Source organism: Ornithorhynchus anatinus, chromosome 13 (genome assembly GCF_004115215.2).
Source record: "Ornithorhynchus anatinus isolate Pmale09 chromosome 13, mOrnAna1.pri.v4, whole genome shotgun sequence".
NCBI lineage: Eukaryota > Metazoa > Chordata > Mammalia > Monotremata > Ornithorhynchidae > Ornithorhynchus > Ornithorhynchus anatinus.
Window position 1 is genome coordinate 41,369,067 of NC_041740.1, and position 142,532 is coordinate 41,511,598.

The following is a 142,532-nucleotide window of genomic DNA, read 5'->3' on the forward strand; positions in this document are numbered from 1 at the left end:
AGATGAGATCGAGGTACAGCGAGTAGGTGGGTGTTTGAGGAGCGAAGAGTGCGGGCTGGGTTGTGGTAGATCAACGAGGTAACATCAGACAGGGCAGAGCTGATTGAGAGCTGGAGAGCCGATGGAAAGGAGTTTCTATCTGTCGCAGAGGTGGATGGGCAACCCCTGGAGCTTCCCCGAGGAGGGAGGAGAGGTGGGCCGAACGGTGCTTTAGAAAAATGACCCGGGCAGCAGGAATGAAGTATGGATTGGAACTGGGAGAGACCGGAGGCAGGGAGGCCAGCGAGGAGGCTGACGGACTAATCGAGACAGGATAGGATAACCGTTTGGATCGACGTGGTAACAGTTTGGAGAGGCGAGGGGGGATTTTAGCAATGATTTGGCGGTCGATCCTACGGGATTTGGTGACAGATTGAATATGCGGTTTGCATGAGAGAGAGGAGCGGAGTAGCTGTCACACGTCTCCTAAGGTAGCAGTGACCTCAACCAGTCAACCGATGGTACTGAGCGCCTCCTCTATGCAGAACACGCTACTAAGTACAGCGGAGACTGCGATCGAATTAGTAGACCTGATCCTGCCCTCCGGGTGGGCACAGTGCGGTTGGGACATCGGGGGCCTCTTCCACCCCCAAATTACCCCAAACCTAACGACACCGTGTTCCAGGGAAGACCCAAGGTGGCCCTAAACCCAGACCGCTTCAACGTTCTCCACGTGGATGGGTTGTCGAGTTTTCCGGGGACTTTAGTTAGAGGAGCAGCCCGGCCTAGTGGAAAGAGACCGAGCCTGGGAGTCCCGGGTTCTAATCCCAGGTCCGCCACTTGTCCGCTGGGTGCCCTTGGGCCAGTCACTTCACTTCTCTGTGCCTCAGTTACCTCATCTGTAAATGGGGATTAAGTACTCTGACTTCGACTGTGAACTCCATGTGGGACAGGGACTGCGTCCAACCTGATTAGCTTGTACCCACTGCTTAGTGCAATGCCTGGGATAGAGCAAGTGCCTAACAGATACCATACAATAATTTGCGATGGACTATTTTCAAGAATAAAATATAGTATTTATCAATGAGTAAAAATTTACCTAAATTAAATATAAAGCAAATGATTGGCCATGATTTTCAAAATCAGAGACTTAACCAATTGGTTTCGACAACTGTAAGCTTAGACGGTAAGCTCACTGTGGGCAGGGTGCTCGTCTATCAACTTTGTTACACTGTACTGGCTGAGCGGAAAGGGCACAGCCTTGGGAGTCAGAGGTTGTGGGGTCTAATCCCAGCTCCGCCATTTATCTGCTGGGTGACCTTGGGTAATCCACTTAACTTCTCTGTGCTTCAGTTCCCTCATCTGGAAAATGGGGATTAAGACTGTGAGCCCCACGTGGGACAGCCTGATTACCTTGTATCTACCCCTTAGGTGCCTGGCACATAGTGAGCGCTGAATAAATACCGTAATTATCATTATCTCCCAAACAGTGCAGTGCTCTGCACACAGTGAACGCTCAGACACGATCGACTGATCTATCGGTTGATCTCGTCTCAGATCTTCCGGTACGGAGTCCCCATGCTTCGGAGACCCAAAGCTTCTTTCATTCACTAATTCATTCAGTCGTATCTACTGAGGCTCACTGGGTGCAGAGCACTGTACTAAACGCTTGGGAGAGTATAATACAACAATAAACAGACACATTCCCTGCCCACAGCAAGCGTACAGTCTAGAGGGGGAAGGGGCAGGGCCCTGTACTGAGCACCTGTAGAGTCCAAGACAGTAGGCAGACACGACTGCTGCCCTCAAGGGGCTCACAACTGGAGAAGCCCCTTGTCAAGCAGCGTGGCCTGGTGGATAGAGCACGGGCCTGGGAGTCGGGAGGTTATGGGTTCTGATTCCGGCTTCACCACGTGTCTGCTGGGTGACCTTGGGCAAGTCGCTTCACTTCTCTGGGCCTCAGTTGCCTCATCTGTAAAATGGGGATTAAGACTGTGAGCCCCACCTGGGACAGGGACTGCGTCCAACCTGATTGGTTTGTATCCACCCCGGCGCTTAGTGCGATGCCTGGCACATAGTAAATGCTTAACAAATACAATAATAATAATTATTGGGATAATAACAATTATTAATAATCCCAACCTACCTGCTGTGTGACTTTGGGCAAATCTCTCTGCTCTCTCTCCGTCTCAGTAGTTATCTCATCTGTAAAATGGGGATTAAATCCTAATCCCTCCAGTTTGGACTGCGAGTCCCAGGTGGGACAGGGATGCTGTCTGGCCTGATTCACTAGTATCTACCCCAGTGCTTAGAACGGTTCTTGGCACCTACTAAGTGTTTAACAAGTACTATTTTTAATTATTATTTTTGCTCCCATTATTATTAGCTGAGGTTGTTTCCCAGTTTCTCCCCCTAAACTCGTGGGAAATAAATCCTTTGGATTTGAGATCTTGTGAGTCGTCTCCCTTTTTGCATTAAAAACTAGATTTGCCCCCCACATCCGAACAGTAAGAGACCACACTGTTTTCAAAACAGAAATGCTCGGATTGACTGAAAAACACAAGCAGGTGGTTTTTAAATACTCTGGAGTTTTTTGAACGGCTCTCAGCTTCTCATTCGTACCACAACTGTTGGTTTGGTTTGCTTTTTTTTTTTTTTTGTGCAGTTGTAAGTGGATATTCAAGCTAAATTGATGCTTTATGTATATCCTGCTCAATTTGTAACACGCTAGTCTCTGTAAGGAGATCATTTGGGGAAAAAAAAACCAACATTAGGAAAACGAAGCAACAACACCACCACCGACAACAATTTACTTAAATTCACAAACCTTGAAATTGACGCTTTCTCCTATCCAGTGCAGTCGGTAGATAAGGCAAAGGAGCCCATATTTGTATATCAGGAGTGGTGTGAAGGGAGGGAAAAACCCCCCAAACTCTTATTTTATTCAGTGGCACACCCCTTCAACATCTTGCGGGGTCCAGAGCTGCCTTCAGCAGGGTAAGAGGGACATCGACCGATCAATGAACCGTATTTATTCATTCAATAGTATTTATTGAGCACTTACTACGTGCAGAGCACTGTACTAAGCGCTTGGAATGTACAATTCGGCAACAGATAGAGACAGTCCCTGCCCATCGACGGGCTTACAGTCTAATCGGGGGAGGCGGACGGACAAAAACAAGACAACTTAATCACGATAAATAGAATCAAGACAATAAATAGAATCAAGAATCCAGGACTCAATTTATTGAGTCCTTACTGTATGCAGGGCACTGTACTAAGGCCTTGGGGGGAGTTCAATGTAACAGAGTTGGTAGACACGCTACCCTGCCCACAAGGAGCTTACAGTCTAGAGGGGAAGGCAGAAATGAATAGAAATACATTACGGATATGTACATAAGCGCTATGGGGCTGAAGGAGGGGGTCGACAGAGGATGCAAATCCAAGTGGCGGAGTGACACAGAGGGAGTGGGAAAAAAGGAGGGCTGAGTCGGGGACCTGGCATCTACAAGCCAGATTCACAGTCCTTCTTTCTTCCCTTCTGACCACACGGCCTAGAAATCACCACTCCCCGATGCTCGTCTTCTTCAGGATCTTGATGATGAAATTCTTATTAAATAATAAGAGCCACCCCCGACTCCCTTCTGTCAACAGTAAGCGTGGTTGAGATCCCCTATCGATGGGACAAGGGGGAGGTGAGCTACCCACCAGAGGGAAATGAATTCTGCTATTGGCAGGAGTGCAAACTTGGTATTAATTGAAACCCTAACGTTTCTGTGTTGGTTCCCCGGCCCTGATTCGGCGGACGGAGAAGCAGCGCGGCTTAGGAGTCAGATGGGTTTGAACCCTGGCTCGGCCACGTGTCTGCTCTGTGACCTTGGGCGAGTCCTTTCACTTCTCTGGGCCTCAGTTTTCTCCACTGCAAAATGAAGGCTCAATTCCCCTTCTCCCTCCCGCTCAGACTGGCTTACTTGGCTTGTCTTCTCTCTCCTCCTCTCTGCTGTAAGCTCCTTGTGGGTGGGAATATGGCTACCCATTCTGTTTTACTGCCCTCTCTTGGGACCCTCGTCCAGTGTTCTACACTTAGTAAGCCTTTAATAATCACTATTGATTGAATATCATGATCACTACTAGTGTTATGATTAGACAGCCTGGGCAATTGGGCCACAGTGGGGCTCAGGGCAGTGGCCAGAAATGACCTCCCTGGCCCAACTCAAGGAAGGACGGTCCTCTCCCCGGCCCCCTAACGTCTGCTCCCTCGGACTCTCCGTCTTGCCGGCTCCTGCTCTCTCCCCTTCCAACTCCTTCCTCCCTGTCTCTTCTTTTTTTGTTCTCTATTCCTCTTTTTCCCTCTCCCTGAACTTTTCCTCTCCCAGTTAACACCCTTTCTTTTTCTGTGTCTTCCCCCGCTTCTTCTTCTCTCGCCGTCTCTCCCCCTCGCCTAGTCCCGTCCCCACCTTTCTCTCCCCCTCCAACCCCGCTTCTTCTCCCTCCCTCATCTCCCCGGAGTTGCCACTCTATTTTTATTGCATTAAGGGGCTCCCTCATTCATGCCTGAGTTGATCTTGTATTTATGATGGCCTCTTCTGTCAAAATGTTATTTTTGCAGCTCGCTGTCAGACACGTCACTCCCAGATTCCCCACGCACCTCTCTCTCCTTAGCCTCTGTCACCGGTTCTCCGGGGGGTCCGATCCCAAGGAGGGGTGGGGGTGGGGCCCGAGGCTGAGGCGTCTGTGACGGGAACCTTTCTTCCCTGCTTTCCTGGGAAGGTAAACACAGCTCATCTTTCCACATCTCTCCACCCGAACCCAAACCAGCCCCAACCTGCTTCTTTTGACTCTCCAGAGAAAGGATTTGTCCTCAGTAATAATAATGGTAATTGCCATCAGTAAGTCATCTTTATCAAGCACTTACTATATGCACGGCATTGTACTAAGCGCTTGGGAGAGTACAATATAACAATAAGCAGGCACATTCCCTCCCCACAGTCTAAAGGGGGTCAGACATTATTTGTTATGCGCTTCTTAGGGGAAAATCCCCACTGACACCTGACTGAGACACGTGGTTCTTTCCAATGTCTAACCTAGGTCTCTCCGGCCGCAACTCAGGCCTTCGTAATAATCGTGGTGGAATCTGTGAAGCACCGAACACTGTGCTAAATACTGAGGTCGATACCAGATCATCAGGTCTAACGCAGTCCCTGTCCTTTTTGGGGCTCGCAGTCTAAGGGGGAGGGAGAACAAGTATTAAATCCCCATTTTACAGAGGAGGAAACAGGCACAGAGAAGCTAAGGGACTTGACCAAGGTCATTCAACAGGTGAGGGAGAGAGCCAGGTCCGCCGACACCCAAGTCTGGGCTTTTTCCATTAAGTCATATCACACTGCTTCTTGTTGGCTTCAAGTCAGTCAATCAGTGGTATTTACTGAATGTCTACGATGAGCAGAACACTCGGGTGATTGCCTACTGTACGCAGAGCATGGTGCTGTGTAGAACTATCATGGGCTTACAGCTTCCGTCTCTTAAATTCAGTGCTCTACCCTGGCCAGTGTGCTTAATTGGTTCCGGGACAACGGAGTGTTAAAGGAGGGGATGTGGAACAGAACCCGGTGCTTATTGAGTGCTCACTGTGTGCAGACCACTGTACTAAGCGCTTGGGAGAGTACGATGCAACAGAGTTGGTAGACACGTTCCCTACCCACAATAAGCTTACGGTCTGGAAGTGACTTACCTAAGGTCGCACAGCAGGGATATGGTGGAGCCAGGATTAGAACCCAGGTCCGTTGACTCCCAGATCTGGGCTCTTTTCATTAGGCCACGTTGGGTCTCAAGATTCCTCAATCAATCGTATTTATTGAATGCTTCCTGTGAACACAGAGCACTCAACTCAGCACTTGGGAGAATGTTAATAATAATAATAATAATGTTGGTATTTGAGTGCTTACTATGTGCAGAGCACTGTTCTGAGCGCTGGGGTAGACACAGGGGAATCAGGTTGTCCCACGTGAGGCTCACAGTTAATCCCCATTTTACAGATGAGGTAACTGAGGCCCAGAGAAGTTAAGTGACTTGCCCACAGTCTCTATTCTCTGCCCACAATGAGCTTACCGTCTAGGGGAGGAGACCAACATTAATAGACATAAGTAAATTATGGATAGTCTCCCGTAGCAGATCCCGTCCAGTGTAATAAAGCATTCCCAAGATCCGCCCGACCCCAAATGGACACAAACAATATGAATGCTTTCAAAACGGTGAGGGAAAACACAATTGTGTCATTCGGTCAACAAGCCATGCAAATGTATACCAATTATAAAGTGTTTTAATGAGTTTTTTTATGTGTACATTCACAAATACGTTTGCAGAATGTTATCTTTCATTCTTATTCAGCAAAAAGACACCTCAGTGCTAACAGGCTAGAGATCTGCTGTTAGCTGAGGAGCGGTGGTAATGTATCTATTCGATTCTTCCGGCCCTTGAAAGGACCTCGCTAAGCACAAGGAATGAGGCAAGGTAAACAGATCAGACAAAACCCCTGTCCCACGCGGGACTCACAGTTCACCCGGAGCAAACAGACACAGAAAAGAAGCAGAGTAGCTTAGTGGATTAGAACCCGGGTCTGGAAGTCAGAAGGACCCGGGTTTCTAAGTCTGCTCCACCCCTTGTCTGCTGCGTGACCTCGGCCAAGTCACTTGACTTCTCTGGGCCTCAGTTATTTCATCCGTAAAAGAGGGATTAAGATTGTGAGCCCCAAGTAGGACAGGGACTGTGTCCAACCTGATTATCTTGTATCTATCCCAGCACTTGGTACGGCGCCCGGCACCTAATACTATTTTAAAAAAAAACAAGCCAAAAACGTGGCCGGCATGTTAGACACGACCTCAGTCGACGTTCCCCTAGACTACCGCGTGAATGAGCCAACTGCCCAGACGGGCACGCCCCACCGGGACGGACACTGGGAATACAGCACCGGCGAACCCACCGTGGCTCGGATCTAGCTCCCTCCGCCCTCTTTCTGGGAGTGAGATGGCAGCCACTAGGCCCGGGTCCTCCCACTCTGTGTATCTGTGACAGTTTGGTGGGGTGGGGGACGCGCGGGAAGGAGAAAGGACACTCCTGAGAGCTCCAGAGCTCGGACAAGGCGGGATGGGCCGGCTGAGGCTCCGCTCTCCGCCACGGGCTCGGGAAATGGCTCCCGTCCAAGCTGGGCCTCGTCAGCTCTTTGCTTCTACGGGAAAGGGGGCTGAGCATCAATCAATCCATCGATTAATGGTATTTACTTAGCACTTACTACGTGTGCTGGACTGAGCGCTTAGGAGAGAACGCTACGACAGAGTTGGTAGACAGATTCCCTGTCCTCAACAGGACTCCTCGACTCTTCTCTCTGGTCATTCCAGACTTGACTGGATGCTAGGTTGAAGCTGAATTCTCATTATCTTCTGGAGGGAGGAAAACCTCATCAAACACAGCAGCTTGAGGCACTGCTAAGATGATCACGGGGAATATTTTACCTCCAGGGCCAATTCCATCCCATATTATTTATTGAGCACCTGTGTTCAGGGTGCTGTACTGGCCGCCTTATAGAGGGAGCTGATCCGGCTATCCGATTACCTTGTATCTACCCCAGTACTTAGTACAATGCTTGGCACATAGTGAGCGCTTAACGAATACCACAATTATTATTATTATCTTCATTATTACCCCTCTAAGAACAGCAGGCCTTTTAATGGTATTTGTTAAGCGCTTACCACGTGCCAGGCACCGTACTAAGCACCGGGGTAAATACGAGCTCATCGTGTTGGACACAGTCCAGGTCCCACGTGGGGTTCACAATCTCGATCCCCATTTCGCAGATGAGGTAACTGAGGCTCGGAGCAGCGAAGCGTCTCCACGGCTTCCTTCGGTCTCGTCTCTGCCGGGAATTGAATTCGAGAATGCCCACTGAGGGGCCGGACCCACGAGGACCCCGGCCCACAGACTGGCTCGGAAATTCCAAGGGGCAATCCCGGAACCTCTGGCCCGTGGGGCATGTTGCCCCCGGCAACAGATGCACCCGGCCGCCCGGGCCGCCCCTCCCAGCGCATCCCAGTCGGCTCTGGTGGGCCCAGGCTGCCTTCGGTTCTGATTGGTCTCCCAGATGTATTGCATTGGTAAACGATGATTTCTGCTGTTTTGACAATCAGAGAATTTATGAATGAGCCCAGCTGACTTTGCCAGCAGCGACGCACGGGATCGTAAAGGAAACATTAGCACTGATGAGAGCGTTGGAAATCTGTTTAAGGAAGGATTGGGTTCCACTGCCGCTCTTTGAATCAGGAGCACGAAAAGTGGGCAAAGAGCACTTACCGGGCCGGGAGGAATATCGGAGCGCTCTCATCGGGAGGGCCGGTCGGCCGGAGCACAAGTCTAAGCCGGGAGGAGCCTGGTGGGAGTGGCGGGGGGTGTTCTACGGGTGTCCGGCCCGTTCATCTGTTCTGGGGGACCACCAGCTGGGTAACCAGGCTTCCGGCCCTAGGGCTGGGGGCTTGGTGCGCTCTCCCAAGTGCTTAATATAGTGCTCTGCCCAAAATAGGTGCCCAGTAAATACGACTGGGTGACTTGCTGACTGCCTGGGACTCCCTCTCCCTGCGCATCTTGCAGATCACTGCTCTCCCTATGGTCGGAGCCCCGCTGAAACCCGCTTCCTCCAGGAGGCCCTCCCGGATTACCCTGTCATCTTCCCACCCTATTTCCCCCCGCAAGCTCCCCCTTCAGCACGTCCCCCTCCCACCCTGGAGCACTCATATGCGTCTCTTTCCACTCTATTGCTTCTTCCGGTTTGTAATTTATTTTCGTTGCCGCTTCTCCCGCTAGACTGCAAGCTCTTTGAAAGCAGGGATCGTGCCGGTAACTCCACTGGACTCTCCCGAGTACCCAGTACAGCCATTAGCACATTGTAGTCAGTCGATCGTATTCACTGAGCGCTTACTGTGTGCGGAGCACTATGCTAAGCACTTAGGAGAGTACAAAGGAGCAGATTCCTTCCCCGCACATGACGAGTTTACGGTCTAGAGGGGGAGACAGATATTAAATATATGAATTACAGATATGGATATAAGTGAATTGTATTTTCCAAGCGCTTAGTACAGTGCTCTGCACACAGTAAGCGCTCAGTAAATACGATTGAGTGAATGCTGTGGGGCTGGGAAGGGAGACGAATATCGGGAGCAAATGAGGGCGACCCACGAGGGAGTCGAAGAAAAGGACGCGTAGTATAGAGCTCCGCATACAGCGGGCACCTGGCACGGTGCTCTGCCCATAGTAGGTGCTCAGTATGGTGCTCCGCACATATCAGGGGCTCAGTGCGGCGGTCGGCACACAGTAAGCGCTCAGTAAATACCCTCAAGGGCTGATAAATGCGTCGAGGAAGGCACAAGTGGACTGGTGGAAGTGGATGAAGTAAAGCCGAGAGGGTTCTAGCAAGCACCAGAACGTGGTCGTGGGGGAAGGGGGGCCGTCAGCGGGGCGAGCCTGGAGGGTCTGTCCGGCAAATCCGCGCTGGCAGGCGGGGAAGTGTGGTCACCCCCCTCCCCCACACCCTTCCCCCCGCACCCCGGGCCCCCGAGCGGCGCCTGAACAGCCGGTCTGAACAGCAGGGCCTTGAAGAAAGGGAAAGCAGGCTCCCGGGCAATATCCTTTATCATCGGGAAAGAGAGGAGACAATCATCTCTCTAAATGAATCATTTTCCGCGTCCCTTTCCAGCGCCGAGCCGTGCCGTCTGTGCGCCGGGACATAAATGGGCTCCTCGCTTGTGCGAAAGGTAAAGTGAAATGAGTTAACTCCCTCAAATGGGGGTAATAACACTTACCTCTCTCACCGGGGGGTTGTGAAGCTTAATTAATTGTTCGCGGAGCGCGCCGACAGACCGCGCTCGCTCCTTCGCTCGTTCCGCGAGGGAAGCGCGCAGGGTCGAGGGCTGGTGGGGGCTGGATTTCCTTCCGCGCGGAGGGCCCGGTCCTGGATCTGGGATGCGGGGGGCCGCGGGGACCCCGAGCGCGGCCCTTTTCGGGCCCCCGGACCCACCTGGGTCCGGGGCCACTTCACCGTCCTGTAAAGTTGCGGGGAAAACGGTCCGAGGGGGCAGCCGGGGCCGCTGGGGGTGGTGTCTGTGGCGGTGGCCGAACTCTGCCGGGGCTAATGGAACCGACTGGGCATAGAGAGCAGTGTAGCCCAGTGATAGACACGGGCCCGAGAATCAGAAGACCCCGAGGTCGGCTGGGTGAACTCGGGCAAGTCACTTTGCTTCTCTGGACCTCGGCTTCCTCATCTGTAAAATGGGGATTAAGAGTGTGAGCCTCATGTAGGACAGAGGCTGGGTCCAACCTGATTAACTTGTAATAATAATAATAACAATGTTCGTATCTGTTAAGTGCTTACTATGTGCACAGCACTGTTCTAAGCGCTGGGGGAGATACAGGGTAATCAGGTCGTCCCACGTGAGGCTCACGGTCTTAATCCCCGTTTTCCAGATGAGGTCACTGAGGCCCAGAGAAGTTAAGTGACTCGCCCACAGTCACACAGCCGACAAGTGGCAGAGCTGGGATTCAAACCCATGACCTCTGGCTCCCAAGCCCGGGCTCTTTCCACTGAGCCACGCTGCTTCTCTGTAACTACCTACCCACTTGTATCTACCTCAGCCCTTAGTACAGTGCCTGGTATCTAGTAAGTACTTAACAAATACCATTAAAAAAAAAAAATCAGGAATCTTACACCAGGCAGGTTGGATCATAATAATAATAATAATTTTGGTATCTGTTAAGCGCTTACTCTGTGCAGAGCACTGTTCTAAGCGCTGGATCAACACCCTCTCTGTCCCTAACTCTCTCCCAGTGACCCAGCACGGATGACCCAACACCCCTGAATCCCCCAGTGAACCAGCATGGACCATCCCTGACTCTTCTTTCTCCAGCCTTAACTGTCCCTCCGTGACCCAGCCCGGACCATCCAACACCCTTGAATCTCCCGTCTCCATCCCTGACTCTCCTCCAGTGACTCACTGCAGTGCTCTGTGCACACACAGCACCCAGCCCAGCGCTCTGTAGACATCCGGCCCTCAGTACAGTGCTCTGCACAAAGTAGACGTATGTGCTCAGCACACAGGAGGTCCCGGGATGAAATGGACCCCTCCCCCCCCCCCCCCCGCCCACGCACGGGGCTGGCCCTCACCTTGAGGGGGATGCTCCATACTGGCTTTCTCCCCGGACCCCAAACCCACCCCCAATAATCAAGTGGCAGTTCTCGGCACCAACTGTATTTAGTGTTTGCATTTTATAGAAAAGAGGAGGAATTCCAAAATGTTTTGTAGTACATTTCTGTATTTCTCTGGAAGGAAGAGTCCCAGGAAATTCAGCTGTGGCCGCCGGGCCCTGGGCCAGCAAGGCGTGGGGGTTGGCAGGACGCGGGGGTCGGGGCAGGCCGGGCTTCTGAGGAGCTGGCCCGATTTCCCACACGTACACCCCCTCAAACACTCCTGTGTCGGAGAGAGAGGAGGGTGATCGGGAGGACGAGAGGAGGAGCAGCAGAGGGAGTCAGGGAAGGAGGGGGAGTCAGGAGCCCGGCTCCACAGTACATCCCGATGATTCCGGCGGAGGCGGCAGAGGGGCGGGAGCCAGAGGTGGGGAAGGGGCGCCGGTCGCCACCTCTGCGGGGCTGGGGGCCGGACGCAGCGTCACGATGTCGGAGGGGAAGCGGTTCCGGAGCAGGGTCCCGTGGGGCTGGCCGGCGGGGAGGCGTCCCGGGGCCGGGCCTCGGAGTGCAGCGTGGTGATGTCGGAGGGGAAGTGGTCCTGGAGCAGGATTCCGCGGCTCCGCGTGCAATCCAGCTCCCGGACGAAGCCGTACCAGTAGATCACCAGCCCCGGTCCGAACCTGCGGGACAGCGGCCGCGGTGAAGCGGAGCCTGCCCGCCCCCCTATCCGCCCAGCGGCTCCCCTTCCTCTACCCCGCGGCCACCAAATGTCCTCCCCATTTCTGCCCCGCGTCCTCCCTACATCCACCCCGTATCTACCCCGTCTTCCCCGCACCCACTCTCTGTCCACTCGGTGTTCCCTCTTGGTCCACCCCATGTCCACATCACCCCCCCCCCCCACTTCTCCTCTGTGGTCACCTTGCACACCGGGCTGAACCTTAAAAAAAACCATAAGAAAAAGCCCTGCTCCTCCTTGCCTGCCCCCTCCCTCCTGGACCACACTCTCCCATGTGTGCAAACACACAGACACACTCGGGCCAGCACTACGTCCGCAGGCGGGTCGGCCCTTGGTCAGCGGGCACAGAGGTGTCCGCTTTCAGCCCTGGCTGTCACGGGGCACCGTCACGGGGTTGTGCGACCGTGGGGTTAGCGTGTGAACGGATGACCCGAGAGGGCCGGGTGAGTGGCCACGCTGGGATCATGGTGGCTATGACCACTGACCAAGCGGGGGTGGGCTCCGTTTCCATGGTGACAGCCCCTCCCCCTGGATCCACGACCATGTGGAGGGAGGGGGTAAGGAGGGAGAGAGACGAGAATTTCTCAGGGAACGTCGCTCCTCTGCCTCCAGTTTGTTGAGGGGGCCGGGGGGTCTGCGTGGAGGGATCCATTACAGCGCTCCGCACACAGCAGGAGTCCAGCAAAGTGCCCTGCATACAGTAGGAGCTCTGTACTGTGCTTTCCACATAGTAGAGGCCCAGTTCAGCACTCTACACGGGTAGGAGTCCAATACAGTGCTCTGCACGTAAGAGTAGGTGCCCGGTACAGCACTCTACACAGAAGTAGGAGCCCAGGACAGCGCTCGGCACACAGAAGGAGCCCGGTCCATACCTCTACCCTTAGTAGGCAACCGATACACTGTGGGACAGGGACGGTGTCTGAACTCTTACCTGTATCCACCCCAGTGCTTAGTACAGTTCCTAGAACATAATAAGCACTTAACAAATACCCCAATTATTATTAATAAATAACTACCTAAGTACAGTGCTCTCCACTCAGTAGGCATTCAGTAACCATGCTCTCCACCCAGTAACCATCCAGTCCAGTGCTCCCCATGCAGGAGATGCTCAGTAAGTGTCATTGATTCTGACAATGTTAGGACCACTGCAGAAACCCAGCTCAGGTCGGTCAAAATGAACAAGCGGTTTGGAATATCGGCTGACCAGCCGGATACACGGGGCGATGCCAGAACTTCGGTCTGGAGCCTTCCCGGCTACTGACTCTTGTCCTCTCATGCGCTTAGTACAGCGCTCTGCACGTGGCAAGTGCTCAATAAATACCAGCGGCTGATAAAACCACCCCAACGAAGACCGGGTCTGTCTGGAAACCCAGCACGGCGACTGTGGCATCCCAACTTTTCTGTTTGACTGGCATTTGTGAAGCGCTCGCTCTGTGCCAGGCACCGTACTCCACGCAGGGGTAGATACGAGCTCAACCAGTTGGACGCGGTCCACGTCCCACACGGGGCTCATGGTCTCAATCCCTGTTTCACAGATGAGGTAACCGAGAAGCGAAGGGCCCGAGGTCACACGGCAGACAAGTGACGGAGCCGGAATAAGAACTCGGGTCCTTCTGATTTCCAGGCCCGGGCTCTACCCGCTAGGCCACGCTGCTTCTCAGCAGCGACAACTGCAGCAAGAGTGATAAACTCCTTCTCGAGGAGGGCCAAAGCCCCAACCTATTTCTTCTGGGGCTGGGGGTGCGGCGGGGGACGCAGGAGCCGGGTATGGGGGAGGGCGGCGGAGGGTCCGGGAGCCAGGTCTGGGCAGCAGTGTTTCCTTCCCCGCATATGGTTTATGTGAAGGATGCATTTCCAAACACATGGCCCTGTGACCAAGAGGAGATGCGAAACATCTTGTAATTGTTTTAAAATCAACTTTGCTTTGTTTATTTGGTTTTAATCTGTTTGTTGTAGGTTGGCTGTGCGCTTGTTAATCACTGTTGCATGTCTCCCAAGGCAGAGTTGTAAATAACTTATCGGGCCAAAAGCCTCAGAGAAAAGTGTGTGAGTGTGTGTGTGTGTGTGTCTGTGTGTGAGAGAGCGAGCGAGCGTGCACTGATGTTTATACGTAAAGTATGTGTGTATTTATGCCTGTGTGCAAATGTATATCGAATACCGACAATGGATTAGCAATCAGAGAAGCCAGCCCTCGGAGATTCTGGCAACTTGAGCCCATTTAGCCCGCGTAGCCGGGTTCTGCTGGCTGTGACATTCCAAAATAAAATCACCATAATAACCTGCTTAGCTTCCTTAATCTTCCGGCTTGGTGGGTGTTAGCAAGGGGAAAAATCTGCAGAAGGAGAATTCAATTTACAAGTCTACTTAGCTAAAGAAAGAAAGAATGAAATTAGGCATCTTGCAATTTCAATAACACCAACTGCACTTAGTTTTTTTTTTTTTTTAAGTTCCATCTCGGTTAAAGAGAAGTTAAAAAAAAAAGGTAAGAGAATATTTTAAATTTGCTTTCAGGCACGATTATTCAAAAAACACTGGAAAGTGCAAGGGTGCTTCGAGTACTTGGGATATGCTGATCACCGAAAATTCATCTTAATCTATAATTAGAGATACTGAATCCAATAGTTCAGTGGGACTTACTGAGCACTGAGTACAAAATACTCCCCTGGGTACAAAATACTCCCCGGGTGCCCACTACGTGCAGAGCACTCTACTGGACACCTACTGTGTGCAGAGCACTGTGCTGGGTGCCTCTTGCCGTGCATAGGGCCAAAGTGGGCATTTGGGAGCACATGGCAAAAAGTGGAGTCAATCGATCGATCAAACCACGGAAGTCACGGTTCCTGCCCTGGAAGAGGTTCCGATCCGATGGGATCTGGATCCCCAAGACGGGCGGTGGTGGAGCCGAAGTCTCCCCCGCTGAGGTTCTCACCGGCAGGAAGGACACGACCGCGGATGACGGCCCAACGGCCATCGAGGCCTCAAACCACCCCCACCCTGGGCCTTCCCCATCCACCCCTGACTTGAGCTCTCCGGCCCGGTCGGCGCCGGTCCAGGCTCCCCTTCCCCGTGCTTCCCGACCCGGTCTGTCCCTGCCCCGGGCTCCCTTGCCAGGAACGTTCAGAGAGGTATCGTGTTCGGACCCCCCCCCCAGTACTGACCCCAAGGAAACCGCTCTCAGGGCGACGCGGGCTTCAGGGCCCCGGCCCCGGCTCTGAAATGAAACGAGAACGAGCCCGCTGGCCGGGAGCACCCCGGTGGCCTCCGGGAGGGGCATCGTGGCCGGCTCGGGGCACGCGCTCCCGAGCCGTCCCGGGACGCCGGCCCCCTCCCTCCTCGCTTTTCGGACCGGACAAATTGAATTTCGGTGTATTCCTTGAGAATTGGCTGAGAAAACAAAAAGTTCAGTGAGTCATTTCCCGGCTGAGCGATCTGGGGGAAATGAGGCCGTCGGAGGGTAGCTCCATGTGCCGGGCATTAAGACGGGTCCCGGCCCGGCCGAGCTAATGAGCGAGGGGTTTAAATTACAAGCTAAATACAATGAAATGTAATAAAAACAGAAAATGACATTTAGGTCATCAATAATATTCCTGAGGTAATTGGGCATTGATTTTTCTTCTCCGGCTATGATAAAGAGAGCTTTACAAGTTGTCAGGCCGACGGTTTAACCCTCTGCGCCCTGAGGGGGGGAGGAAGGTGGGAGGAGAGCACAAATTTAATAATGGGGTGGATTTTGCTCAGACTTTTTGTTTGTTTGCTTTCATTTCATTTCCCTTAAGGGAGGGAGGGAGGGAGGGAGGGGGAAGAGACCTCTTGAAAACAGGAGGAGCACAGGGACTCTGAATGGAGGCAGTCCCCGGATATGAAGACACGGGCCTCGTCAGGCGCAGGCACGGGGTACTGTGCTAGCCCCTGAGGGCCGGCCAGGAGAGTGGGACGGGCCAACCCCTGCCCTCTGGGGGCTTATGCGTGGAGGTGGGTGAACTTGGAGGCGTTTATTCTCGTCCTCCCTCGGCGTGTTGACATAGACGGCTTATTAATCGGGATGTGTGATCGTTTATTCTGATTAACGCTAGTTGTAACTGGTTTTCTGTTGGAAGCTCGTGGCGGGCACGGAACGTGGTTATTCCACACTTACCGAGAGCTCAGGACAGCACACCGTACCCCGGAGGTGCTCACTAAATCCTCTCCCAGGGACCAAGGCCCCAGATTAGCCAAGGGAACGTGAGAAAAGGTGGATGTCAAAAGAGAAGCGGGTCGATCGACGGATGGCAAAGTGATGGGTTGGTGGCTATGGTCGCAGTGGGGAGAGGGGGACCGGGAAGGGAAAGGGGCGGGGGCAATCTGGGAAAGTCTCCTGGAGGAGATGGTGGCGGGGTGGGGAGGGTGCTCCGGGTGGGATGGAGGGAGAGCGAGGGATCCCTCCCACTTTTGGGGGGGGGGGGGGGGTTTGCCATCCCAGAAACCTGCCCTAACTGGAAAACTGATCCAGGAAGCCAGCCCCAATCCCTTTACTTCATCAGACTGACACGGGAAAGGAAAACTTGAGAGCGACAACGGAGGCCCATCCTCAGCTGCCGGGCCCAGTCTTTGGCCCCACTGCCGGCTCGCGACTGTCGTGTCATGGATCCGTGTCTACCGCCACCCCGCGAACTGGGGAATTCTGGAGGTCTTCAGGCTTCCCCTCCCACTCCCGGCCTCCCATGTCACATTGTTAATCACTCTAAGGAACACATCTTACATTTAATGTACTTCCACGTAGCCAGCCGGTACGGTGCTTGAACAAAATGGACGCCCAGTACAGCACCCTACACATAGTAAGAGCCCAGCAAAGTGCCCCGTACGGAGGAAGTGCCCAGTTCAGTCCCCTGCACGCAGCGGCCTCCCAGTATAAAACGTCCCGTCCAGCGCTCCGCGTGTTCCGTTCCCTTCCCCGCCATCCCCCTCTCCTGCGAGCGGCCCGTGGAATGCGGCCCGGCCCAGAGAGGTCGAAGGCGGTGGACTAGCCTGGTTTCGGCCACCTAACTTCCTGCAGCAGAGCAGCCTTTCCCAGACGTTGCCCAGGATGATGGGGAGACGCAGAAAAGACACCCATTTCCCCGTTTTTCCCTGGGTGAACGACACGCGTCGGCCTTCGACCTTCCGCAACGAAAACCGGATAAATCCCAACACTTGGAAGCGCTCGGGACCACCACCCCAGGCCACCTGGGTGGTTTCCACCCAGAGATGGAGAGCCACGGGCCGTAGCCAGGATCAGAAACCATCTGCCATGGCGGAGGGTGGGGGGGCAGGGGACTCAGTCTTCAGGCCCGGCACACTTAACCCCTCAGGCCTCCTCCCCGCCTTCGGTGGTTGCCCCTCCACCTGCACATCGGACACTCAGCTTTAAGGCCTTCCGTCACCTCACCCCCTTCTACCTCACCTCGCCGATCTCTTCTTACGACGCAGCCCGGACACTTCGCTCCTCCATTTCCAACCTACTCACTGTACCTCTATCTCATCTATCTCCACCCCTTGCCGGCGTCCTGCCCGGCATAGAACTCTCTCCCCCTTCATCTTCGACAGACCACCGCTCTCCCTAGTTTCAAAGCCTTATTTAAATCACACCTCTTCCAAGAGGCCTTCCCCGACTAAGCCCTCATTTCCCCTTCTCCCTCTTTCTGTATCGCCTACGCACGTGGATCGGAACTCTTTAAGTGCTTAACACCTCACCCCACAACACCTAGGCGCACATCTGTATATTTCTTTTCCTTTATGTCTATCTTCCCCTCTAGAGTGCAAACTCCTCGTGGGTAGAGATCGCGCCTACCAACTCTGTTGCATTGTATTCTCCCAAGCGCTTAGCACAGGGCTCTGTGCACGGTAGGTACCGAATGACCGACCGAAGGAGGGAGGGAACGGAAAGAGGAGGAGGAAGAGAAGGTCACCGAAGCCCGGAAACAAGTTGCCCCGACTGGGCCGCCTTCCCCGACTCTCGCTTATTTTCCCATGAGGCCCCGGGGCCCGCTCCCCGCTCCGCCGCCACCACCCTGCCACACATTCCAGGTGACGGGGCGGCTCGGGGGTCGGCCCTCCCGCCGGGAGGCCGTGGGGGACTCGGTGGCCCTCCCGACTCCTGACGCGCCACGGCGGCAGCTGCTTGTCACGGAGCCTGTCCGTGTCAAATTAGCCCGCGCGCCATTGTTCTGATCGCCCTTCAGAAAGCCATCATGAGGGATGCCACGGGGTCCCTCAGTCGTCATCATTAGTCAGAGAGAAAGGGAGTGTGGGTACACAGAGCTGACAGGTAATTCCAGCGCCTACAATTACCCTAATTAGTCTTGTCATAAACAATTCGGCAAACGCACACCAATACAAACAGATAAACACGCCTGAGCCTCTCCCGACTAATGCCGGGTAATGGGGAGACCGGAGCCGTGGGGCCCCGTTTCCTTCTCCCTCTTATTTCTTCCCGCCCGGATGGGAACCCCGCTGCGGGGCGGGAGGGTGAGCCGGATGGTCAGCGGCTCCGCTCGGGCCCGGTCGGACTACCCGCTGCCGTCGGCCCGTGGCCGCGGACGACGCGGGGGGCCTAGGGGGGAGTCGCAGTCGGGCGGGAGTTTCAGTGGGACTGAGGTTCGGCGATGTTCACGGGCTTCGGGGTCAGAGGGCAGGAATCCGAGTCGGGTCGGGGGCGGAGAGGGCGAGCCCCTCTGTTGGATCCTGGGGCACCGCCCGGCGGGGGTCTCCCGCCGCGTCCAGAGGCGATGGCACCGGACAGGCGTGCGGAGAGGTCGGGCGGGCCCTCATGGCACCCCCCCGACGGGTGCCCTCTCCCCGCCAGCCTCTCTACAGCTCCGCTCCTCGGACGACCCGTCGCCCAGTCGGTTGACGTGAGCTCCTCCGCCAGCTCCTCGAGGGCACCGCTCGTCTCTACCGACCCTATTGTACTGGCTTCTCCCAAGCGCTCAGTCCAGTGTTTGGCGTGCGGTAAGCGCTCACTGAATACCGCCGCTCGATCGGTGGGGCAGAGCGCCGTACTAAGGGCCCGGGAGGGTTCAACACAGTTGGAAGACACGTTCCTCGGCCTCGAAGCTAAAACCTGCTAAACCGAGGTCGAGCCGGCCTCCCGCCGGCCCCACTCCCGGCCAACGACCCACAGCCTTGGGGGCCGGCTGAGGGGCCCAGTCCCACGGGGGCCGGTCTCACCTCTTGGAAACCGTTCTTGGCAACTCCTTCCCCGGGCTCAAGGGGCTGGATTAAAAAAAAAAAAAAACCCAACACCAAGAACCCACCAGAAAATAGACCGGGTCTCCCTAATGACTAATCAATTTCAGCACATTCTTGTCTAGGCATGACAGTTTACTGAGAGACTTGAAAAAACTGGTAATTGTCAGTGTTACAGGGTAATTAATGTATATTAGACTGCACTTCTCATGGCGGCTACTGTCATTTTCTCAATAAAAATGAGTACTCTTCAGCTAAAGGTGACATTAATTGGGACTTTAATGACTATGCCAGGGAACTCAAGCCAAATACGAACAAAACAGCGATTCAATGAGCGACTTCAGAAACGAGAAAATTGTACTAAAATGAGATTAATTGCTGTTTAGAAAAAGGAAAGAACCTAAAAAGCTATTAAATTGCAGGGTTTGGGTGCCCGGGTGACGGTACCGATGTTAATCTCGCATTCTCACAGCAGGCAAATAGTCACTAAATTCAGAGCCTTTTGACAGCAGGAAAAATCATGTCTGCTTAACTTCAATCCATCAAAAAATATATTCCCGCTTTTATCAGTGTTCTAAATACTTCTGCAATTTCAAAAATTACTACTCCATTCCTTGACTGTCATCATGCAAATGTGAACACTGTCAATATTGCTATGAAAAATATCCCAGCTTCAAAAGGCCCTCTACTTCGGTGATAAAGGAAGGAAAGCGTGAAGATTAGCATTGCAAAACACACACTGCTCACACAACTGAAAGCAAACAATAAGAATGTAATGTTGAAGTTGTGGAAACTGCTAAAATAGAAAATGATGGGGTGAGGGTTTTTTTGGGGGGGGGGAGGAAATCAAAGAAAAATTAATATATTTCTAAAATCATTTCCCAGGCTTCTAACTTGGGGCTTAATTACTCATAGCAAGTAATTAGGATGTGATTTTATAGCTTGACTTCTGCTGATATGATTGTTAGGAAAAAAAAGGAGACACTGTAGTTTCTAAAAGCCTTTCTCCTTAGAGCTTAATTCCTTAAAACAATGATATAATTGCTTGACTTTACAACCCTTTCAACTGTCAGGATGAGTGTATACATAAAACATAGCACTTAAACTCTGACACAGAAGAGGCATCAACAGAGCGGAGACACTTGCTTTGAAGTCACGGTTTCCGCAACTTGAAATTTTAAAAACCGAAGGGAGCCGTCGGGAAAAGGTCAGAGGCCCCGGAGAGCTTCAAACGGGTTGGATTTTTAGCGGAGAGCGGTTCCCTCACCGGGTGCCCCCAGAGGGGAGAGAACTGGGACACTCTGGGACGCAGGGGAGGGAGGCCGGATCTGTATATTTAAATGGATTCCCCGTGTACGGATCGGGTGGGTGGGGACCTCGAGGCGGGCCGCTACGCCCAGGATCTGGCCCATCTGTGCAGCCCTCGGGCCCCAGTTTTGCCTTTGCTTCATCTTTCGTATTTTTGGGGTGTGAGTGATCAGCGCTTACGCTGTGCCGAGCACTGTGCCAAGCGCCGGCGTGGATGCAACACCGCTGGGTCTGATACGGTCCCCGGCCCGTGAGGGGCTCATCGCCCGAGGAGGAAGGGCGGTGGGGATTTCATCCTCCTTTTACAGAACCCAGAGATGCTGACTTTAGGAGTCTTGCAAATAGCGACCGGCCTGCACGGTGGAAGACGCCAGCCCGCTCGTCCCCGGCGCCTCCATGCAGAAATCTCCCTACTTTTTTTTTTTTTTATGGTCTCCGTTAAGTGCTTACTTTGTGCCAGACACTGTACTAATTCCTGGGGTAAATTCAAGCTAATCAGGTTGGACACAGTCCCCGTCCCTGGTGGGGTTCAGGATCTCAATCCCCATTTTACAGATGAGGTAACTGAGGTCCAGAGAAGTGAAGTGACTCGCCCGAGTTCACAAAGCAGGTGAGTGGGAGAGCCGGGGTTGGAACCCAGGTGCCCCGATTCCCCGGCCCGTGCTTCTTCCACTAGGCCACAAGGCTGTTCCTTTTCACTTTGGTGAGTGATGTGGTCCGTTCTCCCACCGGGGAAACCCAGATGAGCGGTCGTTCGCCGATGCATCTGCTCTACCCCGCAGCTCCCTGATTTCTGTCCCACTCGCGGGGGTTGGTAAGCAAATGAGGCAGTGCCGAAGTGGTGTCCGATGTCACACCACCTCCGTGAGACCCGCTTCTCAGCTCTGCCCCGGTCCATCTTCCAGACCCCGGGCTTCGCCGCCCCGCACGGGTCGGAAATCTTCACTCTGAGAAACGTGGCCTAGCGGAAGGAGCCCGGGCCCAGGAGTCAAAGCACCCGGGTTCTCATCCCGGCTCGGCCACCTGTCCGCTGTGTGACCTTGGGTGAGTCTCTTACCTTCTCTACGACTCAGTTACCTCATCTGTAAAACGGGGATTAAGACTGTGAAGCCCTATGTGGGCTAGGGACTGTGTCCATCCCGATGATCTTATATATACCCCAGCGCTTAGTAGGGTGCCCAGTACGTAGTAAGCGCTTAACAAATACCATTCGAAACCAGGCATAAACCTCTGCCCCGCTGGGTTTTTAAAAAAGGGCAGTTGTCAGCGCAGCGCTGGTTTCCGAGTTGGTCTCGGTGCTCCGACGGGGCTTGGCTTCTCAGGCTCGGGTCCAACGGGCGACTCCCCTTAGGGGCCTATCGGCAGCGCCCTGGAAAGAGGCCGACACGGGGGGGGGGGGGGACAGACGCCCCCCCACCCCACTCCCCACTCCGCCCGGAGCACCGGGCCCCCGCAGGCCCCCTGGCCCGCGTAGACGCCCCCCGCTCCATTCTATCTATGCAAATCCCATTGAGCCCCAATTCAATGGGAGCTGGCGAGGAGGGGGACGCCATCCAAAGCGGGAACTGAAGGGGGAGCGGGACACGGATTCGCCGGCCTTGCCAAGGATGACGTAATCGGCGTCTTCCACAAAAGCCGGGCTGGGGAGGGGGGCCGGGGGAGCGTCCCACTGGACCGCCGGAGGCCTGAGAGTTTGTCTCAGGGCCCCCATCCCCTGCACCGTGTCTTCACCTTCCAGCAGGGTCCGGCAGGGGCAGCTTTGGGGCAGATAGAGACGCCCTCACCCCTGCCCTGGACCCTGGGGTGGTGAGAGGGTGGGGTGGGGGAGGAGAAGAGAAAGAGGAGGAAGCGGTAGCCCGGGCCCTGAAGCACTTTGCCCCATCTACACACTCACATACACACAAGCCCCTACAACACCTTAAAGCCACTATACATTTCTTTCATTCATTCATTCAATCGTATTTACTGAGCACTCACTGTGTGCAGAGCACTGTACTAAGCACTTGGAAAGTACAATTCGGCAACGAGAGAGACAATCCCTGCCCACACTGGGCTTACAGTCTGGAAGGAGTATTTACTCACTAGCCTTCGTGTGATTATTACTATCATCGTGATTATTATTATGGTATTTTTTAAGCGCTTACTATACGTCAAGCGCCGTCCTAAGTGCTGGGGTATCTACAAGTTAATTAGGTCAGATGCAGTCCCTGTCCCACATGGGGCTTCGCAGTCTATGGAGGAAGGAGAACGGATGAGCAAACAAGGCCCGGAGGAAGTGAAATGACTTGGCCAAGGTCACCCAACAGAAGAGTGGCAGAGCAGGGATTAGAACCCAGACCCTCCGACTCCCGCGGGACCGGAAGCTCCCTGAGGGCAGGGATGGGGTCTACCGACTCTACTGAGCTCTCCCAAGTGCTCAAGACGGCGCTCTGCACACAGTAGACTGTAAACTCTTTGAGGTCAGGGATTGTGTCCTACTATACCGTAGACTCCCAAAAGCTTCATCTGGCTCACCGCATTCAGGAGGACTCTCGGTGACACTGATTGATGGATGGTGGCCCGCCAAGAGTTCTTCCACGGAGCTGAGGTCCTTGGGGCTGACTCATTTCCCAGGGCCCCGGCCCCATTCCCAGCTAGCTCAGGACTCCGGAGGACATGCTCCGATCCCGGGAAGCAGAGGCCCGGGCGTGTGCTGGACCGCTGAATCCCGGAAACGGGCAGTGGGATCTGGGAGCCGGAGGTCGACATTTTGCAGTTGTTCTTAATGTATTTGTTATGCGCTTACTATGTGTCAAGCACTGCTCTAAGCACTGGGGAAGGCACACATTTATCAGGTTGGATAAGGTCCCTGTCCCACATGAGTCTCATAGTTCAAGCTGGAGGGAGGACGATTTATTATTACGGTATTTAAGCGCTTATTATGTGCCAAGCACTGTTCTAAGCGCTGGGGTAGATACGGGGTAATCAGGTTGTCCCACGTGGGGCTCACAATTTTAATCCCCATTTTACAGACGAGGTAACTGAGGCACAGAGAAGTTGTGACTTGTCCAAGGTCACACAGCAGACAAGGGGCGGAGCCGGGATTACAACCCATGTCCTCTGACTCCCCGAGCCCGTGCTCTTTCCACTAAGCCACCTCCATTTTATAGGTCGGAAACCGAGGCACAGAGAATTGAGGTGGTTTGCCCAGGGCCACAGAGTAGGCAACTGGCAGAGCCGGCAATAGAACCCAGGTCCTCTCACTCCCAGGCATGTGCTCTATCCACTAAGCTTCGCTGCCTCATATATGAATCTTTTGGAATCTTCCCATTAATACCTACAGCATCTTTGAGCTGAAGGGATTAACGCGCTTGGAGCGCATGGCAAATACCGGGCAAGTCAAAAGGCTACATGTGAAAATAACCACTGATATTTCTTTGCTCAGAATCCCATAATTGGCAGCTTTTCAAGAATCTGCTCACCTCTAATGAACCTGCGGGAGAGAGAGCGCTCTATCCGGTCTCTCCCAGTTAGTCCGCAAAGGTGCTGGTGGGTCGGGCGGGGGAGAGCAGGCCGACTGCCCATGATGAACCCGCGGGGGTCGACCCTCCTGTATGGAGCTTAATCTGGAAGGTTCATTGAGATTTCTGGCGGTGGTTGTTTAATGATCACCCAAAAAAGTTGCCTTTTTTTTTTTTTACAAGATCTATTTTGAGCTCAATAAATACGATTGATTGATTGATTGATTGAGTGATATTTTCCCCTGAGGACACGACACAATTGCCTTGACTGTAAAACCAGACTCTGCTTTCTAGGCAACACCCCCTCCGGCTCTACCATGACAGCCAGCTGGAAATTCTGGCTTCTAAGTCATTAAAAACATTGGTCCTTGAGAGAGATGCTTCCTGGCTCGGACCCCTCAAGCTGTCCAGCCCAGGACTGGCTCTGACAGCGGCCCCAAGACGTTTGGGGGAATCGGGTGCTGGTCACCCTCCTGGACACCCACCTGGGGAGGGGATGGATCTTCCGACACCCCTGATTTTCCCTCAGAGACCCAACGTGGCCCACCCCACACCCCTGCCTCTCCCCTCTCCAACCCTTTCTTTCTCCCAGGGATCCAGCACAGAGCAGCTGACACCCCCGACCACAGTGACCCAGCACAGAGCAGCCGACACCCCCGATTCTCCCCTCTCCACCCCCTTACTCTCCCTTCAGTGACCCACCATGGACCACCCCACACCCCTGACTCTCCCCTCTCCAACCCTGACTCTTCTTCAGTGACCCAGTATGGACCATCCACTACCCTTGACAGTCCCCCAGTGACCCAGCAAGGACCGCTCCACCCACGACTCTTCCCTCTCCACGTCTCCATCTCCGATTCTCCCCGACCGATCCGGCACAGACCACTCCTGACTCTCCCCTCCCATCTAAGGATGGGATGTTCCTCAAGGACCGGGAATAAGACTTTTACTTTTACTGTATACACCTAATCAACAAGTTCAGTGCTCTGTACACAACTGACTCTGACTCAATTGGCCGGTACACAACAGGTGCCCGAGAGAGTTCTCTGCACTCAGTAGGTGCCCACAGTGCTCTGTTCACAGTAGAAAGCCAGTATGAAACTTTGCTCACATAGGCACCCAGGCCAGTACTCTCTCCACACAGCACACGGCGGATGCCCGGTAGTGCTCTGCATGCACTAGGAGCCAAGTAGAGCGTTCTGCACATAGTAACCCCCCAGTCCAGCACTCGGCACGCAGTAGGCATGTAGTACAGCATCCTGCACACGGCCAGCATCCAGTCCAGCACTCGGTATGCAGTCCCTGGTACTGACCAAGATGATAAATGAAAACGGAGACGGGACCTGAGTCGGATCGACCCGACTTCTGTTCCGGTCTGTGCCCGCGGCTGTCCCGAAGTCAAGTTCTGGTCGCTTCCGCCTGCCTCCGGGGCCCGTCCGCCCTGCCCGCTCCACCCGCCCCATTCTCCTCATCTGCCCACCGGCCTGCATTTCCCTCCTCAAACTCCCCTTTGTGAACCCGAACGCCCTCCTGTGTCCGTCTCAAAATGTACAACGATAACCGACGTGGCGCCCTCCGAATAGTGGCCTGCTTTCCATGAGGCCAAACGGTGGCCACAATCGAACCACACAAGTCACAGCAATGATAACAATAACCACGATATTAATGGCACTTACTAAGATAAACAGCATGACCCAGTGGAAAGAGCCCAGGCCAGGGAGTCAAAGGACCTGGATTCGGATCCCAGCTCCATCACCCGCCTGCTGCGTGCACTGGATGAATCACTTCACTTCTCTGGGCCTCAGTTTCCTCATCTGTAGAATGGGGACTCAAAACAAGGAGCGCCGTGTGGGACCGGGACTGTTTCACACTTGATTATCTTGACTATGCCCCAGCGCTTAGTAAAGTGCTTGGAGCACAGGAAGCACTTAAATACCACCATTATCATTATTATTACTACACGCTAGTGCAGGCCCAAGAGAATCAGATCGGACAGAGCCCCCGTCCCTCCTGGCATTCCCAATCTCAGAGGGATGGAGAGCAGGAAGCCGATCCCCATTTCCCAAAGGAGGAAACAGATCCTCAGGGAGGCTCAGAGAGTCGCCCAGGTCACATAGCAGGCCAGGGGCAGAGCTGGGGTTCAACCCAGGTCTCCCGACTTCCAGCTCCGTCCCCGTTCCAACAAGCCATGCGGCCGGAGAAGCAGTGTGGTCTAATGGATAGAGCCCGGGCCTGGGAATCGGAAGGACCTGGGTTCTAATTCCAGCTCCATCACTTGTTTGCTGAGTGTCCTTAGGTAAATCCTTTCCCTTCTCCGGGCCTCAGTTTCCTCCTCTGTATAAAATGGGGATTAAGACCGTGAACCTCATGTGGGACAAGGACTGCGTCTCACCTAATTAGCTTGTATCTACCTCAGCACTTTAGACAGCGCTTGGCATATACTAAGTGCTTAACAAATTCCATAAAAAAAAAAAAAAAAAGGAAGAAAGCAAAGAAGTCCAGAACCCCAAAAGGAGAAATCCACAAGCAGGTGAGTCAAGTTTTTGAGCTCCTCTGAGGGGCAGCTGAGCAAAGGCACACATACCTTCTGGATTTCTGTCATCTGGTTTGTCTTAATCACCAACTAAAAACTCATCGGGAATCCTGTATACAAACGGCATGTTGATATCAATAGCGTCCGCGGCCTCGCTCAGGATCGAATCCTGGATAGCCGAGGCCGGGGATCTGTCTTAATGGTCAAAGACAACCCATAACCAAACCACTAAACTCCAGTTGTCAAACATAATTTATCCAGTCCCTTTCTCCCGCTGGGGCCCGGCCAGCCGTTAGCCAAACGTGAACGGGGGGCCGGGGGAGCCTGCTTGAAGCTTCCCACCGAAAGGCTGGGGAAGACCCGGGCCCGTTGAAGGGTGAACGATGCGTCCGGCGGAAGGGGAGGGGGCGAGAGGGGATTAAAAAAAAGTCTGTCTGTCCTGTCCGTTTCCCAAGGCTGTGATCCTGGAAGGATTATTAGGGTCTGCCGGCGGCCTCTGTCAACCTCACAAGCTTGGGGAGGTCTTGAAAAACGGATCCCCACCAAGCGAGGGGCCCGGGGCCGGGCGGAAGCCCAGGAACATCCCGGGGCTTAGGGCTTGTCAAGGGTGGTAGCGCGCACCTCCGTTAGAGCTGCGGAAGCTGTTTCTGGAGTTCTTAACTCGAGAGAGGTGGCCCATCTTGATAGGGGCCTGGATTCTAAAGAATGCAAAGGTTGGAGGGGCAGGGGAAGGAGAAGTTCATTGTGCGGTCTGCCAGCAACCTTGCTCCTTAAAGATGATCAACACCTCCTGATCTGAGCGATCTGAGGGGGCCGGGGGGGGGAGGCACCCACCTTTGTGACCACGAGACGCCGGACTCCACGGAGGCACTGCCTGCGTCAGGCCGGCCGTGCGGAGTAACGAGGGCGGGGTCCCCGTCCCCCCAACACTCCTTATCCCAGGAGGTTGGATGGTGGGTGGGCCGGCCGGAGTCCAGGCGGACGGCCACCCCGTCTGTGACCGCTCCGCCCCCGGGGCCCGGTCCCTTCCTCTGTCGATATTTAATCGGCCGCCGCCGCCGCCCAGATCCTTTTGTTAATAAGGAGCCCCCAGATGCTCTGCAAATGATTAAGCTCTGCCCGCTGCCAGTTGGCGGGGGGATACGTGGCCTCAGTCGCCTGCCGCCCGCCGCGCCTCAAGAGTTCTGGCGCACTTGACCAAGCGGGCCCCGGCCCCAGGGTCCTCCCCGGCCCGGCCCCCGTGCCCTCGGCGGCGGCGGCTCCTCGGCTCGGCCCGGAGCCCCCTTGCCCTGCTCCGGCCCTGGATCGGCGCCTGGGGGGCCGGCGGCCTCAGCCTTCCCTAAGGAAGGCCAAGCCAGCGAGCGATCTCTGGGAGAGGGGCGGTCAGGCGGGGTCATTTGTAAACAATTCCTTACGGTCCCACCGGGCTAACCTGTCCGCGGGCTGCCAGAGCTGCTCCGGCTCCCGCCGCACAGAGAAATCGTGTTAATGAGGCTTTTTGACTCGATTCAAAAGGGATTTGAATGGGCTCCTCTTTCTGAAACAACACTAAAACACACACACACACACGCACGAGAAAAAAATTCGGCTTCTTTCAGGAGGGGACAGGGAACCGGCCGTGTGAATTCCTGCACTGGAGGATTGCTAATACAGGAACCGTTTCTATACCTATGAATTCTGAGCCGCACATTGGCTTCCTCGGGATCTGGGGGTCCTAATTGGCCCGGCCTAGCTCGGTAATGAAGCTTCCTGTCCGGTTCATTAATGGGACGGAGAAAGCGCGGATCCCTTATTTTAATCGAAGACGGGAATCAAAAGGAGAAAGCCTTCTTTAAGACACTGCCGTTGGCTCTAATGAATTTCCACCCCAACCCTCCAATCGGGAATCTAAAGAAAAGTATTTCTAAGCCCCCCTCCATTCTGCGAGCCGGGCGTGCCGACTCAGTCGGGCCCAGGCCCCCGCTACGGAGGCGCCGCCGTTAGGAAATCTTACACTGTTTTCGGTTTCTTTGAAATGGAAAGTCTATTCTGCTTTTTAATTAAACCCCTTTCCCGGAACGCTCTTGAAAAGCCCGTCCGTGGGGCCTCGGGCTTTATTCCGGCCGCCGGTTCCCCAGCCCTCGTCCCGGCGTGCCCCGCCCTTCCCGGCGGTGGACAGTCACCGGGGAGCGGAGGCCGAGGGCCGCTTCCCCTGGCCCGGGCCTGCGGCGGCGGCGCCACCAGCGAGGGCGCTCGCCCTGCCCGGACCAGCACCAAGAGACCGTCCGGGCTTGGCCGCGCCCGACCGTAGGCCGGGGAGGCCACACGGAAGCCTCCTTAGGAAAACCGCCCCCACTTCCGAAAGCCCGGGGAGGAAATCCAGGAGACTGAGGCTGAGCTGTGGGAATGTAAAGTCGGCGCAGCGGGCTGAGCCGAGCCAAATTCTCCCCGCCACCCATGCCCACTGTAAACCATTCGGGTCGCAGAGCGACACCTAAAATCGATGCTTTAAGAGGTTGGGACCAGGGGGTGAGGTGGGAAATAAGGAGAAAGGCGGGACTCTTTTTTTTCGGATTCAAGCAATGTGGACCTGGGATTTAATCCAGCCTAACAAATCCAATTACTCCTCCCAAACGGTCCGACATCGGTGTCGCTCGATGTAAGAGCTCCAAAGATCCTCCTCCAAATCCCGGAAGCCGATCCGATCTGAGCTGGGAGTGTGGGAGTGGTGGGGGGCGTTGGGGGGGGGGGGGAAGGGATTTTCACAACACAGGAAACCCACGAAACCAGATTTGTGGAGATGGTTTCTCAAAGAGGCAAAGGAAACAAGAGGAGGGAAAAACGGGCCTGAAGCAGGTGGCTCTGGGAACGAAGGTGGCGACGGAAGCGACTGGGTGACGGATCGGAAGAAAAGCACGAGCAGGCAGACCGCTCCCCATCTACAAAGGCCACAACGCACGGAGGTTGCAGTCCCCGCCCCCCAGAAGGATTCCCACGACCCCCACCCTCTGGCCGGGAATAACGCTCATTTCACTTCCTTCCTCCAGGCCGACACCAAGAAGACAGAAAGGAGAACGTTTCTGCAAGTTGTCAAAATCGTGCCCCGGAAGGGGGGCCCTGAGCTCTACCGGAAGCCAAGATGGCGTACACACAACGGATCGGCTTGATGGTTTTTTTCCCCCTTTCCCACCCCAGAAGATCATGGTCGTGAGCAGACCCAACCTCACAAAAACACAGTCGTACACCGTGAAAGTGGGGAGGGCCCAAGTTTCTTTTTCGGCCAGATAAGAAAGGCCTCTCCCAATCCTCCGAAAAGCCCTTGGTGAGTAGTCCTACGACGCAGGGTGGGAGGGGCTTTTCCCATAGATCTACCGAAATGACCTTCAGATCGCCAAGGAATAAACAACCTACTCCATCAAACCTCCAAATCGGGACAATTCCCACCGCTCGAGCTCTGGAGATCTACGCTTGCCTTTGAACCAAAAGAGGAGGAACATTTCCCCCTCAGCGTTTGGCTGGTTTGTATCTGTACCCTTCGTTCTCCAAGAACTCACCAAATTTGCTAACCACTTTTCGGAAACTACACCCGAACTCTTCCAAGCGCAGAGCACTCAGAAAGGGCCCGATAAATATGACCGATTGATCGACTGAAAACTGACTCGTCCCTTCACATGCCTGAAGCGGGGAGAAGCCAACACATCGGTTAGCGCTTCTTTCAAGGTTTTTTAAATTTCTTTGAGGCGCTCACTTAGCAGGGCGGACTGGCTGCGGGGAAATCGAATCTGGGCAGTGGAAGATATTTCATTCGGTTCCTGGCACGCTGTGTGAGTCCGACGGTCCTCGTGGGGCACCGTGGAGGAGAGAGGTGGCCGGAGATATTCAGAGAACCGGTGTGGAGCTGATGAGAATTAGGTGTGCGTGGGGAAAAAAAGGAAAATGAGAGTTTAACCTACTCTGGTGGCATTTGGGTTGAATAAAAATGTAAATGAACCAATGAGAGACTTGGATTTTAGTCTCTCCTACTGGCAGCTTTAGCTAATAAAACTTCAAACAGGTCGGTGAGGAACAGTCTGAAAATGTGAAATATGGGATGGCCATAAATGGAACCAAATGGAAACCTGCAACCGTGAGATAATCTGAGATCGAGTGGTCAAAAATTCAAATGAAGGGGCCTTGAGGATGATGCGGACGATGGCCAATTAAGGGTCCGTTTTGATAACCGGAAGCGGCAGAGTTTTGAAAGATCGACCCCTAGAGTGTTAACTCCAACGGAGTGAGAAGGGGAGCGGCCGCCTTACGTGCCGGGCCTCTGCCGTCAGTTAGTCAATCATATTTATTGAGCGCTTACTGAGTACGGAGCACCGTACTGAGAGCTTAAGAGAGTACGACACGATAATAAACGGACACATCCCCTGCCCACGACGAGCTTAGAATCTAGAGTCGCTTCCTCGAGCTGCGGGCGGCTTTTATCGGCTCCAACCTTTCCGAGCCTCCACCCGAGGCCTCACGACCTCAACCGGGAACACGTGCCCTTTATGAATCCTGCAGCTGATGAACCCTGGCCTGAAACCCACCGGGGACGCTGCCTCTCCGTGTTGCGGGAGAGTGTCGGGGGTCTCGGGGGGGGGCCTTGTCCCGGGCCCCCGCCTCGGGGCATGCTGTCGTGCCGTGGTGGTGGGGAATGGGTTGTGATAATGAGGCTCCCGCTTGCTTCCTATGTAAATCGGGAGTAGGTGGTCTTAGCAAATGGCTGCCACTGTGTGGAACGCCGCAAACCTCCACGGGAGCCAATCCTGGCTAATGGTAGACCTTTGTCTCTTTAGTAATCTTAAAGATGGTAAGACCGGTATTTATTAAGCACTTCCTGTGAATCAGGAGAAGCAGACTGGACCCGGGGTTCACAGTCAAAAAGGGAGGGAGGATGGAGATCTGATCATCTCTAATAATAATAGCAAAAATCGTGGTATCTGTTAAGCGCTTATTACGTGCCCACCACTGTATTAAGCGCTAGGGTTGATAGAAGATAAATCAGGTTGGGCACAGTCCCCGTCCCACATGGGGCTCCACAGTCTAAGGGGGAGGAAAAACGGATATTGACTCCCTATTTTACAGATGAGAAAGCTAAGTGACTTGCCCAAGTTCAAACAGCAGGCAGGAGGCAGAGCAGGGATTAGAACCCAGGTCCTTGGACTGCCCGAGGCTCTTGGGTAGTGCGGTCACATCCTTTCCAGGTCAGTTTTCCTTCTCTGCTCTCCCTCCCCTTTAGACTGTGAGCCCAGTGTGGGACGGGGACTGTGTTAGATCTGATTATCTCCCTACGTCGAGGCTTAGCACAGTGCTCGGTACATAAGTACACACTTAATAAATGCCATTTTAAAAATTATTATTATTATTACTACCATTGACATCTCAGAGTCTGCAAATGTTCCGACTGCTTCTGACTTCTGTCCACGTCCCTTTTTTCTGAAGCTGCTTTAGTAAGACGACCGCGGGCGAGGTACCCCGGGGGGTTCTAACCAATATGGGGACCTCACTGTAGAGATCGATCCATTAGACTGAAAGCCTCCCAAGCGCTTAGTACAGTATTCTGGCGGGGACTAGGGGTGCTGACACTCTGTTACCCCGGCAGGGTTGAGGGGGAGGCTGCCAGGACCCCTGCTCAGAGAAGCACTGCTTAGTGCTAATGTGGGCAATTTTTTTTTTTAAATAATGGTATTTGTTAAGTGCTTACTATGTGTCAAACACTGTTCTAAGTGCTGGGGTACGGACAAGTTAATTAGGTTGGACACAGTCCCTGTCCCACATGGGGTTCATAGTCTAATTAGGAGACAGAACAGTTATCCCCATTTTACAGTTGAGGCAAAGAGAAGTGAAGTCACTTGCCCCAGGTCACACGGCAAGCAAACTGGCAGAGCCGGGATTAGAACCCGGGTCCTCCCGACTCCCAGACCCCGTGCTCTCTCCACTAGGCCACGGTGCAATTTCAGGGACGCGTGCCACGGGAAGAAGCCGAAAGCAGCCGGAACACATGCAGGCTGTGAGACGTCAAAGGGGACTACCCCAGACGAACACGGCTTGGGTGAAAACCATCGCCGAGACCCCCCCCCCCCCAACCAGGAGGGGAGGAGAGGGAGGCAGGCGGTGAGGGGCGGGATCCGGTGGGCCCGCCGGCAATCCTTTGGACACACAAGACAAAGCCCGAGTGTCAAAATGCTTCTTCCGGGGAAAGATGCATAAATGGGGACGTGCTTCGGGGAAGCGGATAAATTGGTCCTGTCATTTGGACCTTCGCAGCATCTCTAGAAGTCACCCTTTTCTTCATCTACTCTGCCACTATACTGATCCAAGCACTTATCCTAGCCCACTTGATTACTGCATCAGCCTTCTCACTAACCCCCCGCCTCCTGGCTGTCCCCACTCGAGTCCACGCTTTACTCGGCTGCGCGGATTATTTTTCTAAAAAAACATTCAGTCCGAACCACCTTACTCCTCAAGAACCTCCAGGGGTTGCCCATCCACCTCGGCATTAAACAGAAACTCCTAACCGGCGGCTTTAAAGCACTCAATCTGCTCTCCTCCTACCTCACCTCGTTCTTCTAATGCCAACCCCACCTTCTAAAATCATATCTCCTTCAACAGGCCTTCACCGATTAAGCCCCCTTTTCCCCCATTCCCTCTCCCTTCTGAGTCACCTATGCATTTGGATCTGTGCCCTTTAAGCACTTGATATTCACTCCACCCTTAGCCCCACAGCCCTTACAGCCGTATCCATAATTTATTTATTTATATTAACATCTTTTTCCTCCTCTAGACCTTCTGGGCGTGGAACGCGTCTACCAACTCTGTTGTATTGTACTCTTCCAAGCGCTTAGTACCGCCCTCTGCACGCCGTAAATGCTCGATACATGCCACTGATCGATTGGATGAACCCCCGACCTCACCCACAAACATCCACGTGCGTGTGCCTGGCTGCCCCCCGACACCGAGGTCCCCAACGTCAAGCTGAATCCACCCAGATAACGGGTTCAGTCTCTGGAGATGGCGACGTGGCCCTGGGCGCCTTTAGCCAGACCGGAGGAGAGTCGAGCGGCCATCAGCCCGACCGCTCTCCTACTTCAACCCAGCCTGCCCACTTTGCTCCTCTGAGGCCTAACTACTCACCGTTGCCCGATCTCATCTCTCTCACACCGACCCCTCACCCTGCCCTCATCCTGCCTCTGGTCTGGAAACTCTCCCTCTTCATATCCTACGATTACTCTCCTCACCTCAAAGTCTTACTGAAGGCACACCTCTTCCAAGAGGCCTGCCCTAACTAAGCCCTCATTTCTTCTTTTCCCTCTCCCTTCTGCGTCTCCGTGACATGCTCCCTTTATTCACCTCCCACCCCCAGCCCCATGGCACTTACTTCCAGAGCCCGTTGTTGGGCAGGGACTGCCTCTATCTGTTGCCCAACTGTACATTCCAAGCGCTTAGTACACTGTTCCGCACAGAGTAAGCGCTCAATAAATACGATCCAATGAATGAATGAATAACCGCAATTTAAGCTCACGTGTGTCTCCCGCTCTAGACTGTCCGCTCGTTGTGGGCAGAGAATGTGTCTACGCTGTGTTGTCACCCCCCAACTGCTTAGTACAGTGCCCTGTACACAATAAGCGCTCAATTAATACGACCGACCGGTTGACTGATTGACCGCGGGCCGCGCGGGGCCCGGACAAGGACGGAGGAAGCGTCGGCGGGGGATACGGGAGCCGCAGGGCCGGGGGCCCGAGGTGGGGGCCGACCGTCGTCTTGCTTGTCACGGGGGACCCCCGACGCCACCTCCCCGGGATCTCAGCCGGCCCTTCCTCTGCCGCCCCCCTCCCCCGAGCCAAACGAAAGCCTCCTTCGTCGCCCACGCCACCCGGGAGAGGGGCAGGGCCGCGCAGGCGATTCAGATGGAAATGGCGGCTCCCTCGCCCAGGAGCGGCCGCGACGGACCTCATATTTATCACCGAAAACAAAAGGCCCAGCTCCCGGGGGCCGCCTCAAACAGAGGTGATGGATGAGGCGAGGGTGTCCGCGGGCACACACGGGGAGCGCAGATGTCGGCCGATCGGACCGAAGAGCCGCCTCTCTCCTCCCCCGACGTCACTGCTCCGTCGGGCCGGGGCCCGGATGGGGGGGGGCGCCGGGGTTCGGGTCCCGGCTTTGCCCTCCGGCTTGCTGGGTGACTTCAGGCGAGTCACTTAACCTCTCTGGGCCTCGGCGCCTAGTAAATGCCGCGATTCTAGAAAGGAGTCGAGAGGGAGAGGATCGATAGCAATTCCAGGCGTGGCGGGAATAAATCAAAGGGGGAAAGAGAGAGAGAGAAGAAAGGAAGGGGGGGAGAGGGAGAGTGGAGGGGAGGGGGGAGAGAGAGAGCAGCATTTGCCGAGATGACTGGGATGATGGCCAGCTTAACTAGGAAGGCGAGTGAAGGATTAATCGGGGGAAGCCTCTTGGAGGAGGTGACCTGTTTGAGAGATTTTAAAGGAGGAAGCTCGGCTAATCCTCCTTGCTACTAACAGCTGTCTTCTACCTCCCTGAACGCCGATCTTTATCATCATCGTGATTGTTATCATTATCACGGCAATCCGGGCAACCGGGTTTTGACTTTTCACTCTTTCTAATTCACCTGCGTCTTCCGAGCGGGGCCAAAGGTTGAAGATCCGCGCGCTTCTCGATACATTAAGAGATGTTTATGGAATAATAAAATTCCTCCACCCTTTGGCCCTTCCGTGAAAAATTTACTGGGCGCCTAATATATTTAATATTCAGTAGCATGTGAGAATAATTTTTAGGCAACTCCGATAGTTAGAAAGATAGATAACTCAATTATTAGATCATCGATCAAAATATTCAGATGTGTAAGAGGCTACTAAGGAGATTGATGACTGAAGGATGTCCACTGAATCTGAAGCCATCACAGTCACGTAGCCAGCGAGAGACATTTTTCGCTGCCTTCACAAGCATGCTTCATTGCCCCTCACGCCACCGAAAAGAGTTTATTACGAGGCTGCCATCTTGGCGAGACTATTATTGAGATGATAAATGTTGGGGGTGGGGGTTGGAGGGGTGGGGAGAGGAAAGTGTGTCTGGATTTCTTTCTTTTCTTTTTTTTTTTTTTTGCAAAAAGATGAGCTCTTTTGACAGATAAAACAAACAGCGGTCTCAATTTCTAATTAACTTAAATTTGGCAGATACAAATATAGGTTAGTTAATGCTGCGATTCGCTCCCCGCCTTTGTTCTGTCTGAGTTTTGCCCTTAATTTGGAAAATGTAAATGAACTAATTAGAGGAGAGAAAGCGGGATCGGAGACAAAATGCTTCGGATCGAGGCCTCGGCCCCTGTCGCCGTCGAGAGAGTCGGCCACAATGTACAGCTACAGCGGGGTGAGGGCGGCCGGGCCGGAGCCCAGGGACGGGATCCGGACAGGCGGGACCGGGGGTGACCTTGGACGGGACTCCCGGAGAGGCCCTCGCTGGCCCCGAAGGGGTTTCACCAGAACCCAGCATGATCTGGGGCTCACGCTGCCCCCGAGACCCGATCCTGCCTTCCATTTCGCGGTCAGCCGGATGCATTTCTTTCTCCTGTCAATCCGTGGGGTTTACTGAGCACTTACTGCAGGCAGGCCGCTGTACTGGACGCCTAGGAGAGGACAACAGAGTTGGCAAACACGATCTCTGCCATCAAGGAGCTTACAACCTCACTGCGTTTCTTTCTCTTTCGTTAGACGGTAAGCTCCTTGCAGGGAGGGATTGTGTCTTACACTCTCCCCCAACATTAGACCACCACTCTGCACATGGTCAGTATATAGTCAACACTGCCTCTAATATCAATCGATCATATTTATTGAGCGCTCACTGTGTCCAGAGCACCGGACTAAGCATTCGGGAGAGTACGAGATGACAGAGTTGGCAGACACGCTCCCTGCCCACGACGAGCTTAAAGGGGGAGACGGACATCGATATAAATACATGAATTATGGATATGTAAAGAAGTGCCGCGGGGCTGAAGGAAGGGTGAACGAAGGGTGCAGAGTCAACCGCAAAGGCGACACAGAAGGGAGTGGGAGAAGAGGAAATGAAGACTTAGGGAAGGCCTCTTGGACGAGATGCGATTTTAATCAGGCTCCCAAGGTGGGGAAGAGTGATCATCCGTCGGCTATGAAGAGGGAGCGCATTCCAAACCAGAGGCAGGACGTGGGCGAGAGGTCAGCGGCGAGACGGACGGGATCGAGGTACAGTGAGTAGGTCGGCGTTAGCGGATTTAAGTGTGCGGGCTGGGTTGTAGTAGGAAACTGGGGAGGTGAGGTAGGAAAGGGCGAGGTGATAGAGTTCTTTAAAGCGCTCTAATACATTCTGTTCTCCTTTAACTTACACAGTGAGCACCGTGTGTCACAGGGACTGGGTCCGATCCGATTCCCTGTGACCTTATCTATAGCCTTTGAATCTGTGACCTTTGGACTCTGGATATTCATCCCAGCCCCAACCCCACAGCACTTACCTAAGTAACTACGTGTCTTTAAATGACGTACTACAAATTATTTATTCACATTAATGTCTGTTTCCCCCTCTAGACTCTAAGCCCGTATGGGCAGGGAATGGCTAACTCTGTTGCGCTGTACTCGCCCTGCACATAGTAAGTGCCCAAAAAATACCATCGATTGATTATCCATACTTTTAGAACAGTGTTTAGCCCATAGGGAGCACCTAACAAACACTATTAGAGAAGCAGTGTGGCTTAGTGGCAAGAGCCCGGGTTTGGGAGTCAGAGGTCATGGGTTCTAATCCCGCCCCCGGCCACTCGTCTGCTGCGTGACTTTAGGCAAGCCACTTAACTTCTCTGTGCCTCAGTTACCTCATCTGGAAAATGGAGATTAAGACTGTGAGCCCCAAGTGATTACCTTGTATCTACCCCAGTGCTTAGAACAGTGCTCAGCACATAGTAAGCACTTAACAAATACCATTATTATTAATAGTGGTATCAATACTATCGTTATTATTGTTCTAAATAAACCGACTGGGGTTCTTCCTCTGTCCTCCCTGGTCAATTCCAATAGATCTGAGCCGCCCGCAAAGAATTTGAAAGGCGGGGGCTGGGGTGAAAATGGAGAAAGATTTGGTCCCTGGAATTTCAGCAAGAAAGCCCAACCTTATTAGGGGAAAATATGCAATAAAAGTGATCGGGTGAGGAGACTTCTTTTTTCCACCAGTTTCCACGTAGACGGAGGCTCCCCACTGGGAGATGCACAGGCTAAATGACAAGAGGGAATGTCAGATAAAAACGACCCAGGACCGGGCAAGGGGATGGCGCCGGGGTCGGGGGGGACCCGCGGCTCAGCCCTTCGAGGGTGGGGCACGGTCCGGGCTGTCGGCCCAGGTTGGACATACGTGACCATGCTCATCTTGCCCAGAGGGAAACGCCGCCGGGGAAATAGGAGCCGTGGCCGCACAGGGATGGCGAGGGGGACCCGGGCAATTGGCCCCTGGGCCAGGCCAACCCTGGGAGAGGAACAGCAAGCGAGCCAGAGGAAAACGCCAAGGGTTCCACCCTGCCAAGCACTGAGTTTGGCCCACTGAGCCACTGCTGACTCTTCCAAGCGCTTAGGATGATGGCTAGACCAGCGCGTCAGCCTCCTCGCTGGCCTCTGTACCGGTCTGTACCTCCGTTGCCGCCGCAGGGGCGGTCTTCCCCAAGCGTCGTTCGGCCCACGTCTCTAGCTGCGCCGCCTCAAAACCCTCCGCTGGCTCCTCGTGTCTCTCCGCATCTGACCAAATCTCCTCCCTTCCGGCTTCCAGGCTCTCCACCACCCGGCCCCACCCGGCTCATCCCTCTGCTCTTTTTCCCACTATTCCCCGACTGGCTGTCTTCACTGCTCCCAATTCGACCCTCCTCATCGACTCTCCCGCCTCCCTCCCTTGGCCCTGGCCGTCCCCTCAGCATGGAACTCCCTCTTTCTCTCCTTCAGACAGAAACCCGCCCGCCTCGCAGCTCTCCCAACCTTCGGATCCCTCCCCAAATCCCACCTCCTCCACAAAGACGTCCCTGATTGATTTCCCAGCCCCCATTGCTAGCATCTTTTTTTCAAATGTGGTATTTCTTAAGCGCTTACTATGTGCCTGTCACTGTTCTAAGCACTGGGTAACAATAATAATAATAATTATGGAATTTGTTAAGCACTTACTATGTGCCAAGTATTGTTCTAAGCACCGGATTGGAGAGTCCATATCCCACGTGGGGCGCTCAGTCTTAATCCCCATTTTAAGATGAGGGAACTGAGGCACAGAGAAATTAAGTGACTTTTCTAGGGTCACGCAGTGGGCGGAATCGGGATTAGAATCCCAGTCCTTCTCACTCCCAGGCTCGAGCTCTATCCACTGCGCCACGCTCCTTTTCTGAACCTATTTACACCCTCCTCAGCACTCAAGGAAATATGTCTATGCCTACTTGATTTATTCTGACCCCTCTATTGGTAAAATATTTTTATGTCTGTCTCCCCAGTAAGAAAAATGAGAGTTGTATTCTATGTACTAAGGACTGCGCTAAGCCCAGGGGTAGATACAGGGGTAGAGGTCCCACAGGGTGTTCACAACCTAAGCAGGAGGAAGAATAGGTTTTGAACTCCCACTGTGCAGGTGAAGGAACCGAGGCACAGAAAAGTGAAGTGACCTACCCAAGGACACCCAGCATTGAGTGGCAGAGTCTGGATGAAAACCCAGGTTCTCTGACTCCCAGATCCGTGCTCTTTCCACTAGGCCCCGCTGCTCCTCTCTCCCCAGTGACACTATAAACGCTTTGCGAACAGGAAATGTGTCGCTTCTTTATACTGGACTCCCCAAGGGCCTAATACAGGGCTCCACACCAAGTATGTGCTTCACAAATGCTGCTGCTATTTTTAATGCCCTCTCTGGCAGTCTCGACACAGTAGGGGCCCAGTCCGACGGGCATCGACCCGTAGGTGCCCAGCACAGCACTCTGCACCCAGCAGTCGGGACCGTGCTCGGCCCCCAGTAGCCGCTCAGCACATTGCTCTGCAAGCAGTAGGCGCTCAACGGCCCGCCCGATTGATACCGAGTTTTTCAGTCACAAAAAAAAACCACCCTAAGTCCCTGACGAATTTGTTTTCTTCCCCAAGCTACCATTAAACCCACCGTATCTCACAATTCATTAGCTTTTCTCTCGCAAACACCGACGGCCTCCATTCACCATAATCTTAATGGTCCAGGAACTGATGCAACTTCATGCCACGAGACCGCTCGCGATCACCCTGAAAGGTTAATTTCTGCTTAGCTGCAGGGAAGAAAAGGAGCCGGACGGAAGGACGAAACTCTGCGTCGCGAGGCTCGGGGGGAGGGGGGGCCGGGAGGGAGACACGGGGAGGCGAGAGGAAAGGAAAGAAATTGACTGTGTGTCAGACTGCTCCCTCCACCCCCGGCCCCTAGCGCTCCGATAGGTCAGAACCTTTCCGCGTTCTCCCGGGGTGTCAAAATATGTCAACGAGCCGTCACGGCGCGGGAAGGGAAGTGACCTTTCCGGTCTGGGGGCTCCAGCCGCGGCCGGGGCGAGGGGATGCATGAGTGGGTTTTCCGAGCGCCTTGACAAACACAACTCAAAAGACGCCGGCTGGTTCCGGGAGTCGGGCAGATGGTTTCCGTGCCCTGCCTCTGCGCTCGGAACACGCCGGATGCGGAGAGTCCCGGGCCGGCGGGTCCTCCGACTCCCGCCCCCGCCACGTCGCCCCACCCCGCCAATCGATAGATACCACGGGCGGATGGACTGATTGACTGACTGATCGCTGCTTCCTCTCCAGAACGGGCTGAACCGGACACCTCGTAGAAATGGCCACTCAATCCAAACCCTCCCTCTCTTCCCCCGGGGTCAGCCTGGGACATCGAGGACCTTCCCTCTTCTGGGTCCTGAGCGCTTGGGAGACGCCGCTAGAGTCAGCAGACGCAATCCCTACCCTCAAGGAGCTTACGGTCTCCGTGGACAAGGAGCGGTACTGAGCGCTTGGGAGAAAATGACCATTAGTAGACACGCTCTTTGCACTCGAGGAGCTTACGGTCTGCTGTGTGCACAGCACTGTACTGAGCGCTAGGGAGCATAGAGAATTAGAAGAAACAATCCCTGCCTTCCAGGGGTTTACAGTCCCGGGGGGGAGATGGACACCAGAGGTGATGCCGGAGAACTGAGGGGTCCCCGGCGACCCCTCGCACCCGACGGATCCTCCAAAGACCCAGAGCGCCGTCCCCGTTCCCGTCTCCCCGCGCTGACCCCAGCTTGGCACTGGGGATGGCGGCCCAGCGGGAGACGGACCCATTAATCCAGGCCCTGTGATCTCACCCGCTCGACGGAATATTTGCTCTGATGAGATGCGGGTGCCGCCTCGTTCATCTCGGAGGGAAAATCGCGGAGGTTTACCTATTCCAGTAGCTCCAGAACTGGTCATGCAGGTAGACCTGGTGGCTGCATTCATCACCAAATGAGGCTTTGCTTTCAATCCAGTGGACCACGTGACCCTCCACCGCTAAGAGAAGAGAGTTCTGGTTAAGAGGCTGGGTGGATGGGAGAGCGGGGGTCTAGCGGGAATGCCCCGGCTGGGGTCCCCACTGTGTCTGGGGGCGGGCGAACCCACCGGCCCACGGTACTCACGCCCGCCGTCAACCACTGCAGTTTTACAGTCTGGTCACCCCCGGGGTCACCGGGAGGGTCGATGTGCCCATCACCCTGGCTCAGGTCCACCACCCCGGCCCTCTCCCTCGGAGGAAAGTCTGGCCGGTGGCCACGAGGCCCGCTCCCTGGCCCATTTTCCAGAGTCGTCAGCCACGGAAGCGGTTTAATCGGATGGGCGGGGGCTTTTCAGGCCGCCGTGCGTCTATCCCGCTGGGAAGGGAATTGCAGCTAGTCTGCTTCAACGGGTCCCATTTGCCGGCATCGAGGGGCGCGGATTGAAACCGGCACTGGCTCCCGACGGTCCCTCCCGCTTCTCCCCCAAGGGGCGTGAGGACTCACCAATCGGCACCTCCAAGATGAAGTCCGGCGTTTTGTCGTAGCCCTCGGCTCGCAGCTGATCCTCGTCTGCGGGGAAAACGGTCGGTCCGACTTAAAGGGGGCTCTGCAAGCGAGGCGGCGGTAGGGGGGCGGGGTACGGCTCCCGTTCCCGGTATACGGGCGTGTGCGGGCCCGGGGCCATCCGGGGTGCCCGGCGCCGGGCCGGCGGACGGCCTTCTTTCTCCCCGGCCAACCCCGGACCTGCTGGATCAACTCGGTGATTCTGTGTCTTCATTACAAACATCATTAATTCGAGCTGTCACGCGGTGCTGTCGGGTGACTGAAAACACTCAAAATAAAGAAAGGGATTTGCCAACTGCGAGGGGAGACCGTCTCGTCTCGTCTTCCCCTCCCCGCCCCGGGCCCCCCGCCGCTCCCAATCGCGAGGATGATTAACCTCTCCCGCTCTGCCACTCTGGGCGGGCCCAGCACGGCGGCAGCTTCCTGCCCGGCTGAAGGACTCTGGGAGAAGGACAGAAAGGTTCACTCTCCAGAAGGAAGATTTTAGGGAGGAGGAGACGGTGGCAGAAGTGTGTGGTGGGGAGTGTGGGGGGAATGAACTCTCCTGCTTAACTCGGCTACTTAATCCAGCTGCTTACAAGCCGCCTTGGGCCTACCCTAGCCTTTTACCCCGGCCCCTACGAACCCGGCATCGCAAAGAGGCCGGGAAGAGCGCTCTAAATCTGCCCGATCCCTTGATCCTTTGCAGACACCAGCGGCCTCCTCAGACGAGAGATGAAGTTGGGAAAACTTGTCTGCCGGTGGGGTGGTTTTTTTTTTTTTTTAATTCAAAGACCAGCCTCCTTGGTCACCGTGTGTACGCCGTCCTTGACTTCTAATGCCATTACCACGTTATTTCTGCAACGCCGTGTGCTCCATTAGGTTTCCGGGTGACCTGGTCATTCAATTCTAAGTCAGGCTCTCTGTCTTCACCCAAGCTCGACTAATAGCCCCCGCACAGACCAGGGAAGGGCCCGGGATAGCTTTAACCCCCACCGGGCTGTTGACATTACCACGCACTCCTCTCGCCTCTCTGCATCCCCTTTGATTAAAATTAATGGCCCGTTCCCGGCGTGAGGTGGCTTATTTCCAATTCATTTATCAGCCCGAGACAGGAGCTTCCCCGGCCGACGCTTTGGCCTCCGTCGGTCGGGGGCGGTGGGGAGCGCCCGGGCGGGTCGGCCTCCTCCCGGCCAGCGGGACCCCACTGGGGAGGCCCGTCCGTGACGGCGGGCCGGGGGGAGGGACGCTCTGCCGGACTGGCCGCCGGCGTCGGAAATGCTCCCCTAAACCCTCCGCACCCGGGGAACTCAAAGACGGCCGTCGGGAGTCTCGGCCGGAATTCTGCGGGGACGGAGGTGACTCGGAGAAAGTCGGGGCTGGAGCGGTGGGGTGAGGGCATGGCCCCCATAGCCGCGGGGTCCAACCGGAAAGGCGGTTGGCTAGAGCGGAATCCGAGAATCCTCTGGGAAACGTTGGGACAAGTTGGGGCTTTCGCTCCCGGGCTTGATAGGCAAGTCTGAAAAACTGGTTGAATTTTCGTTGGGGCAAGATCAGCGCTGCATTAGGGGGCCTAAACACCACACCCCCCAGGACAGAGATTAAATTCCTCGAGGGCAGGCGACGTGACTCTAACGTAGCGGGCAGGTTCCTGTGTTCGATCTAGAACCCCACTCCTGGCAGGCGCCCAGTAAAGCACCTCGTGTCTCTATCTGCCCGTCCCACTCCAACCCTAGAGCTGCACCTGTCTGGGACCAGCTCTGCTTCGCTGTCGGGGGGCAGGCCACGGTTGTCTCCCATTTGGAAACAGCAAGATCGCGACTGCCTGTGGGGGAAATCTGGTTCCTTCGGTTATCATCACTATTATTATTATTACTAACGATAAAGATATTTGCTAAGCGTTTTCTACGTGCCAGGCCCCACACCGAGTGCAAGGTGATCAGGTCGGACACAGTCCGCGTCCCACGTGGGACTCACCGTCTTAAATCCCCATTTTAGAGACGAGGTAGCTGAGGGGTGGAGAAATGACTTGTCCAAGGGCACACAGCAGACAAGTGACAGAGCTGCGATTAGAACCCCGGACCTCTGAATCCCAAACCGGAGCTCTTTCCACCAGGCCACGCTGCCTCACGTAGTCAATCGGTCAATCACATTCGGTGAGTGCTTACTGGGTGCAGAACGCCGTATTAAGTGCTTAGTGTTGGTAATTTCCTCATCCTCCCCAGTGCCTAAGAACCCAATCAACTTGGGTCCGACTGCCCACGCAGCTTCCTGCCTCAGAGCAAGGGGATGGGGTCTTGGGTCTGGAGGACCGGACCCAACAGAAGCAGGAGATTGAGAGGAAATGACAGGCCGTAGAAAAGGCTCAAAGGGTTGGAGGGTGGGAGTAGGGAGAGGGGAGGAGAGGGTAGAGTTTGCTGCCGGTTTCTCGGGGTCTCGGGGCAACGGCATCGCCAAGCTTTGGGTCTCTGGGCCGGCCCGAACGAAAAGTCACTGGGAACAGCGGCCCCTACTACGTGGGGCGGGGGTCCGGCCGGGGCAGCCGGGGTGGAGAGAGACCTAGTCAAAGGGGAGCCCGGGCTCGACTCGAGAGGCCGGTGCAGATGACCTCCCGTCCCTGACCACCCCGCAGACCCTCCTCCCCGGCCCCCGCTCCGGGCGGCAGGAGGACCGAGGCTGGAGATGTGGTGGGGGGTTGTCTCTGTAGGAGACCAGGGCGGTGGATGATCCCCCCCCTTCCCCTCCCCACCGAAACAAAGCCCTGATTCTGCCGAACCAGGGTCACCCTTCAGCGAGTCCGTCCAGCCCCCGGTGAGAGCCCGCGTGCCGTATGCCAGGCGGCCGTCAGGCGTGACCGGACCGGGAGGGGGCGGGAGGGGCCCCGGCTCCCGCACGGTCACTCAAAGTGATTGGCGGTGACGTCTCCCCGCCGGGGCGGTGACTCTCCAGGGAGTGGCCCGGGGAGGCGCTCGGTCCGGGCGGGCTGGAGTCCGGAGACGACCGCCGGCCGGACGCCGGCCGAATCCGGTTCTCCGGCCGGGGCCCAGCCGCCCTCTCCCGGCGGCTCCGGCCCACTCCCTTCCTCCCCAAAATCTCACTCTGGGCAGAGTAGGGGTGCCCACAAACCATCTGCCAGTCTAAAATCTTCTCCCTCTCCTCTCAGAGTTGGTGGGGAGCCCCCTTTCTGCTGGGCGGCACGGACACGAGGCACCCTTTGTTTTCGGAGGCGGGGGGATTTGAGGCCCTCCTTGGGATACACACAGTAAGCGCTCGACAAACACCACAGTGAATATTATCGTTATTCTTCCTTCTAGAAGAGACCAGATTCCTACCCACAAGGAGCCTCCACTCTGACGGGGTAGACGGCATGATGTGGTGGTGGCGGGGGGGAACCAGACCTTGCGGTCTAGGCTAACGATTCTGGGGGGATCCCGAGCGGCCCGAGGGACGGATCGGCATGAAGAGCAAACCCTGCCCGTGGTCCTGCTCCCCGGCCCCGCTGCGGCCTAGAACCGGATTGCCAGGCCGGGGCGGAGGGGCGGGGGATTGTCCGGGGAGGTGAGGGGGTCCAGGGACCGTGAAACTTCCAGGTGAAATGGAATTCTGTGCCATCAGGAGGCCAAAAAAACAGCCTGCCCGAGGACAAGCTCTCCAGATCCTGAGCACCTAGTATACTGAGAAGAGAGCACTGTACCGAGAACCGGAGGGCACAACAGAATTAGTAGTCACGGTCCCGGCCTTCAAGAAGCTCACAGTCCGTGCGCTGAATCCTGGACTGAGAGCCTGGGGAGTCCAACCGAGTTAGTAGATGCAATTCCTGTGCTCAAGGAGACTCGGAGAGACGGACACTAAAAATCAGTTCCAGGGAGGGGGAGGGAAAGGAATGGGTCTCTTGGCTTCTGGTGTGCTCTCCCAACCGCTCAGTACGTAAGTAATAATAATTATGGTACTCGTTAAACACTTACTGTGTGCCAAGCACTGTTCTAAGCGCCGGGGTAGATCCAAGCTAATCAGGCCGGACCCAGTCCCCGTCCCACATTGGGCTCACGCTCTTAATCCCCATTTCTTACAGATGAGGTAACTGAGGGACAGAGAAGTGAAGTGACTTCCCCAAGGTCACACAGCAGACATGTGGTGGAGCCAGAATTAGAACGCACGTCCTTCTCACTCCCAGGCCGGTGCTCTAGGGCATAGCGAGCGTTTAGTCCGCTCCCTCCCTAAAGCGGACAGAGAACGGGTCTCGTCGTTCCGTTGAACCACGCCGGGTGTCGGTACCGTGCCCCGCGTGTGCTTTGGAAAATCCGTTCCTGACACTGCTGCCCACTACGGCTGTCTGCCACTTTGCCCGCCCTTGACTCTCACTTCCCCGCTGGCAACCGGGCGGGTGGGGGGCCCCCACCGGGGGCGGGGGGCTCGGAGCTGGGACGCGGCTCCCCTCGTCGAAGGGTCAAGAGAAAAGAAAACACTGCGGGGCAGGAGGGACAACGGGGCCAGAAGTGCTCCAGGTGTTGTCCGTGTAAACATGGGATGGAAAGTTCAGATGTGTGTGGGTGTCTCCTTGTTTACCAGGCTTTTTACCAAAGCTTAATTTAAAATGATGTGCTCTCTCAATGAGCCTGCTAAAGTACTTCAGACCCAATTAATCATTGTGAAGGGGTAGTTAGAAGCTGAAGGGATGACTAGCCCATAACAATATTTCATGTGCGGCGTCGCATTTTCATGTTTTAATCTTAAGTAAACATGTGTTAATTCGGTACTCCGCTACGACGCTTAAAATGCACAGACGGAACGGACGACCTTCTCCCCATGCTGATGAGGGAGGCCGGCTAGCAGCGCGTGGGGGGGGGGGGGGTCACCGAGACGGGGAGAGGGCCTGGCCGGCGGGGGCGGACCCCGGGGCTCCACGCTCGCCGGTCCCACGCCTAAAACCCTTCGCTACCTGCTACGCTCCTCCCTACCCGTTCTTCGGGCTCGGCGGGCACCAGCCGGCGGGAAGGACGAGAGAGCCCGGATGGGGCCGGGGCGGCTCTCAGTGGGTCTGCCGAGCCCACTTAATCAGAATAATTCACAATTACGGTGGTAACGGTTAAGCCCTTACTCCGTTCCCAGCAGCGTACTAAGCGCTGGGGTACATACAAGATAACCGGGTCGCACGCGGGACTCATGGTCTACGCAGCAGGAGAACAGGTATTGAATCCCAGTTTTCCGGATCAGAAAACTGAGGTCCAGACAATAACAATAATAATGACTGTGGTATCTGTTAAGCGCTTAGTATGTGTCCCATCACTGTATCAAGCATTAGGGTAGATAGAAGATAGTCAAGCCCCACAAGGAGCTCACAGTCTAAGTAGGAGGAAGAACAGGTATCGAATCTCCATTTTACAGGTGAGGAAACTGAGGCCCAGACAATAATAATGATAATGATAAAGATAATATGATCACTGTGGTATCTGTTACATGCTTACTAGGTGCCAAGCACTGTACCCCGAGCTGGTGCAGATACAAGACGATCAGATCCCACGTGGGGCTCACGGCCTAAGTAGGAGGCAGCACGAGTAATAAACTACCATTCGGCAGACGAGGGAACTGAGAACCAGAGAGGCCAAAGGTCACCCGGCGGGCAAGTGGCGGAGGCGGGATTGGAACCCAGGGCTTCCGTCTCCCGGGCCCGGGCGCCTTCCGCCAGGCCGCCCCAATTCAGGTTCTGGTCGGGAAGCCGCATTGTGTTTGGAAACGGGAAACAAGCCAGAAAGGAAAAGCCCCTGCCCCTCCCTGCCTCTGCCCCCACCGGCCCGCCCACCCTCCCCGCACGCGTGCGCAGACACACACACACCTACGCACACCCCCGCCTGGCGCCACCTGATCCGCGCCGAGGCGACGGGAAGGAAAAATCCAATCGGGAAAACCAGCTCCCCGGTTTGGGGCCGGGAGCGGGACTCCACACATTTGGCTCCGGGAAAGCCCCCCGAACGCGCCAGCCGGGCTCTCGGATGGCCTCCTGCTTTCAATGCCCAGAGCGCCGAGCAGATAGCATTCCTTAATGCTTCCTTCTCTAACTCTCATAAGGCCCAGATTATGGCTAATATCTCATGACACCAAAAGTAATACTGCAGCAGATATTAAAGCATTTTTTCAGCTACTTATTCTATAAAATATTAATTGCAGGCTGGTGCATGGGCTGTATATATAGGGTATTAGGTAACCGAGTTCCTGCTTGGCTGTAAATCAATAAAAAATAACATATGCACGGCATCAATCACTCTTTAGTCTTCCCGTAGCAGATAATACCGTGGAAGCCTTTTTATTTATTTATTTATTTCTATTTTTTCTAAGTAAAGAGTCTCTGCGACGGAGCTTGAGGGTGGGGGACCACGGCGGGGGACGTCAGGGGTGGGACCGGGCGGCTACACTTACCTAAAAAGGCCAGATTCCTCTCGCGGAGCATGCCTCGGAGCAGGACCTCGTGTTCGTAGCCGATGGCGCTGGACGGGGCCGCGTTAAGGAGGGGAACGGGCGTGGGCTGAGACGACGTGTGGAACCCCGGGCCCGGACCTAATCACCCACCCATCGATCAACCGGTGGCATTTACTGAGCGCTTCCTACATGCAGAGCACCGGACTAAGCGCCATCACCACGACGGGCTTTCGGCGAGTCCTCACCGTCGATCGATCCATCGGTGGTATGGATCGAGCGCTTGCTGGGCGCACAGCACCGTACCGAGTGCCCGGGAGAGGACGAGGTGACAGAATTGGTAGACGCCTTCCCTGCCCGCGAGGAGCTTCCAGTCTCGAGGTGGGAGAGCCCGGCACCGTGCAGGGTCGGACACGGTCCCCGGCCCGCGCGGGGCTTGCCATCTCACCGGGACGGAGGATGGGCATTCCACCCCCGGTTTACACAGGAGGAAACTGAGGCAAAGAGGAGGCAAGCGGCCCGCCCAGGTTCCCGTAGCAGGGACGTGGTGAAGCTGCGGTTAGATCCCAGGTCCCCCGACCCCCAGCCCCGTGCCCCTTCACGCCACCTGCAGAGGGGAGAATGGGCACGATCGCCTGGATAATTCGGACGGTGCCCACGAACTTAGTACAGTGCTCTGCACCTAGTAAGCGCTCAATAAATACCAGTGATTTATTGAAAATTCCAGCCAACACTGCCCGCTCTCGCGACTTAACCCAACTGCCACCCGAGGGGCCGCCTGCTTTTCTCCCCACGGTCGCACGGCTCGACCGTCTCCCGTCCCCGCGGAGAACTTTCCAACAGCCCGTGGACGGGATTGGGCTTCAGCCCCATCTGAGCCGGAGCGATCGATTCATCCGTTCATTCGGTCGTATTTATCCAGCACTTCGTGTGTGCGGAGCACACACTGTACTAAGCGCTTGGAAAGTAAAATTCAGCAACAAACAGAGACATCCCGGCCCACAACGGGCTCACAGCCTGTGGGGGGGAGACGGGAATCCAAACAAGTAAAGAGGCATCGATGGCATCAATATAAACAGAATTACAGATTTATACACATCATTAATATAAATAGAATTATACATACGTACAGATATATACACAAGTACCGTGGGGGGGTAGAGCAAAGGGAGCGAGTCGGGGTGATGGGGAGGGGAGAAGGGGCGCCGGACTCCCCACCATCGTGGCTTAGTGAAGAGAGCACAGGCTTGGGAGTCCGAGGACGTGGGTTCTAATCCCGGCTCTGCTGTGTGACCTTGGGCAAGCCACTTAACTTCTCTGTGCCTCATCTGTAAAATGGGGATTAAAACCGTGAGCCCCACGTGGGATAATCTGATTACCTGATTGCCCGATTACCCCAGTGCTTGGAACGGTGCTTGGCACATAATAAGCACTTAACAAATACCATAATTATTACTGCTATTCCATCCTCTATTATCATACTTATTATTAGTAAAAATCAGACAACTGGAGAGCAGTGGATGCCCAGCACCACTGGAGTTAATGATGATCATAACAGTAATAACGTTAATAATAATAACAACAATTGTGGTAATTGTTAAGCGCTTACTAGGTGCCAGGCATTGTACTAAGCGCCGGAGTAGATACAAGATGATTGGGTTGTACGCACTTCCAGTCCCACACAGGGCTCACAGTCTTCATCCCCATTTGACAGATGAGATCACTGAGGCCCAGAGAAGTGAAGTCACGAGTGGCAGGGCCAGGATTAGGACCCAGGTCCTTCTGACTCCCAGGCCCTTGTTCTATCCTCTAGGCCAGGCTGCTTCCCTGGGCATTAGCTCCATCTTTTCTGCTCGCCCTTACAAACCACACGCTGACTTTCATATTTAATTTAAACAAATAAAACAAACAGTGTTTTCCTTTCTTTAAAAAGAAAAAAAAAAGGGAAAAAAAATCGCCAATTTTCCCGCTTTGGCGGAGTTTCCTGAAGATCCGCCTCGATGGCCTTCCCCATTACTTGGTCGGGGGGCGGAGTGGCTGCCCGCGTTCCGAACTGAATTATTTACTTCTCTCGGTCCCTCAGAAATGTGCTCTCACTTTTACGGCCGTAAATTATTTACATCCCAAATGTTGAACCGTGGAACTGAGGTTACTGATGGTAAAGGATCGGCCCCGGCAGCAACGCAGGCCGCCGGCATCACCGTTACCCTTCCCCGTCTCGCCTTGCGAGGCCTGGGGTCCTGACGCCGCTCCCCGGGGGGCCCCGGGGGGTCATCCCGGGCAGAGAGAGGGAAGAAACCGCCCCCCACAGCCGTAATTCTCCTACTTTCCACCCGCCAGGCTTTCTCACGTCCGTATTATGGATAAGCAGCCCATTCATACTTTCTACCAATTGCGATTACTGGCTTACTGTAATAATCGACCAGTCAGTCAACGGTATTTATTAAGCGCTTACTGTGTGCAGAGCACCGGACTAAGCGCTTGGGAGAGATGAAGACAACGCGAGCCCACCACGAGCTTCCCGTCTATAGGGAGTCAAGTTGCTCTGGACCTTCCTGGCTTGCTAAAGGCTTCCCGGGAGTCCCGGGGAAGAGAGCGCGGGGGCTCCGGGGACGACGCCGGCCACCGAGGCCCCCACCCCCGCCAGCAGGTTCACCCGCTTCCGCCCGGCCTCGGCCCCGTGTTGCGGCCACCCCGGCCGTCGGTGATCCTGGCGCGGGCCGACCTTCGCCACGTGCCGCGCCCCCGCCTACCTGACGCCCGACCCCCCCGGCCTGAGTTCCTGGCAGCCTGGCGGCGGGGTGTCACGCTCGATCGATCGATCGTGTTTTCTGAGCTGTGTGCACTTTACTAAACTCCCACCCGGAACAAGTTACTCAGGCCCACCCTGGCAGATCACTAATCCCGGCTCCACCGCTTGTCTGCTGCGTGACCTTGGGCAAGTCACTTCGCTTCTCTGGGCCTCGGTTACCTCATCTGTAAAGTGGGCACTGAGACCGCGAGCCCCCCGTGGGACGCGAGCTGCGTTCAACTCGACTTGCTCGTATCTACCTCAGCGCTGAGTACAGTGCCTCGCACACAGTGAGCACTTAACGAAAACCATCATCGTTATTCTTCTTCTCCTCCCGTGTGGCCGCTTCCCGGGCCGGTCCGGGGGGGCTCTTCCCGAAACTTTCCGCGATCCCCGACGGCGTCCCCTGGGTCCCGTGCGGCGTGACGCCGCGCGCCCCCCTCGCCGTCCCCCCCAGCCAACACCGCCACGCTTGTGAAAACAGTAATCGTGCGAGCCGGCCTTCGTGGAAATGCAAACACTATAATCTAAAGAAATCAGTTAACAGACATTTATCATTGTCTTCATCAATTGAAATCATGTACTACATTAAACTCGCCCAGTCATACCCGGCCAGAAAGGGAAGATGGATGATGGCAAAAATATAAGGGAAACACCGCAAGCAGAATTTATAATGCGCCATAAGCAGAAACACTTAGACTTAGTCTATAATAATACCTATTATTGATGTGCGGCAGTGACCATGGGGTAAAACTTGTAAATAACCTCACGAGCCACTTTGGACTCCGACGATCCGGCGGGTCTCGTTTCCCGTAAGCCTCTGAACTATTACTGAAAAACAGCCCCCTGGCATTTATAAAGAGGCTGGCTGGGCTCCCTAGGCCATGCATATATAATCAGATAGTTATATTTAAAATCAATACGCAATCCTTCAGAAGACATTACGCTTTTAAAACCTTAACTTTAAATTGATTTTTAACTATTTTATGTGCCTTAAAATTAACATCTAATTCAGCCCCAGATACACCGAGATAATGCAGGCGCGGCCGGCCCGGCCGCCGGGCTTCACGCGGGGAGCCGGAGGCCGGCGACTCGCTCCCCGGTCCCCACGCGCCCGTTAATTACTTTCACCTCGGCGCCGGGCTTGATCTTCCCCTTCGGTGAAAGAGACCTCCTCGGGTCGAGGAGACCGGGACTCCTCGCTCGTCCGAACGAGATTCTGGGGGGGCCGTGAAGACCCGTCCCGACGTGCACTGCTAAGACTGTTCTGCTAAAGGTGCAAGGTTGGGCAAAATCACCCGACGAATGGCTCTACGGGAGAGAGGAGAGAGGAGAAAGAGTTCGGCAGAGGGAGAGAAAAAATGGACAGAAGAGGGAGAGGAGACGAACACCGGGGAGCGGAGGAGGGAAGGGGAGGAGAGACGGGGAGAAGAGGAAAAAGGGCATGGGGGAGGGAGAGAGGAGGAAGAGAGGGAGAGTGGGAGGGGAAGAAAATATATGAATGACTGCTCTCCATGATAAACCCATTTTAATAGAAATTTCAATCAAATCGTCAGGCGCACTATCCCATCTCCTTTCCCTCTTGCTCCTCAGTGAGCGAAATCCCCCACGTGATAAACCGGCACGATTTTTTGTGTGTGTGTCCTTCACATTATTCCAGCATTTCCAATTCATAATAAATGACAAGACTGGTTAACCGTGAGGCCCTTCCTCATAGCCCGGAGTTCTGTTCCCGAAACAAACCTGTTCGGTCAAAAGGGAGAAGAAGAGTACAACGACCCCCGATTTAATCGCTCCTTTGGTCAGTCAGTTAATAGTATTTACTGAACGCTGATTTTGTGCAGAGCACCGTACTAAGGGCTTGGGAGAATATAACAGACACAATGAGCTGACAGTCTAGAGGGGGAGACGGACGTTAATATAAATAAATAAAATCTTTTAAAAGATGAGACTCTCCCTTTCCGTCTCTGGGAGGAGCACGGGAATCCCTCTTATTTTAACGGAGGCCGCTACTTCTAACCAATCCATCAATAATATTAATTTATTGAAAAGCAGTGTGGTCTAGTGGAAAGAGCCAACGGCTGGGAAATAGGAGACTTGGATCAAGCCACTTGGCTTCTCTGGGCCTCGGTTTCCTCACCTGTATAAGATGGGGATTCGGCACCTCTTCTCCCTCCGCCTCCTGCCGCGAGCCTCAAGTAGGTGCAGGGAATGGAGCCGATATAACCGCGCGGCATCTCTCCCACTGCTTAGCACAGAGTAAGCGCTTAATGAGATCCGTGGGGGTGGTTATTATTACTGAACACCTGCACGCAGAGCGCTTGGGAGAATACGTTGGAGCTCAAGGGCTCCTACTGCGTGCAGAGCGCTTGTACTGAGCACTTGGGAGAGCACAGAGGACTCAGTTGACACGATCCCCACACTCGAGGGGCCTACCCCGGTTTGGACACTGATTCGGGCCGCGGGATCACCGTCCCAGAGCCAGAGGAAGGGCCGCAGCTTCCCCGGACCCCCAGCCCGGATCCCGATAAAGGGGACGCTCAGAGGCCGAACCGAACCCACGTCTCAACCTGCCTGACCGCCCTCCACCCGCTCCGAGCCGCCGGGGCTGGGCGGGTCTGCGCCGGACAAGGGGAAGGGGAGAGGTCGGGGCGGGAGGGGGGATGGGGATGCTGAGCTCGCCCACTGCCGATGGGAAATATTCCAGAAAAGGATACTGCTTGATGGAGTTCGCCAGCGGCCCGTAGCAGCAGTCATTCACAATGCACTGCAGGCAGATCAGAGAGGAGGAGGAGGAGGAGGAGGAGGAAGGGGCAGGGGGCAGGGCCACGACCAAACCAGCCTGCACTTAAACAGGCCCCTCAAAACTGTAATTACTTTTCTTCAAAAAAAAAACAAAACCACCCACCAAAGAGAAAAAAGAACCCCGCAATCCAGAGGGTTTCAGATGTAATCACAGAAAACAAGAATTGCCTGCTTTTTATTCACTATAAAAGCAAGCTATTAAAACGTGGAATGGCCCCCTCACCCATGCTGCACTGCCGTTTATGGGGCATGCTGACCTCACTGATAGTTTATGATGACAGTAATTAAATGAGGTTGAAAATCCTTTGGTCTCGTAGGCAGATAACAGCCCTATCCCGGCAGTGGGGCGGCCGAGCCGCGGTGATTAATACCTGGTACACTTGATTCCCCAGGACGGCGTCAGGGATCTGCGACGGATCTCGGAGCAGGGTATTTATGACGGTCTTGGAGGCTGCGGGGAGGAAGGAGAGACCGTCGGCACCCGGGCCGGCACCCGGACGGGGCCGCGGGCACCCAGCGTGCCGTCGGCGAGGGGCGGGGATGGGGTTGGGGTGGCTTTCGCCGTGCGCTGAACTCCCGAGAGGACAGGATTTGGCCAAAGTGCTTGTCTCCATCTATCAGTCAGTCCACGGTGTGTATGTGTGTCTCTCTCTTTTGTGCTTTTACACAAAGCAGCGGGGAAGCAACACGGCACAGCGGACAGAGCACAGGCCTGGGAGTCGGAAGGTCGCGGGGTCTAATGGCAGCTTTGGCACTTGCCGGCTGGGTGACCTTGGACAAGTCACTTCACTTCTCTGGGCCTCAGTTCCCTCATCTGTAATGGGGACTGAGACCGTGGACCCCACGTGGGACAGGGACAGGCCTTGTATCTACCCCAGAGCTTAACACGTATAGTCTGGCACCTAGTAAGCACTTAACAAACAGCACGATTATTATTATTATTATTATCATTATTACTATGTGCCAGGCACTTTACTGTTGAGGTTTATTGTTACAAAGCACTCGGGAGAGCAACGGGGAACGCGTCTACTGACTCCGTTCCAGTATACTCTCCCAGATACTTAGTACAGTGCTCTGCCAAGAGGAAGCACTTAATAACTCGTCTCTGCTGCTTGCCAGCCGTGGGTCTTTGTAATTATAACAGTAATTGTGTATTTAAGTGCTTACTAGGTGTCGAGCCCTGTTGTAAGCGCTGGGGTATATACAAGCCAATCGGGTTGGTCCCGGTCCTTATCCCACGTGGGGCTCACAGTCTTTAATCCCCGTTTTAGCGACGAGGCCCAGAGAAGCGAAGGGACTTGGCCAAGGCCACACGGCAGACAAATGGCGGAGGCGGGATTAGAACCCACTTCCTCTGACTTCCACGCCCGTGATCTGTCCACGAGGCCACACCGCTCTTGTCGCTACATTCTCTGGGCCTCGGTTGCCTCCTCTGTAAAATGGGGATTCCATACCTGCTCTCCATGGGCCGGTGGCCCTGTGTGGGGTGGAGACGTGCGGCGTTGGATCAGTCCGTATCTGCCACGAGGGCACAGCACGGTGCTTAGCACGGGTGCGTAAATATCCCGGTTATCACTGTCATTGAACAATGAACTCCACTTAGTACAGCGTGGCCCAGTGGAAAGAGTCCGGGCCCGGGAGCTGGAGGACCTGGGTTCTAATCCTGGCTCTGCCACTTGGCTGCTGCCTTGGGCAGGTCACTTCCCTTCTCTGGGCCTCAATTCCCTCGTCTGTGAAATGTGGGAGCCCCCCAATGGGACGCAGATGGTATCCAATCTCATTCGCTTTCATCTATAAAAGTAAGCTCTTCATCACCATCGTCATGAGTGGTATTTATTGAGTGCTTACTGTGTTCAAAGCACTGTACTAAGAGCTAGGGAAAGTACAATATAATAATGTTATCTGTTAAGCGCTTACTATCTGCAGAGCACTGTTCTAAGCGCTGGGGGTAGATACGGGGTAATCCCCCGTGGGGCTCACGGTTAATCCCCATTTTACAGATGAGGTAACTGAGGCACAACAGACACATTCCTGCCCACAACAAGCTTACAGTCTAGAAGGGGGGAGACAGACATTAATAGAAATAATTTCTAATGTGTAATTTATGGCTATGTACATAAAACAAATACCTTTTAAAAAAAAGAATTAAACACTTCAGAACTCCAAGGCCTCCTTCTCTTTATCAGGGGCTGGAGAAGATGGCCCATCAGCGGGGGTTTGGCAAAAAGTGATTTCTATTCATGAGGCTCCTCTCCTGCAAGTTTACGGTCAAATATCAGGAGCGGGATACCTAGTCGGCTCGAGATTTATGAGCTGGAAATCGCCTAAGATGAGCAGGCGGAGCAAAGATCTGGCCCCTCCGGTTGTTTTTCAAGGGAAGCCGCGGCGGGAGACGGAGGCTCCCCTTCCCGCCCCGTCTGGGTCCGGACAGGAGAGCCGGCAAAAGCCGCCAAATGGGGCAGGGCGGGCGCGTGGGCGGCTTCACCTCATCCCGCACTGCCAGCTCCGTAGCCGGAGGCTGTCCGGGATGACCCTTGCGGGCACTGGCGCATACAGGGAAGCAGCGTGGCTCAGTGGAAAGAGCCCGGGCTCGGGAGTCAGAGGTCATGGGTTCGAAGCCCGGATCTGCCACTTGTCAGCTGGGTGACTGTGGGCAAGTCGCTTCACTTCTCTGGGCCTCAGTTACCTCATCTGTAAAATGGGGATGACGACTGTGAGCCTCACGTGGGACAACCTGATTACCCTGTATCTCCCCCAGCGCTTAGAACAGTGCTCTGCACAGAGTAAGCGCTTAACAAATACCAACATTATTATTATTATTACTCAGGGCCGAGGGTCTTGCCCACCTCCGCCGCGCCCGCCGCCACAGAGAGCGCGCACCCTCTGCGTGGGCAAAACGGTGCACCGAGCTCCCAAGCCGACAGAAGTCGGCCGAAGCGCTCGTCTCAATTTATCAGTCAAGGCGCAGTGTCTTTTTCTTCCTTTTCTTCCCGTTCCCCCCTCCCTCTGTCTCTCTCATTTGTTAAGTGGTTACTGTGTGAAGCCCTGTTCTAAACGCATGGAAGAACGCAACAGAGTTGGTTAGACACATTCGAGGGACAGCAAGGAACGTGTCCACCAACTCTGTTCTACTGTACTCTCCCAAGCGTTTAGTACAGTGCTCTGCACACAGGAAGCTCTCGATCAATACCCCGGATGGGTTGATGGACTGTCTTCCCGCTTCAACCGCTAATGGCAGCTCGTGGCTTAACGTCCACAATCCCCGCTGCTCCTGAAAAAGGAAACGCTCTTGCAAGACCCTCGTCCCTCCATGAAAACTTTAAGAAAACTGGAACTTGCGTCGGGTTTCAGAGCCTCGAGCCCCGGCTGGGCCAAAAGCTGCCTTTCTCTTCTGGCTGAGCAGCAGAAGGGCCGTTTCGATTCCTAGCTCTGATAGTTGTGAAGCTCCTACTATGTGTACAGCACCACTCTACGTGGTTGGGTGTGGAAAACCAAAAAAGAGACACATGGAAAACAGTCCCCGTCTACAGGCAGCTTCCCATCTGGCCGGGGAAAGACAGACGACACTCACAGGAATAACCTCCTTTCCGTTGCCACCTCCTTCTTAGAAAAAAAGGATCTCGGGGAAGCAACGTGACCTAGTGGAAAGAGCCCAGGCTGGGAGTCAGAAGGACTTGGGTTCTAAACCCAGCTCCGCCACTTGTCCGCTGGGTGACCTGGGGCAAGTCACTTCACTTCTCTGGGCCTCAGTTCCTTCAGCTGGAAAATGGGGATTAAGCCCGGGAGCCCACGTGGGCCACGGACTGAGTCCCACCCGATCACTCTGTACCTACTCCAGCGCTCTATTAGGGTGCCTGGCACAGAGTAAGCACTTAGAAAATACCATTAAAAAATTTAGAAATCCATTTGCCGGCACCGTGGTCTGCCCTTCGGCTGCTTCCCCCGGGGAGCGGGTTTAGTTCTGCCTCGTGCGGTCCACAGGGAGGTGGGACCCTCCAAGATCTGAAGCCCGTCTAAGGCAGCGGGCCTCGTCCCTAGGGCCGTGAGTCTGGGCCACCAAATCATTCAATCGCATTTATTATTTAATAGCATTTATTAAGCGCTTACTGTGTGCAGAGCACTGTACTAAACGCTCACACCAATCCCTCTCTCCCCCAGTGCCGTCCCAGATCTTCCGCTGCGGTCCCTTTTCGCTACCCAGACTCCCCGATGTTCAAATGGGAAGGGGACAAAAAGGAAGAACACTGCTCTGCTCACAACAGGCACCCAGTACAGTGCTCACACACCACAGGTGCCCAGTACAGTGCTCTACCCAAGAGGCACCTAGTAGAGTGGGACTCAATCGTTTCGTTTTCAGTGTCCACGGGAAACCAGCGTGGCTCAGTGGAAAGAGTCTGGGCTTCGGAGTCAGAGGTCATGAGTTCGACTCCTGGCTTGTCAGGAGTGTGACTTTGGGCAAGTCGCTTAACTTCTCTGTGCCTCAGTTACCTCCTCTGTAAAATGGGGATTAACCGTGAGCCTCACGTGGGACAACCTGATGACCTTGTATCTACCCCAGCGCTTAGAACAGTGCTCTGCACGTAGTAAGCGCTTAACAAATACCAACATTATTAATCAATCAACCAACAGTATTTGCCGACTGGCTACTGCGTGCAGAGCACTGTACTGAGGGTTTGGGAGAGCCCAGTACATATAAAAGATGAGATCCTCGCCCCCAGGGAGCCTACAGCCCAACAGGGATGATGCGGTGTGCGCGCACGCATGCGCTGAAGGGACGGGATACGTTTAACTATCACGTGATCTTCTCGGAAAAGTGAGCCGTCTGGATTTACGGTTCCTTTATGGTGCAGGGGTCGTGGACCGTCTCTAATGAGCAGAGACCCCAGTGGCATTGAAGATAATCATAATAATGTTGGCATTTGTTAAGCACTTACTATGTGCAGAGCACTGTTCTAAGCGCTGGGGGAGATACAGGGTAATCAGGTTGTCCCACGCGAGGCTCACGGTCTTGATCCCCATTTTACAGATGAGGTCACTGAGGCACAGAGAAGCGGAGTGGCTTGCCCACAGTCACGCAGTTGACAAGTGGCAGATCCGGGCTTCGAACCCATGACCTCTGACTCCCGAGCCCGTGCTCTTTCCACTGAGCCACGCTGCTTCCTTATGCAGTGGATATCCCCCCTCCCCCTCAACACACCCACACGAACATGCACACAATCAGTGGGTAGGGTGGATGGACTGCGGCCCCCGGGGTCCCCGGGGTGGGAGGGCAGGGGGTATTAATCCTCTCCCAGAAACCCTGAAAACCGCCAGAGTGTGTGAGCGTGAACGTGGGTGTGATGTGTACTACGGGGTGTGTGACGTGAGAGTGTACGTGGCTGTGCCGTGTGAAGCGGTATGTGTGCAGCAATCACTGGTATTTACTGAGCACCTACTGTGAATTCATTCAATCGTATTTATTGAGCGCTTACTGGGCGCAGAGCACCGTCCTAAGCGCTTGGAAAGTGCAATTCAGCGGTAAAGAGACAATCCCTGCCCACACCGGGCTTAAGTCTAGAAGGGGGGAATGTGGGTATCGTGTTTGCGACGTGTGAGAGTGGGTGCAAAAATGTCTGTAATATAAGGAAAGTCATGACTCCGGCTGCGAAGGGAGTGTACGTGAAAGTGTGATGTGAGAGCACGTGTGTGAACGTGTGTGTGGTGTAAAGGTGTACGGGCGAATGAGTGCAGTGTGCGTATGCATTTTTTTATGGTATCTGTTATTCGCTTACTTTGCGCCAAGCACTGTACTGAGTGCCGGGGTAGATACAAGTTAATCAGATTGGACACGGTCCCCGTCCCACACGAGGCTCACGGTCTTAATCCCCATTCTCCACATGAGGGAAGTGAGGCCCGGAGAAGTGAAGGGATGGCCAAAGGTCACACAGCAGACAGAAGACGGAGCCGGGATTAGAATCCAGGTCCTTCCGACTCCCAGACCCCGGCTCTACCCGCCAGGCCATGGCAACAGCCCCCCGGAGCGGCCACGTCCCACTACTCTTTTACACACAAGCAATTTCAGGTTGGGCTTCGCCACTGTCACGGGGGCCGTGGGGAATTTCCTTCCGGACACGGGATCCGGGTGCCCAGCAGGGTCCGGGCGATGCCGTCCCTTCCTCGAAGAGCTCCCCCAGCCCCCGAGAGGCCGCCCCCACCCTCGGGACCCTCCGCCCCGGTGACTTCTACGGACACGCTGGCTCCGGCCACCCTGACCTCGAAACCGAGACCCAGGATTCACTTCCAGCTGCCCCTCCCATTAGGCCCAGCGCTCAGTACAGTGCCCGACACGTAGCAAGTGCTCAAAAAGTTCTACTATCACTGCTCGTACTAACCGCTGCTGTTGTCACTACCGTGACGGGTACCGTCGCTCCTAGAGGCTTCACCCCCACGGGGCACAAAGGCCACTTCCCACCGTGATACAAAAATAGCGGCACGATTAACAGGGCCCTGGATAATTAAAACCGCTTTCTCATTAAAGGACGAGGACGTTCCCTTCACTGTGAATTCTTTATGGGACAGGCTGGTTAAGAGCTCCTCTCTCTCTCTCTCTCCCGCCACCATTAATCTTCCAGCGCGGCAGCCGGGCCCAGAGGGCGGGGGTGGGGGCGACTGGCACTGCTAAGGCAGGGGTCCGGGTCGGGGTCCCCTGGGCTACCTCACGGGGGGCGTGGAGGGGCGCCGGAGGGCATCCGAAGTGGCCGCGGCTTCGCTGCCCCCGTGCCTCCTGCCCGGCCTCCTCCTTAGAAACCGGGTGACACCCTCCAGGCCCCGGGCCACCACGGGTCAGGCGGGACCACCCTCCATCACGCACGGTGTCGCGGGAGGGGGACCGGGCGGGCGGGATTTAATTCATTTTTAAGAACTGAGAAACTGACTTTCCCGGTAGTGCAATCAAGTGCAAATTAAAGTTGCCGTTTAATTACATTTTTTGCCGACTTTAGCAGAAATGTCCCTTAATAGTCTCCAATAAAATTAAATATGAGCCCCAAACATCTATAAATTAAAGGCCGGGCAGGGGATGGGGGTTCGGGGACCCAGGGGGGCGGCGGGAGAAGGAGCTCCCCGTCTCGGCCCCCGGGGTCGGACGGGAGTGGTCCGAGCGAGCATCCAGTCCCCTGCCGCGGGGCGGACACAGGAAGGGGACGATCGGGAACCGCCATCCCTCCGCCCCCTAAGAACAGCGAGCGCCCACGAGGCTCCGTCGACGCGCCCCTTTCTCCCCGGCTGCTTTCCCTCCACCACGGCCGGGCTGCCCGAAATTCCCCTCCGCCGATCTATAGCGCTCTCCCTTTCAGCCCGCGAGTGAGAGTTATATTTTCCCCTTGAGTTAGGACGCTTCATGACAAATGATAATGGGTAATCAATAAACTAGGAAATATGAGGCCACAAACTTTATGAAGCCAAGAGACATATTACTTCTAAACAACACTCATTTCCCTTAACAAAGTCACTACTAGACTGTGTCTAATAACGTGAAAGAAATCAAAGCCACCACCCACCACCCCCCGCCTCCGACCTCCCCCCCCCCGCACGACCACAGGAGCAATATTGGCAACTTATTCCACTTTAATGGCATTTTGATTGATTTTTCTGCCTAATGGTAGTTTTATACTGTAGATCTGACGCTTGCTTCTGCAAAATAGTTGTGTGTAGTAAACACCCCCAGAGGCGCCCCGGGAACATTAAGGGGCTTGTCTTTACTACGAGTCATAATTGAAGGTTTGCCTTTGGCCTCTGCAAAGAAATCTCCGGCCCGAGCCGCCCGCCGGCCCGGAGAGGCCTCTCCGCGGATGGGATCGAGGCATGTTTTTGTTTAAAAAATTCATCCCCGCGCTGACCTTGACGATGACTTTGTGTGTTGCGCTCAGGCGTTGACCTGCTGAAAATGGAGACCCGCTGCTAATAAATCAGGCGCATTTAAAATGAGTTCCCCTAATGCTCATTCATCACGCTGTAATGCCATTTGCAGCTGAAGATTCGCCACCCTGCACAAACACAGCAGTAAATAATAACTCTCGTCCAGCGCGGCGGTGACGGGCCGGCCCCTCCCACCGAAGAGACCCGCATCACCTACGCGTTCCCCCCTCGGGCCTCTCGTGGTCTCCCTGGCCGGACGGGCCGAGGGGAGAGGGCCCCGCTTGAGCCGGGGGTGTTGCTCGTGTGAGAGGAGAGGGCGTCTTCGTCGTCGAGATGATGGTCTCTTTTAGCCGGGGTGGGAGCAGTCCACCGGCTTCGGGGAGGGTCTCTTTTTCCTTCAATTCTTCTCTCTCTTTTCCTCCCTCCCTCCCTCTCTAAATGACCCCCTTATCATCCCCCCGGCTCGGGGCAGCCGTGTCTGTTCGCTTCATCGACGCCGACCCCCTACGCTCCCCCCCGACGCCTCCGTCCTTCTCGCCTAGCCGAGAGGGCGCCCGGGGCCCGGAGGGGAACCCCTCCGGCCGGGTCCCTCCGCAGGCGAGGTGGCCGGTTCGCGACCAGAAATCGGTCTTTTTTTTTTTTCCCCTCCTCTGGGCTGCAAATGCCATTAAGTAAATTAAAAAATAGGAAAGAAATCTCATTAGAAGGCAACATTTGTTGAGGGAGGAATGTAATAAACAATAATGAATGACAATCGTTATTGCTCTTGACGCTGATGAGCCCCTGAGCAAATTTGTTTATTAATTAAAAACGTACTTTTTTTGCACACAACTCATTGAACTGCAAAGATGCTCATATATCAAACTTCATCTCGGATCGAGATAATGCGTACTGGTACAGCTGATATTCCATGATGAATCTCAGAGCATATAAATTGGCTAATATCTGAAAACATTTACAGATACTCGAGAAATTGACTACTTGTAGGACATGATAAATGGGTCTTTCAAACACCAGGAGACAGCTCTGCAAATCTCCCGGCTTGCTAAAGCCCTCATTTGATTTTCCAATTTACTCCTCTTAAATTTATCTTCCCACTAAAAATAAAAAGTGCTGATATTTTTCCCTAGTGCCATCCCAGACAAGATGGCTCTAAGAGGGTTACTGTGGCAGAACTAATCTGCTTACACCTGCTCTTCCTCACCTGACACCGCCTGGGCCCTACCTTCTGATGCCTCCTCGCCTGATCATTAAACCGAACCGAATGTGTCTTCCGTGCCACGTGAAAGAGGGTAATTAGTATCCTTGTCAAGGCAGGTACGGTGTTGCTTACCCTGCTATTTCCCCTCCAGCGGCTAATGAACTGCTCCCGGATCATTATTCAAAAATAAAAAGGCACTTAGTAGCCTAAGAACTGATTTCCCAGCTCTCCCTCTCGCTCTTCCTCCCCCAAGAAGGAGGCGACGGGGCCCGGCCCCGCTCGATTCTGCTGTCGGGAGCGGGAGGGGGTGGGAGGCTGACGGATGCCGTTGGGCGCCTGGACCTCGAGAACGGTGATGGGTCGGCGGCGGCTAGGGGGAAGGGGTCCCGCTCCCCACCTCCCACCGAGGAAACCCGGGCGCTGGTTCGTGGACCCGCTGGGCTGTAAGCTCCTCGTGGGCAGGGAACGTCCCCGTTTATTGTCATATCGAGGTCTCCCAAGTGCTCAGTACGGGGCTCTGCACACCGTAAGCGCTCAGTAAATACCACCGACTGACCCGCCGCCCTGCAGACCGACGGAGCCGGGGGGCGCCGGCGGGGGGGGGGGCCCTCCCGGTTCTGGCGGGGCCCCGAGGCGGAACGTTGGATCGGGAGGACCGGTTCTGCCCCGCGCCGACGGAAGACACGTCGCCAGTCGGTGGTATTAACCGATCGATCCGTGGTACTTATTGGGTGCACAGCGCTGTCCCAAGCCCTTGGGAAAGTACAATCCAACAGAGCTGGATGACACGATCCCTGCCCACAAGGAGCTGACAGTCTACAGGGGAGAAATTGACATAACTACAAGACAATAAAAGAGAAACAAAAAACTAATAATAAATAAATGGCGGACGTGTACCTAAGTGCTGTGGGGCTGAGGGTGGGGGCGGGGAGAACGTCAAGTCCTTAAAGGAAAGGTTTCGGGCCTGATGGTTCCCACGCGCTTCAGCCCCCTCAGCGTTCTACCCATTCTCCGCCCTCTGGATTGCGTCCATCTCAGCCCCAGGGGTCAGCGCACAGCAGATGCCCATGACGGCGCCCTGCACCCAGCAACGACCCAGTGCAGCACTCTGCACCCAGCAGGCGCCCAACACAGCACCCTACGCTCAGCAGGCGCCCAACTCGGTAGCCGGCACACACTAGGGGTCCCCTCTCCATCGAAGATCGTGGCTCACTGGAAAGAGCACGGGCTTGGGAGTCAGAGGTAATGGGTTCGAACCCCGGCTCTGCCACTTGCCAGCTGTGTGACTTTGGGCAAGTCACTTCACTTCTCGATGCCTCAGTTCCCTCATCTGTAAAATGGGGATTAAGACCGTGAGCCCCACGTGGGACAACCTGATTCCCCTGTGTCTACCCCAGCGCTTAGAACAGTGCTCGGCACATAGTAAGCGCTTAACAAATACCAACATTATTATTATTATGATGATGAAGACAACCTACCGGCGACTTGGTTCACCCGGGTAGACAGCGCCAAGGCAGAGAGCCCCATCTCCGACTCCGTCTAGGATCCCTGAAATTCACCCACCGGCGGGGCCGCCCACCTAGCTCCCCGGCCCCGGGGAAGACCGGAAGCTCGCCGTGGGCAAGGAACGTACCTAACATCTCTGCTCTATTTTCCTCTCCCAAGCACTTAGTATAGTCCACCCCGTAAGCGCTCAGTAAATACCACTGAATGACTGATACCCATGGGCAGCAGCTGCCAATCCACTGGGGCCATCTCCGGCCACCAGGACGCAGCCCATCCCTCCGGCCCGTGGCAAAAGCCCCCTGCCCGCCTGGCGTCCACCCGACCCTTCTGAGTCCTCTGAGCTGGAAGGCGCCAGAAAGCCCGCGGAGAAGCAGCTGAGGATGGGATGTACCGGGCGCCCTGTGGGTACAGTGCTCCGTCCTAAAGCGTTTAAGGTTCCCCGCCCTCTCCGCACCGATCTCTGGTGGGCAAAGACGCGGACGCAACCTGTGAAATGTTTCCAACCTGAGGCGAACCAGGTCTCGGTTTCAAACGGTGTCAGCCACACCCGTCGACTGTCCCGAGAATCCGCCGCCCCGAAGAGGCTCCCACGGGGCCCGGCTTGGCGGCAGTCAGCCCTCAAGGCCGATCTTCCGGGGGCGAGGCTGGCGACAGAACAAAATCTCCAGGATGGGAGTCGGGCTCCTGGAGAGATCCCAGGGACCGCCGGCGTCCGTCCCGCGCTTCTGCCGGGAAAGATAAACCCCCCAACGCCTCTAGGCTCAGCTCTGAAGAGATCAGTATAAACCCTAAAAAGGCCGGATAACAAACCGGATCCAATCGAGATCGCTCCAAAATGCAGACCGCCTCTCCGCTTTCCCAGATGCTTTTGCAGCCAGGGCACCTCACGCTGTCCCTGGGCGGTGGGGTCAGATGGGGACTATCACCCCCGCTTGACGGAAGAGGACTATGAGGCCCAGGGAGGGTAAGTGACTTGTCCAAGGTCACACGGCAGGCCAGAGGCTGACAGGATTAGAACGAGCAACTCCTGAGTCCCGCGCGCAGCTCTGCTGCCTCCCATCTATTAGTATTATGATTACCGTGCTCTGCACAGAGTAAGCGTTCAATAAATCCCACCACTCCTCCTCCTCCTAATACTACTCTCAGGGTGGCCTGGTGCAAAGTGCCCAGGCCTGAGAGCCAGAGGACCTCGGCTCTGTGACCTTGGGCACGTCACTCCATAACAGTGGTGCCTGTTAAGCCTTACTATGTGCCAGACATTGTACTAAGTGCAAAAGACAGTTAGGCTGAGCGCGGTCCCTGTCCCACATGAGCCTCACAGTCTGCCTGGAGGGAGAACAAGTATTTAATCCCCATTTTAGAGATGAGGAAGCTGAGGCGACACAGCAGGAAGGTGATCTGCCCACACAACAGGCAGGTGGTAGAGCTGGGATGAGAACCCAAATCCTCTGACTCTCAGGCCTGTGCTCTGCCTACCGGCTCCTTCGGGACAGATATCACGTCTACCCACTCTGTTGCACTCTTTCAAGTAAAACAGGTCTGTGGTCTGCTCACCTGTAAGCATTCGACAGACGCTTTTCTGCGTCTTGGTTTCCTCCTGTGTAAAATGGGGATTCGATCCCCTCCATTAAACTCTGAGCCCCAGGTGGGACAGGGACCGCGTCTGACCCCATTACCTTCTATCTATCCCAGTGCTCGGAACGAAGTAAGCGCTTACCAAAACAACACAATCACAGCCACACTGCATCCGGGCAACAGGGGAAGCAGACACAAGCCGCTACCCAAGTAGGGAGGCGGGGCGGCCTAACGGACGGAGCAGAGACTGGGGAGGCGTGAGAGGGGAGCCGCCTCCGCCCCAGCCTCCTGTGTGACCTCGGGAGAGTCGCTCACCCTCTCTGGGACTCGGTGTCCTCACCTGTAAAATGGGGGGCGAGGGGGACGACAAACCTCCTGACGCCCTGCCTCACAAGGGTGTGGTGAGGATCATATGAGATGGATCGGTCAATCAATAAATGGTAGTAATTGAGTGCTTATTATGTAGAGAGCACTGTACTGAGCACTTGGTGGAGTATAATGCAACAGAATTAGCAGATACCTTCCCAGCCCACGATGAGTTTACAGTCTAGAGATCAGCCACAGAAACGGCGGGGACTTATCATCATTAATTCCCGGCGAGTCCGTCTCCCTGCTCTTCCCGGCTCTGACCCCGGGAGCATCGGCCTCCTGCCTCGGAGACCACCCCCCACCTCCGCAAGCCCCCCACCGGTAAGTGGGGGGCAGGGGGTTCACAGCTCCCATTACGGACCACTCCAAAACCTCCGCTTCCCGCCCCCGTCAGTCAAGCAATCGACGGCAGGTACTGAGCATCAATTTAGTGACTGCAGAGGCCGTGCAGCCTGGTGGAGAGGACACGGGGCTGGGAGCCCGAGGACTCGGGTTCTAGTCCCGGCTGGGCCAACTGCTTGAGGTGTGACCTGGGGCCAGTCGCTGAAACCCGCTGGGCCTTGGTTTCCTCGTCTGCGCACTGGGCTTTAAAAAAAAGAATACAAATCCAACCCCCTTTGCTCTAAGGTCTAAGAATGAGAGCCCCGTACGGACTCTGATTTGATTCTCTTGGATCTACATAGCACTTTGCACAGTGCTTGGCACCCTGTGGACATTCGACAGACACCGCCTTCACCCTCCTCCTCGTTATTATTTACGATCATCATCATCATCCACCCCGGCAGCGGGGGAGCAAAAGGAGAAAGCAGGAGAAGCCAAATCCCGCTCCCGCTCGTCGGCTCCTGAAATCTCCTCGCAAACATCCCTCTTGTGGGCTACATGAAAGTGGGATTCCTAAATTCTCAAACCGTGACGTCCTATTGGTTTTATTGATCGTTCCGGCAATCGGTGGGTGTGTGTACCCGATCATTATTTTGACAGTTTTATCATTCAGTAATAGACTCCCTTTTCGACGCCCGCAACCACCTCATTCAATCTCAGCCCTCTTCAGGAGGTTTTCCTCGATCCGGTTCTACCGTCGGCCCCGGATCACGATGAGTTTCTTTTTATAGCCGCGGATGAGATGCGTTTTGGGCGTTACACCTAATTACGTCTGCACACTAACAATTTTCAAGCTCGTCATGAAGGAAAGGTTAAGCGTTTCTAGATTAAGGCTTTTTTTCAACACCTCTCGGTCGATTCGGTCACCGGGGTTCTTGTGAGAAACAGGGAGGCCACCCGCCCCCGGCCCCCCAACCCTACATCTCGCGGGTGGCATCCTGTGAACGACGGCGATAGTTTACAGGCTGTTGGTCATAAAGAAAATTTAGCTGCCCAACTTTCAGAACACTTAGAAAAAGTACTGAGTTTACTGCGATCTACTATAAAGTTGGGACATAAAGAAAGAGCCGTTATTATTCTACTATCCGAGAAGAGATAACTTCTCCAAAGAGAGGGAGGTGTCTTCCTAGGCCGGTAAAATGCCGTCCTCTATTGGCACCGGGATAAAATAAACCCGGTAGTAAAATATCCGAAGCCCAAGTTACCTCAGAATCGTCTTCTGCCCACCGGTTCCCGCCATGTCATCTGCTCAAAACAAGCATGAAGAAAAGACTAACCCTGGGCAGTGGGGTATGTGAATAAAATGAAGAGGATAATAATATCGATGATGATGATGATGATGATGGTGACGGTTAGCACTATGGGGGACTTGACCACAAGAACCTCAATTTTCGTCCTCACGATACCCCTGAATGTCAGGGAAGGAAGGGTGTTAGTCCTCCCATTTTACAGAGGAGGAAACCGAGGCCCGGGGTCGGGGAGTGATCGGCTGCCAGCCGTACAGCAGAGCTGGGATCCGAACTGACTGCCAGATCCAACTCTGTCAATCATCCACTCGTATTTATTGAGCACTTACTGCGTGCAGATCACCGTACTAAGTCCTCGGGAGAGTACGACACAACAGTATCACAAGTTTAGAGTCTAGAGGGAGAGACGGACGTTAATATAAATCAATAAATGACGGACACGTGCGGAAGTGCTGCGGGACTGAGGGAGGGGTGAAAAGAGGAAACAAATTGGTTCAATAGTACTTATTGAGCGCTTATTATGTGCAGAGCACCGTACTAAGCGCTTGCAATGTACAATTCGGCAACGAATAGAGACAATTCAAGTGCAAGAGCAACAGAGAAGGGAGGAGGGCTTAGTCAGGGAAGACCTCTTGGAGGAGACGCACCTTCGATAAGGCTTTGAAGGTGGGGAAAATAATTGTCAGTTCCTGCCCGGGCTCAGCAACCCAGTGCCTCCAGGAGGAATGGTCACCTCCCTTTGGCTCTTCTCCCTATTTTGCTTTATCTGGTATTTGGTTAAGCGCTTACCATGTGTTAAACACTGTCCTAAGCTCTGGGGTAGATACAAGTTAATTATGTTGGACCCAGTCCCTGTCCTGCACGGGACTCATAGTTTACGCAGGAGGAAGAACAGAACCACCCAAGGTCACCCAGCAGTTGTTTTGATATCTGCCTCCCCCCCGGCCGCCAGACTGGAAGCCCGTTGTGGGTAGGGACTGTCTCTCTTTATTGCTATATTGTACTTTCCAAGTGCTCAGTACAGTGTTCTGCACCCACTAAGCGCTCAATTGATACGACTTAATGAAGGAATGAATTAAAGCGGCAAAGGTGGGATTAGAACCCAGGCCCTCTGACTCTCAGGCCCGTGTTCTTTTCACGAGGCCACGCTTCTTCTCCTTTCACCTCTCCGGGCCCCTTTGGGGCTAGAATCCCTTACCCGAGACCCTGGTGCCTCGTACGGGCCAAAACCCATCACCGTCTGCTTTCGCCCGTGGAGGGAAAGGCTTTGATGAGAGGCCGACTTGTCCCCCTCGGCTGCCCCGAAGGGCCCAGCCGGTGCTATCTATTAGCCGGGTAAATGCCGACCAGGAGGGAGGGGGACAAGGACGAGGCCACGGACGTCGGAGAGACCGAGGGAGAACAGAGGCGGGACACCACTCCGGCTTGCAAGCGAGACCGTTCGGGCACGAGGGTCATGGAGGGCGGGGAGCCGCAGAGGCCGACATCAGTTTTCTGCCCATCACGGACCGAAGGTCCAGATGCCTGAGACCCCCAATCCCGGAAGAGCGAAACGCTCCCCTTACCGCCGGGCCCCCAGCCTAAGGGTGATCCTGGCCTAGTCCCCAGTGCCGCTTCTGCCCACGCTCTTCCCAATCAATCAGTGGTATTTATTGAATGCTTACTATGTGCAGAGTGCTGTACTAGGCGCTTGGGAGAGTACAAGAGAATTCCCATCTCGCGCCTCCCTAGCCTCAGCCGCCGGGCCGGCGACGCCGTTGGGCTCTTAACAAATGTCCTCCACTCTTCCACGTGGGGGCCGGCCTGTGCTTTAATTAAGGCTCTTTTTCCTCCTTTTTTATGGCTTTTAATTATTGAAATGATGGCGAGGCACCCAGGTGCAACGCGGCCCCTGCCAATTAATAAACGGACAACCGTGAAATGGGATGTTTTCTGGAGACGGAGGGAGGGAGGGAAGGGCCGGGCGGTGGGAGGGACGACGGGCCGGACAGAGGGAGACGGAGGGTGGGTCCGTTCCCCTCCAGCCTCAACCCAGCTCCTCGATCTCACACACACCCCCACGCCCGACTTCTCCCTGCACCTCGTCCGCGGCTCTCCCGCCTCCATCCCCTCGCTCAGGCCGTTGCCCCGGCCCGGAACCGGCTCTCCCCGGATCTGCCGGACCACAGCTCTCTCCCCATCTTCAAAGCCTCTTGAAATTCCGCTTCCTTCAGGGAGTCTTCCCCGATTAACTCCCAGCCACCTAAGCCACAGCTACCCTCGGCCCCTCCGGCCACACAATGCTCACGTATTTACATATGCCAAAGTACTGGTTCGATTTACTCAGATTTTTTCTGCTGCTTCGAACAGGCAAGTTCTCTCCACTTCCACAGCAGATTTTTATTCTTTCTCCTGCCCCCACTATTAGTCCTTAATTTGCCTGCATCCCCCACTGGACTGTAAGCTCTCTGCGGGTAGGAAATGGGTGTTTTGCTACTGTTGTTCTTGCCCAAGTGCTCGGCTCAATGTATACCACAGATGGATCGACCGATAATAATAGGAATTATAAAAATAATAATAGTTTCAGGGGATGGACAATTCCTGGACGTTTGCCTTCTACAGATTTTTTAACGGTATTCGTTAGGCTCTTACTACGTGCCAGGCACTGTGCGAAACCCTGGTTTAGATACAACCTAACCTGTCTTAATCTCCACTTTCCAGATGAGGGAACTAAGGCCCAAGGAAGTGAAGTGACTTGCCCGAGGTCACCCAGGAGACGAGCGGCGGAGTCGGGATGGGAACCCAGGTCCTTCCATCTCCCAGGCCCGGGCACTAATCCACGAGGCCACGCTGTTCTCTCATTCCCTCCTGTCAGCTTGTCACTGGCCAATCCCACTCCTGGACCGACCCCTTGCTCAGGCTGTGACCGCCGGAGTTGTCATCGGTGTCATCGTTCGGCATCGTGGTTGTTGCCGTCGGTGGGGTCGTCGTCGTGGGGTTCGTCATCACCGCTGCAGCTGCTGCTGTCGTGGTTCTTGGTGCTGTCCGTACTGTGGTTGGTGGAGGCGGAGGTGTCGCGATCGTGGTTGTCGGCGGAGTATTTCGTAGTTGTGGGTATCGTCGTCGAGATCGTATCGTTGTTATAGATAAATAACGAGTCCCACAATTACTATTACTGTTGGTATTGTCTGTTGCTCTGATTGTATCGCTGGCGGCGTTGGACCAGTCATTATTCTTCTGAATCTTCGCGGATCCCCAAGTCCCGCCCAGACAATCTGCATGGGCGCGTGCACACATCCGTCCCCTTCCGGAGTGGGCACATCCCCAAACTTGGCTCCCCCTTCATTTACTGCAATCGGAAGGCAGGTGTGCTGCCAGACAGACTGCTGGCCTGCTCTGTGAGCTCAGGCAAGTCATTACACCTCTCTGGGCCTCTGGCCCCTGGACCTTCCCGTCTGTAATACGGGGACCACTACCAACATCTGCCGCTCCATTTTCTGCCCCGTCTGAATTTCAACACTCAGAATCGTCCCTTCGGCTGAGGAAGGGTCTCGCTCCGCCCCCTCCCCGTCTCCCTTCCCGCGGTGAGAGGAGAGTGTGGATAACCCGCCGGGGGTCGGACGGGAAGACCCGGCCAGTGTCGGCGGCCGCGCGTGTGAACGGGAGCCGTGTCGGGGAGCTCGACGGCTCCGCGCGCTCTGTGGATGGGAGCGAGTCTGAGCGGGAACCAGAGGCGGTGGATCTCACGTGCGCATTTCCCGTTATCTGCAGTCACGTCGCCTGGCGGGGCCTTCCCGTAGGCCCCACCTCCACCGGCAGCGCATTCCAGGGAACACCGGGATGGAGAGGCGTAGCGGAAACAGCCCGGCCCTGGGAGTCAGAGGACGTGGGTTCCCATCCCCGCTAAGTCACTTGTCTGCTGGGACCTCGGGCAAGCCCCTTCAGCTCTCTCTGCGCCTCAGTTTCCTCCTCTGCAAAATGGAGATTCAATACCTGCTCTCCCTCTGCCTTAGACTGAGCGCCCCATGAGGGCAGGGACTGTGTCCAGTTGGATTAATTTCAATGCCCCAGGATTTAATGATGAAGCAGTGTGGCTCAGTGGATACGGCACAGGCCTGGGAGTCAGAAGGACCCAGGTTCTTATATCCCAGACCTGCCACATGTCTGCCGCGTGACAATGGGCAAGTCATTTCACTTCTGTGGACCTCAGTTCCCTCACCTGTAAAATGGGGATTAAGAGTGTGAGCCCCACTGGGACAGGCACTGTATCCATCCTGATTAATACATCTAACCCAGTGCTTGGCACATAGCGCTTAACAAGTACCACACTCATTATTATTATTATTATGCTTGGCCCGTAGTAAGCATTTAACGAATACTCCAATTGTTATGACTATTACTATTATTATTATCACCGCTCTGACCCAGCGGCTGGGACTCCTCCCAACCGACTCACTCCCCGCCACCAATATTCACTCAATAGTATTTCATTCAATAGTATTTACTGAGCGCTTACTATGTGCAGAGCGCTGTACTAAGCGCTTGGAATGTACAATTCGGCAACGACGTGACCCATCACGGCAGAGCCTGAGCCGTTTCTGGCAGGGCGGTGGCCGGTGCTCTTTCAGAGAGACGGTCCAGGTGGTAGGCGCCATTTGGCGGAATGTGGGACCGCCTTCAACGAGACAACCCTCGAAAGACCCTCCTGGCCCCGGGCGACCAGCCTGGCCCTGGCTCCGATGCCGACGAAGAGGGGAGAGACGCGTCCCGCTGCCGGCAAGGTGAACCCTGCAGTGCGTTGGCAGCAGTGGGGACGGCTTGCAGTGAACCATCCACGCTCCCTGGCTCGGTCCCTCAGAGCCCCACTGGCACGTGAGCGAGGCAGGGTCCACCCCGGTGTCTTTATTATTATTTTTTAATGCTACTTTTTAAGCACCTACTATACACCGGGCACAGTACTGATCGCTGGGATAGAGGCAAACTAATCAGGTTGGGCGCGATCCACGTCCCGCATGGAGCTCACATTCTTAATCCCCATTTTACAGATGATAAACCTGAGGCCGGAGAAGCCAAGTGATTTGCCCAAGGTCACGCGGCGGACAAGTGGCCGGGCCAGAATCAGAACCCAGTCCTTCTGACTCCCAGGCTCGTGCTCCATCCATTCGGCCACGGTGCTTCTCACCTCCACCAGCCCAGCCTGCTTCTCGGGTTGCCGGAAACACGTCGCCGGGAGTGCCCGGCCCCGTCCAGCCAGCCCGGGCCGGCCTCCTTTTATAGCTCAAGTCCCATCATGAGAGTCAGCAGATCCCAATGAAAATCCAATCGTGCCCTAATACGAGGCCTTATTGTAATATTTATTACTGAAACCGCACCGCACGCACCCGTGGGCCCTGCCGCTATTAGCTACAGCTCCGTATGGAAGAAAAACAATTTAAGCCCAAACATTGATCTAGTGAAAGTAATAGAACGTACACAGTACTCTCCTCTCCCCGAGGAACAAGTGGGTTTTTTTTTTCGTTCCAATTTTAAAGGGGAAAAAAAAAAAATTTAAAATACAACCAAGTCTGACGGCGTCTTGCAGCTCATTAAAGCTGGGGGGTGATTTCCCCTTTATAGAATTCTATCGATCTCCCCTGTCCTCGCCAGACGAAAAGTGTGGTCACGGAGGAGAAAATGATGGATGTTTATGCCAATAGCACTGAACAAACCTGTTAGCTAATTGCTACCGAAGACAATTATCCCCGCATTGTTTCATAATGGAAACACATTACAAAAGTCTAATATACACACAGGGAAATGTGATGGTTTGACGGCTGAGCCGGACGCCTTCGGATTTCCCGGCCGGGGAGTAATTCGGTCGTCGGGGGGGGGGGGGGGGGGGGTCAGTCGGGGCAGAAGCCACAGCGACTGGCGGCTCTTCCCAAATCGGGGAATAAAGACGTGATCAGAGCCACCTTGCCTAGAGGGGGCCGGGCCTCTCCGTCCCACTGCGATTTCTACCTCTTCCGGCGCGGCCGGCGATATTTTGAATTTAAGAGCGAAAGAAATGAATAAGAGATCGGCGACGGCCCTCTAATTATATCTTCCTTGGTTCCGCTAAGAGGCTCTTCGCCGCTGGGGTATAATTTTAATAACCTTCCCGTTGATTTCCCACTAGCGGCCATTGAGTTAAATATATACCTGGGCCCGGATCGGAGGTAAATCGGTATATTTCCGCGGGCCCGGTCTCGGAGATCGCCTCCCCCGCCCCCCGCCACCGGTCGGGACGAACGGAAGACCGATGCCCACACGCTCTCCGGGGCGGGTCTCGTCCGAGCCGGCTACGAAGAGGCAAGTCGGCCGGCGCTCGGCGACGCCTGGCTAACGTGAGACCGGACGGATCTTGACCACCCCGGCCGCCTCTTCGCTTCCTCCGCCTCTTCCCCGCCCCGGTCTTCCAGAACCGCTCCCTCGGAGAGACGTTCCCCGGCCCACCCCCGGCCCGGCTGGGACGGACGGCGGATCCCAGGCCCGGCGAGGGGCATCTCCGGTCTGCGGGACCCCGATCCTGGCGGGGAAGGGGGGGGCGAGCGAAACCGCCGGAGGCCGCCCTCCGACGGGCAAATTAAGAGTCCCCGGCCCGCCGGCCGCCCCCTCCTCGGGAGAAGCCGGAGCGCGCCCGGCGGAGCCCAGAACTACCTGCCCGAGCGGCCGCGGCCGCCGTCGCCGACTGCTATTTTGACAAGGCGCGGGCGGCAGCCGGTCCAAAGCAATCAGAAGGTTGACGTTGATAAATGGCGCTTCTGCGGCCAAGTTGAAAATAACACACATCCACTTTAATCTCTTTCTTGATTAAATCGAAACCATACCATTCTGACATCATATGTGATTTGCTCACGCAGCACCACTGCGGGTTCTTTTCGAGGCCACTTCTATTGAAATGATATTGAATTTTTAGGGGAAGTACTTAATTCATTCAAATGAAACCTTCCCTGGAGTAACTGGGCCACCAGTTATGGGCGACCGGGCTGATTCGGAGGCTGCCACAGGGGAGGGGAGAAAGGGAGAGGAGGAAGAAAAAACCACACACACCACCGCCACAGAAACCGGACAAGACAGGGCCGCACTCCCGACCCGACCACAAAGATCCCCCCCACCCCATCTGCTTTCCGGGGGGCGCGGGGGAGATTCCAAGGGCATTAACTTGGGCTTTCAAAGAGAGGAGATGATATTGCACAAAGTGAATATATATATATATATATATATATTCTGCTGCTTTTTACCTATTCTACCGTAGCCAAGCGCCAAAGGTAAACATTGCAGGAGGCAATAAAAATGCAGAAGATGAAATTGTCTTTTTTACATGAGACTAGGCAAATATTTATGGGACAGTTGACAAACTCCTGCCTACTAAAAGAGTCAGCACTGAGAGCAATTATCCTGATATTCATGACTCACTTTGAATATCACATTGAATATTACTCATAAATCTTTTACGAGCCCGTCCCCAAGGCTCTCTTAACAGCCGGTTTTAATCATGCAGTTGACACAGAGAAAATAACAAAATGTATTTTTTCAGTGGCAAATTAATTTAGGCTTGGACCCTCCTCCTGTAGTTCTCTATTCTTTTATTTATTTATTTATTTTATTATTATTATTATTATCATTTCTTTTCCTCCCTACTCCGGAGGCGGGGAGCCCGGCGTTGGAGCGGGGCATGGATTCCCCGCTGGAGAAGTGAGGCCACCCCGGGTCCGGCCTGGGGGAGGGGCAGGGCGGACGGTGCCCCGGCAAGGTGACGCATGCCCCGGGCAGATGGGTCAGCGCGTGGGTGCCCGGGGCCGGTCACCTGGCACCCTGACCTTCTCGAGGGGTCAAGTCACAGCCGCCACTCGACCCCTTGCGGACGTCAGAGTGCCGGGGGCTCGGGGAAATGGCCCTTCGATCGTGGGGGACAAGCGCCCCGTTGCGGGGGAGAAAAACGGATACTCACGCGGAAGCCCTTCCTTCTCTCGTAAAAAATTCTCCAGGACGATCCGAGCCATCAGCGCCGGCGAGAAGTCCACCTTGGGGAAAGACAGAGCGAAGGAGAGAGGGTCAGATGGCCGGCCGGCCGCCTCCTCGTCGACCCCCGGATGCCCACCTCGCCCCTCGGACGGGGCCTCTCAGGATCCAGGCCTCCCCGGCCAAGGGTCCACACCCTCTCCCCCAAAACCCTAGGGCACAAAATTTCCGGGAAGAGTCAGGGAGGCGAGGCTCACTCCCCGGGGAGCTTTACCCCCTCCACTCCAGAAGGCTCCCACCAAAGTCTGGGCCCCCCCCGCCCCTGGTCTGTCCCACCCGGCCTGTCCGTGCTGACGTCCGCTCGGCCATCCGGGCGCTACCCGTGGCTGTGGCGGGGAAGGCCGCGATCCCACCGAAGTGACTGAGGTTCATCGCTGCTGGTCCCTGAGGGCCCGAGGAGGCACGAGGGACCGGGAACTCGGGTCTACGCACGGGGTTCGCGGTAAATCACCGGCATCAGGCTGGCTCTCCGTTGGGAGGCCGGCGGCCCCGACCCCCCAAGATCCTATCCGCCGGGCACAGGCAGGGCGAGTCGGGCCTTCTGGGGGCTCCAGACCAAACGCACCAAGGCAAGCCAGCCCCCCGAAACGACAACCCCCAGGCCGCTCTCCCTGCAGAGGAGTCTGGGGCCCTGGGACCACCCGAAACGGGCCGGTAACACTTCCCTGGGCCCAGGGTATCTCCCCTCTGTGCACGACGCTCAACGTGGCTCTCCCGGGTGCCCGCTCACCCCCAGCCCCTTCCCGGGACGCTTTTCAAGGGTGACGTTTGTCCGGAAATTCCCATCCATTTGGGAACGAGGAAGGAAGTCCGGCCGGCTGAAGTCGCGGGTGTCGGGGTCTCCTTCCGCCCGCCCCTCCGCCCGGAGCCGGCCCCGTCTCGGTTCCCCGAATGGAAGGGAGCGGCTCCGCTATGCTGTTTATGATTGGAAAGCCACATCACGGCTGACATTTGAAAAATGGCGAAATTACCCAAGGTAGCCCAGCCTGAATAAGGAGCACCTTATTAGTTCAGGTGCTCGAGTGTCCCTAATTTTCATATTAATCATATGTCCATCTTCTTCCGATACAGGGCCACCGAGCCGTCCGTCAAAATTCAGGGAGTAAAATCCAGGGAGCTGCAAATCGTACTTGAAAATATTAGCGGGGAGGGAAGAGCGCGGCTGATTTCATTATTCCTGACGTGGAAATTGGTGGGGTTTACGGTATTTCTTTTTCTACTTCCTTTTACCCTGGCAGCCCGGCCTCTGGCCCTCCGGGGCCCCGGGGAGGGGGAGGCGGGGGGGGGGGGGGTCCATCCCCCACCCATCGCGGCCCCGGCCCTGTCAAACGACACCCCCCTTCCCCCGACTTTGACCCCAGCGGCCCCAGCAGGCAGGACCGCCCCCCGCCCGGCCCCGAGCGCTAGGCTGCTCCTCCGCCTTTCCGGTGGCCGTTGATTAAACGTATACGGACTCGTAAAGCGTTCCCGCCGCCTCCTCCGTCAGCGCGGAGGCAGGGGAGTCATTTAAATATTAACTAGCGTATAAAAATGGCAGCTTGCTCGTTTGGATGCGGTAATCGGGCCCGGCTCCCGCCTCTCTCCCCAGATGCGGCCGCCACGGTGGCGGCGGCCGGCCCAGGATGCACCGCTTTGCCCCCCGCCAATCCGCTGCCACAATAACAAAAGCCTTAAGCGGCGTCACTTCCATGTTTTCCCTCGACCCCACCGTCCTCGGGGTTGGGGAAAGGTACTCTCGGGGGGCCTGCCTATCCCCCCCGCTCCCTCCCGACGCGGTGTGGGAGCGCCTACTGGGTCTTTTCATTCCGAGGTGTGCTCCCAAGCACCCGGCACAGTGCTCTGCAGCCAGTAGGTGGCCAGAACGGTGCTCTGCGGTGCGTACCCTAGTGCTCTGCCCACAGAAGGCAACCATTACAGCACTCCGCCCTCCAACGAGCACTCGATCGGGGCGCAGAAAATTGGCCTGCACACAGCAGACGCCCAAGCCAGCGCCCTGTGCCAACCCGGTGCCTCGACCAGCCCTCCGCACACAGGAGGCACTCGATACAGCGCCCCGCATAGAGAAATTATCCAGTACAGTGCCCCGCACCAATCTGGTGCCTAGGACGGCCCTCTGCACCCAGTAGACAGCCAGTAGGGTGCCTGAACCCTTAATAAGCCCTCAGGATTGCACTCTGTGCCCAACAGACATCGAGTAAGGTGCCATACGGTCACCGGGGGGTACCCACGGCAGCGGAGAGGGCAACACCAACACCGCCCGGCCGCACCTCTGCAGAAACATTCTCCTGTCACCCCAACACACTGGACGGTCCCAACCCCACGACCCTCTCCATCTCCCGCCTACCAGCATAGGCGCAGGTCGGCCCCCCGACCCCTGATAAAATCCCACCCTTCCCAATCTGAGCCCCCACAATCCCCTGGCTTTGGAAGTGGGGGAGAAGCAGGTGGGAAAAACAACAGGTGCAGCTGGAAGAGGGGGCGGGGGCCCACTTCTTACCCAGGACCACTGAGGTTGCTGGGCAGGGCTACGGATCTGCCCCGCGGAGGGGCGTCCGGCGACAGGGAGGGACGCAGCGTGGCCTAGTCGAAAGAGCCCCGGCCTGGGAGTCACAGGACCTGAGTTCTGATCCCGGCTCCGCCTCTTACCTGCTGCGTGATCTCAAGCAAGTCACTTCATTTCTCTGGGCCTCAGTTTCCTCATCTGTAAAATGGGCACTCAATGGCTGTCCTCCCTCCTACCTAGACTGAGAACCCTTTGTGGGCTGTATCCAACACGATTAACCTGGACCTACGGCAGCGCTTAGGCCAGCGCTTGACACACGGGAAGCACTTAATACCATTATTACTATTACAATTCCTGCTCATTAAAATCTCTTCAAGTAAGTTACAAGTAGATATAAGGTAATCAGTTGGGACCCAGTCCCTGTCTCGTGTGAGGCTCACAGTCAAAGGAGGAGGGAAAAGAGGTACTGAATCCCTATTTTACAGTTGAGGAATCTGAGGCCCAGAGAAGTGAGTGACTTGCCCAAGGCTACACAGCAGATATGTGGCAGAGCCGGGATTAGAACTCAGCTCCTCTGACTCCCAGGCCCATGCTCTATCACTAGGCTAGGCTGCTTCTCCGGTAAGTGCTTAACAAGTACTATAATAATAATAGTAGCGTGCTGCCCAGTGACCCTGAGGCTCCGGCATCAGGCTGCTCCAAACGCGCTTTGAGCACCCACCGATGTCCTCTGTTTCCCTCTGAGGGGCTGTGGCACACCGAGGCACAAGTAGCACATGGGCCCTTCCCCACCAGGCAGGGTCCAGAGGGATACCGGGGGGCCCGGGGGCACAGACGGTCCCCGGGCCAGCCACCGCTCGCTCGTATTACGCCCGATAAATATTTTCCAGGGGCCGAGCTAAATATTTTACCCTTCAGGATGCTCGCTGCGGTGGTGATGAACTTTTCCCGCCTTTTTCCTCAAAGAGAGGTCTTCGAGGCTTCGCCGGCCGTTGCGGCCCCGGTCGGGGCGAACGAACGTGACCAATCAATCGCCAGCTGTTTGGGGCGAGCGACAGGTCCCTCTGCTCTCTCAAGGGGAAAGCGATTCGGGGAAATAGGGCAACGGAGCCATCGGGTCCGGCTGGGACTGCACGCCAACTGCTAAAATAAGCCCGGCCACGGTGGAAATTCTAGGGCCCGCCGCCTCCGCCGAAACCCGTCGTCCCCTACCCCTACCGGAACCCACCATCTTCAAGCAATCCCAGCCCGGCTTTCTTACTGTCCGCCTCTCCGGCCAAAGTGAACGACGTGCACGAAGCCCGGAGACGTCGCAGGCCGCGAGAAGCCCGCGCCTGCTGGCTGGATTTCATCAACACTTTCCACAAAATAAGAAATCGGGAGGCACCTTTTTTTCCCCCTTTTAAAACATTTGCCTGGAAGGAGAGGGACTAATTACATTAACTGATTTATTAACAAATGAGCCTCGCTGTCCAATTATTCTGAGTACTAACAGACGGGGGAACAATCTTAAATGTCTTGACGGGCCCAGAAACCCTTTTTAAGGTTAATTACATTACTGTGTGAAAAGTCGCTCCGACTCTGACCCCCTCAGGTTGTACGCAGGTACAGAGAATAAAAGGGACAGGAGAGAGACGGACGGCGTGAGAGATATGGAAATGAGGGAGAGACAGGGAGAGGGTAGGGAGCGAGGCAGAGGAGAGGGAGAGACATCGAGAGATGGAAACGGGGGACAGAGAGACGGTGAGAAGGTACGGAATGAGAAGGGCGGAGAGGAGGAGCGGGAGAGATGGAGACCGACGAGGAAAGAGAGACAATGGGGAAGGGAAATGGGGAGATGGAGGGGGGCGTTCGACAGAGTCAGAGTCAAAAGGGAGTGAGAGACAGAGAGGAAGGGGAGGGATGGAGATGAGGAGAGACAGTAGGAAGGGAAGGAACGAGATGGGGAGAGGGACACAGAGAGGGAAAGGGAGAGGAAGTGAGAGGGTCTGGAGGGGGCAGGGAGGGAGAAGAAGAGGGGGAGGTGGTGGGGGGGAGAGGAAGGAGGGCTGGGGGTGGTGGAGCAGCAGGGGGAGGGGACAGAAGAGGCTCACCTCATTGGCCAATTCCAGGAGCACAGGTGCTGAGCTGTTCTCTCTCACCCCACGCAGGTACCTAGGCAAGACAAAGGCAGTGCTGCTGCAGGGAGGGGCCGAGGCCGTGGGAGACATGTTGGGGTCCCCCCGCCCCCCCAAGGCTCACCGCTGCTCCAGGCAGGTGCCGCCTCCCTGGCCGGGGTGAAGCAGGCCGCCACGCCGGGGAGGGCCTGGGGGCGGAAAGGAGCCGGGAACCCGGGCCCGTCAGAGCTGAAAGGACCCGCCGCTCGGATCCCCCGGCCCGGACCCCCGGCCCGGAGCCCGTCTGAACTACACCCCACAAACAAAGCCAGGCGGCTGGCAGCGGAGGCCGGCTCCTCCCCCGACGGCGGGAAGCCCCCGGCCTCGGTCAGATCATGGATTCATTCGTCGAATCGCATTTATTGCGCGCTCACTGCGTGCGCAGCACCGTACGGAGCGCTTGGGAGAGTACAGCGTAACACTATAGCAGACACGTTCCCTTCCCGCAATGAGCTTTCGGTCTCCGGGGGAGTCGGTCATTGATATAAATAACGGATATAATAAACTAGATCGGACGCCTCTCCCCCGCCCCACAAGGCTGGGACGCTGGGGAAACGGAGGGCCAGGGCGACCCCTTAAAGGGGCCTCCCCTACCATCCCCGGCTGAGGGACGGGGTACTTGCTGGCTCCTCTGGCTCTGGGCGGCCCCACTGAGCATTCTGTGTGAGGCCCGGTTTCGGACCGCGGTCATCATCCCGCCCCCTGCCCCCGCCCCGCCGGCTGACCTCGAGCAAGCTGAGGAAACTCTCCGGGCCTCAGTAGCCGCCTCTGTGAAATGGGGGGAAAAATGCCTGCTCCTGCCCGCCTCCCAGAGCCAAGCAAGGCAGAATGATGGAGCCAGAGGGGTGAGATCGCCTTGGGCTCCAGCAAGTGACACAGTGGGGCACACCCATCTCCCCCTCACTCAACCCACGTATTCACCTGTCACCAGATCCTGTCGGTTTGACCTTCGCGACAACCCTCTAGACTGCGAGCTCGCTGTGGGCAGGGAATGTGTCTGTTATAATGTTATACTGTACTCTCCCGAGTGCTTAGTACAGTGCTCTGCACACAGTAAGCGCCCAATAAATACGACAGAATGAAGGGATCTCTAGAATCCACCCTTTCCTCTACATCCAATCTGCTGCCTCGCTGATCCAAGCACTTATCCTATTCCACCTTGACAACCGCATCAGCCTCCATGCTGAGTGCCCTGCCTCCTGTCCCTCCCCGCTCCAGTTCTGACTTCCCCCTTGCTGTCCGGATCATTTTTCTAACAAAAAAATTCAGCCCACGTCTCCCCACCCCTCAAGAACCTCCAGTAGTCGCCCATCCACCGCTGCGGCAAGCAGGGGGTCTGAAAGCACTCAACCACCTCGCCCCCTCCTACCTTACCTCTCTGATTTCCTACTACAACCCGGCCAGCGCCCGTCGCTCCTGTAACACCAACCCACTCGCTGAACCTCATCTCATCTATCTCGTCACCGACCGTTCGCCCGTGTCCTTCCCTCTGGCCCGGAACTCCCTCCCTCTTCATATTTGACTCGGCCATTCCTCCCATCTTCAAAGCCTTACTAAAATCCCAGCTCCTCCGAGAGGCCTTCCCTGAGTAGGCCCTCGTTTCCCCTACTCCCTCTCCCTTGTGGGTCACCCTTCCACTTGGATTTGTGCCCTTTACTCGCCCCACCCTCAGCCCCACAGGATTTATGTACAGATCCGTAATTTATACCGATATCTGTGTCCCCCCGTAGACTATACGCACCTTCAGAGTGGGGAACGTGTCTACCGACTGTTATACTCCTCCAAGCGCTCAGTACAGTGCTCTTCACACAGTAAGTGTCCATACACGATCGATTGGTTCTATGTTGCGGGGAGGGGGCGCGAAGGCCCCTCACGGGAGCCAGAGGGTGGTGGGCGATGTGAAGGGAGAGAGAAGGGAGGAGAGAGAGGTGGGGAACAGATGCTCTCTGCCCTAATGATGGCGATAGTGTTTATTCAGCGCTTACTCTGTGCCAAGCCCGGCGCTAAGCACTTGGGGTGACTCAAGAGCAACGGGTCGGATCCAGTCCCCGTCCCTCCCGGGGCTCCCAGCCTAAGGAGAAGACCTCATCCCCCTGAGGTTCCCGAGGCCCCGAGAGGGTGACAGGCATGAGGTCGCACAGCAGGCCGGAGAGGAGAGCCAGGACCGGTACGGATCAGAACGCCAACCTCTCGCCCACATCCTGCCGCTGGCCTGGAACGCCCTCCCTCTTCATCTCTGACAGACGCTTACTCTGCTCACCGTCAAAGCCTAACTGAAGGCAAATCTTCAAGAGGCCTTCCCCGACTAAGCCCTCATTCCCTCTTCTCCCGATCCCTTCTGCATCACCTTTGCACTTTGATTTGCTCCTTTTTCACCCCTCCTTTAGCCCCTCAGCACTCATGTACATATCTGTGATTTATTTCTATTAATGTCTGTCTCCTCCTCTAGACTGTAAGCTCTCCGTGGGCAGGGGAGATGTCCAACAACTTTGTTATATCGCACTCTCCCAAGGACTCCACACGGTAAGCACTCAATAAATACGACTGACTGACCGATGGACCCCTGGGCTCGTTGACCCCCGGGCTCGTTCCCCTCACCGCATCAGAGCCCGGGATCAGCAAAGCTCTGAACTAAAACTTGCTCATCCACGGGCCCAGCTTCGCGTAGCTCACAGACGCCAACCCTACCGGCATCGATCCCGGCACGCTCTGCCCCTCGAAGGGGGTGAGAGTTGTTCCGGGCCACCAGAACTCCGGCAGGGAAGGCCCCATCCCCTCAAGTTCAAAGCTAGGACTCTCCCCCGAACCCACCAAACTGTTGGATTGGTCACGACTGATGATAATACTAATTCCTTAAGTGTTGTCGCTGTGCCAAGCACTGGGGTAGACAATCGGGTCAGACACAGTTCCGATCCTCAAGGGATTCATGGGGTAAGTGGGAGGAAGAACAAGTACCGAACCCCCATTTTCAGTCGATCGTAGTTATTGAGTGCTTACTCTGTGTAGCGCTTGGAAGAGTACAATATAAGAATATAACAAACACACTCCCTGTCCACAACAAGCTCACAGTCTAGTTACAGATATGTACTTATGTACATCTTACGGATGAGGAAGCTGAGGCCCGGGGAAATGAAGTGACTTGCCCACAGTCACCTACACCTAGCAGGCCGGTGGTGGAGCCGGGATTAGAACCCAGGCCCCCTAAATTCCAGGCCCAGTCTCTTTCCACTGGGTCACGCCGACCCTGTCGGTGAAAACACCTTGGAGCCATTCCAGGGGTGTTTCCGGACAAGCACGCGTGGCCGGGCGGCGTGATGTCCCCGGGGCCACCTCACGGCTAGAGTTGCGGGCCGAGTCCGCCTGCGGCCCACCCACTCCGCCCCTCCAGCCGGGCCTTCCGCCTCTTCTCGGAACCCTTCGCCGAAACTCTCCTCTGCTCCACCCTGCCCTTTCCCACACCGAGAGCGGCCACGAACCGGCGTGACTCCAGGCCGATCCACAACCGCCGGGGGCCACCGACTCCCACGTCCCGTCACCTCGCGGGCCTCAGTCACGGCAGCCTCCCAGCCACTTCACACGCCACGGGTCGGAGGTGCACGCGCGCACGCACACCCACACACCCGCTCCCTGGACCTCTGGGCCCACCCCCCTGCACCCTGAGAGGGGGTCACCTCGGGGAAAACCGGTGCCCGGATGTATACGTCTCAAGACACGACAGGGAATATGATTTTAACAGCCTAATCTATCCGCGGTCGTCGGCCCCGTCGGGAGGCGCTCGGCTCCCCGCTGCTGGGGCCGGGCGGCCGATACCTGTCGTAGTAGCTCTGCACGGCCTCGGCGGTCTGGTGCCTCGGGTGGGTTCTCTTGATGTGTTTCTGGAAGAGAGCGGAGCGAGAGGGCCGGGGGTCAGCCGCGATCGGGCCGTGGGGGAGGGGAGGGAGCCTCACCGGGGCTCCCCGGGCCCGAGGCCCGCCGGGGTCCGCCCGCGGGTAGCCGACGGCCGGGCGTCCGGCGGGGGCGGCGGCGGAGGGGCCGCCGGCGGCCGCCCGCCCCGCCCCCTCCCCTCCGGCGCTCCCTCCGGCCCAGATGGCGGCCCGGGGCCCCGACCCCCTGGCCCCGACGAGCCGGCGGCCGCTTTCAACCGGGAGGGACGCCGCTTAAAAACAACTTATTTGAAGACGACACAAAAAGTAATCCCGGGGAGACGTGCCACTTGACTGACACCTGCCATCTCATGATAAATGACTCTATTTTCTGGCCGGCTCGGCTTCTGCCACTCCTGCACCGGTCGTTCATCATCATCTCTGTCAGCCCCGGGAAGCAGCCCTGACAGTGCAAGTCGGCAAACATTTAGCACACGGAACCGCGCGACGCGGGGAAATTATTATTGTCAGAATAATAATGGTTTAGCATAATTTATTACGGGCCCCCCCCGCCCCACCCCAAATACGCGGAGGCTGGTTATTAGACAGATGGATGGGGAGGCTTGTCAGGGCCTCCGCGGAGACTCAGGCGGGGCTGGGTGGGGGAAGGGGCAGGGCCCGCAGCCCAATCAGAAGGCTGGCAGTTCAATTACAAAGAAATAAAGGAACATTCATCATTCAATTAGGCACCTGTCAGCCGGCACAAAGGAGAAAACTTCTCACCTGGTACTCCTGGGAGAAGATACTCTGCACGGTGGACTCGGATTGCCTGGAACACATAAAGGGGGGGACGGAGTTAATTACGGCGCGGGGACAAAAGAGACGCGGGCGTCGGAGGGGAGCCCGCGGCCCGGCTCTCTCGCCGGACTCCCAGACGGGCGTGGAAAACTTCTTCCAGATGGACGGCCGGGAACCCGGCTCCCCGCGGCCGGGTTGGGGAGGGCCCCCCTTCGCCCCCGACCGGCTCGGGGCCGGCCGGGACCGGGCGGGATCTCCGCCCGAAGTGGACGCGGGGAGCCCGGGGACCGCTGGGGCTGCCGGCACTGCCGCCGAACCCTCCGGCCGCGAGGCCCGGCCCTTCCGCAATCCCGGCCGGCTCCCCACGGTGGGGCGGGTGCCCGGAGGAGGAGCCGGACGGAAGAGGCCGCCGCGCCCGAAAGGGAGCGAGGCCGCTCTCCTCTCTGAGGCCGCATCGCTCCGCCACTGCCGGGGGCTTCGACTGTCCTCCGTGGATGCAACTCCCTACGTCACATCTCAAACAGAATTAATTACTTCTGATATATTTTCCTCCAATAAATTACGGTTCCGATAAATCAACTTTTATAGGCCAGCAGAGCGTCATAAAGAATTATCCCCCCACCGACGCGCCCAGGTTCGGTTGCGGCTCGCCGGAGGTGGCTCGGGGAAGGGGAAACTGAGGCCCAGGGCCGACGCCGGATCCCCCGACTGGGCCCCAATCCCCGGAGCTCTCCCGCTGCCGGCCGGGGCCGGCGGGCACGCGGGCGGCAGCAGTAACCGGAGAAGTCAAGTCTGCCCACCTGCCCGTCGGGGGAATGTTCCCACACCCGGAAACCATTCGGAAAACCTCAGCTGCAAACTTGGGCTGAAACCCTGCCTCCTCTCGGAGGAGCGGCGCGGCCGAGCCCCGAGAGCACGGGCCTGGTAGTCGGGAGACCCGGGTGCTAGTCCCGGCCCCGTCACCGGCCTGCCGTGGGAGCTTGGGCAAGTCGATTCACCTATTACATCTCCTCGTCCGGAAAACGGGGATTCGATTCCTGTTTTCTCTCCCCACTTAGTGAAGCTCCATGAGGGGCAGGGACTTTATGGGATCCGGTGGCATAACACAGTGCTTGGCCTATAGTAAGCGCTTGACAAATATCGATCGTATTTATCGAGCGGGAGTGGTGAATAAAGGGAGCGGGTCGGGGCGACGCAGAAGGGAGTGGGAAAAGAGGAAACGAGAGCTTAGTCGGGGAGTGACTAAGGAGTTCGGTTTTGGACACGGTAAGATGAAGGTGCCGGCAGGACATCCAAGTAGAGATGTCCTGAAGGCAGAAGGAAATGCGAGACTGGAGAGAGGGACAGAGGTCAGGGCTGGAGAGGTGGATTTGGGAATCATCCGCATAGAGGTGGAAGTTGAAGCCGTGGGAGCGAATGGGTTCTCCGAGGGAGTAGGTGTAGACGGAGAATAGAAGGGGGCCCAGAACTGAACCTTGAGGGACCCCCCCACAGTTAGCGGGTGGGAGGCAGGGGAGGATCCTGCGAAAGAGAAAGGAGAACCAAGAGAAAACAACGTCAGGGAAGCCCAAGTCGGATAAAGTTTTCAGGAGAAGGGGGTGGTCCACAGCGCCGATGGCAGCTGAGAAGTCGAGGAAGGTCAGGAAGGAGCAGAGGCCGTTGGATTCGGCAAGAAGCAGCTCGCTTCTGACCTTTGAGAGGGCGGCTTCTGTGGAAGACGGCGGCCAGGTTGGAGGGAATCAAGGAGAGAAGTGGAGGAGAGGAACTTGAGACACCGGGGGCGGACGCTAAAGAAACCTCCAGCCTCAGTCAGGAACGTAGAATCCGACCCCTGCCCGAGGGCCTCGGGGGCCGACGGGAGGGCAGGCCCCCGCGGTCGGGGAGGAGTCGAGGAAGGCCCCCGTAGGCCGTGATTGATCTCCGTAGGCCGGCGCTGGCCGCAGTGTCCCGGGGGTTCTGTGGTCAGTCCCGGGGGGACGGGCAGTGGTGGAGACGACGACAGATCCGCCGGCAGGGCGCCGTGTAGGGGCGAGAAGGCCGAGCGGGGCCTTGGACGGACGGACGCGGCGACGTCTCATCTGGAACCCGGGGGCAGAAGGGGACAGACAGGGAGGGGGCTAGGAGGGGCCGGCTTCACCGGGCCGCTAACGGGCCAGGAAGCCCGCAGGTCGCCCGGAGGACAGAGCACCGGACCAGGGGTCAGGAGGAGAACGGGGTCCTCGTCCCGGCTCCGCCGCTCGCCTGTTTCACGACCTCGGGTGAGTCGCTTAATTACCTTGTGCCTCGGTTTCCTCAAATGCAAAATGGGGATTCTATACCCGTCCTCCCTCCCCCTTAGAGAGTGAGTCCCACATAGGCCAGGGACCGTGTGCGATCTGATTATCGTGTACCGATCCCGTGTTGAGCACAAAGCAGCAGGCCCTGAATGAACAGGGTAAATATTACTGGTAGGGGAGCCAATGTAACCACCCCTTTTTGGTCCCAGATCCCAATGGAGCACTAAGCCCCAGTTACAGTTAGAAACTGGACAGAATGGGAGTATCCCCGGGAGCAGAATTCCCACTCCCCTCTGTCCCCCCTCAACCACAGAGATCCTCTGTCCACCCCAACTCAGAGCCCCGAAACCGGCCCGGCTCCCAAGACCTCCCGCTCCCGCCTGCGGATCGACGACGACGACGACGCTATTCGTTACGCGCTTACTACGTGCCAAGTACTGTTCTAAGCGGGGTCTACGGGGCTTCCGATCAAGCCGTCGATCGATCGTGCTCGCTGAGCACCTACTCTGTACGGGGCACTCTACTAAGCGCCTGGGAGAGTACGATCCCTGCCTTCAAGAGGTTTACAGTCCATCGCGTCGACCGAGGGGTCTACTGTGTGAGCGGCACCGTACCGGGCGCCCGGGAGAGTCCGACAGAGTCGACAGACACGATCCCTGCCCTGGAGAAGTTTACGGTCCGTCAGAAGAGCGCTGTACCGAGCGCTTGGAAGAGTCCGCCAGGGTCAGCAGACACGATCCCTGCCCTCGAGGAGCCGTGGGTCTACGGTGAGCCGCTCGGGGCTTCTGGCGGCCCCAGCCCGGCCCCGGCCCATCACCATATCAATGCCGCCCGCCGCAGCCGCCTCCCGAGAGCAGCCCTCGTTTATTTGATTGATCACGGTAGATAAACTCCAAATAACAGAGAAATTAACAAACGCTTGACATTTGTGAACATCCATTATTCTGACACCCCTTTCCCACCCCCAAAGGCCATCAACATTCATATTCTCCCGGGGGTCTCCGATCCCATATTGTGGCCGGCCCCCGGCCCCCGGCCCTCTCCCCCCTTCACCCGCCCCGCCCGGGATGGAGACGGCACATTGTCCGTTTCCAAAATGTTCGGGCCCCCCCGGCCCCCGCCACTCCCCCGCCTCCCGGTCACTTTTAAACACTTCCAACACAAAAGCATCTGCCAGTCGTCCCTCTGGGGACGGAGGCAAAATGAACTTAACAGTTTCGAGGCCGGGGTGAGCCCCCCGCCCCCGCCTCAATTCATTCATAGGACCGAAGGGGGCGGACGCCCCCCCTCCCCGGGGACCCCCCCCGCCCCCGTCCCGAGCCACGACAGCAGTGGCTTTATCCGACGGCGGTCCGGACCATTTCCAATTCAAATGGCCCCGGTGTCACATGACCTCAGTGGGGGCGGCCGGTCCCCGACGCCCTGGACCGGCCCTCTCCGGCCGGGCTCCTCCCGGGGCAGACGTCGGGCGGGGAGTCCCGCGGCGCGGGCGGGAACGGGGGGGGGCCCTCTCCCCGGCCGCCCCATTGTGACCGGGAAACTGTGACCCGGCTGCGTCCGGCGCTCCCCCGGACCTCCGGGCCGACAGATGGACCGGCCAACATCTGTGTTACGTGCCCCGCGCGGAGGAGGGAGCGGGCCTGACCGCGGTCGCCCCAGCTGTTCCCGCCTGACCCCTGCCTTCCGTCCCGCCCCCGCCGGAAAAATAAATATATAAGACCGAGCGGGCCGCCCTACTTTCAAACGCCGAAAAGTAAACATGGCAAGAAAGAATAACATAATTTATGGTCATTAAGCTGTTCACATAGCAGCTCAACATATGTTGTATAAATGCCCTATACAAAATAATTTATCAGATCTGACACGTCGCACATCATACTGTATTATTTAATATGCTTACTAAAATTTCATGGATCAAGCACCACTTCGGAAAGCACACGGAAAGCGCTGGAAAATATTTCTTCATCTCCCGTGATTGATTCTGATTACCTTTTACGGCAGCGTGATAAAGTGGGACCGGGGAAACGACGGGGTTACGGTTTAGCCGGCGACGGCTTCCCGGAACGGCGACGTAGCCGGCGGCGGGGAGGCCTCCTCCGCGTGGCGACACCGGGGGCGGCCGGAGGGAATCCTTCGACGACCTTGAACCGGGCCGGAACCTCCCGCGCCCCACCCGCTCCGACCCTCCCCCGGGGCGACAGAGCCGTCGGGTCCGCTGCGGCCGCTGGGTCCCTTCCTGGCTAGACTGTGAACTCGTTGCGGGCGGAGGTGGTGGTATTCACGGTATCCCTCAGGCCTCCAGTGACCCGGCGCAGACCACCCGTCCCTGAGGACAACACGCTGTACGAAACGCTTAGAGAAGTCCGACCGAAGCTCCAGACAGAGTCCCCGTCCAGGAGGAGTGCGATACCTACACATGGTATTCTCCCAAGCGGTCAGTACGGTGCTCCGCAATACGGTAAGGGCTCAATAAATACGACTGACCTTTCCCGGGGAAGGTCAAGGCTGGGTCAGTCCCACGGCCTGGCACGTCCACCCGACACCCCCGACTCTCCCTCAGCGACCCAGAACGGACGATCCGCACTGACTCTCCCCCAGTGACCCAGCATGGACCCCCCCCCACACCCCTGACTCTCCCCTCTCTATTCCTGTCTCCTTTCCATCCCCGAATCTCCCCCGGGGACGCAGCACGGACCATCCAAAATCCCTGACTCTCCCTTCTCCATGCCCAACTCTCCCCCAGTGACCCCCCCGCCCCCGTCCCGAGCCACGACAGCAGTGGCTTTATCCAATGGCGGTCCAGACCATTTCCAATTCAAAGGGCCCCGGTGTCACATGACCTCAGTGACCATCCCAGCGCCGACCCAGTACTGACCATCCCAGACCCAGTACTGACCATCCAAGCCTTCTCCATCACCTCTACCCAAGTAATCCGGCGTGGACCATCCAACCTCCCGCCTCTCTCCTTTCCATCAACTCTTCCCAGCACGGACCATCCGACACCCCCGACTCTCCCCTCTCCGTCCCCGAATCTTCCCCCAGTGATCCAACACGGACCGTCCTACCTCCTGACTCTTCCCTCTCATCCCTCACACCTTCAGTGACCCACCGCAGACCACCCATCGCTGAGGACGACACGCTGTACTAAACGCTTAGAAAAGCCCAACAGAAGCTCCGGACACAGTCCCCGTCCACGAGGAGTGTGATATCTGGGGGGGGGGGGGGGGGAGGACCAAAAAAAATAATATTTACAAACAGGGCGACCGGACTCACACCTGCTTAGGAAGAGGAAGTGTAAGTGCTGGGGGAAAGATGGAGCAGATGGAAAAGCAAATCGATCGGACAGTAACACTGGTTGAGTGCCTACCCTGTGCAAAGCACTGTGCCGAGTGCTTGAGGAGTACCAAGATTTAGCAGACCTCTAGCCCCATGACACTTACAATAAAAAATACTGACCAACTACCTGCCTGTGCAGAGCACTGTACTTACAAGAGAGTTAGCAGACACCGCCCTCGGGTGTACGGAGCACCGTACCCTAGCGCTTAGGAGAGCACGATACACTTAGGAGACCCGATCCCTGCCCTCAGGGGGCTTATAATCAATGCAGGGGGTGGCCAAACTCTACAATAAACGACAGGTAGGAGGAAGTAAGACAATAGGATACCATGCCCATAAATGCCGACTGGGGAAGACCCAGGAGTTTCAGGTGACAAGAAGTCCTGAGGAGGCCGTAGGGGGAGAAATAGCTTGGGGGGGGGGGGGGAGATGAGAGAATAAACAGGGAAGACTTCCTGGAGGAGATGGGATTTCGGTGTGGCCTCGGGCCTGGGGGGAGGGAGGACGTGCACGCGCGGGAACGGGGGCTCTATCCGGGAGGAAGGCACGAGGAAGGTGGCTGGCAAGAGAGGCGGGACCGAGGCAAGGTGAGGAGGTGGGCCGGAGAACGACGCAAGCGTGAGAGCTGGGGTGCGGTGGGAGGGGAGCGAGGACAGCTAGGGTGGAGGGACATCGCGGGCCTCGAGCCACCGGTGAGGAGTTCCCGCACCGTATGCGGAGGGACGGGGCCGAGTGGAGGGAAGGGCTGAGGAAAAGGGTGACCTTCTGACCTCCTGGCAGAAGCGTGACCGGCGCCTGCATCCCAGCGTGTGAGCATGTCCGCCGACCACCGCCCCAGCGCGGCGGCGGCGGCGGAGCGGACCCCAAGCTCCGACCTCTGACCCCGGCCCGCTCCGGGGCCCGGCGGGGGAGCGACGCAGGGGGATAGCCGGGAAGGCCTCACTGAAACCACCCTAGAGAAGATCTCAGGCGGCGGAGACCCTCTCCCCGCCCCGCCCCTAGCCGAGGGACCCGATTTCCCTCTGGGCCCACGGGGACCACCGGGACCCGTTCGGGGAAAACGCTCAACTGTGTGCTGGTGGCGCTGAACAATTACAAAAATGACTCTGTCACGAGCACATATATTTTATTTTATTTAGTGATGTAATAAGCTTAGGGGCATATATCAGGACCAAAATGGTCTTGGTCATTAATTTCCACAATAAATCATAGGTCTTGCCAACAATGACAGCAAACAGATGCTAACAAGGAAATGTATTATTTAATATCGCCATGTGTTATAAAAACGTAAGTGTTGTTTAAGACGTGTCTTAAATTTTTATAATAATATGCATTTAATACATTACTGTTTTGACACATGCGAGAATCAAATTTATGGGCTCGGGGCTGTAGACCCCCCTCCTCTTCCCTGAACACAGGAGGTGATTCTGGAGATTTTTTTTCTTGGATTTTTTTTCGGGGGGGGGGGCTTGTGTTCTTTCAAAGCGAGAGGGAGAAGCCCGAGATCTTGCAACGCTATCTGATCGGTGGTCTTGCTGTTTCGCTGTAAATCATGTCAGTCCTGAAACTTATTGAGGAGAAGGGAGCCCCACCCTCGGGTGAGGTATAAAAATAACCCGTCTCTTCACGGCGCAGGCTCGAGGGCACATCCTGGCGCAACACACTCGGAGGGAAAAAGCAGCGTGGCCCGGTGGAAAGAGCCCGGGCCTCGGAGGCAGAAGCACCTGGGTTCTCAGCCCAGCTCCGCCGCTGGGCTGCCGGGTGACCTTGCCCAGGTCGCTTCACTTCTCTGGGCCTCAGTTCCTTCACCTGTAAAATGGGGATCGAGACGGTGAGCCGGGACTGGGCCCCCCTGACGAGCTCGTGTCCACCCCAGCTCTTAGCACACTGCCTGGCACACAATAAGCGCTTAACAGATACCAAAAAGGGGGCGACCGATGGGGACTACAGGTATTAAATCCCCATTTTCCAGAGGAGGAAACTGAGGTGAAGAGAAGCGATGTGATTTGCTGAAGGTCACGCCGTCCCTTCAGCCCCACCTGGGGCGCACAGCCTATGTCGGCTCTCTGTCGGCTGCTGGAACCGATGCGGGCCCCGGACCCCAAGCACCGACGGAGAGGAGGGGCGGCAGGGACCCCTCACCGGGCCAACCGTCCACGGGCCGCCCTGGCCCCCGCGGGTTTGGGGGAACGAGAATCCAGGCATCACCTAGCGCCTCGCCCCGTTTCCCCTGACTCAGATCGACGGAGCTTTGGGAGAAAGCTAATTCCACCCTCAAGACCACAGGCTCCTTGGGGGCAGGGAACGTGTCTACCAACTGTGTCATACCGTCCCCTTCCCGAGCGATTAGAACAGCGCTCTGCACACAGTAAGTGCTCAATAAATAGCACCGATCGACCGATGCCGATGTCGGCTCGGCTTCCAAACCCCCTCAATGGCTACATACCAGCCGGCAGACGGACCTCGCCACGGATGGACTCGGGTCGGAACATAAAAACACCCCGCAGGAATTCCTCCCCGAGGATTACGCCTGAACTCTCGGCGGGCACGACAGTGATGATGATAGTTGTGGTACCTGTTAACTATGTGCCAAGCCCTATGCTAAGCACTGGGGTAGACCCAGGATCGTGAGATCAGACGCGATCCAGGTCCCACATGAGACTCCCAATCTAAGGAACAGGGAGAACGGGTATTGAATCTGTACTGAATGTGAGAAGCGGCGTGGCTCAGTGGAAAGAGCCCGGGGTTCGAACCCCAGCCCTGCCACTTGTCAGCTGTGTGACTGTGGGCAAGTCACTTCACTTCTCTGTGCCTCCGTTACCTCATCTGTAAAATGGGGATTAGGACTGTGAGCCTCACGTGGGACAACCTGACGACCCCGTATCTACCCCAGCGCTTAGAACAGTGCTCCGCACACCGTAAGCGCTTAAATGCCAATATTATTATTATTTTACAGAGGAGGAACCTGAGGCTTAGAGGTGACTTGCCCAAGGTCGCCCAGCCGTCAAGAGGGGGACCGGGATTAGAACCCAGGTCTCCTGACTCCTAGTCCTGTGGCCCTTGCACCAGAAGCACCGCAGGGGAGTTGGGAACAGTTGTCCGGGGAGGCCGGAGGCGGGCAGACGACCGAGGCGGGCCTCTCCCCTTCCAAGCCAGTCTCCAGCCTCTTCCGATTATTCCCACTGAGCGGGAAGCTCCGAGAGGGCAGAGGTCACGCCCACCAACTCAGCTCCACGCGCCGAGCACTCGGTAAGCGCTCGGTACGACTCGCTTACTTTAGATTCACCCAAATGCGTAACCCAGCTTCAGCACTCAATAAATATCATTAAGAGTGAAGCAGTCTGACCCAGAGGAAGACGCCAGGGCCTGGGAGTCAGAGGACCTGGGTGCTAATCCCGGACCCACCACCTGCCGCTACGGGACCTTCATTCATTCAATAGTATTTATTGAGCGCTTACTATGTGCAGAGCACTGGACCCGCTTCCTCCTCTGTACAACGTCGGTCTGCCGTTTCTACCGAGCGCTGTTTGCAGAGCACTATTCTAAGCGCTTTGGAGAGTACAATATGGTAATATAATAATCATGGCATCTGTTAAGCGCTTACTATGTGCCAAGGACTGTTCTAAGCGCTGGGGCGGATACAAGGTAATCAGGTTGTCCCATATGGGGCTCCCAGATTTAATCCTCATTTTCCAGATGAGGGAACTGAGGCACAGAGAAGTGAAGTGACTTGCCCAAAGTCACACAGCTGATGAGCAGCGGAGCCGGGACTAGAACCCACGGCTTCTGACTCCCAGGCCCGGGCTTTTTCCACTGAGCCACACTGCTTCTCTAACAGATACATTCGCTGGCCACAGCGAGTTTATAATCTTGGGGCGGGGAGACAGACATTAATATAAACAAATAAAATTACAGATATACACATAAGCCTGGGGGACGTGAATAAAGGGAGCGAGTCAAGGAGACGCAGAAGGGGACGGGAGAAGAGATGGGGATTCAATACTTCTGCTCCCTCCTATTTAGACCGGGAGCTTGATGTGGGACAGGGGCTGTGCCCGATCCGATTATCTTGTGTCTACCCCAAGGCTTGGCACCTAATAAACAAAAAACAAATACCAAGCTTATTACTATTATGACGACGACGACGTCCTGGGCAGCTTCAGGAAAGGAACACAACTGGTGTGGGCAGGGATTGTCTCTCTTTACCGCTGAACTGTACTTTCCAAACGCTTAGTACAGTGTTCTGCACACAGTAAGGGCTCAATAAACACGACCGAATGAATGAACACAGGGCCCAGCACCGGGCGAGCCTCCAAGCTTTTAGATGCCGCAGATTCTTTTTTCTTTTAATGGTACTAAGTGCTTACTATGGGCTAGGCACTGTACTAACTGCCGGGGTAGATACAAGCTAATCAGGTTAGACACAATCCACGTCCCACGTTCCATGCTATATTGTTATACTGTACTCTCCCGTGCATTTAGTACAGTGCTCCGCTCGCAATAAGGGCTCAAAAAATCCGACTGACCCGGGGCTCACTGTCTTAATTCTCTTTATCCCCACTTTACAGCTGAACTGAGGCACAGAGAAGTGAACAGACTTGCCCAAAGTCACCCAGCAGAAAAGTGGCGTAGCTGGGATTAGAACCCAGGTCCTTCTGACGCCCAGGCTCTACCCACCAGGCCACGCCGCTTCTGTTTACTAGACTCGGGGGTCAAGTCCACCGGCCTGGAAACTCCTCGAGGGTGGGGATCCTCTCTTCCTAATAATTACAACGATAAGAAAAAGAACAAGGATGGCATTTAAGATGTACTCGGCGGTCAAGCACTCTCCTAAGCAGGAGGGTGGACTGGCTAAATTAATCACGTCAGACACAATCCCCGTCCCACAAGAGGGTCCACACAGGAGGGAAAACAGGCACCGAATCCCCATTTCACAGCCGTGGACACCCGCGGCCCGGAGAAGTGAGGCGAGTGGCCCACGTCCGCACGGCAGACGGCGGAGGCGAGATGAAGACCCCGGGTTCTCCGACTCCCAGAGCGGTGCTCTTTCCACTAGACCACGCTTCTACTCCACCGTAGTCTCCCCCGGCGCTCAGTACGGCGCCCTGCTCCGGGAGAGTGCCCGGGAGACCCCCTCCACGCACACGCACCCCGCTGCCAAGCCGGGCCCGGCGAGTGGCGTGTCGGGGGCCTCCCCGTCCCATTTCGGGTGCGCACGCTGCGGGGCCCGGCTGGGCCTAGGAAGCGGTGCGTGTGGATGAAGGCGTAAGCGGGGTTGGGCGGGGAGGGTCTCCCCAAGCTCGCCGCTCCATGCACGCTGGTGGAGGGAGAGACCTCTCCGTGCACACCCCGTGCACCCACATTTGCTGCCGAGCTGGGCCTCGGGGGCGGCATGTGTGTTGGCGGGGGGCTCCCCCGTCGCATACACACCTTGACGCCGAGCTGGGCCTTGGCGGGGGGTGGGATGTGTTATGTGTTGCGGGGGGGTTTCCCGCTGCATACACACTGTATTGCAGAGCTGGGCTTTTGCGGGGGGGGGGGGGCTCTCTCTGCACACACACTGTGTTGCCGAGCTGACCCTGGGGGCAGGGTGTGTGTGCTGGGGGAGGAGAAGGTTGCCCCTTGCACACACGCTGTGCTGCCGAGCTGGCCCTTGGAGGCAGGGTGTGTGTGCGTTTGGGTGTCGGGGTGGGGAGGGAAGGGCTCCCCTGGCACACACACCGTGCTGCCGAGCTGAGGCTTGGGGGACGATGGGGCGGGGGGATGGGGAGGACTGCCCCTTGCACACACACTGGGCTGCCGAGCTGGGCCTTGGGGGCGGGATGGGTGTGCTTGGAGGGGGAGCTCCCCTTGCACACCCACTGTGCCGCCCGGCTGGTCCTTGGGGGCGGGATGGGTGTGCTTGGAGGGGGAGCTCCCCTTGCACGCACACTGTGCTGCAAGCTGGACCTCGTGGGCGGGGGTGTGAGCTTGAGCTGGGGGAGGCGGGGGGGGAGGGGGTCTGCCCGGGGGCGGCCCTCCCCCCACGGGCGCCCCGTGGTGCTGCGGCGGGGACCACGGAAGGAAGGAGGAGGAAGGAGGAGGAGGAAGGAGGAGGAGGGTCCTTACCTGGGGAAGATGGCCTTGAGCTTGCGCAGGGTCTGCCTGGTGGGGGGCAGCGCGCCCATGGCCCGCACCATGGCCTCGTACTGGGCCTTGGTGAGGATCATGGTCGGGGGTCAGAGGTCGGAGGTCACCAGCGGGGGGGGGGGGGCGGGGCAGAGGCGGGCGGGCGGCGGCCCCGCACGTGGGCCGAGCGGGAGGGAGGGAGGGAGGGAAGAAGGGAGGGAGAGAGGCCCCGCCCCCCGTGCGTGCCCCCGTGCGTCCCCACGTCCCGCCCGCCCTGCCTGCGTGCGCGCCCCCGCCCCCCCCCCACCTTCTTCAGCCCCCAGAAGCCCCCGCGCCGCCCTTGGCTCCCCTGGCTCGGCGGCCGCACCCCGGGCGGGAGAGGCCGAGGACGCCGGTTCGAATCCCGCCCCCGCCGCCTGCCGGCTGGCTGAGAGGAGGTCACTTCACTCCAGCGGGGCTCGGTGGACGTGAGCCCGGGCTGCGGAGGCAGAGGGCGTGGGTTCGAACCCCCACTCCAACGCTCGGCAGCTGGGTGACTTGGGGCAGGTCGCTTCACTTCTCTGGGCCTCAGTGACCTCATCTGCAAAAGGGGGATGAAGACTGGGAGCCCCACGGGGGACCACCTCATCACCTTGTATCCCCCCAGCGCTTAGAACAGGGCTTCGCACAAAGAAAGCACTTAAATACCAACATTATTATCATTATTCTCTGGGCCTCAGTTCCCTCATCTGTAATAATAATAATAATAATAATGTTGGTATTTGTTAAGCGCTTACTATGTGCCGAGCACTGTTCTAAGCGCTGGGATAGACATAGGGGAATCAGGTTGTCCCACGTGGGGCTCACAGTCTTAATCCCCATTTTACAGATGAGGGAACTGAGGCACAGAGAAATTAAGTGACTTGCCCACGGTCACACAGCCGACAAGTGGCAGAGCTGGGATTCGAACTCATGAGCCCTGACTCCAAAGCCCATGCTCTTTCCACTGAGCCACGCTGCTTCTCCAAAATGGAGATTAAAAAACGTGAGCCCCACGTGGGACCACCTGATCACCTTGTATCCCCCCCAGCGCTTAGAACAGTGCTTTGCACAAAGAAAGCACTTAAATACCAACATTATTATTATTATTCTCTGGGCCTCAGTTCCCTCATCTGTAAAAATGGAGATTAAAAAACGTGAGCCCCACGTGGGACCACCTGATCACCTTGTATCCCCCCCAGCGCTTAGAACAGTGCTTTGCACAAAGAAAGCACTTAAATACCAACATTATTATTATTATTCTCTGGGCCTCAGTTCCCTCATCTGTAAAAATGGAGATTAAAAAACGTGAGCCCCACGTGGGACCACCTGATCACCTTGTATCCCCCCCAGCGCTTAGAACAGTGCTTCGCACAAAGAAAGCACTTAAATACCAACATTATTATCATTATTCGCTGGGCCTCAGTTCCCTCATCTGTAAAAATGGAGATTAAAAAACGTGAGCCCCAGCTGGGACGATCTGATCACCTTGTATCCCCCCAGCACTTAGAACAGGGCTTTGCACATAGAAAGCACTTAAATACCAACATTATTATTCTCTGGGCCTCAGTTCCCTCATCTGTAAAAATGGAGATTAAAAAACGTGAACCCCACGTGGAACAATCTGATAACCTTGTATCTACCTCAGCGCTTAGACCGGTGCTCTGCACATAGTAAGCATTTAACAAATACCAACATTATTAGTATTCCCCCTCCCATCCCCAAAGCACTGAGAACCGTGCTTGGCACATAGTAAGCGCTTAACAAAAGCATAGCAGCTTACCAGTTTAGAAGCAGCGTGGCTCAGGGGCAAGAGTCCGGGCTTGGGAGTCAGAGGTCATGGGTTCTAATCCCGTCTCCACCGCTTCTCAGCTGGGTGACCTTCAGCAAATCACTTCACTTCTCTGGGCCTCAGTGCCCTCATCTGCCAAATGGGGATGAAGACTATGAGCCCCACTTGGTGCCACCTGATTACCTTTGATCTACCCCAGCACTTAGAACAGTGCATGTCACAGAGTAAGTGCTTAACAAATACCATTATTATTATTATTAACAAATACCATCATCATTATAATTACAGTATTTGTTAAGGGCTTACTCTGTGCCAGTACTGGACTAAGCACTGGGGTTCATAGAGGTTTATCAGGTTGGACACAGTCCCTGTCTCCCATGGGGCTCACAGTCTCAATCCCTATTTTACAGATGAGGAAACTGAGGCACAGAGAAGCGAAGCAACTCGCCTAAGGTCACGCAGCAGGCAAGTGACGGAGCCGGAATTAGAACCCACGACCTTCTGACTCCCAGGACCCGTGCTCTATCCGCTATGCCGTTTCTGTAATTTTATTTCTTTCTATTGATGTCTGGCTCCCGTACTCCAGACTGTGAGCTCATTGTGGGTGGGGAATGTCACTGCTTATTGTTGTATTTATTGTATTGTATTGTACTAAGTACCAAGTGCTTAGTACAGTGCTCTGCATACCCAATAAATAAAATTGATTGTACACCAGCCATACAAAGCAGCTCCATCCCGACTGGGTACACTGGTCGTACACAGCAGCTCTGTCCTATTGTGTACACACCAGCTATACATCATTCATTCATTCATTCATTCAATAGTATTTATTGAGCGCTTCCTATGTGCAAAGCACTGTACTAAGCGCTTGGAAAGTACAATTCGGCAGCAGATAGAGGCAATCCCTGCCCAGTGACGGACTTACAGTCTAATCGGGGGAGACAGACAGACAAAAACAGTAGCAATAAATAGAATCGAGGGGATGTACATCTCATTAAAACACCACCGCTCTGTCCCGGCCACGTACACAAGCCTTGTATACCAGCTCTATCTCAGCTGCGTACACTGGCTGTACACAGAAGCTCTGTCCTGTCTGTATACACCATCCTCGTGCACCAGCTCTGTCCCGGGCTGTGTAATAATAATAACAGTAATAATAACGGGTCTTGTTAAGCCCTTAGTATGTGTCAAGCACCATTCTAAGCCCTGGGGTAGATACAAGCGAATCAGTTCGGACACCGACCCTGGCCCACGTGGGGCTCACAGTCTTAATCCTCCACTTTTCAGATGAGGCAACTGAGGCACGAAAGTGTAAGTGAATTGGGGGGGGAGGGAGTCTGGGGCTCAGGAACCACATGGGGCTCAGCCGTCCACACCAACCAGATATTTTTCAGAATGCCCACCGGGTCCGCCGGCCTCCTCGAGGAACGCCCAGGGCGGCGACCCTCTCCTTCCACGTCGCGGCCCCGGCGGGCCCTCTCCCGCTGCCTCCCGAACTCTCCGGCGGTTTCCCGTCTCCGACTCGGAGGTGAATTCGTTCCGGGAGGCAGAGAGTTACGAGTGACCGTCCACCTGCTCTTCGGGCGCGGCCTCTCCGCCCAGGGCCCCGGCCTTAGCAAATTTGAAAACCAACCCGTCGGTTCCGGTGGGAGCAAAGAGAGAGGGGGAAAAAGAGTCCAGATTTGCGACCCTTTTGCTCCCGTGCCTCTCCGCAGTAACTGCCGGGCTCCAGAGAGAAGCCCCCCCTGACTCACAAATCATGCCAGGCTCCATAAATGTAGCCACCGGAGCTGAGCTATGTTCCGCCCAAAGGTAGCCTAGGGCGCTTCTATTGACACTCCCGTGAGTGAGGGGAAAATATTTCAGGTGGAAATGAATAAATATTTTACTTGTTTCATTTTGCCAACTTGCCTCGGCTCTTTAACGGCTTTGAGAAATCTGGCCCAACCTCACTCTGAGAGCCACACCGAGGAGCCCAGCTGATGATTTTAAATTTGCTTTTCGTCTAATCGTAAATGGGGTTTCATCGAGCACCTGCTGTGGGCAGAGCACTGTACTGGGTGCCGCACCGTACCGGGCCCTGGCTAAATGCAGAATGCTGTAATGGATGCCTACCGAGGGCAGAGTGTGCCGGGCCCCGGTAGTGTGGGCTGCCCAAACCCCCAGAAAGGTCCCTCTCCCCCTTAGAATGTGAACCCCATGTCCTCCCCCTCTAGACTGTGAGCTCCGCAGGGAACGTGTCTGTTTGTTGTTGCGTTGAACTCTCTCGAGGGCTTAGTACAATGCTTTGCGCACTTTAAGTGCTCAAAAAATACGAAGGAACAAATGAATGTTGTATTATTCTCTCCCAGGCATTAAGTACAGCGCTCTGCACACAGTAAGTGAAATACCATTGATTAAATGATGTGGGACAGGGATTCTGTCCGATCTGATTATCCTGTATTCATTCATTCATTCAATAGCATTTATTGAGCGCTTACGATGCGCAGGGCACTGTACTAAGCGCTTGGAATGATCCTGTACCTTACCCTGGTGCTTAGTACGGGGCTTCAGATAGAATAAGCACCGAATGAATATCCCTATTCATCGTTATTATTATTATAATAATGTTGGTATTTGTTAAGCGCTTATTATGTGCAGAGCACATAATATCATCGTTGAGAGAGGTGGATCTTGCTGATCCTCTCCTTTGCAACTATCAATCGGTCAACAATAGCGAGCACTTACTGGGGGCAGAGTACTGTCATGATGATGATGGTATTCGTTAAAGTCCTTGCTGTGTATCAAGCACTGTTCTAAGCACTGGGGTAGAGACAAGCTAATCAGGTGGGGCACAGTCCCTGTCCCACATGGGGCTCACAGTCTTAATCCTCATTTTGCAAGTGAAGGAACTGAGATACAGAGAAGAAAAGTGAGTTGCCCAAGGTCGCAGAGCAGACAAGCGGCGGAGCGGGGATTAGAATCTACACTACGAGAAAGAGCATGGCGTAGCGAGAAGCGTAGGGGCTGGAGCACGGGCCTGGAAGTCAGAAGGTCACGGGTTCTAATTCCGCCTCCACCATTTGTCTGCTATGTGGCCTTGGGTAAGTCACTTTGCTTCTCTGTGCCTCGGAGAAAAATGGGGATGAAGCCTGTGAGCCCCATGTTGGAACAGGGACTGTGTCCAACCCGATTTGCTTGTATCCACCCCACCGCTTAGTCCAGCACGTAGTGAGAGCTTAACAGATACCACGGTGATTATTCTTATTGTTATCCAGCGGAACCGGAGGGTGGTCGGGGCCTGCGTTGCCGTCTGCCCGATCGGCTCTTGATAATAATGTTGGTGTTTGTTAAGCGCTTAGTATGTGCAGGGCACTGTTCTAAGCGCTGGGGTAGATACAGGGTCATCAGGTTGTCCCACGTGAGGCTCACAGTCTTCATCCCCCTTTTGCAGATGAGGTCACTGAGGCCCGGAGAGGTGAAGCGACTTGCCCACAGTCACCCAGCTGACGAGCGGCAGAGCCGGGATTCGGACCCATGACGTCTGACTCCCAAGCCCGGGCTCTTCCCAGTGAGCCACGCCGCTTCTCATGCTACGTAGCTTCTTGATGCTACGACCCCTTCCTTGCAGGGATGAGGATCTGCTGGCTCTCGCCCTGGACGCCCCGGGACCAGAAAGGCCATCGGTCAGTCCAGCCAGACCCCGGCCGGTGGGCCGGCTCGGCTTCTCGGGGCTGACGGAGGGGTGGTGGGAATTTATTTTTGTTTATATTAATGTCTGTCTCCCCCTCCTGTAGACTGTAAGCTCGTTGCGGGCGGGGAATGTGTCTGTTGACTGTTATATTGTACTCTCTCAAGTGCTCTGCACTCAGTAGGTGCTCAATAAATACGATTGAATGAATAAAAGAATGAATGAATTCAGTGTTTGGGGGTCGGGGGTTTCCAGGAAAGGGGTGAGGAAAATGCTAGAGTTGATAGTCCTGGCGATATTGAGGGGGAGCTTATAGACCTAGAGCAGAGCAGAACAGCACTTGGGGGCAAACCAGCTTCTCTCTGGGGGCAAGGGGTCGATTGGGATGGGGGAGAGCGGGGGAGAGCGGAGAACAGCGGAAATGGATCAGAATGCTCTAGCTAAATCAGTCGCCCACCGATAATAATAATGTTGGTATTTGTTAAGCGCTTCCTATGTGCAGAGCACTGTTCTAAGCGCTGGGGGAGATACAGGGTCATCAGGTTGTCCCACGTGAGGCTCGCAGTCTTCATCCCCATTTTACAGCTGAGAAACCTGAGGCACCGAGAAGGTGAGTGACTTGCCCGAAGTCACGCAGCTGACAGGGGGTGGAGGTGGGATTAGAACCCACGACCTCTGACTCCCAAGCCTGGGCTCTTGCCAGTAAGCCACGCTGCTTTGGAGGTGGGGAGGAGGGCAGGGATAATTATCCTGAATCTCTATTATTATCGGATTATCCCGAATCTCCCCCGGCACTCGGCACGTTGTTGGGCAAAAAATGGGTCCGTCGGCGGTATTTATTGAGTGTTTCCTGCGTGCGGAGCACTGCGTTAAGCACTTGGGCCAGTCCATTACGACAGAGTCGGTGGACACATTCTCTGCCCTCAAGGGGCTTATAAGGTAGTGCGAGCGCTCAATAAATACCGCAGTTATTATCTTCATCGCTATCACAGAAGCAGCGTGGCTCAGCGGCAAGAACCCGGGCTTGGGAGTCGGGGGTCATGGGTTTGAATCCCTGCCGCTTGTCAGCTGTGTGACTGTGGGCGAGTCGCTTCGCTTCTCCGGGCCTCGGTGACCTCATCTGGAAAATGGGGATGAAGACTGTGAGCCTCACGTGGGACAACCTGATGTCCCTGTATCTCCCCCAGTGCTTAGAACAGTGCTCTGCACATAGTAAGCGCTTAACGGATGCCAGCATTATTATTACTGTCGTTTAGTTGCTGCCGTGGGTGGGTGTCGTTAGAGGCCCCTGGGGGAGGCAGGGCTTCGGGAGGGGGGTGATCTCTGCTCTCTGCCCCTGGGGTGAGGGAGGGTGATGGGGAATAGCCAGACTCAGGGGCTGGGGCAACTACACAGGTGACTGGTTGCCCTCTCAACCTCATCGTGGCTAACGCTGCCCTCTCCATCTGACCTCTCCCGTCTGTTTCCAATCCTCCTCCCCCACTGGCTTTTAGAAGAGGCCGGCAGGACTCGTAAGCGGTGAAGGTCACATTTCTGCTCGCCCCCACCTTCCCCGGCCCCTTCTCGCCCCCGGACTCCCCGCTTCAACCCTCTTCCCCCCGTCCGCCGCAGGAACCGGGGTCAGGAGGCCGCTGGTGGGCGGTCAGTTGGGGTCCTCCGCACCTCCGACGCCCTCTCTCCCCTCGGCGGAACGAACGGATGCGTAATAATTACAATCATAATCACCGTGGTACGTACGGGCGGTGCCCCTTACCCGCTGCGTGACCTTGAGCAAGTCACTTCATTTCTCATCCGGAAAATGGGACACACGGATCAGGGCACGCGTGCGTTCCCGGCCGGAGTGGCCACAGCATGAAGACAACATTCAAGGAAATCTGCAGTCAGGAACATACAAGCGCCAAACATCCTAATTAATAATGAAAATCACCATCAACGCCATCATCATCTCATCGCAGTATCTGTTAAGCGCTTATGGTGCGTCGAGCACCGTGGTAGACACAAGTTGATCAGGTCGGACCCGATCGGTAAAATGGAAATTCCATAACCTGCTCACCCTCCTACTTGGACGACGTGCCCCACGTGGGGCAGGGACTATGTCCGATCCGATTAACGTGCACTGACTCCCGGCTCTTAGCTCAGTGCTCGGCACATAGTAAATGCTTAACAAATAGCACCGCTGTGATTTTTGTCTGGCTCCCAGCACGGCCCTCCCCCCCGCCCGCCTGCCTGCCGGGAGAAGGGACCCGGGCAAACGTTTTATATTGTACTCTCCCAAGTGCTTAGTGCGGTGCTCTGAACCCCCAGAGTGCTCAATAAATACGGTTGTTTGATCGACTGATTAAACCACAGACTCCCTTCGGAGTGCTGGGCTGGAAGGGAGGCGAGGCGAAGGGAGGCAGCCGTGAGATGCCAAGGAATGCAGTGAAAAAGCCGGAGCTCCCATCTCCCTGCGCCCCCTAACCCAAGGGCCGGGACCACTGCTCTCAGGAATCCCCTCCCCTCTTTTCCTTTTCTTCAACTCCCTTTTTCATCGTCCCGATTTGCTCCCTTTATTCATCCCCCTCACCTCCAGCCCCACAGCACCTGTGCCCATATCTGTAATTTATTTATTTCTATTAATGTCTGTCTCCAGCTCTAAACTGTAAGCTCGTTGTGGCCGGGAATGTGTCTGTTATATCGTACTTGTCCAAGCACTTAAGACAGTGCTCTGCACACGGTAAGCGCTCAGTAAATACCACTGACTGGATGACTGACTGGGGTGGCCTAGCGTAAAGAGCCCCGGCCTGGGAGCCAGAAGCACTTCACTTCTTGGACCCCTCCCCCCCCCCAATAAAATGGGGACAGGGACGGTGTCCCGTCGGATGAACTCGAACTACCCCAGTTCTTAGGACTGCGCTCGACACGTAGTAAGCGCTTAACGAACACTGCAATGGGACGGTGGTGTTGACGACGACGGCTTTGATTTTTAATTATGCTGTTTGGCGTTGGTACGCCCCTGACCGCAGATTTCCTCGCGTACGGTCTTCACGCCTCGGTCACTCCCCGCCACTCCCGGCCCCGGCCGCGACCACAGTATGGCCGTCCCGGGCCCCACCGGGCCACGACCACGATGACGGCCGCTCCCGGCCGCGGTCCCGGCCGCTCCGGCCCCTCCGGCCGGGAATGCTCGCGTGCCCTGATCTGTTTGTCCCATCAAACATTTCCTGTATGTTTCACGAGGGAGACAAGACCCATGTGTTTTGCAGAAGCTTTTAAAGCTGTTTCATTTATTTTATTAGCCTTTAATGAATGTAATTAGAACCCAAGTAATTAAATGCAATTGTGTGCTCAGTATGTTCCTCTTGCAAATTGCCCTAAACAATGTGCATCGTGTGAACAAATTTGTGGGATTAATCGAGGATAGATAATGTTTTTGGATAGTATTTCACACTAACCGGCCGCAGAGGGAAACAAAGAGGCTTTTGCACAGAGTCATTTATCTTAGTCAACTGACAGCCCGGCGTAATTTGCATGAGTTAGTCAGGGACACAAGATGGGGCTCGGACGGGCGGGAGATGGCCGGGATCCGGGGAGACGGATGGGCCGGCGGCGTTCCGGTCTGGAGGCCGCTCCGGGCGGCCACGGAGGCGACGGGGAGGGGCCCGGATCCCGGAACACGAGGCCGGCTCTGGGGCGGCCATCTCGCCGAACTCGCCGGCTGGGGGTGGCCGGGGGTTGAGGCTCGGGGACTCTCGGCCAGAAAATGGAGGGAACGTTCTGGGCCGGGGAGGGGTCTCTGGGAAGGGGACCATGGTTGAGGGGAGCAAAATCCACCGCGTTGTCTGCAATCTCCCAGTTGGCCGTTTTTGCCCGGCGGGGGAAGACGGGCTGCCTCGACCCTCGGGTCTGGGGTCTGGGAGGGAGAAGAGAAAGCTGTCCAGGGAATCAGGGGCTCGGCCTTGCCGCTACCGACCAGGGGTTGGGGAAAAGAGAAACCCATGGGGGAGTTTAAAAACCGTAGCGCCCAGTACTGTGCTGCCAAGGACTGGGCGTCATGCTGCATGTAGAGTGCTGTACTGGGCACCTACTGTGGGCAGAGGACTGGACTGAGAGCCTTGATGTGTGTAGAGCACCGTGCTGGGCACCTCCCGGCTCCCGACTCCGTCACTTGTCTGCTAGGTGACCTTGGGCAAATCACTTCACTTCTCTGTGCCTCAGATACCTCATCTGTAAAATGGGGAAGAAGACTGAGCCCCATGTGGGACAACCTATTTTCTCGTATCTACCCCGGCACTTAGAACAGTGCTGGGCACGTAGTAAATGCTTAACAAATACCATCATCATCGTTATTGTTATTATTATTACTGTGTGCAGAGCGCTTGCTTGGGAGCCTCCTGTGTTCAGAGCATTGTACTGAGCCTTTTTTGCATCCAAAACCCTGAAATGATCACCCACAGTGTTCGGAGGACCGTGCTGGGCAGCCGCTCTGTGCAGAGCACTGAACTAGATGCCCACTGCAGGCCGGATACTATGCTAGGTACTTGGGGGGAGTACAAGCGGAGTGAGAGATGAAATCCCTGCACTCATGGAACCCAGAGTTTTACGGGAAAGGCAATCAGAAATTGGCAGATATAGACCAGACCAGCGGACGAGTGTGAAAGCGGAGAAAAGGAAAGCAACGGTTAAGCAAATCTTAAGCATCTACACGGGTAAGGACTCCAGTTAAGAATCTTATATAAGCGATACTTACGCACATCATTCTTTGATCACATAATTACTGATAGTGTTTCAGTCCTTATTTGGGTGGAATTCACCCAAACGGGGTCCCCAGGGTGGGTCTAGGGGCGGCATTAAGGTGGAAGTTGGTAGACCCTTACTATGTGCCAAGCACTACGTTAAGCGCTGAGGTAGGGTGCAAGCTAAGCAGGACAGGCGCAATCCTTATCCCTCAACGGGCTCACAGACTAAGAAAAAGGAGAAAAGCGTGGCTAGTGGAAAGAGTACAGGTCTTGGAGTCAGAGGACGTGAGTCCCAATCCCAGCTCCGTCCCTAGTCCGCTGTGTGATCTGGGGCAAATCGTTTCACTTCTCTGTGCCTCAGTTACCTCATCTGACTGACTGGCTGAGGTGGCCTAGCGTAAAGATTCACTGCCTGGAACTGTGACCTCCATGTGGGACAGAGACCGTGTCCAACCTAATGATCTTGTATCTACCCCAGGGCTTAGTACAGTGTCTGGCCCACAATTAGTGCTTAACAAACACCATAAAAAAACCAGATATAGAATCCCCATTTTACTGTCGGGGAACCTGAGACAAGGAGAAGTGAAGTGATTTGCCCAAGGTCACACAGCAGGCAAGGAGCGGAGCCGGGATTAAAATCCAAATCCTGCCAACTAAGCAATTAGGTCCACTAGGCTACGCTACCTTCCCTCCACCTAAGAGCCTACAGAACCCAAGACCTTGTTCGCGTTCAGCCCGCCTTCACTCAGCCCTCAGTTTCCCTTCTGTTGCTGACCATCGTGCTGGTCTCTGGCCCCCGGTAGAGGTGGGTTGGTGATCCGGTCGGGAAACGGGGTAACGGCTCTATTTATAAGTCTTTTTAACCGCTATCCCAGGTGAGGGCCTGAGGCAGAGCAGGCTCCCCCAACCCCTACCCCCTGCACGCCCCCACCCTCTGCACACCGGTGACCCCATCTTTCAACCCACCCGGGTCCGCTCCTGGGGCCGCGAGACACGACCAGGAGGGGCCTGGGGAGGGGGTCCGGCCGACCGAGCGCCGGCGATGACAACGCAGAGGTCGGGGCGCCCCGGCCAGACTTTCCGGTCGGATGGCGGGCCGACCTCCACCTGCTCCGATGCTCTTTGGGCCGGCAAGTTTGGGCACTTCCGAAATACGGCATTCCTAGGCTCCAGGGCCGGCGGGGGCCAGGAGAGGACCGAGGTGCGAGCCCACACCCGTCGGAATCCGTCACGGTCTTTGATGATCGCCTCGATCCACATTTTTTATTCTGAGCCAAGAGCTTTTTCCAAAGTGCAGCGTGTAAAGAGAGCCAACCACGAAACCACACGCTACCGTGTTATACCCTAACAAAACTCCTTTTCGACCAGAGGTCAGTAAACGCCCACTAATTCTCACTAGACAGTCGAGGGTGGGAGAGTTACACTTGGATTACTGACAAATCTAAACTGCAGGAACTATCTTTAGCATGTGTCTCCTTGTGTGTCTGGATTTTCTTCCGGGCGGGCTGACACTCCTCGTTTCTGAACTGGTCTGTCTCTTTCTCTGACTGTCTTTTTGATTGATTAAATAAGCGCTTAGTCTGTGCCGGTCACTGTACTAAACACTGAGGGAGATGCAAGCTGATCGGGTTGGACATACTCCGTGTCCCGCGTGGGGAATCACCGTCTTAACCCCATTTTACAGACAAAGGAACTGAGGCCCAGAGAAGTGAAGTGATTTGCCCAAGGTCACCCAGCAGAAAAGCCGCAGGGTCGGGATTAGATTCCAGGTCATCTGACTCCCAGATTCATGCTCTTCCCACTAGGCCACGCTGCCTATGGGGGAAACACTATTCTCTACTGCTAGGCCTCTCTCTAAAGATCCCTAGAAAGAGATGACGATGGCTTAGCATATCTTTCATTCAATCATATTTATTAATCGTACGTATATCTTCTAGCCAGTCAGTCAGTCGTATGTATTGAGGGCTTACGTGTGCAGAGCACTGAACTCAGCACTCGAGGGTACAATATAACAAAGTAACAGACACGTTCCCTGCCCGAGTTTAGAGTTTACAGTCTAAAAGGAAGCTCCTTGTGGGCAGGGATCGTGTCTACCAACTCTGTTGTATCGTACGCTCCCAAACGCTTAGCACAGTGCTCTGCGCCCAGTAGGCTCTCGATAACTACTACTGACTGATTTTCATCCCTCTCTTGCAGCTCCCTGTGTGGAGCGAACCGACGTGAGGCGGCTTCCGACCCCACTGGCCACTCTGCGGGGCACAGAGGAGGGTTTTCGACCTGCAGCTTCTACCGCTGTCAATCTACCGATAGTATTTACGGAGAGCTTTCTGTGGGCCGGGCACTGTACAAGTGCACAGGAGAGTACTCTGTACTGAACACCTGTCAGAAGGCTGTCTTGGCTCTGTCTCTCCGACTGCTGTAGTCCCTGGGCCTAGGCTCTGGCGACCGGACAGTTGAGGTCATCTTCTCCATCGCCATGGCTAATGGTTGGGCGGGAACAGGAGACCAGGCCCGGGGTCTGGACGGGGAGCTCCCGGGGGACAGGGGCCGCGTGTTTTCCCTCGGCTGCGGTCTCCCCGGCGGCGCTCAGTACAGAGCCGTGTCCGACAGGCCCACCGGGCCATGTTCTCTGCTTCCCTGGAGTGTCACGGGAGCCCTGGGCCGCAGCTTCCCGGGGGCGTTCCGAGGCTGGGGTCGGAGCGGCCCCCGGGGCTCGGGGTGTTGGGAATCGAGGCGGGGTCCCCTGGGTTCCGGCCAGTGGGTCCCCCAGCTGCCCGAGGCCTCGCAAGCCCCACTTGGTTTTACTTATTTGTCATGATTTAACCGGCGGTGAGCCCGCTGGGACCCATTGCCGGGAAATAGTTCAAAGGACATTTAGGTATGTCTTTATGACAAAGGACTGTTTTATGGTACCTCCGAGCTCAAAATAATGCGCTGGGGACTTCCTGTGGGAGAGCGATTTTTGTGGAGGAAATGTAGAGTGTACTTTTCGGGCCAGAGTTGGCCGGCTTCCCGGGCCCCCAGAGGGTCCCAGAGAAAGCCGTCCGTCAGCGGGGGCGTCCGTCCTTCTCTGTCCCGGAGCGGTTTGCACGAGGCCCGGCAGGAAGGGGAGACCCAGCCTCCCGCTTCCTACTGGGGCGGAATTTCACTTTAGAGTCCGCAGTTTGGACGGATTTTCCCACTCGGGATCTCCTGGCTGGTGCGGGGGCGAGGGGCACGGAGAAGTTTCGAGGATGGGGGGAAACGTCCAGCCCTGGAGAAGCCCCCGTGGGTGGTGTTGAACCCGCCGGAGGGCAGTTCACGGGGAAAACCGTGAAACATCTTTGTTGGTGGGGCTGCGTGCCCGGAACTTTGATTTCAGTCAGTCAGTTGTATTTGTTGAGCATTTACCGTGTGCAGAGCGCGGTACTAAATGCTTGGGAGAGGACGACAGAACAATAAAACGGGCACACTCCCTGACCACAGTGAGCTTACAGTCTAGAGGCAGAGCCCTCGAACCCGGCGTTCATTGAGCCTACAGTGGGCCGAGTGCAGAACGGAGCCTTCAGGAGAGGCACGTGTCATCGTCCCTCAAAAAGTCTCCAGTCTAGTCAGAGAGGTTGACGGACACACGCCAATCGCAAGTAGAGAAGCGGCGTGGCCTAATGGAGAGAGCAAGGGACATGTGAGTCAGTGGACCTGGGTTCTAATCCCGGCTCTTCCCCTGGCCTGCTGGGTGACCGTGGACGAGTCACTTCACTGGGCCTCAGTTTCATCATCTGTAAAATGGGGATGAGATGCCCTTTCTCCCTCCCTCTTAGACAGCGAGCTCTGCGTGGGCCAGGGACTGCGTCCGAACTGCTTGTCTAGTATCTGATTATCCGGTATCGACCCCAGCAGTCACTACGGTGCTTGGGACCTAGTAAGCGCTTAACAAATACCACAGTTATTATTTTTATTATAAGTAACTGGGGCAAGAGGACGGCCCAGGGTTCTGGTTTGCAGAGTGCAGCGGCGCAGGAAGACAAACAGCTAAACAAATGAGGAAGGGGTGTCGGCGGGGCCTGCGAGGGAGGGTCTGCTGGGGCCGAGGGCCGGGAATGGGGAGATGGGGCTGGGAAGGCCTCCTGGGGGAGGAGGGATTACAGGAGGACCAGACACGGAAGGCAGGGAGGGAGGGAGGTGGTCTGGCTGGGGATCTGGTGACGACGGAGCTGGAAAGGCCTCCTGGAGGAGGTGGGATTCCAGGAGGACCCGGGTGGATGGGCCAGGATGGGGCCATTTGAGGTGGGGAGGGATTCGAGGGGTTAGGACCATTTTCCTGTGAGGCTGTCCACTCCCGAAACCGTTCCCTCCTGTCCCGAGTTCTTGGTTCTGGATGTGGATTAGGCCCGCCCATTCCAATTCTGTGGGACACAGTGACTTCTACTCTAGGGATGGGGTTGGAGCCAGGGTCCAGAGCTGGACCTCTAGCAAGCCCAAATTTCCCTGCTCTCTCCCTCCTGCCTCCCTCTTTCCTCCGTGCTAATAGCAAGAATAATAATAATAAAGGTATCTGTTAAGTACTTACTAAGCATCAAGCCCTGTTCTAGTCTCTGGGGTAGATTCAAGTTAACCAGGTTGGACGCGATCCCTGTCCCAAACGGGGCTCACAGTCTAAGTAGGAGGAAGAACAGGTACTGAAGCCCCATCTTACAGCCGAGGCAACTGAGGCACAGAGAAGTTAAACGACTCGCCCAAGGTGGAACAGGAGGTAAGCGGCGGAGGGGGGATTAGAACCCAGATCCTCCGATTCTCCGGTTCGGGCTCTTCGCACTAGGCCGCACCGCTTCCATTTCAAGGCGGTCCGACTCAAGTCGTCCGCACCCAAGACCTCCTGGCGGCAGCGGGAAGCCCCCGCCCCAGGCCGCCCCGCTGCCCGGGTGACTACACGGCGATCTCGCTTGTGTGCCGGACTCGGTCTGTGTCGCTACATTTCATATCGATTATCAATTAAGTTTGGAAGCTGCAGTTAAGGTTAAGTACTTTCCACACCTAAGGGACCCATGCGCACTAAATATTTTTTGTTTTAAATAGAGTCTTTCCCGAGGGCAAACATTTCTATTCGGATATAATATGTACTAGATCATAATAGTCCTTTATGGTGCCTTTAGCCGGAGGACCGGGCTCTTCCACACGATTGGCTCTCGGGTTTATTTACGACTCTCTACCTCTGACTTCCCGCGTTGACAACGCCGACGCGGTCCCTTTGCTGGTGCCAGAGGCCCCAGCCCAGAGAGGGGAACCGGAGGCACCGTTGCTTCGGGGGGCACACGCCGGATGCCGCTATTCGAGGAATTCTTATTGGACGGTCTCTGGGAACTGTGACCGCAGGCACCGTTACCGTAAATACCGCTACTGCACCGGGACCACGGGCCGCCTCACCGGACATATTGCTGCCGCGCTGTGATCGCTGGTATCGTTACCATAAGTACCGTTACTGCACTACGAACGCGGGTATTGTTCTCGTAAATATCGTCGCTGCATCATGACCGCAGGCATCGTGACCGCAAGTACTGTTGCCGTATCGTCTCTAGTCGCCGATATCACAGGCATCGTTACCGTAAGTACTGTTACTGCACGGTGGCCGCAGGTATCGTTACCGTAAGTATTGTTACTGCACGGTGACCGCAGTTATCGTTACCGTAAGTATTGTTACTGCACGGTGACCGCAGGTAGCGTTACCGTAAGTATTGTGACTGCACGGTGACCGCAGATATCGTTACCGTAAGTATTGTTACTGCACGGTGACCGCAGGTATCGTTACCGTAAGTATTGTTACTGCACGGTGACCGCGGGTAGCGTTACCGTAAGTATTGTGACTGCACGGTGACCGCAGGTATCGTTACCGTAAGTATTGTTACTGCACGGTGACCGCGAGTGTCATTACCGTAAATATTGTTACCGCACTAGGACCGCAGGTTTCATTACCATAAGTACTGTTACTGCACGGTGACCGCAGGCATCATTACTGTAAATATTGTTACTGCACTGGGCCCGCAGGTATCGTTACCGTAAGTGTTGCTGCCGTATCTCTAGACAATATATCACAGGCATCGTTACCGTAAGTATTGTTACTGCAGTAGGACCGCAGGTATCGTTACCATACGTACTTTTACTGCACTGGGACCGCAGGTATCGTTACCTTAAGTATTGTTACCGGCTGGTCTCCAGGCATGAAAATCGTAGACAACGTTACCGTAAGTATTCATTCATTCATTCATTACCGTAAGTATTGTCACCGCACTGTCTCCTCAGTCAGCAGGCATCGTTACCATCAATACTGGACCATCCCCAGGTGCTGTTCTAACTAGCCCAGTCCTCCCCAGTTAACCAATCAATCAGTGGTATTTATTGAGTGCTCACTGTATGCAGATCACTGTACTTAGCTCTTGGGAGAGTCGAGTACAATAGAGTTGGTAGACACATTCCTTGCCCACAGCAAGCTTTTGGGCTAGAGGAACCACCACGAATCCTCGGGAGTTGTTCACTTGCCAAGTTGGCACCTGTAAGGTTGTGTCGTCTGCTTGATCCTGGCCCCGGAGGGGCAGTCTTTAATTCCTCTACAATATGTACTGAGCTCCTGCTGTGCGTAGAACACAGTACTAAGTGTTTGGCTTCTCCTCAGACTGAGCCGCTTGTGGACAGGGAGCAGGTCTACCGACTCTGGCACTGGTCTCTCCCAAGCACCCAATACAGTGCTTAATAATAATGTTGGTATTTGTTAAGCGCTTACTGTGTGCCGAGCACTGTTCTAAGCGCTGGGGTAGACACAGGGGAATCAGGTTGTCCCACGTGGGGCTCACAGTCTTCATCCCCATTTTACAGATGAGGTAACTGAGGCACAGAGAAGTTAAGTGACTTGCCCAGAGTCACACAGCTGACAAGTGGCAGAGCTGGGATTCGAACCCATGACCTCTGACTCCAAAGCCCGTGCTCTTTCCACTGAGCCACGCTGCTTCTCTGGCACACAGTAGTCGCTTGGCAAATACCACGGATGGACGGACGGAAACAAGACCCACACTCCCTGACCTTGAAGAGACAGGGGGAGGAAGGCCGCCAAAAAAGATCTTCAGATGGTGGGAGCAGGAGGAAGAGCAGTTGCGTCCATGGGCAAACTCTTCGCCCAAAGCCCCCCGTGTCTGTGTCACTTAGGAAGTAGCTAGTGACCCCAACTCTGTTTTTTTAAACAGCGAAGTAGTGGGAAGAGCGCGGGCCTGGGAGTCAGAGGACCTGGGTTCTAATCTTGGCTCCACTCCATACCTGTTGTGGGACCTCAAGCAACTCACTTCACTTCTCTGTGCCTCAGTTCCCACATCTTTAAAATGGAGATTCAGTATCTGTTCTCCCTCCTACTTAGGCCGTCATCCCCATGTGGGCCCTGATCGTCTTGTAGAGAGAAGCAGCGTGGCTCAGTGGAAAGAGCACGGGCTTTGGAGTCAGAGATCATGGGTTCGAATCCCAGCTCTGCCACTTGTCAGCTGTGTGACTGTGGGCAAGTCACTTAACTTCTCTGTGCCTCAGTTACCTCATCTGTAAAATGGGGATTAAGACTGTGAGCCCCACGTGGGACAACCTGATTCCCTTGTGTCCACCCCAGCGCTTAGAACGGTACTCTGCACATAGTAAGCGCTTAACAAATACCAACATTTTTTTTTTGTATTTACCCTAGTGCTTAGAACAGTGCTTGGCCCATTGTAAGTCCTCAATAAATACCACAATCATGATTATTTAATTTCCTGGGTTAAGACGCCTCATTGTTTGATCGGGAAACTTCCTGCCCTCTGGAATCCTCCGCATTCCCAGCAGCCAGAGGAGGAATCGATCCTGGACAACCTGGGATGGTTCTCTCTGCCGTGGACCCACCTTGGGGATCCTGCAGGTGATGGTGTGGACGGCTACCGCCACTCTCTACAGAGACAACACAACCACCAATCTGAGGGCTCACTAGTAGCCAGGCTGCATTCATTCAATTATATTTATTGAGTGCTTACTGTGTGCAAACCACTGTACTACACCATATGTGTATGAGAAATGCATCTTTAAGGTCTTTCTTCCCCCACCTCTCTCTCCTTCTTTCTCCCCCCATTCCTCTGCTGCCTTTTCCCTCTCTGACTTCTTTCTCTTTCTCTTCTCTCTTCCTCTTTCTCTCATTCTTTCTTCTCTTCTTTTCTCTTCTTTTTTCTCAGTTTTTTCTCCCTCTCCCTTCTCTTTTTCTCTTTTCCTTTTTCTCTCATTTTTTCTCCCTCTTCTTTTTTCTCTTTTCCTCTTTCTATCATCTTTCTCCCTCTCCTCTCTTTATCTCTCTTCCCCCCTCTCTCATCCTCTTTCTCCCTCTCTCTCCTCTTTTTCTCTCTTCCTCTTTCCCTACTCTATCTCCTCTCTTTTTCTCTCTTCTTTTTCTCATTCATCCATTCATTTGTATTTATTTATTGCTTACTGTGCAGAGTACTGTACTAAGCGCTTGGGAGAGTACAGTGCAACAATAAACGGACACATTCTCTGCCCACTCTCTCATCCCTCTTTCTGTCTTCCTTTTTCTTTCATCCTCTTTCTCCCTCTATCTTCTCTTTCTCCCTCTTTCTCATTCTTTCATTTTCTCTCTTCTCTTTTTCTCTTTTCCTCTCTTTCCTCTCTTTCCTCTCTCTCTCCTCTTTTTCTCCTTTCCTCTTTCTGACATCCTCTTGTTCTTCTTTCTCTTCATCTCTCTCTCCATCCCTTTTTCTTTCTCCCATCCTTTTTCTCTTCTCTTCTTTTCCATCTCTCTTCATCTTTCTCTCAATCCCTTTTTCGGTTTCCCCCATCCTTTTTCTCTTCTCTTCTTTTCATATCTCTTCATCTCTCTCTCCATCTTTTTTTCGGTTTCTCCCATCCTTTTTCTCTTCTCGGTTTTTTCCATCTCTCTTCATCTCTCTCTCCTTCCTTTTTTCAGTTTGTCCCATCCTTTTTCTCTTCTCTTCTTTTCCATCTCTCTTCATCTCTCCATCCTTTTTTCTGTTTCTCCCATCCTTTTTCTCGTCTCTTCTTTTCCATCTCTCTTCATCTCCCTCTCCTTCCTTTTTTCGGTTTGTCCCATCCTTTTTCTCTCCTCCTCTTTTCATGTCTCTTCATCTCTCTCTCCGTCTCTTTTTCTGTTTGTCCCATCCTTTTTCTCTTCTCTTCATCTCTCTTCATCTCTCTCTCCATCCCCTTTTCTGTTTCTCCCAGCCTTTTTCTCTTCTTTTCCATCTCTCTTCATCTCTCTCTCCGACCCCTTTTCTGTTTCTCCCGGCCTTTTTCTCTTCTTTTCATTTCTTTCCCTCCCCTCTCCCTCATTCTTTCTCCCTCCCTCTTTTTTTTCTCTTTGTCGTTCTCTCCCTAGCTCTTTCATTCTTTAACTCTCTCCTCCCGGTCATTCTCTTTCTTTGATTCTCTTTCTCTGCCTCTTTCTTCCTTGGGCCCCGCTCCTCTCCTCTATTTCCTCCTCTCCCCTCTTCTCTCTCTGACAAAGAAAAAGTCTTTTGTTCTGCCTTTCCCCCGCGCTCCTTTTCTGTGACTTTCTGCTGCCCTCTAGTGGCGGCCTGCCCCTCCCGGCGGGTGCCCCCCCCCCCCGCGCCCCCCCCAGCTGGACCTGCTCCCCCCCATTCATTCGATTCATTCATTCAATCGTATTTATTGAGCTCTTACTATGTGCAGAGCACTACACTAAGCGCCCGGAATGTACAGTTCGGCACCAGATAGAGACCATCCCTGCCCAGCGACGGGCTCCCGGTCTAAACCGGGGAGACGGACAGCAGAGCGAAACAGAAGGGAACGAAACAACATCATCAAGATAAATAGAATCAGGGGGATGTACACCTCATTAACAAAATAAATAGGATAATAAATAATATATACAAATGAGCGCGGTGCTGAGGGGAAGGGGGAAGAGCAGGCCGGCTCCCCCAGCTTTCCGGGAACCGTCATCAGCAAACACCTAGAAGGGGAAGAGAGGCCGGAGAGAAGCGCACCTTCCTGGGCCTTCGGTGCTGCTTCACCAGGAGAGGTCCCGGGCCGACCCTCCCTCCGCCCCGCCGGCCCGGCCCAAGTGTGCTCGGCCCACTCTCAGGCTCCGGCCCGCTGACCCTCCACGGTCCCAGGCCGCGGAGTCGAGCGCGGGAGCCGTGGGGGCCCGGACCCGGGGGGCAGCAACGGTTAGGTCCGGCAGGCCTCGGCCACGGCCTCGACGGGCTCGCTCGGTCAATCCCTCCTGCCCGCCGCTGCCGCGGCTGAGACTTCCACCGGGAGAACGACGGTGTTCTCTCGTGACGGGGAGAACGACAGGAGAGATCTGGGGTGGCGAGGGAGGCGGGCGGGCCTAGAGCCAGTGGGCCCGGACGGTCCGGGCCCATGTGAGGGAGCCCTGGGGGGCCCGTCTCAGTTCTCACCCTGCCAGAGCAGCCATCCCAGGCCCTGATCCGCCCACCACATTTAGGGTGGGCATTTGCCGGGCGGCTGGCGCTTCCCTCAGACTGGGAGCCCCAGGTGGCACAATCATCGGGTCTGATCTGAGGCTATCTACTCCAGCGCTGGGCCTGTGATGAGCACCAAACAAATACCTTTATCACTATCATTACTATTCGTACCTGAAGGAAAACAGAAAAGAAACGGGGACGAGCATCTACTCACAAATGATAAAGTTGGCCCCTGCTGCTTCTGTCCCCGCCACCGTGGCCGCCCCCATCCCTGCCCCGTCGCCTCCTTCGCCACCATCTCTGCCCCCACTGCCGCCCTCGCCGTTCCTTTTACCCCCCCCCCCAACTCCTTGTCCTGCCACCGCCAGTCCCCAGAGAGCCGGGAAGGGAGGTGTGGAGCTGTCTGGCCGTCAGCGGGGACCGGCCAGGGAGCGGAGAGGGCTGGGTCCCCACCGAATGACTTCTTGACTGGCCCCACCGAGTGCAGCCCGAGAGTTGGAACAAAGAGCCTCCCAACGCGGGCTCCTCCAGATTGGGGAGCCGTCCCGGAGAAGACTGGAAGGGTCCTTCTTTCCCCAGCCGTGCCTCTCGGAAAGAGTGCAAAGTTGCGGGGGGGACAAGATGTTTGAGCTGTTAGCAGGCATACCCCGAGTTACAGCACACACACAGAGTACGATCCAATCCCTTACACCACGTTACAGCCACGCCATGAAATATAATTATTATTATTGTATTTGTTAAGCACTTACTATGTGCCAGGCACTGTACTAAATGCTGGCGTGGATACAAGCAAATCGGGTTGGACACAGTCCCTTGTCCCACATGAGGCTCCCAATCTCAATAGCCATTTTCAGATGAGGTAACTGAGGTGCAGAGTAGTGAAGTGACTTGCCCAAGGTCACACGGCAGACAAGTGGCAGAACCGGGATCAGAACCCGTGCTCCGTCCACTAGGGCACGCCGGGGGCAAGTCAGTACAGTCTGATCTCCTATCCCAGGTTATCTCAGGATACAAATATCTGGGGACGCAGCGGTTGGGGTCCGATCCTTTCCACAATCAGGGCCACAGCCCTTACGACCTGATCCCTTACCCCAGGCTACAGCCATCCCACGATCCGTACATCCGGAGACACAACCACCGTGGTCTGACACTTTGATGATCAAGTGCATGAGCCGCCCTGACTGTGCCCATGAAGTTCTGGTCTCCCCATCCCCATCTAAGATGGGAAGATTGAGTAGTTTTTCATCAGTTTTAAAGACAGCAAATTCGTTGATAAAAATGCTTGAAGGAGACCTCGACGGAGAGGGGAGTTCAGATGCCTCTCCCTCTAGACTGTAAGCAGGTTGTGGGAAGTGAATGTGTCTGCCAACTCTGTCTTAATGAACTCTACCAAGCTGTCAGTACGGTTCTCCGTTGCTTAGTAAGCCCTCAAAAAATGATGACGGGTGCCAAGAGGCTTTCAAAAAGAGTTGGCCCCGGGTAGTGTGCGGGGGCAAGAAGAAGATTGCCATTCCATCTAAATTGGACCGAGTCTTTACTGCTATTGTTTTTGTCTGTCCGTCTCCCCCGATTAGACCCTAAGCCCGTCAATGGGCAGGGACCGTCTCTATCTGTTACCGATTTGACCATTCCAAGCGCTTAGTACAGTGCTCTGCACATAGTAAACGCTCAATAAATACTATTGAGTGAATGAATGAATGAACTAAAGTTGAAAAACCATGACCAAAGTCAACAGGACAAGTTTCTAGTTTGGTGGCCTCCTGCAAGGATCCTTAATTGTGCCACACCCCTGCATTTAGTCGATGTGGTGTTACACTTTGAATCACCTGGGTAAAGACTTAACCATAATTTAATGATGCATAATCAAACAGTGAGCATAACACAGCAAGGAATTTTACGTTTTTCCAAGGGTTTTGGAATGGATCCATCAACCACTCGATAGCATTTACTGAGCTCCTCCTGTGTCATGAATACTGTACTGAGTGCTAGAAAACATATAATAGAATTAGAAGACATGATTCCTACCTTTAAGGACTTTACAGGTTACCGTCAGCATAACATTGTTCTGACTGACCCTCTGTCTGGCCGGCCGGCCGCCTGTCTGACTGACCGGCTGCCTGACTGATAGGCTGATAGGTAGGAGGCAGAGCTTTGGAACCTGTGCTCTCACAGATGAGCCTGATTAATAATGATTATGGTATTGGTTAATCGCTTCCTATATGCCAAGCACTGTTCTGTGCGCTGGGGTAGATTCAAAAAATGTTGGTATCTGTTAAGCGTTTACTATGTGCAGAGCACTGTTCTAAGCGCTGGGGTAGATACGGGATCATCGGATTGTCCCACGTGAGGCTCACAGTTAATCCCCATTTTATAGATGAGGAGACTGAGGCACCGAGAAGTGAAGTGACTTGCCCACAGTCACACAGCTGACAAGTGGCGGAGCCGGGATTCGAACCCATGACTTCTGACTCCAAAGCCCGGGCTCTTTCCACTGAGCCACGCTGCTTCCGGGTACCCAAGGGCTCACAATCCTAATCCCCATTTTACAGATGAGGTAACTGAGGCAAGGAGAAGGGAAATGGTGAGCCCAAGGTCACACAGCAGACAAGTGGCAGAGCTAGGATTAGAATCCTGGTCCTTCGGACACCCAGGCCCGTGCTCTAGCCCTTAGGCCACACTGCTTCCCATTCTTGTCAGCTGTGTGACAGAGGGCAAAACACTTAGCTTCTCTGTGCCTCAGTTACCTCATCTGGAAAATGGGGATTAAGACTGTGAGCCTCACATGGGACAACCTGATTACCCTATATCTCCCCCAGCGCTTAGAACGGTGCTCTGCACATAGTAAGCACTTAAATACCAACATCATCATTATTATTATTATTATTGGTTTTACCTGGGGACGCATCCTCTTGTAGAAGCAACGTGGTCTGGTGGGAAGAGCACAGGCTTGGGAGTCAGAGGACCTGAGTTCTAAACCTGGCTCCGTCACTTGTCTGCTGTGTGACCTCGGGCAAGTCGCTTCACTTCTCTGTGCCTCGGTCCTTCATCTATAAAATGGTGATGCAATACCTGTTCTGCCTCTTACTTGGGAGAGGCCCCTTGTGGGACCCGATTATCCTGTATCTACTCCGGCGCTTAACACAGTGCCTGGCACATAGAAAGTGCTTAAAAACTATTATTGTCATTATTATCATATTGTCGTCGTTACCGTTATCTGCGTGGTTCGTTTAATTCCAGCTCAGCTGGGCCTTTGGGCGACCACTGGCCGGGAGGGAGGAAGAGAAGGAGAGACGGCGAGATGGAGGAAAGGAGAGGAACAAGGAGGGAAGGAAAGAGGGAGAGAGGAAAACGGGGCCTGCGCTGGTTGCCAACTGCAAGCAGACATCGTGCTTGGACGTTTGGGAGAAAACAAAAGAATGAGTAGACGACCCCTGTCCTCAAAGATCTTTCAATCAATAATAGAGCGTGAAGGCCTGCTGGGTCCAGAGCGCTATACTAAGGCCCGGAGAGAGTGCAGGGGAATTAGTAGGCAGGATCCCTGCCCTCCAGGAGTTTACAATCTAAATTATTCATTCATTCAATAGTATCTATTGAGCGCTTACTATGTGCGGAGCACTGTACTAAGCGCTTGGAATGTACAAATCAGTAGCAGATAGAGGTTAGTAATCTAGACTAACAGATAGTAATCTAAATTACTAGTAGGAGGAGCAGTAGAGTTTGAAGACATATGTATATATGTGCCGTGGGGGAGGGACGTCAAGGAGGACCAAGGGCCGAGGGGACTGAGAAGCAGTGTGGCCTGATGGATAGAGCACAGGCCTGGAGTCAGAAGGAGCTGGGTTCTAATGCCGGCTCCACCACTTGTCTGCCGCGCGACCTTGGGCAAATCACTGCACTTCTCTGTGCCTCAGTCCCCTCATCGGCAGAAAGGAGATTAGACTCAGCCCCATGAGGGACGTAGACTGTGTCCAATTAAATTAACTTGCATCTACCCCAGAAGTTAGGACAATAGCTAGCACACAGAAAACACTTAATAAATAACATTTAAAGAACAGGAAGTGCTGGGGGAATTGGAGGAGGGAATCGGGGTGGGAAGCTCATTATTATTACCTATTGTGGGCAGGGAACGCGTCTACCAACTCCGTTTGATCGTACTCTCCCGAGTGCTCAGTACAGCGCTCTGCACACGGTCAGCCCTCGGTGGATACCACCGATTGATTGATTAGGAGGAGAGGTTGATCCAGAAAGGCCTCAAACCCAGGGGAGAATCCCACCATTAAAACTGTCCCCGGTCCCCCTGGGACGCCAGAGGGGCTGGGGACGCAGGCGGCCGGGCAGAGGGGGCATCCGGAGGGGGACATTCGGTAGGAGAGGAAGCGTCTCCACAAAGACATTCGTCCTCCAGAGCGGAGGCGGGGGCGGGGGGGAGGGGGCAGGGACCCGTCCTGGAGTCTGATCACTGTAAATCACCTGTGACATCTCGCTAATCCTCTTCCCCCCTCACCAACGCGTAATTAATGGTAACAGCGACAATGATACACAAATTAGCTAAGTGATGCTGCCTGCTGCTACTTTTGATTAACGTCAGGAACCCCAAAATGACATTAATGGAATGCAGATCCCGAAGGGCAGGCCGCTGCTCCCTGACCCCCGACCCCTGACCCCGGACACACATACGCCGAGATTAATCCCCTCCTACACAAAGACGAGCCACTCCGGCCCCGGCCGGGGAAGCCCCCGCCGCCCCCACTGGGTGCTCACTGGGTGCGGAGCACTGTACCGGATGCCTCCGGGTGCAGAGCGCTGGACCGGCAGCCTGCTGTATGCAGAGCTCCGTTTTGGGCTCCAAATCATTCGGTCAGTCGATCGACGGCGTTGTTGAGTGCTTACTAAACGCAGAGCATTGTACTAAATGCTTGGGAGAGTACAATGCAACAGAGTTACCGGATTTGTTCTCTGCCCACGACGAGCTTTCAACCTAGAAGGGGAAACGGGCCTTAAAATAAATGCATATGAAGCGCTGTACTGGACACCAGCTCTACACAGATCACTATACCGGGTTCCAGTTATGGGCAGAGCACTGTGCCGAGTGCTTGGAATTGTATTCCGGGAGTAAGGCGCACATCTCCTGCCCTCAGGAAGTTTATAATCTGACGGCGAATTAGGGAGGCTTCCCGGCCGGAGGACTTCCCCAAATCCCGGCTGGACTCGTTCCCCTGAATCAGCTCTGGCATCGGGGACCCTTTGGAGACCGTGAGAGACCACCTCGGGGAGACCCTGCCCCGGCCCGCCCCGGCCCCTGATGGCAGCAGCTCTCTCTACCAGTTCTCTCTCTTCCTCTCCCTCTATCTCTGTTTCTCCCCCTCTATTTCTCTCTCTCCCTCTGGTTCTCTCCCCCTCTCTCCCAGCGAGCGCACGATTGATCTTGTTTTCCGGCTTTTATTCGAACGTCTCCCCTCCCCTCCGATACATTATGCATCCCTGAAGGAACTCATAAATTCTAGCCGGGTCCACGGTAAAATTAGGTCTGAGTGTCAGGCAATGCCCAGAGGAAACGGTTTGAAAAGGTTACGGGCTGTCAGAAAACAATTTGTGTGGTTAAGAGCTGGCCGGTGAGATGCCGTTAATGGAGTGCCCCTAACGATTGCGGGGCCGCCCAGCCGTGCTCCTTCCTGGGCCCCGGACCCTGCGCCGCCACGGGGACGGCATCCTCGCTGCTGTCATCGTCATCATCAGTGCTCACTGTGCGCAGAGCACTGGGCTGGGCGCCTGGTTTGGGCAGAGCTCTTGACCGGGCTCCCGCTGTGTGCAGAGCACTGTGCTGAGCTCCTGCTGTGTGTAGAGCACCGTGCTGGCCGCCTGCTGAGTACGGAGCTCTTGACTGGGTGCCTGCTGTGTGCAGAGCACTGGGCTGGGCTCCTGACGTGTGCCCATAGTGAAAAGAGCCCGGGCTTGGGAGTCAGAGGTCATGGGTTCGAATCCCGGCTCGGCCACCTGTCAGCTGTGTGACTGTGGGCGAGTCCCTTCACTTCTCTGTGCCTCAGTGACCTCGTCTGTAAAATGGGGATTAAGACTGTGAGCCTCACGTGGGACAACCTGATTAGCCTGTATCTTCCCCGGCGCTTAGAACAGTGCTCTGCACATAGTAAGCACTTAACAAATACCAACATTAAGAGCGCTGGGCTGGTTACAGTCCTTGGCACACAGGCCTGAGAGAGTGTCCACTAACTCCCCTGGACTCCCCCAGGCACTCGGTACAGTGCTCTGGAACAGCAGGTGCTGGACAGATACAACTGACTGACGGAGCAGCAGCCCAATCAATATGGCGATGGATGGAAGTTGGCCACTGGAGCCCCTGGCTTGAGATGGCCTAGGCCGCGTTCTCCTGCTCTTTCGGGGAATCTCCGATCCCCGAGAGAGACGTCAGTATCCTTACAGGGGAACACCTGGGGGCGGTGGGGGTGGTGGGCGGGGTGCAGAGCTGGGCAGGGTGTCTGCGGGGCACAAGTTGCTCAAGGGTGCTCCATATCGACGCCTCTCCCCTCAGGGGATGTCGCCTGCAGTGCCCTGTACTTGGTAGAACTATGGATTGGCTGAATGATTGCTGGGACGGCTGAGTGTCGGTGGGGGAGCCCTCTAATGCCCACCACGATGCAGGTCTACACTCCATAATAATTACTGATGGTATTTGGTAAGCGTTTACTATGTGCCAAGCACCGTTCTAAGCACTGGGGTAGATACAAGGTAATCAAGTTGTCCCACGTGGGGCTCACGGTCTTAATCCCCATCTGACAGAGGAGGGAACTGAGGCACAGAGGTGTTAAGTGGCTTGCCCAGAGTCACACAGCTGACAGACGGCAGAGCGGGGATTAGAACCCACGGCCGCTGACTCCCCAGCCCGTGCTCTTTCCACTAAGCCCCGCTGCTTCTCCCGAGTCACGTCGCTTCTCCCTGTCCACCCTCCCTGTCCGTACTGCATGTCCACGCTCCATGCACACATTTCATGTACATGATCCCCATCCACAGTGCAGGTCCACACTCCATGCCGCGGGTCCCTTGAAGTCAGAGAATTGTCAGCATAACAGCTCGTCCACTCCCTCAGGCCTCTGGGGTCTGGTACCACCAAGTAGGGCCCAGTCTTGGTTCCGGGTCCTCTTCCTCCTCCTCTTTCTCCTCTTTCTCCTCCTCCTCCTCCTCCTCCCCATCTCCTTCGCCTCCTCACCCCCACCACCCCCACCGCCCCAAGCCCCGGATCAAGCCAGGCGTCCCCCTGTAAGGATGCCGACGCGTCTCTCGGGGATCCGAGATTCCCCGACAGAGCAGGAGAACGTGGCATCGGCCATCTCAAGCCAAGGGCTCCAACGGCCAACTTCGATCCATCCCCATATTGATCGGGCACCTGCTCCGTCAATCAGCTGCGTTCGTCCAGCACCCGCTGTTCCAGAGCACTGTACTGAGTGCTTGGGGGACGCCAGGACAGTTAGTGGACACTCTCCCAGTCCTGTGTGCCATGGACTGTACTGAACACTGGGGAGAGTAAAATGAAATCCGAGTCACGGTCTCCATCTGCTGGGAGTTTGCAATCTCATGAGTGACGGGGTTTGTGTCTGACCTGATGATCTAGTGTCCGCCCCAGTGCTCCGCACAAGGTTCGGCACACGGCACCGAGTAACTACTGCCGACGTTATGGTATTATTTAAAAAATAAGAAGAAGAAGCAACGTGGTCTAGTGGAAAGAACCCGGGTCTGGGTGTCAGAGGACCTGGGTTCTAATCCTGACTCTGCCACTGGTCTGCTCTGTGACCTTGGGCAGGTTAGTTCACTTCTCTGCGCCTCAGTTACCTCATCAGTAAAACGGCCGTGAGCCCCATGTGGAACAGGGACTCTGTCCAACCTGATTATCTTGTATCTATCCCAGCGTTCAGCACAGCGCCTGGAAAATAGTAAGAGCTTAAAGACTTAAAAAAAACCCAACAAAAAACAGAAAAGATACGATTCCGGTCCATGGTCAGAGGTCACCCTAAGGATCTTAAAATTCAGGGTCCTTTTGGATGCATTATAAATTTTTGGCATTCTTCTCCCTACTCGGGCAGTCAGGGAGGTGATCGGAAGAGTCCAGAGTTTTAGCGTCCAGACAAGAGTATACCAACTTTGGTTGGATCTCAGTTGATCTCTCTGTCCCGGTGGGGGTTAATCGCGGAAAGGGAGAGACGTCGTGGGTCCGGAAGGATTTCACCCAGGATGCGGCCCGGTCCCGACCCTGGCGCACCTGGCCCCATCCTGGGAGAGGCCCTCGGCGGCTCCGTCCACCGGTTCTCTCCCCTCTGGGCAACGGGCCTCCACACCCCAGCGAGGGCCTCTAATTTATGGCAGATCTCCAGTTCAGCCCCGCTTTGTCCCCGGTCCACCATCGATCATCGTAGGAGACGGTTTTAAATGTGAGCAAATCCTGCATGACTCATTTATTGTCTTAAATCAAAAGTTTTCCTGAATTTAGCCGTGGGAGTTTTGTACGCCAGACGGGGGCTAGCGCGGTCCGGGGAAGGAGCACGACATCGGGCCGGCGGTGTTGGGCAGGGGCGGTGGCGGCGGCTGCCCGGGGCATGACGGTCCCGGGGTTCACTAATCCGGACTCTGTGGTTTTGGAATTTGCGGTAATTCGGACTGTTGCGCTGGCGGGCCGTTCTGGGGGCGGAGACCGGAGGGAGAGGGAAGCGAGTGGGGGAGGAGGGGCAAGAGCACCCCACAGAACAGAGGGAGGGGGCGGGCACACCGGAAAGGAGAGAGGACAGCGCAGGTGAAGGGAGAGCGGAGAGGAGGGGCCGCAGAGCCCGCCCCGGAGAGAATACTGACCGGAGCAGAGCACCGAAAGTCTTTCGGTTCTGCTTCCCTCTGTGTGCCTGCTGCTTGCGGGGCACTTGGCTGGGCACCTGCTGGGTACAGAGCACCTTACTGGGCATCTTCCCGGTGCAGAGCACTGTCCTGGCTCCTTGGGAGCGTGCAGTAAAATTAGAAAACAGAGTCCCTGCCCTCCACCAATTGGTCACGTAACGAGTGTGGAGGGGGGACGTTGGGGTCATTCTCTCTCTCTCTCCTGAAACTAAAGCTGAGCTTTCCTTGGATTGACAACTCTGCCCTCCTGGACAGAATTTAAACCTGAGCAGTGACCTATTCATCCTCCCGCCTGTCTGCCTACCAGTCTGAATGTCTGTCCTGCTACCTGCCTGACCGTCTGCTTGGGTCTGTCTTTCTGTCTGTCCACCTGCCTATCTGGGTGTCCACCTGCCTGCCTTTCTCTCTGTCTGCCGCCTGCCTGAATGTTGGCCTGTCTGCCTTCCGTGCCCGCGTGCCTCCCTGCCCGTCTCTCTGTCCGTCTGGTGTGACGAGAGCCGGGACTGATTCGACTGAAGCGGCTCATCGTCGGCCAGGCCCGGCACCCCCGTCACGGCTCAGCGGCCGCCAGTCGGGGAGCAGAAGCCGGTGGGGGGAGGGAGCCGACGCTCTCAAAAAAGTCCTCTCCCGAGAGAGAGGAAATCTCGCCGAGCTAAAGGAGAGCTAATGTTTTCGATGATATTTATTTAACGAAAATGGCTGATTAGATGTTAAACAGAACAGAGGTTAATGATCTTTGTTATTGGCATTATAAAAAATTAAAAAAGAATAAAATAGGGTTAATGATCTATGCCATTTATTGTTATTATGGAGATTAAAAACAGGCAGTTGTCGGCAGTGAGGAAAGAGGAGTGGGCTCCTCGCTGCGAATAATTAGCAGAAGGGTATTATCTCCTAACGTTGGAATTAATGACTTGGTTTAGGAGGAGTCTGCCGAGGCAGGTCTTCCCTGGCTTTGGGAACACCGAAGGTCTGGGGGCTCCGCCTCCGAGCCAGACGTAGAAGATCCCGCGCAGCAATGTCTCCGTCTGGGACAGTCTGGAGTGGAGGAGGGCACAGTGGGGAGGGGGAGGAGTTGGGGGTCTGGGGGAGGAGTGGGGGCTAGGACGGAGAGTTGGAAGGGATAAAGAGGAAGGAGTGGAAGAGGGGAGGAAGGGAGGAGGGAAGAAGGAGGGAAGAGGAGAAGAGGAGAAACGATGAGGAAAGGAAGGAGGAAGGGGAGAAAGAGGAGTGGAGGAAGAAGTGGTTCGGGTCCCGCAGGGCCCTAGCTTGGAAACAAGTAATCCCAAACTGAAAAACGAGTACTGTACCGAGCGCTTGGGTGAGTGTCGGAGCTGGTAGACATGTTCCCTACCCACAAGGAGCTTCCAATCTCAGGGAAGAGTTGGTTCCCGCTGGGTAGATGGAGCTGGTTCTCAGCCTCCGTGACAGGCTGGCCTTTGAGCTGTGGGGAAGCAGATTTCTGAAATGGCCACCCCCGCCATCAACACCAGCGGCATCAGCATCGTCGCAAGGGAGTCGCCCAGTGGACGAACCCACCGACCGCGTGGAGGGGGGTGGCGAGAGCACGGGTCGGCTGGCCTAGAGCGGGAGGATGTGGCTCTGGATAGTTCAAAATGGACACAAAGGGGGCCCTAGCCCTGGCCCCGGCCGTGACTCTTGCCCTGAACGCCAGCCCTCGCCCTACCCTAACCTTAACTCCGATCCTAACGCCAATCCCTGACTTCTGACCCTGGACCTCCTAAACCCCACCCCTATCCTAACCCTCACCCTAATCCTCTGACGTTCACCCTAACCTCTAATCCCGGGCCTAACTCTAATCCCTGACCCTTACCCCCAACCCCATCCTAATCATTACTCCGGCCCTGATCCTACCTCTGTCAGCTGACTTCTGACCCTAATCCCTACCCCCATCCCAATCCTAATTCAGACATTTGACCCTAAAGCCTAACCCGCAACCTAACTCTGACCTTTGACCTTGATGGTAGCCTCTCTAACCCCTGACTGTGTCTCTGTCCCTAACCTGTAATGCTACAGCCGGCCAGACCCAGTGTTCGTCCCCCAGTGTGATGGTCAGGGCTGGTCGCCATTGGACCGGGCAGCTGGTGGATGAGGGAGACGAGCGGGTGGTTATGGGCGGGTGGTTCAGGCCCCAAACCGTTCAGGCTGGCACCTCCAGCCCCCACCTCTTCTCCATCCAGGGGCAAGGGCTCGCGGCTCGTTCCCTCTGCCTCCGCTGCTCTTTCCCTCCTCTGGAAGTCGTCATCGGTAAGACTCCATCTCGGGGGGAGGGGAGGAAGGACACGAGCCTCAGTCCCACCGAGGACCCAGCCGCCGGCCCAACGGCTGGAAGCGGGTTGGGGTAGGTCACAGCGAGGCGACACCTGCCTGCGTGGTTTCGCCCCAACAGGGCCCAAGCTTAGAAACCAGAAATCTCCAACAGAAAAACGAACGTTGGCTTTCAAGCCGGCAGACCCGTCGTCCCAGCCGGGGGCTGGAAATCAGGGAGCGGCCGGAGAAGCCGGCGGGGACGAGCGGAGGCCGCCAGCCCGGGCCGGGCCCCTCCAGGGTCAGTGGCCGGTGAGGGCGGGCGGTCACGGGCTGCCTGACCCACACAGGAATTGCAGATAAAGCCCCAGAAGTTGAGTCAGAGATAATCACAAGATCTGGAATTCACAATAACAAACCCTCCATACGTCTACCTGTCAGGCGTCTTCCTCTCGGGGAGGGACAAAAGGTCACGAGAATGGCCGCGTTCCCTCAACAGCCTCCTCCCCCGGGTGGGGGGCTTGTGGGGGAGGGGCGGCTTCGGGGGCCGTGGGGAGGCCCCTGGATGTGAGCAGCCAGACCAGGCCTGGAACGCATATGGGGCAGAGAATGGGGTGGGGAGAGGAGGGGGCCCCACGGACTCAGGCTCAGTCCTGGCTCAGGCCCAGGGGATGCGGGGGGATGGTTCCCGGTGAGCCAGCGAGCCCCTTGGCTGCTCCTCCGGGGGGCGGGGAGAGCAGCTGGGCGGGTCACCGTGGCGGACAAGGCCGTGTCCGCTCTCCCCTCGCTGCCCTCCCGGCCAGGCCAGACTGGCAAGGAAGAACCAGACAGGAAATGCTGGATTTATGATTCCCCAGTGCGGAGAAAAAAACCCCGCCGGCCCGGGCAGCCACGGTCAGACCTCGGTTCCCGACTCGGACCCAGAGCATCCCCTCTTGCCCCCGGCCCCTCCCCAAGGTCTTTGTCGTCCCTCAGGCCCCTTTCGTCCCTTAGGTCGCTGCCCTCTCCCCAAGGCCTTCATTTTCCCAGGCCCCCTGGCAAGTGCCGTGGCCCCGCCACGAGGCCCGGTCCCGGGGTCTGCCGACTTTAATCCATCTTGGCAACGCAGGGAGCACATGTCTGTAGCCGATCCGGCTACGGCACCCCCTCGGGAAGCACCACCCACCCAGGTCACTAGGGATCGGTGCCATCACGCGGGTTGCTCTGCACGGGTCTTCAGAGTCTAGGCCCACAACAGAAACGATGATCACACCGATGACCACGGTGGTCATCGGCACTCACGCTGGGCTGCGTACTGGGGCCCGTACGATATAATAAGATGGATCGCGTCGTCCACCCCTCCGAGAAAGTAAAGCGTCAATCTTCTCCCTACTTTACAGAGGAGGAACCTGAGGCCCAGGGAAGCAGAGGTACATGGCCAAGAACACACAGCTTACCCGTGGCAGGCCCGGAGTAAGAAGCCAGGCCTTCCGACTCCCAGCCTCCGGCTCCGTCCACTAATAAAAACGACGAGGGCAATCTGCCCAAAATTTTAATCCTTCTATCAGCGGGTCTGAGTATTGCCACATTCCTAATGTTCTGGATAGGAAATCCTGCCAGGGTTCCGAGGATGTTGTGCCTGCAGCCTCCCTGGCACCTCCCTGCCCACTGCCCACCGCTCTGTCGGGGTGCCCGGAGGTGGAGACGGCTCCCGCCCACCCGATAGCCAGGATCCCCCCAGCTTAATCAGTCGATCGCTGGCCGGCCCTCCGGAACTTGTTCACTCACGGAACGGCTATCTGGTGGTTGCTCTCTCCGTCGACTCTGCCCTCTTCTCCTTCCTCGACTCTGCCCTCTTCCCTTTCCTCGACTCGGCCCTCTTGTCCTTCCTCCTCCACCCCCTGCCCCTCCCCACGTCCCGGGCAGCTTGTGTCCACTCATCACCCTGCTAGGATGGGGTGGCCGGGGATGAGTGCCCCGCGTCATGGCCCGCGGGATTCCGCTTGGAATTCTGCTGGGAGACCCCACCTTAATTAGTTGGGGTGATCGCTGACCCCCTACCCTGGACTGAGCACCAGGACCACCCCAGATGGTCAGTTGAGGCGCTGTCCCCATACCCAGTGGGGGCTCTCACCATCTATCTTCTCTCCCTCCCATCTCCATGGTTCCTAGTGGCCCGTCTCCCGGGGCCCGGAGGTGCTGGGAATTCATTCAGAACGTCCTCCATCCTGGACGGGAATGCCAACCTTTTGGGGGTGTGGGGGTGGCCTGCAACCAAGTCTGGGGGAGCCTCTCCTGCAACCACCTGCAAAGTTGGGGAACTTCATTTCTCCCCACCCCTCCTCTCGTGCCCATTCCCCTGCCCCGAGCTCCTCCAAAAAGCCCCCACCCCCCAGCCCCGATTCCTGCAGATGTTTCTCGTTTGCACACCAGAGAGAGCGATTTGACCTTGGCCTTACCTCCCGCCGGCCCTTGCCCCCTCCCTTCTTCTTTCTCCCCATCCCCCTGTCCTCCCTCCCTCCAGGCCCCGAGTCCTTTATGGTCTTTATTAAGCATTCAATCACGGGCTTACTCTGTGCCAAGCGAGCTCTGTGCCGAGTCAACAGGGTGCACCGTCTAAGAGGGAAGAGAGCAAGAATCCCATCCCCATCGTACGGATGAGGAAACTGCCCAGAGAGGTTTAGCCAACTGCCTAGGTCACCCAGCGGGCCCGGGGCGGAGCGGGGACTAGAACTTAAAGTGCAGACTCCTTGGCTCGGGATTCCTGGACCTCCAGACTCCCGGCCCTCCTGATCCCGGGTCCTCTACACACCCACTTCCCGTCGGGGCTGAGCCTCCGCTCTGGCCTTTGAGACCTTCCCAGGGTCTCTTAGCCTGAGGCCACATCGCCCTGGCTGGGAGAGGGTAACCACAAATTTGGGAATTTTTTGCTTCTCCTTTCTTCTGCTCCCACCGATGGAATTTCGGCAGGCCCGAGCGCTCCGACGATGGCGGCGGCCCCGCTAATTCTAGCTCAGGTTTCACTCGGCGGCAGTTGGCCGGGAAAGCCGGGGTGGTGGGGGCGGGGAGCCTAGGGGCCGGGGGGCCACGGGGGGCCGTGCCCAGAGACTCCTACCTCTGCCCTGCCACTCAGCTTCAGATGGATTGGGGCCCGAGAGGTAATGATCTCTGACACGTAATTATTCTGGGTCCGTGACAAGGGGGCCTTCTCTTCCTCTCCTTTCATAACCGATATTCCTTCAAGAGCACTTTCCCCAGCCCGGGCGGGAGCAGCCCGGAGCACTTTATTGAAGCCCGGGAGCAAGGACCCCTAGGACAGGGAAGGAAGAATGAAAGGGAATCCCTCTCTGAGTGGATGTCGGGGGGCCTTGAGTTTCTGTCTGGGACTGGATCTGACTTCTCCGACATCGGGGCTGGGGGATGGGGCGGGAGGCCTGGCGTGAGGCTGGGGCACCAGGGGAGGGGGGAGGGAATCCCGATCAGGGCCCCGGGCCTTGTTTGGTTCAGCCCGAGGAGCCGGGTCCCAGCCGGCCGGCCTCCCCACCGCCACACTCTGGCCTCCTTTGACCATCCGAATCAATCAGGCTCAGACGCTCCCAACTGCTGCCGCCCTCCCCGCCCCCAGCCCCCCAGGGGACCGTGTGACCCCTCGGGTCTCCGCGGCAATACCGAGCAGGCGGCCCCGGAGGCCTGGCCGGGGTTCAGCTAGGAGCCGGAAGTCGCACGCTCTTCTCCCCGAGGTCGGTGGGAGGGGGGCACCCCGGGAACGAGCAGTTGTCCCCATCGGCTCATTCCCCCTGGCCTCCCTTCCCTCTCCCAGCTTTGCCCGGCTACCTCGATCCTTCAGAGGCGGGTTCGGGGGCTCCAGGAGAAGCCGTGGCCGGGCGTGCCGTGGGTCCAGTGTGCACGGCATGCACCGTGAGCTCCACGTGTCCCTTGAACGCTGTGTGATGCGCACCATTCACTCCATAGGTGTTGCGCGCGCTGCACGTCCTACATATCTCATATGCACCGCTTGTCTAAGGTGGGTTTCATGTGCATCCCATGCCCTGCCTACCCATTATCTCAGCGGTGAGGTGTGGCATGGGCTAGGTCAGTCAGAGGCCCAGCTAGGAGATGTGATCTGAGCTCTCCCTCTCTGAGTGGTTCATTCATTCATTCACTCATTCAATCGTATTTATTGAGCGCTTACTGCGTGCGGTTACCTTTTTCGCAGGCAGAGGATGAGGCGGGCGAGGCGGGTCTCCCTGGAGGATTTTGGGATCCGCCGAGCGCCTGCTTGGCGCCTCACCGGGAACCAAACGGGGGACGTGAGGGCTGAACGCCGTCCCTGCCGTCCAGCAGCTCCCGCCGGAGCAGGGAGACACACGTGGGGAAGACAAGCTCGGAGCCGGGACGGAAGAACGAGGAGCCGAAGGTCAGTCCCCCGGGTCGTAGGGCCAACTCCATCGTTCGTCTGCGGGCTTCCTGGGGCAAGCCATGCAGCAGCAGCAGAGAAGCGGCGTGACTCAATGGAAAGAGCACGGGTTCTAATCCTGGTTCCGCCACTTGTCAGCTGTGTGACTTTGGGCAAATCACTTAATTTCTCTGTGCCTCAGTTCCCTCATCTGTCAAATGGAGATGAAAACTGTGACCCCCACGTGGGACAATCTGACTGTCTTGCATCTCCCCCGGCGCTTCGAACAGTGCTCGGCACATAGTAAGCACTTAACAAATGCCATCGTCAACCACTTAGGACAGTGCTCTGCACACGGTAAGTGCTCAATAAATACGATTGAATGAATAGTAAGTGCTTAACAAATAGCAGCAGCAGCACCAGCAGCAGCAGAGATTGTATTTATTGAGTACCTACTAGGTGCCGGACACCGTGCTGGACACTCGGGAAAGTGGAGCAGAAGCCCCAGGCCCGTCCCTTGCCCTCGGGGAGCTTCCACGGCCGGTGGCTGCGGCAAGAGAAGACTTTCCAACTGAACAAAAGGAAACGAGGCCATTTGATCTTTCTCCAGAGGTTGTCTTTTCTGACTCTCTCCTCCCACTGAGGGAGCCCCTTCCTCCCGGGTCCTTCTCCCCCTTCCCCCGGGCGTGGGGCTGGCGGCCAGAGGTCCAGACCATCGCCAGAGGAGAGGTGTCCGGTAAGGGCCCACACCTTGTTAACCTCCGACGCCTGGCCCGCTCCCCACACCTTTGGAGAGACCTCTTTACCACGGCTCACATTTTACATCGTCACCGCCTGCCCCTTACTGAACTAGACCGGAACGTCCCCGGTGGAAAGCGATCGGATTAATGAAGGACTCGCGTTGTCAAATCCCATGACAGTCGCCTCTGAGAAGCGGACCGGGGGCTTTCTTTCCGCCTTCTGCCACGGAGAGGAGGCGGAACCCGCTCCGGCCAAGACGGCCGGATTTCACATCCGGGCCTTGCCTCCGAGCCCGGTCAGAAACGGTCCGGTGACCTCCAGCCAAGGTCACCGTCCGTCGCCTAGGAGACGGAGAGGGACGAGATGGAGGCAGAGGGAGGAGAGAGGGGGACTGAAGGAAGGGGAAAAGGGAAGAGAGAGAGAGAGGGAGAGAAAGGGAAAGACAGGAACAGAGGGAGAGGAGCTTTAATATCCATCTGACGATTTCAAGCCGAGTAAATTGTGCTAATCTAATTCAGGTAAAAAGTCAAACCTATACTACATGAGAAATTTTCTGAATTAGATGCCATCCTCTACCTGAAATTTATTACCACCTACCGTAAGCAACCAGCCCTGATGGCTTTCCTTCTTTGCTAAATGCACCTCCTGGATCTACGGAGAGGACAGCTCTTAATCATGGTGCATATACTGAAGGCTTAACGTGTACCGATAACTGCGTGAAGCACAGTGCTAGATACAGGATAACCAGGCCCTGCCCACCGCGGGGCTCACAGTCTAAGAGGGAGGGAAAGAGGGGATCCCAACCCCTTTTGGCAGATGAGGAAGCTGAGGCCCTGAGAGCGAGGTTGAGCGACTTGTCTGTTGTCACCCAGCAAGGCTGTGGAAGAACTGGTATTAGAATCTGGGTTTCCGGACTCCTTCCTTTTGCACTCTGTTTGCTGGCCCTCCCGCACCCCTCCTCCCCCAGCCGCCACCATCTCCCTCCTGTAAATCCCTCTTTTCCTCCCTCCTTGGTGACCGTCTGTCAGCTTTCCCCGCTCTGGTCCAGCCCCCAGGAGTCTCCAATCTGGGGTGGCTGAAAAGTGCTGCTCTCTCTGGACCCACAATGAGATAACGTGGCTAACTCCTCCTGCCCCACCCCCCTACGCTCCTCCTCTCCCCTCCCCTCTCCTTCCCTTCACCAGGTACATCACCCCCCCTCCTCCCCTCCCTCCCTACCTCTCCACCCCGCACATCATCTAGACTGTAACCTCCCTGTGGACAGGGATTGTGTCTACCAATTCTAGTATAGTGTACTCTCCCAAGCGCTTAGTACGGTACACCCTCAAAAAATATGATCGATTGATGATCTCCCTCCTCTTCCCTCTCTCATTCACCCGGCACACCAACCCCTCTTCCCCTGCCTTCTCTTCCTCCACCTCTCGTACCCTGCCCATCACCCCCTTCATTTCCCACCCACCTCACCCTGCACATCAACCCCCTCATCCCCTGGGACTGCAGAAAGGAGGGGCTTAAACCCCCCGCCCCCAACTCTCTGTACTCCCAACCCCGGCCAGGGAAACTCAGGTTAGAACCTTTCCACGCCCACCTGGACCATGTCTCCTTAACAACAGCCCATCACAACCGCACAGGGACTGTGCCGGATTTCATCATCTGTCTACCCCAGTGCTCAGCACTTAGCCATGCTAACTAAATATCGTTATTATTATCATCATGCCTATCCTCATTATTCTCACCATCATCATCATTATCATCCTTATTGCCATTCTTATCATTATCTCTGTAATTATCTTTACAGTGATGATGATGATGATGAAGCCAGGCACGGGGGCCCCGGAGGGAAGGTCCTGGGGTAGGTCTAGGCTGGGGGAGGAGCTCTGAGGTCACTAGAACTGTTGTACCCAGAGGGGCTGAGCATCAATCAGTGGTATTTACTGGGCACATACTGGGAGCAGGGACACCGTATTAAGTGCTTGGGAGAGTACAGTACAACCGAGTCGATAGGCATGATTCCTGGCCTCAAGTGAACTCACAGTCTACCGGGGGAGACAGAACCCGAAATAAATTAAAGATATGTGCATAAATCCTCCAGGGTTAAGATGGGATGAGTTTCAAAGCGCTGAAGAGGGATGGAGTGATCTTCAACCCAGTGGGAGACAGAACGGGAAAATCTCGTGAGAGATAGAGATGCAAACAAAGCTGGGCAGACACAGAGAATCAGAGTTGGGGAGAGATAGAAAAGCAGGAAGATCCGGGGAGAGACAGAGTCTCAGACATAGCTGGGTAGACACAGAGAAGCAGCAGAGCTGAAGAGACAGAGAGTCGGAAAGAGGTGGGGAGAGACAGAGAAGCAGGTAGATCAGGGGAGAGACAGAGTCGCCGAAAGAGTCGGGGAGACAACGAGAAACGACAGAGCCGAAGAGACAAGAGAATCAGACAGAGCTGGGGAGAGAGAGGCAGACCGAGGAAAGATACGTACAAGTAAAATAATGTTTCACACTAAGGAAATAAACCTGACTATCCATTTGCTGCTGGGTGGGGGAGAGTTGGATAAATTTCCCTCGGAGGTCTCTGCCCGCTGCCCGCCCCCACTTCAAAATTTCTGAGCCCTGATTTGGGGAATTTCTTCTTCCTTTCCCTGCCTTGCCGTCCCCCTCCAGGACCCGGAGGATTTTCTCTCTCTGTCCTTAAATCTGGCAACCAAGCACTTCTCCCCACATAGTAAAGAGGCAGCGTGGCCTATTGGTTAAAGCCCAGCCTTGGGAGTCAGAAAGACCTGGGTTCTAATTCCAGCTCCACCACTTGTCTGCTGTACGACCTCGGACTAGCCACTTAACTTCTCTGGGCCTCAGTCACCTCATCTGTAAAATGGGGATTAAGACTGTGAGCCCCATCTGGGACATGGACTGTGTCCAACCTGATCAATTTTTACCTACCCCACTGCTTAGTATAGTGCCTGGCACATAGTAAGTTCTTAACAAATTCCCCAGGCTCCAGAGCCCATGTCTATATCACATATTTTATGACCTGGCTGAGGCCTTAAATGCAGCAGAGGGAGGGGGAGACACGGAGAGAGAGAGAGAGAGAGAAAAAGAGAGACAGGTTCCCAAAGTCATTCCCTTTTCCTACTGACTCGGAACTTTTTTTCCATTATTTAAAAACAATGTGATTATAGGCTGTTGGGAAATAATCTGACATATCTTGTGTTCGTATCTGAACCTATTAATTAAAGGCAGACTGTGGATTTCTAATGAGGCCTCTGCCTCTATTATCCCAGCTAATCCCTTAATCCTGCGTGATGGGAGAAGGCAGTGTGGGAACCCCAAACCTGTAAGCCCCCTCATAAACAAACATCTGAATTCACCTGTTCGGCTTGACGCTCCCAAGAGCCCTCTTTGCCGTGCCGGCTGCCCTGCCTCCGTGAGCTGGGAGACCCGTTGCAATCGGACTGTCGTGCAACTGGACCACTGTGTGACCAGGCCCTGGTGGGACTGGGGGTCCCTGTGACCGAGCCACCGTGTGACCGGGCTGCTGGGAGTCTGGACCACCAGAACACTGGAATGCATTTGGACCACCCACGCCTCCGGGCCACTTGGTGACCAAGCCACCATGTGACTAGGTCGCTGGGAGATCAGACCATCATGAGACCAAGTTGCAACTGGGCCATCTTATAAGAGGGCTGCCAGGCATGCATGAAACCGAACTGCCGTGGAACCGGGCTGACATGAAATTGGGCCACCGTGGACCTGGGCTGACACGTGACCAAGCCACCAAGGAACTGGGCTGCCATGGAACCGGACCACCGTAGAACCCGGCCACCATGTGACCAAGCCACCGTACAACCAAGCCTCCGAGAGACAGCGTGGTAGGTCTGTCTCTCCACACAGAAGCTCCTAGTCACACCTGGGCCACCAACACCCCCGGCTCCGGTGTCCCTAGAGCCACTGGCCGACCCCAGTTTGTCCCTGGAGGCCGGGGCCCCAGCGGTTCCCCAGATCGCCTCGTGTGTGACCAGTCCCCTCTGTCCCCTCCTCAGAACTGGTCCCTGAGAGTCAGGCCTGAAGGCAAAGAGTCATCGGGCGGAACCGATATCCCGAGAGGAAGGATTTTCAGTGGGGGGTTTGGTTCCTGATGCGAGATTGGCTACCTTGTGGTTGCCATAGTGATCCAGAGCCGTGGACGCTCCATTTGTGGCAGGTACCGCAGCCACACCGACGGGCCGAAATGGAGCTGGAGTTGGTGACCAGCGCTGGGACAGCCGACCTTGACGTCATGGGGAAGATAATGGGCTGTTGGGCCCCGGTGACTGATCCTGGAGATGGCGTCTTTCCTTCCGTTCCCCACTCCCACTGCCCCCTCCATCCTTCCTCAACCACGGGGGCTTTGAAACCATTTCCCCATCTCCCCACGGCTCCCCTGCCCCCACCGTGGCCCGCGCCCCCAGAGCTGATGCCCAACGGAGGCAGGAGTCGTAAAGCCGAGACCCACGTGTCATAAAATCGGATGTGTCGTGACTCTGAAACCCCCATGCTGCAGGATGGGGCTGTAGAGACGGACACCAAGTGCTGTTCATCAGAACTTGAAACGTCTCAGGGGGAGCTTTTCGCCCCCTCACACCCACTGACTGATGGGGGGCAGCAGGTACAGAGATCAGGAGCTGAGTGCCCATGACCTTAAAGGGAAGGAAACCACAGGCTCTGGCTAGAGTCTTGGGCCCGGATATTGACTAGCATTTGGTGGCCTGAAATAAGAAAGGAGCTGTGTAGGGTGCATGGGAGTGAGGGAAGAGGCTGGGGGTGGGACGGAGACTGGAGATTGGGAGCTTTTCCCACCACGGGCAGAGCTGGGCTATGAGTCCTTGTTCCTCAGAGAGAGATAGGAGAAGAAGAGATTATGCCCCACTCCTCAAACGCACGTGCGGGTGCGTGCGTGCACACACACCCACACATGCACACAAGCTGCGTGTCCGTGGGGCTGAACACAGTTCCGCTGTTTTCACGCTGGGATGGCCTTCCCACTCCGCCTCCTCATCCTTCTTCCCCCCTTCTCTCCTCCCCTCCACTGGCCCCAGATCCCTCACAAAGTCCTGGGAGAGAAGAGTCTAGTCCCCTCTCTCTCCCCACTTTTCCTTCCCCAAGACCTCAGCTGTGAGGAAGGCCGAAGGTGGGGTTGTGAGGGATTTCCAGCATTTATGTGGAGCAGTGGTCTTTTAGAGACACTCCCTTAAATGGGGGGGGGTGAGCAGGCTGGGAGCCTGTCCCTCACCAGGGGAAAGGGTGACAGAATGAGAAATAAAAAATGAAGGGTGCTGTTCCCCAATAGGGGAATCGGGCTAGCTCCCGGTCCTGAGGGAGGAAGGGAGGGAGGAGAGACAGGTGGGCAAACACTGCGAGAGCCTTCTGCCAGCTCACGTTTGGACCCTCTCGGGTGAGGGGAAGCAGGGTCTCCCACGAGAGAGAAGGGGCACTGCCTTGACAGAGAGGCTCAACTGGCAGAATCTCTTCGGCTGTGCCCCCGCCGTCCCCTCCCGGACCTCCCCACCCCCAAGGGGCTCGGGAAGGTTGATAGGTCACCTAATGGTTGAAGAGATTTCCCCAGCAAGCGATGGGGGCTAAAATGGGCGCTATCAGCCCAATTACCCCACCAAAGGGACTGTGGCCACCACCCCGGATGCCACGCTTGGGCAGGCCGCAGGGGAGAATCTGCTGGGAGTCTCGGGGGGCGTGGCAGGGGTGTGGGAGCAGGGGCAGAGACAAGCAACTCCTCCCCTGACCAGAGCCACTGAGTGGGCTTCCGGATGCAGTGAGGGTGCAGAGCCAAAACCGGGATCCAGTCGTCAGGGTGGATGATCTGGGCTGAGTCACTGGCGGGAGTCAGGGATGGAGAGAGGACAGTCAGGGGTAGTCACGGGTGTTGGATGGCCCATACTGGGTCACTGGAGGGGAGTCAGAAATGGAGAAGGGAGAGTCAAGGGTATTGGATTGTCCAGGCTGGGTCACTGGGGAGAGTCAGGGGTGTAGGAGGGCCTGTGCTGGGTCACTGGGGGAGAGTCAGGGAAGGGGAGGGGAGAGTCGCGGGGGTTGGCGCGTCTAGCATGCAAGGTCTTCTGTGCCTTCAGAGCCAGAGCTGGGATCAAGCTTCACCAGATTCACAAAGCTCCATCGCTGGATCATTAAAGGTTCATTATCTTTCTTACCTTCTGTTGGAAGCAGTCAGCCCTAGCCCCCACCATCGTGGAAAACAATAAACACTCAGAGCCCAGGAATCGTGGCCTTGGGCTTTTCTGTCAGCTCCAAGAGTATTTAAACGAGGGATTGGCTCACCCCTTCCAGTGACAAAAACTCCCATTCGGTGGGATAGGTAAGGTTAGTTCTGTGTGGAACTTCAATTTTAAAGAGTGTGTGTGAAGAAGAGGGTCACTGGAAGCGAGAGGGGATTCGGGGGGGGGGGGGGGGGGGAACGACAGATCCTGTGACACGAGGTTCTCCAAGCTGTGATTCCAAATTTCCATGAATGCTCAATTTACGCCTGGAAATATTGTGTGCCGCCAAGTCACAAGAGGGAAAATCCTTTAATAAGAATCAAACGGGCTCGGCGTATTGACCGAACCAATTTGCCGTGTATTAATATATATTCTGTGAGGAGCTAAACTCTCCGTTGAATTCAACCGTGGATGATGTGAACAGTAATTTCAACATTTACGGGCTTTGTTTACACTTTCATTAGACCTTTACCGCATTATCTGATGCCTTCGTACAGTTTTCAATCTCGAAGTCGCTTTAATCTCCTCCTGTAGAGTCAAACGGAGTGGTTGCCTGGGTTGGCAAAGGGGACTCTGGGAGGGATTTGCGCTCCACAAACCCGAGGAAAGCGAAGGCAGGGGAAGGCCCCACCGGCCACTCTAAATTCACCGCAGAACGCTGCTGTTCGGGAAATAAGCAGAAGAATCATGGGGAGGTTGATTTTTCATTCTAAGCACTGTGCTAAGTGCTGGGGTAGAGACAAGATAATGGGTTAGGGCACAGTCCCTGCACTGCCTAAATGGGAGGGAGAACAGCCAGTGGAGCCCCATTTTACAGAGGAAAAGCCTGAGGCACGGAGAGGTGACTTGCCCAAGGTCACCCAACGGGCCAGTGGAGGAGCCCTCCCGGACTCAGCTGACCAGGGGTTTGGCAGGAGCGGGATGTCCAGGGGGCCAGGAGGCATGCCTAGCTCCGAGCCCCCTGGACATCCCACCCCTGCCAAAGCCCTGGTCAATTGGGGTGAGGTCGTGGGGCGATGCCTCTGGCAGAGCTGCTTTGGAGAGGCAGCGGCTCCCACGGGAAAATGTAGCCCCCTGAACCCTCACCGGGCCCGGGGCCCAGGCCCCTTTGTCCGCTGACCCGAGATTTGAGACCCTCCACCCTCGCACAGGGGAGACCGGGGGACCGGGGGCCGCCCAGCCGGCCCTCGCAGCCAGCGGGCCAGTGGCTTCAGGGGGAGATGGGCCGGGAGGCCTCGAAAGCTCCCGTTGGCCCTGGGAGGTGGGCGGTGGCGGGAATGAGCAGAGTAATGAGTAATGAAATAAATGAGCAGTCATATGTATGCATGCATGAATGCTGAGGGGGGTGGAAATAATTCATCGGAGCTAGTGCTATTTTTCTGTCGCACCAACGGTATCATTTGGTCCTTACGACATTTCTGGAAGATGCCGGGATTCGCCCCATTTTACAGATGAGGACGCCGAGGCCCAGAGAGAGTAAATGACTTGCCCAAAGTCACACAGCGGCTCAGTGGCAGAGCCGAAATTAGACCCCGGGACTCCCGACTCCCAGGCCCATGTTTTCTCCACCAGGTAGCCTTGTCGGGGGGGAGTTTGAAGATATCCCCCCGGGAACCACCGGAGAGGAAGGAGCAATACCCCAGCTGCTGGCCCAGACCAATTTTTTTTTAAGGGTATTTGTTAAGTTCTTACTATGTGCCGAGCACTGTGCCGAGTGCTGGGGTAGGGATAAGCTAATCGTACTGGACACGGTCCCCGTCTCACATGAGGCTCGCAATCAAAGTCAGAATATTTAATCCCCATTTTACAGATGAGGTAACGGAGGCATAGAAGAGTGAAGTGCCCAAGGTCCCACAGCAGACAGGTGATGGAGTCGGGATTAGAATCCGGGCCTTCTGACTCCCGAGCCCGTGCTCTTTCCGTTAGGCCACGCTGCTTCTCGTCGATATCTCTAATTTTATGTATCTTTATGTTTGTCTCGAGCGCTAGAGTGGAAGTTCCCTGGGGGCTGGGAATAGATCACTATGGTATTCCTCCCAAGCAACCGCTCCAGTGCGGGGCACCCAGTGGGCGCTCAGTAAATACTCTTACCACTTTTCCCGCTGCTACTATTACAAGTTACGAGTCAAACTTGGGCTACAGAAAAATTCAAGTTCTGAATACTCTTATTAAGGCTATTATTACAAATCCAATTGTTCCAGGTCCAAGAGGGATTTCCACGCCTTTCAGAAGGCTCCAGCCTCTCGGAGGCTGCTCTTCCGGGGATTGTACTCTGCCTCTTTCCGTCGTTAAAGCGGCAAACCAACACTGCCATCCACTGTCTCGCTGAATTATTCTTTCTGCGGGTTCCTTCGCAGGCTGACAGCAGCCAGCCGGGAAGTGGCTACCTCTCTGACAGAGGCCTGGGCGAGGACGGAGGGCAGAGGGTCGGGAAAAGGTCTCGGGCCCTTTGACCTGGCGCCTTTCTGCCCATTCCAGCCCCTGGACGGTCCGGATTCCGGTCCAGGCTCCCAGGCCGGGCTTCCTTCCTTGCCGGGGAAGTAGCCCTCCCGGCCCCGAGGTGTCA

The 142,532-nt window shown here is 55.6% G+C and overlaps 1 protein-coding gene across 3 annotated transcripts; it reads right to left on the bottom strand.

The window, feature by feature from the left end:
- Positions 1–11,311: 11,311 nt before the first annotated feature.
- Positions 11,312–96,911, bottom strand: CDIN1 (CDAN1 interacting nuclease 1). 3 transcript variants are annotated; one of them, XM_029077878.2, is made up of 11 exons: positions 96,780–96,911; positions 85,045–85,090; positions 84,209–84,273; positions 80,336–80,396; positions 75,669–75,741; positions 53,914–53,993; positions 53,455–53,504; positions 47,950–48,017; positions 41,497–41,562; positions 40,906–41,011; positions 11,312–11,883 (listed from the first exon to the last, which is right to left on the bottom strand). In XM_029077878.2, the coding sequence occupies exons 1-11, from the start codon at positions 96,878–96,880 to the stop codon at positions 11,685–11,687; spliced, it is 915 nt and encodes a 304-aa protein (XP_028933711.1). In that variant the 5' UTR covers positions 96,881–96,911; the 3' UTR covers positions 11,312–11,684. The 3 variants fall into 3 exon arrangements, with proteins under 3 accessions (XP_028933711.1, XP_028933712.1, XP_039769842.1); XM_039913908.1 differs by lacking the exon at positions 11,312–11,883 and adding an exon at positions 39,353–39,751; XM_029077879.2 differs by lacking the exons at positions 53,455–53,504; positions 53,914–53,993 and having other exon boundaries at positions 75,665–75,741.
- Positions 96,912–142,532: the final 45,621 nt, after the last annotated feature.

Bases quoted from the DNA above. Each gene is read 5' to 3' on its own strand.
- CDIN1 (XM_029077878.2), bottom strand. From the start codon at position 96,880: ATGATCCTCACCAAGGCCCAGTACGAGGCCATGGTGCGGGCCATGGGC. The intron at 41,563-47,949 runs GTAAGTGTAGCC...TTTTCCCCGCAG, and splicing joins GAGGAATCTGGCCTTTTTAG to ACGAGGATCAGCTGCGAGCC. The intron at 41,012-41,496 runs GTGAGTCCTCAC...CTCTTCTCTTAG, and splicing joins CATCTTGGAGGTGCCGATTG to CGGTGGAGGGTCACGTGGTC.